The 122,125-nt window shown below is 37.1% G+C and overlaps 3 protein-coding genes, 1 non-coding gene and 1 pseudogene across 6 annotated transcripts; 3 read left to right on the forward strand and 2 right to left on the reverse strand.

The window, feature by feature from the left end:
* Window positions 1-3,603: 3,603 nt before the first annotated feature.
* On the reverse strand, window positions 3,604-3,710 carry LOC120080659. The gene has a single exon (XR_005482610.1). It is a non-coding gene; the product is annotated as a small nucleolar RNA R71 (small nucleolar RNA).
* An 11,365-nt stretch (window positions 3,711-15,075) lies between these two features.
* Window positions 15,076-60,533, forward strand: LOC120079772 (probable E3 ubiquitin-protein ligase ARI8). 3 transcript variants are annotated; one of them, XM_039034149.1, is made up of 10 exons: window positions 15,076-15,517; window positions 19,445-19,569; window positions 19,813-19,918; window positions 20,058-20,148; window positions 39,402-39,574; window positions 52,677-52,781; window positions 55,932-56,020; window positions 59,842-59,949; window positions 60,182-60,272; window positions 60,381-60,533. In XM_039034149.1, the coding sequence occupies exons 1-10, from the start codon at window positions 15,320-15,322 to the stop codon at window positions 60,516-60,518; spliced, it is 1,224 nt and encodes a 407-aa protein (XP_038890077.1). In that variant the 5' UTR covers window positions 15,076-15,319; the 3' UTR covers window positions 60,519-60,533. The 3 variants fall into 3 exon arrangements, with proteins under 3 accessions (XP_038890077.1, XP_038890079.1, XP_038890078.1); XM_039034151.1 differs by lacking the exon at window positions 15,076-15,517 and adding an exon at window positions 15,531-16,506; XM_039034150.1 differs by lacking the exon at window positions 15,076-15,517 and adding an exon at window positions 18,743-18,891.
* A 2,790-nt stretch (window positions 60,534-63,323) lies between these two features.
* Window positions 63,324-65,805, reverse strand: LOC120079176. Its single transcript, XM_039033346.1, has 4 exons — window positions 65,649-65,805; window positions 65,305-65,562; window positions 64,335-64,702; window positions 63,324-64,214 (listed from the first exon to the last, which is right to left on the reverse strand). Exons 1-4 carry the CDS (start codon window positions 65,803-65,805, stop codon window positions 63,324-63,326), a joined length of 1,674 nt encoding a protein of 557 aa, XP_038889274.1.
* Window positions 65,806-69,152: 3,347 nt separating this feature from the next.
* Window positions 69,153-101,994, forward strand: LOC120079177. The gene is made up of 18 exons (XM_039033347.1): window positions 69,153-69,431; window positions 69,944-70,023; window positions 71,015-71,065; window positions 81,474-81,992; window positions 82,112-82,369; window positions 83,505-83,570; window positions 84,314-84,493; window positions 92,294-92,345; window positions 92,457-92,741; window positions 93,899-94,009; window positions 94,618-94,806; window positions 95,197-95,472; window positions 96,604-97,227; window positions 97,881-98,383; window positions 98,479-98,539; window positions 98,633-98,701; window positions 100,498-101,126; window positions 101,544-101,994. Exons 1-17 carry the CDS (start codon window positions 69,153-69,155, stop codon window positions 100,582-100,584), a joined length of 3,690 nt encoding a protein of 1,229 aa, XP_038889275.1. The 3' UTR covers window positions 100,585-101,126; window positions 101,544-101,994.
* A 14,151-nt stretch (window positions 101,995-116,145) lies between these two features.
* On the forward strand, window positions 116,146-120,231 carry LOC120079178 (annotated as a pseudogene).
* Window positions 120,232-122,125: the final 1,894 nt, after the last annotated feature.

The following is a 122,125-nucleotide window of genomic DNA, read 5'->3' on the forward strand; positions in this document are numbered from 1 at the left end:
TTGTTGTTTTGTACTTCATCTTTACATTTATACAATGGAAGTTCTTATTCTACATCTGTTCACTCTTCTAGTACGCATGAGTAGCTAAACTAGTCAAATGGGTTGAGAAGAAATAAGCTAACATGACCTAGGAGTTCATTCCTTGCAATATCTTGTGTTATGCTGTGCCAAATACCCCTTTAGAGCTACTCAAGAAAGAGTTTGAAGAAAGAACCTAAGACTTGAAAGAGCTAGGTTAGAATCTAGACTCGAGAGAGCAAGATTAGAACTGCATAATCAAAGGATAGGGACTTAGAGATAAGCTCTGTTTGCCAACCTGCATCGCATGCATCCTAGAGATAGGAATGATATTATGTGGTCACCTTATTTGTGTGTGTTATTCTGTCATCGTATAAATAAGAATAGAGGCTTATGTATAAGTCTTATAGACTTATCGCATATATCGCATGCATTCTAGCATTAGAAGCCGTAGCATTCGCATCGAGAGATGGTTTACTATTGTATACATGTTGCATGATTGCAAAGCATGAATGCGTCCTAGGAAGTGTTAGCCAAACCCTTCTCAACCCGTTCACCACATACTCAGTGTATCTTCCGTTTACCAACTCTTTTCAAACTCTACTGCATTTGTTATTTTTTTTATCATCGCAAACAACAACCTTAACAACTATTTATTTATTTGGTTACCGCAAAGTTTTCCTAAAAATTACCAACGCAACCTGTTTTCACAAGTCCCTGAGTTCGACCCTGGACTTATCTGGAAACTTAGTGCAGTTTACACTTGGATTCCGCTGAGGAAACTTGAGTGCTCAATGCAATTTCACCATCACATATCATCCATAAATCCACATCACAAAATCAACCACTAGTAAACAATTTACCCTGCGTTACTAAGCGATCGTTTAGTCAATTACTAAGCGATGAAGCTTGTTGACTTAAACGATCGTCCAGTACGTGCGTGCGTTAAACGATACGCGAGCATCTCATCATCTACACGACCGATCTTTGGCGAATCATGTACCCGATCGTTAATACGATGCAATCAAACCTTGATTACATATCCCATCATTTAACCGATGCGATCAACAGCGATCACGTACCCCATCCTCTACACGTTGTGATCAACAACGATCACGTACTCCATCCTCTGCACGATGCAATCAACACTTGATCGCCTCCTTCCTTGAAGAACTGCAGCATTTGCTCCGATCTTTTTCTTCGAACGACTCAAAAATTCAAACAGACTTTGAATACAGACTCGATAACGATTATTAATGCCTAAATACGCAGGGGCCTTTACAAACAACCGCAAATGTAAAAGATTTAAATCAAACCGAGGCTAATCATCCACAAAAACAGTCATTAATCCGCACATCCACAGCAATTTAACAATTAAATAGTGTAGAAATGCACCCACCAAGAACGTAAATGTCATTTCATTGCAACATATGAAATTGGAGTATCAGAACCAAGCTCTGATACCAAATTAAGGATCTCTTACCGAAGAGTTCCATGAGTGCGTTCGGATCTCTCCAATTTCACAGTGACCGAAATACATCAAATACGTTCAAACACACAGTTATGCAAACAAGCAGTAATTATCGGCATGCTTTGAACAAGAAATTACAAGGGAGAGAGTTGTCATACCAGTTGAAGACGATCTTCAAACTTTAGAACTCAATGTAGTGGAAACCTCTACCCGATCAACCAACACCCAGCAGATGAATCGACTGCAGCAGCACGAACAACCGCAAACTCAAGAATGCAATGGGGATGACACCACCAGAAAAGAGTCCCATGTATTCTCGAAGTGAGAACCTAAAGCGTGGTGTTTGGTGAATTTGGTAGAGGAAGGAGGAAGAACAGATTGTGTAGGCGATAAGCAAGTGGGAAGGAAAAAGCTATCATATAGCAAGATACTTATCATTTAGGAGAAACTGCACAATCGTGTAGATTTTACTGAACGATCGTTTAGGAAAAGGTATATGATCGTTGAACAAACACAGCTATACGATTGTTTAGGGAAGTTATCTGATCGTTTAGGAACTAATGTGTGATCGTTTAGGCACGAGTTGGTTGATTGTTTAGGCGCAGAGCGACTATCGTATAGGCTTTCGAGATTAAGCGATCGATTGCGATTTTAGACCAACGCGCTCTTCCGATCTCTTTTCGGATGAACAATTCAAAATTGAAACAAATTTCATTTTAATTCATCGGTTACAATAACCAATGCTCTTCCCACTAATGCACGTCCGAAAGTGATTTTGGCTTAATTATCATATAATTAACCAATAAAAATATTAATAAATATAATCATATTATATTTTTACCCTATAGTTTGATATCACATATCTACTATAGTAATTTCTCCTCTATTTAATATAAATCATATTTATATTTAATTTCCTCCATAATAATGTATCTCATACATTTAGCATATTATATCATATATAATTAACTAGTTCAATTATATCATATACAATCAAATTTTCTCTTATCAATTTGAACATTTCAAATTAACCCAAACATAGAGATAGAGGTTTATGTGTAAACCATGTAGACTTATCGCATATTTATCACATGCGTTCTAGCCTTAGAAGCCGTAGCATTCAAGCCGAGAGGTGGTTTACTATTGTATGCATGTTGCATGATCGCAAGCATGGACGCATTCTCGGGAGTGTTAGCCGAAACTTTTCTCAACCCGTTCACCGCATATTCATCGTATTTCCCGTTTACCAACTCTTTCCAAACTATGCCACATTCGTTATTTATTTTCATCAACGCAAACAATAAACCCAACGATTTATTTGACTGGTTACCGCAAGTTTTCATAAAAATCACCAACGCAACTATTTTCACAAGTCCCTGTTTTCGACCCTAGACTTACCAGGAAACTCAGAGGAATTTACACTTGAATTCCGCTGGGGAAACTTGAGTGCACAACGAAATCCATCAACACATATCATCCATATTTTCATTCATAAAAATAAAGCATCAAGTTTTTGGCGCCGTTGTTATCGGCAAAATAGTTTGTTAACGGTAATTTTTTTTATTTCTTTGTAGGATTCTCAATCTCTGGCGAATTATGACCCGGAGATTGAGAGGACTTTTAGAAGAAGATTAAGTGACCGCCAACAACAACAAGAAGAAACACCAAGAATGGCGAAACAATCGGCAGAAAGGGCCGCCTGCGAACAATATAATGGCCAACCCCATCCTTTTGGCGAATGACCACAATAGACCCATCCGAGACTATGTGTCACCTAACCTCTACGATTCTCTCTAGGAATCATGAGGTCGGCACTAGATGGATCGAGGTTTGAAATGAAGCCAGTAATGTTGCAGATGACCTAAGCTGCTGGAAAGTTTGGAGGAAGGCGTGGTGAAGATCCGCATGCCCACCTCCGGAGCTTCATAGAAATCTGCAACACTTTTGTGTTCCCGAATATCTCAACCGAGGAAGTTCGACTAGCTCTATTTTCCTTTTCTTTATGTGATCAGGCGAGGAATTGGGCATACTCTCTCGAACCGGGAGAGATAACTTCGTGGGAGTAGGTGGTGGGAAAGTTTATGAAAAAGTATTTTCCACCAACTGAGAACACTAGGAGAAGAAAATTAATAACAAATTTTGAACAAGAAGATGATGAATCGCTCAGTGATGCTTGGGCGAGGTTCAAGCGGCTGGTAAGAGACTGTCCACACAATGGCTTACCAGATTGCCTGCAAATGGAAATTTTCTACCAAGGATTGAACCCTTCTTCGCAGACCGCTGCCAATGCGGCAGCCGCTGGTGGTCTGCTCGAAAAAACATATGAGGAGGCTAAGAGTATACTTAATCGCATTTCCAAATATCACGAGGATTGGAGGGAAAGCATTTAGAGATTAAGAATCAAAGAAAATGATGCAAACAATGAGGTCATCGCATCCCTGCAAAATCAAATGACTGCGATGATGAGTTTAATACAAGACATCGCAATTAATAATATGAGAGCGAAGAAAGGACAGGTCAGCGCAATTACTAAAACGAACACAAGTTGTGTCATTTGCGGTGATGCTCACCAAATGGAAAAATGCCCAACAAACCTGCAGTCGGTATGCTTCATGAGAGATAACCCCTTTTCAAACACTTACAACCCTGGGTGGAGAAACCACCCCAACTTTGCTTGGAAGAATCAACAACAAAATTTTCAATCTGTGGCGTAAAAAGAAGGGCCACAAGGATTCTTTTAACGCAACAACGGTCAATCGAGCAATCAAGCAAGTAGCTCACAACAACCACCGCAATCCTCTTATTTGGAAAGCCTATTGAAGCAATATATAGAGAAAAACGAGATGGTGCTTCAAAGTCAGGTCACATCCATCCACAATCTTGAATTACCAGATTGCGAGTGAGCTGAAAAATAGACCGCAAGGAGCATTGCCGAGCTCAACTGAGCTCCCTTGCAATGCTGAGGGTAATGGGAAGGGATAATGCTTAGCAGTCTCATTGCTAAGTGACGACACGACTGCAGAAGTAGGGGAGAAGCGCATTGCGACCAACTTGAATGCGGTGATAACCAAAGACCCGCTGACCTGTAGTTTGGAGAAGCCCGAGAAAATAGACCCTGAAGTTGCGTTCACCCTTAAGCCTCTAGATCTTGAGACCAAGAAGCTCAACCACCAGTGACTCCGCAAAGACTGAAAGAGGAACAAATTGAGGAAGAAAATATCGCAATAGTGGTTGCAGCGCAAAATGCTATGATCCCACCTAAAATGGGCGACCCGGGAATCTTCACGATCCCATGCTAAATGAGAGGGACCTTAAGTGGCCAAGCACTATGCGAGCTTGTGGCAAGTATAAACATAATGGAGGTCTCAATCTTCAAACAATTGAATGCCGGCACACTTACGCCCACAAGGGAAACTCTCCTACTCGCAGACAGATCTCGAATACATCCTGAAGGAGAGTTGAAAAATGCCGCAATCTCAATCGATAAATTCATCCTACAGGCAGACTTTCTCATTTTGGATTATAAAGCGGACGAAGATGCGCCCATCATATTGAGACGACCATTCCTTTCAATTAGTCGCACTCAAATTGATGTGCGCAAGGGGGAAATTGTAATGAGTATTCATGAGGAAAAACTTCGGATTAAGGCAGTAAAGACCCTAGAAGACAAAGAAAAGAGAGAAAAGCCACCATAGACGTGAGCAAACCAGCCGAAAATAAGTGGTCCATGCATTATCAAATGATCGCAACTTATCAGAGACGCAAGTTTTGGAAAACCTCAATTCTTCAACTCTTTTCTCCACTACTCGGAATTTTTACTATATTTTCAAATCCTGAACTATCCTTGTTTTACTGTCACTTTCTTTATTTCTACAGGAAAAAAAAAGTTTTATTTTGTTTAAAATAATTTGACCCTCTCTTTGTTTTTCCTTGCAACGATCGAGACGCTGGATTGCGGAGATGTTACGTGAAGAAGCACTTATCTTATTCCATAACCGCAACTCAAAGAAGAGAGATCGCTGCAAAGATGGATGCGTCAATACAATGCGGGCGACAGCGCAAAATTTGGGGGTGTACTCTTCCTTATCTTTTTTTCCAATTTCGTTCTATCACATTGCATTTTAGTTTTCAAAGTTTATCATCGCATCCTCTTTAATCACCGCAGTCATGTGACATGGATAAATTTAGTAAGTTATCGCATTTTGTTTCTTTGCCAAGTATGATTTCAATGATGAAAAACATGCTTCCATGTCTTTCGTATACATCAGAGTCAACTTAATCTTAAGGTAGCTACTTCATGAAATATTTTTAGAAGTTAGGGGTTTTCTAGCTTTCTTTCAAACTTCCTTTACAACACATTCTATGACCATCACATGACTTATTTTAATTACTTTTGGCAATGTGGACATTGTCGTATTCTAAATTTGGGGGTGAGGTATTTATTTTCGACCTTGCTATACAAAAAAAAATGAAAAATTGAATGATGAAAAATATAAATATTTGAGAATAAAAACTCCACTGTCAACGTAATGGAAAACCCATGTTGATAAGAGTTAAGTTGTGAAAGGCACTTACCCGTAGTTGGATGTCCGCATGACACACGTGGGGGCAAGCCAAAACAAAAGTAAGTCACCAGGATCAACACATAAATCAATGACTGCGACTCCACTGCCAAATCAGTATGAGTTTAGTCTGAGAAAGAGTGCATTGCTCGTAGTTGGATGTCCGCATGACACACGTGGGGGCAAGCCAAAACGAAGGCAAGGCACTCAGATCAGCGGAAGGTTAGAAAAAAAATATAACAATGAAGAAAATTTTTGTGCAAGGATAAAATCATTTGACACTCCAGAAGAAAAATTTCTTTTAAAATAAATCATGCAAGGTTTTGGAATTTAGTAAAGTCCTTTTGAAAATTAAGCTTGCAATCCCTAAGTCTTAGAAATATTTTAAGAAGAGACTTGAATAAGACTTAAGAAAATTCTGGTATATAGGATTTGAGTGAAGTATCCTTGAGAAATCTAGGGAAGAAAACTTTACAGTTAACTTCCTAAAGGAATCTTTAGCTTATACTTTAGGACAAACATTGTTTAAATTTAGGGGTGTGATAACGGGCAGAAATGCACGTTATCATAGTGCTAAGTTCTTAAACAATGTTGCATTGTGTTGATAAAATATGTTAAATTGCATCCATTGAGCATAAATTCTATAATATTACGGTCGCATGCGTCCAACGCATTAGAGCAGTTGATCTCTATATTTTTGTGCAGAATATGCGAACGCAATGCAGAGATTGCGATCATAGGAATACATTGGTCGAGCGCAACTTCACCGCAAGACTTTGTGTTGATCGTGCTCGCAAACATTCGTCCAAGAAGAATCACCGCAACTTGGTCAACGCAATATGGTGGACGCATCGGGGTGATAGGATAATTAAGAGTGATGGGACAGAAAGTTGATGACAGTCGGATCCAAATTAAGTTGACATCCGATAACGGTCACAAAGTACATTCAGCTTTATCAGTAACGGTCAGAGATTGCCCAGGGAAACTCGAGAAAGAACCTTGGGGCGTAAGAGCAGAGAGCGAGCCGACTCTCACGAGAGCGAGAATATCTTTAGAGCACGAGTAGAAACAGTGCAAACGCCTGGCAGCAAGAAATTGCTCAAGGCTCTTTACTATACTTGCATTGTTATTGTACTTCATCTCATATCTATTCAATGGGAGTTCTATTTCTACATCTGCTCACTCTCTCAATACGCATGAGTAGCTAAACTAGTTGAATAGGTTGAGAAGAACTAAGTTAACATGACCTAGGAAGTTCATTGCTTGCGATTTTCTTATTTTATGTTGTGCAAAATACCCTTTAGAGTTACTCGAGAGAGAGAGAATCTAAAGAAAGAACCTAATATCTCGAGAGAGCTAGGTTAGAATCTGGACTTGAAAGGGCAAGATCAGGCTTGCATAAACAAGAGATAGGGACTTAGAGATAAGCTCTATTTGTCAACTTGCATCGCATGCATCCTAGGAATGGGAGTGATATTATGTGGTCGCATATTTGTGTGAATGTCATGTTGTCATCGCATAAATAGAGATAGAGGTTTATGTGTAAACCCTATAGACTTATCGCATATTTATCACATGCGTTCTAGCCTTAGAAGCCGTAGCATTCATGCCGAGAGGTGGTTTACTATTGTATGCATGTTGCATGATCGCAAAGCATGGACACATTCTCGGGAGTGTTAGCCGAAATTTTTCTCAACCTGTTCACCGCATATTCATCATATTTCCCGTTTACCAACTCTTTTCAAACTATGCCGCATTTGTTATTTATTTTCATCAACGCAAACAACAAAACCAACGATTTATTTAACTAGTTACTGCAAGTTTTCATAAAAATCACCAACGCAACTATTTTCACAAGTCCCTGTGCCTGGACTTACCAAGAAACTCAGAGGAATTTACACTTGAATTCTGCTGGGGAAACTTGAGTGCACAACGCAATCCATCAACGCATATCATCCATATTTCATTCATAAAAATAACGCATCAACCATCTATGACAAGTCACAACACTTGTGACCATTCCACAAAGCGGGTCGTATCTGTAGCGTTACCAAAATAAGGTTTCCCTCCCATATCCATATACTACAGACCATTTTTGTTATCACTCGAGACATGATCCACTTGTATGTCACCACATACATGCTTGAGTTACATACAGATAACCAGAGATTTTATGTTTATTGGTTTGTGGTAAAACAAATAAAACAAGCAACTGAGCAAAATATAAGTTGTGAAGTAAATATCATATATTATACAATACAAGCATTCGTACAAACTGTTTACAAATTACAAGATATGAGAGTTTAGGGCATCAACCCCAACATTTTAAACATTTGACCTCATTTGCGACTAAGGTAAGCTTGCTAGCTTAGAGATAGGAAGAAACCTATTATTTGATTGTGAGGATTTTGGTGCTTAAGTTATGATATTTTATTAAATGCTTGTGGTTTTTAATTTATTTGAAGTTTTATGCTTAAAATCTATGTCAGGAGTCTACTGGGACCTAAACAAATAATTTTAGAATCACTCTCACGAGCTTGTAGGGAAGTGGAAACAAGTCATCTCCATAGGGAATTTTGAGATATTTTAGCTTATTAGTGAATTCGATGCTCACAAAAAGGGGATTTTAAGAGTTTTGTTTGTGATAAAAATTAAAATACATAAATGTAAAATGGGGATTTGATTTGATTAAGGGTCTAGCTTAGGAAAATCAGAATCCACTCGTCTACTTGGTTGTTCATCAAACACTAAGGGAGCACTGCTTGCCTAATTTTATTCTTAGCTCGTTTGCTCGAGAGACCATAGCTAAACGCCCTAAACTAATTAATTTCTTAATTAGTCTATATGCTCAATAGATCGATTTCGATAACGGCATAATCAATTTAACATACGCATAAAGCCTAGGTAATCTAACCAAGACAATTAACAATTTAGATAGTGTAAACTACCAATCGATTCAACTCTTGATTCTATTAGTCATGTAATGCCATGATAGAATTGTTATAGAGAATTTGAAATTTAACACAAGCATATCCTAACTTATGCCTTATTGAGATTCAAACACTTAGATGCATTCTTCTCTAGCAAGCCAAGAAAACACAATGGGTGATCAATCCATAGATGATTTCTAAGCATAGAAATTAAGTTTAATCAAGAACAAATAAAATCCAGTAGTAACTAGAACTAAATATGAGTCTCACAACCAAGATTTAACGAGTTTTAATCCTGTCCTAAGGCAAAAAAATCTTACCTTAGCCACTCATAAAGTGCAAAGATGAACTCCAATGTTAAAAATTGAAAGATACAAGAAAAATAAATGTTGGGAAGAAAAATATAGAGAGTTTGGAGTTGGAGACGTCCAAATTGAATATATAATAACCTAAATCAGGAAAAATTTCTTTTTATACAAAGGGTTGGCGTTTGGCCACTTCTTATCAAAGTGCAGCAGGTAGGCGCTGATATGCTCAATGCGCGCTTGTGAGGCCTTCATCCATCAAAGTTCGAAGCACCACGATGCTCTAAGGTAGCGTCACGACACTACACCAATTATGCACGCTTCGGGAAAATGCGCTCGGTGCTTGAGGGCTTTTATGTAATTTTTTCCTTTTTCTTCATGGTTGATGCTCCGGAGCTCCGTTTTGGTTTGTTTTCATCTTGTTTTCAGCTCCAATATTCAACTCTACCTATTAGTTACTCAATATCTAAAAAATCATAGAATAAACGTATAAAATTCTAGAACAAACCCGAATTAAGCTAAGGAAAGTAGCATGTTTTCGGTGATAACAATCTAGTATAGGCTTGATCATCCTTCACCTATTCTTTGTTAGACTAGAGATTGACATATGATATGTGACATGAAATTGCGTGTTAATCGCCGAGTGGTAAGTAAAAGCATGCTTGTGTGTCGATTGGTCGATTGTTTAGAATGACCTATTTACAACATTGCATGATTGGTTTAATTTAAGAACGAAATCAATTAGTAACTTAGGCTACCCAGGGTATTAATCGTCTGAGTGAAATCCCTAGGCTTAATGCAGATGTTTGATCTTTATAGACGCTATCAAATCCAATCAATCGAGCATTTAGTTTAATTAAGAGATTTATAATCAATTAGGGCATTTGTCTCGGCTACCTTGGCAAGTTGGGTATGAAGGAATTTAAATCCCAATGGAAACGTGTGATTGCGTTCTTTGATTTCTTGAATGAATTGAAAATAAAAATAATCGAGAAAAAGGTTAAGCATCATACTTTTACTAATCCACAAATACAACAACAAACTTCTTTTCGAATCAATAGTCTCTTTCTTGAATTCTTCTAATTCTGCGAGGTATTTCTTGCTATGACTCTGACAAAAATCCAATTTATAAAAACCGCTTCTTGAAATAATAGAAAGAATAGGGAAGAAAAATTTTCTTAGAACTTTTCTAAGAAAATTGGGAGAATTTCTAGAATGAGAGTTTAAGAATAATCGTAGAGGGTTAATCTTATAGATGGTATAGTGTAGAAGTAAGTTCCATGAAGGCTCTCTAAGGCCCTATTTATAGAAGTCTACTAGGTTACTTCTAATTATATTAGGATAACTCCTAAATTAAATATTTAATAATATCTAATAGAAAATATCTTCCCATTTAATATCTTATATTAAAAATATTTAAATTATTTAAATCATATTTAAATATTTATATTCTACATATTCATTTTTATTTGAATCTCACTCAAATTAATTAATTAATTATTTGAATCATATTCAAATAAATTAATTCTTCCATCATCTATTTAACTTAAATCTTATTCAAATTAAATAATTAATTTAATTATATGAATCTCATCCAAAAAATAATTAATTATTTAGATCATATTCAAATAAATTAGTTCTTCATATCATAAAGTTATCATTTGAATATTAGTGAATTAAACTTTATAATAAATCATGCAATTACTTGTATTCAATAGAATTAATATTTTCCTTCATACATTTGAACATTTCAAATTTTCTCTCAACATAATTGATCCTTGTTGGTCTGTGATGAGCTAGTAAGAAGACCATATGAACCTACAGATTATAAGCTTTAATGATCTAAGATTAATTGATTAAATTTTGTAATTAAATTAATTCATTAACTACACGACAAATCATTATAAGCCCATAGTTGAATTCTTATACACTATAGGATAAGTTGTGTCAATGGATATAATCAGTATAAGCAAGTCGATCCTTCATGAGTTGTTCATAATTTCAGTTGGATCAAATATTCGTTTTATTCTTGTAATTACCTCTTTTTCTTAAGTACCACTGATCCCTCTAATGAATAATTTGTTTATGATCAAACCATAAACTAAGTTCCTTTTGGGCCATTGAGAGGGTGTGGCCCTTTATTCAAGACCCGAAACCAATATTTAAAGGAACTACTTATCTACTTACCTTATGCGAGAAGGGATGAATTCCATCTTATGAAGCTATGTTCCCAATTCCCCATTTAGTTAAGTCCCCGAAATGGTAGGCTTATTGAGTCGGCAACTTGGGGACACTCTCACCGTACAATGAAATGATTGACCTTATAAATAGGAGTTCATAAATCACTCAGGATTAAGATCAAGTCGAACATGATCATCCTATAAAATATTAATCTCATCAATTAACGTACAAAGAGATTAAATATCTCATTGTTTCGTCTTATACAAACTCTTTATATAGGATACTCCCACTCACATGTCTCTACATGAACGGTCTGAATCAAACCATTTATAACTATTACAAAGTAGACCGTATTCATAATGTCACGAGGATATCCGTATACTATAGACCTTTAGGTTTTTCTTAAACATGATCCATCCGCATGTCAACTACATACATGTTCAAGGCTTCATGCAATAACCTTGGATTTTTCTAGTTAATGGATAAATTAATATTGCATAATTAATGATTAAATTAATCAACTAATAAACTATGAGGCTTTAGGGCATAAATCCCAAAAGGCTAAGCGCACTCATGCATAAGAAATAATTTCTAGAAATCTTATGATCAATTAAGCAATTGGGTGGATCCTAACTCCTAAGCTATACTCGTTTTATTTTCCTACACTTTTACTTTCTTGCACCTTATTTTTTTGCACTTTAGTTCTCAACCACACCAAATCCCTCATTTATCGCTTTAGCTAATCCTGACTTGTTTGAAACTATATTCACGCTTCCGTGCAGATTTGACTTGGTCTTGCTAATGATACTACTTGCTAGTTGATGTTCACGATCGGTATTATAAATTTTATTTGATTGATTAAATGGCCACAACAACAATACAGTTGTGTGTGTCAATAGGATATAAAACAAAAATCCAAAAATTAACAAACAATCATAACATAAATTAATTCGAGATTAACCTTTTCCTCTATTACCTAAAAGTAAGTGAAATTTTGCTCTTATAGTTGGGCTTAAAGACCTACACGTTATTTTTCTATGGTCTCTACAAATTTCTACATCATGGTATTTACAAATTTCTACTACCCAATCGATCCCATTAATGACGGAAGACCCTAGGATTAATAGGAAACATTTTCCAAAATTGTCGCAACGGTGGACAATGCCACCAATAACATTGCGACACTGTTGTTCATTCCAAGCCATCTTTCTTCAATCGACGTGCTCCTTAACGCAGTGCCACTGTCCAGATCTTCACTATCAGTTTCATGCATTGCACAAACCCTATGGATTGTTGCATATTTTGAAAACGATATTTTTTATATTTTTATTATATCTAGATTTTAAAATGCATAATTATATTAAATAAAGATATAAACACTTAGAATTATGTCATATTATAATCTCAATTCATTTTTTGAAAAGTAAAATATATATTATGTAATGTATAATAGATTATACAACATGACAAAATAATAATTATACAAGTAAATTTAACATAAAACATGTTCATAAATAAATTAATAATAGTTTGTCAACTAATATTTAGTAGGCAACTACAACAAATTTTATGATTTATAAATATAATATCAATCAATTTTTAAATAATTATTTAAATTAGAATCTGTTTCTAAATCTGCTACCAAACACATATATGAAAACATGAAATACAACTTTGTTTTCATCGAATAATTTGTTTTCAAATTTCTTTTTTCAGATTCTCTACCAAAAGAGACACTTATCCTCATTTATATACCAATGATCATCGCATATCTAGTTAATGTAGAAATTTGTTCACATTCCTAACACCAACCTACATACATAATAAATCTTAACATAAGAGGCCATAAAAACCTAAACCCCTCGATGGCCTACTTTTTTTAATGTGCAAATTAACACTTATAATTCCACTTTATGTGAAAAGTATGAAACAAGATTATTTGTCCACCTTATAATAGTTACACATGAAAAATTGTATAGGATATTTGAAGGTTTTGAGTTGACATCTCCATTGAATCTTGAATATTTAAGAAAAATATATATATGCACTTGAAGGGTTAAATAAAAAAATTAAGCAAATAAAAATAACCACCAGAAAAAGTTTTTCGATTAAAAAAACCGAATTACACCATACTCCTCTAATTTAATAACTTAACTCTGCACAAAAAATACAAACTTTCTTACCCCAAAGATACATTACTCTCGACTTTATAATCTAACTCAACACTTCGAACAACTCTAAAAAGTTTTTTTTTTAATTTCTTTTATTTTTTAAATAGACATATTATGCTTGAAAGGTTATTTATGAAGAATACTCTCCGACCAACTAGGCAGTAACCAATTGAAGATCAAAACATATATAATAACCTAAGATCAAACGTTGAAATTCCTTTAAAAAATAGATAATAAGAAAATTCAATTGCTCATGCAATATGGCACCGCAACCAAAAAAAAAAAAAAAAAAACTTAAAAAGAAAAAGGGACGAATATCTTTTTGATCCTATATTTTAGGTCTAATAAAAAATCGAGATTTTACGTATAAATCAAGAAGTCTAGAAACTAAATTCAAACAAAATTAAAGTCTCAAAAGTAAAATTATAACCTTCTGAAATATAGAGACTAAATAGAAATCAAAATAAAAATTTTGTAAAAAATGTAATATTGTGAAATCTAGCAATCAAGTGAAGACTAAATCTAAGATAGAAAAAAAAAAAGACTATAAAATGAGCTAACTTATTAGTAAAATTATTGTGTACCAATGATTGATAGTGATTGATAGTGATAGATAGAGATGTCTATGGGGTGGCGCGGGACGGGGACGGGGAAACCTTCCCGTCCCATCCCCGCTATCTATTTCAATCCCCGTCTCTGCAAAATTCCTGCGGGATTCTCCGACGGGGAATTCAGGGAATCGGGTTTCCCGCGGGGAATTTTTTTTATTTTTTTATTTATTATTTTTTAACCACTTTTATACTATTTATGCTCAACCTTAATGAAAATTTATTAGTCAAATGGACCATTTTCAATGCATTCTTTTCAAAGAAAAATTTATAAATTTTTCTAATAAAGACAATAATATTTTATATTCAAAGATAACTTAAAAATTTAATATCATAGTTACTAAATTTTAAATATTGCAAGTCTAGCCTTCAACTTAAATATTATAACATTCATGGTCGTGAAAGATGCATATCTTAAAAATTTATTAAATCATACAAAATTGAGATGAAAAAAATAAAAAATAAGTAATTATTGATGTCAATTTTATAATATATATACATATAATATTATATGTATGATGGATATGTGTTATTATATATATGTCATATGTTAGTTAGTTGAGTATATATATTCGTCGGGATCGAGATCGGGGAATCCCGTCTCTATTTAGTCAATAGGGAAAAATCTTTCCCATTCTCTCTCACACGGACTCTGATCCTGTATATTATATGGACATTTCTAGTGATAGACATCCATATGAATGGTAGACTCCTATGATTGATACTGTTTAACACTAAAGAATGAAATTACGTATGTTTAAAAATATTTTCAAAAATTTTGTCTATTAAATCCATTATCTAATAGAAGAAAAAACATTGAGCCGAAAGGAAATATTAATTTGAAATTCTGACTTCTGTTTTCCATCTCTCTTTGGTACGAACCCCTACTTTTGCTTCTGTTCTCTTATCAGTCATCAACCACTACCTCTTTCTTCTCACTTTCCCCACTCTCCCATTTCCACCTCTTTCGATCACTCGCATTTTCATCTTCCTACTTCTTCATCACTTCCTCAATCTCAATTTCCATCGAGTCCTTGTTGGGGCCTTCTGCTTCCAAAAGGGTCCGAGCATAAATGGAATCGGAGGATGAGCTCGACATGCACGATGCCCACGACGACGACGACGACTCTGTTGACAATGAGGAGGACTTCTACAGTGGCGGAGACGACGATGCTGCTGCCATCGACAGCGACGATGCTGATGTCGGTGATTACGAGTTTGTTGATAATGATTCCGACGATTCCGACGACATGGTCTCCTATCGGCACCAGGTCATATTGTTCGACTCTCGAACTTTTTGCGTTTCTTCATGGGCATTTCATAATTTGTAGTTTTGCGAATTCTGGTGTTTGTTGATTGCTCTGTTCTATTCTTTACCAATCTGAATTTCCAGTTCTTTTTTATTCCTCCGTTTTTCTTTCCATATTCGAGTATGAGATGGGGATTGTTTTGTCTCTTTCTAGAAATGCGTAGCTAGAGAATTTTTATCATTCTGTTGATGATGATAGCCACATTGGTCATGATAATTTTTATCATTCTCTTCATATGGGTTTGTTTCGTTTTGATGGTTTAATTGGGTACTCAAGTGCAATTGAACTCTTGAAGTTTGTTATTTTTAGTTATGTATCTTGAAATGTGATACTTCTCGGGAAGAATTAGAGTGTTCCATGTATTGTCGAGGTTGAGTTTGAAGCATAATGGCTGGTCTGGTTTGTTGTAGAGCGCAGCAGCTGAGCCTGCTGGCAGTGGCTTATCTAACTCTTGCAAAATAGTATTAATAACAAGAGAGAACCAAAAACGAATTTTTTTTCTGCCAGGGAATAAACTTTGTGGTTTATGCTCTTGGAAGCTTTCCTTCTCTACAGGGCTTGTTTTGGACTAGATTGGCCGGTAATCTGGTGGTTTAGGCGATTGTAGAGCCAAGATTCAGGAACTGTTGGTGGGTTTTGTGGACTAATGCTTGTGGTGCTCTCCTCTAGAACATTTGCTAGTAGGAAAGAGAGAGAAAAGAAAAAGAAAAGAAGAAAAGAAAAGAAATGAGGGTGGGTGAGTAGGCAGGAGAGAGTGGCTTTGGGAAGTTATTGTTGCTTTATTTCCTCAAAGAGACAGAGGGATTTCCTTGATCTCATTTTTTGAATCAAAGGCTTTGGCATCAAGTGGAGAAGATGGATCCAAGGCTTCATTTCCTCATACAATTTCTCCAATATTATAAATGGCAATTCTGGTGCAAAGATTATGGCCTCAAGGGGTCTTTGGAAAGGTGATCCTTACTTTTTAAATTCTTATCATGGATTGTCTTAGTAGGGTGTTATAAGCGGAAAGTGATGGATTGATTAAATGATTTGTTGTGGTAAAGAATGTTGCTTCTTAACTATTATGCATCTTCAATTTGCAAATGATACCATGTTCTTCTCATCCACAAAGTCACACACCTTGACAAACCTATCACATTCATCAAGCTCTTTGAAAGAGCTTTGGGTCTCACTATTAATTGTCTAACGTTAGAATTTTTGGCAATCAACATGGATCCTTGATTGGTCTCCACTCTAGGCAACAAGTATGGCTGCAAATAGTGTATTTGGCCTGCTACCTACTGTGGCTTGCTTCTAAATGATAAGCCTAAATGTTCCTCTGTTTTGGCTCTAATTATTGAGAAGGTGGAAGAATAAAAGGCTCACTTTATGGGAACATTCCTTCTTTTCATAGGGTGGCCAACTCGCCCTTATCCAAGCTAACATTGTCCAACCTTCCTGACTAAGAAGCATGGACATTGACACGCAACACGAATATGACACGACACCGACACGACAACACTCCAATTTACTAAAAAGTAGGACATGACACATTAGGGACATGCTATTTATTTATTTCTTTATTTTTCAAAAATAAATATATGTGTGCATAATTTGTTATATTGTGAAATATGTGCACTTATATTTAACAAAAAGTATGAAAAAGGTTGTGGGTTAAGTCTTGTGGGTGAAGTGTTCTAGATGGAGAAAGTGTGTAAACACTCTAGAATTTTGGAAATGTTCGGCTGAATAGTTAATTTTAATTGGCTTAAAATACCTCTTAAATGAGCTATCAACGTTATTTATTAAAATCGTTTTGCATATGGAGTGTCCTTGGCGTGTCCTACATGTGTCAGAAAACAAAAAAATAATAATGAAATAATGGACATGCCAGCTGACGTGTCGGAGCGTGTTGGTGTCCGACACGTGTCTGACACCGACACTCCGCTAGTTTAGAAGTGTCGGTGCTTCTTAGCTTCCTAATATATTACTTCTCACTTTTCCCTATCCCTTCCAAGGTATCGACATCATTTGAATTGAACCATTGCTTTGTAGTTTTTGTAACTCTTTGGAATGACAACAAAGAGAAATTGGGTTCTCATCTTCTTTTTGGAAAAAGAAACATTTCATTGATAAATGAAATCAGAGGAAAACCCCAAACACCTGGGTTCTCATCTTCTTAATCGAGATAAAGTTGAAGTTTCCTCTCATTGAGTGGCTTGGGGATCATAGGCTTTCGACTAAAATAAATCACTTTTAGCCAAATGGATTTGGAGATTTTAGGCTTAAAAACTTGCTTTATGGAGAAAGGTGATTGCTTTAGAGTATGGTTCCTTACACTTTGATCTCAAACCAGGTCAGTCTTCCCTTTCTACAGCAAAAGGTGCTTGGAAACACATCAACAAAATATAAAACACTATCTACAAACCTGTCACTTGTAAAGTTGGTAGGGGCAACAATTCTTGGTTTTGGCTGGAATGGGTAGGGAATAGGGCTCTTATAGATGGTTATCCCTCATTATTTGTTCTCACTCAGTCACTCTCAAAAAAAAAAAAAAAAAGCTAGTATCTCTAAATGGTGGAATAGTGAAACAGCAACATGTAATATTTGGCCAAGGAGAAATCTTAATGAAGTTAAAATTGTCAAATGGGCTATGTTTTCTAATGCCCCTTCTTTGATTGTGCCATCTGATTGTGAAGACTCATGGATTTGGAACCTTGATAGAGATGATATCTTCACCTCTAAATCTTTGTCTATGTCTTTGCCGTCCGGTGGCATCCAATGAAAAGAGCTTTAGAGAGCCATTTGGGGTGCGAGATTCCTAAAAAAGATAAGCATTTTATTTGGAATCTCAAAAAGGAAGTTGCCATCTCTAAATTGTGGAATAGTGAAACATCGACATGGAAGATTTGGTCAAGAAGAAATGTTAATGAAGTCAAAATCGGCGAATGGGGTATGCTTTCAAATGCCCTTTCCCCAGTTGTATTGTGCAGACTCATGGTATGGAACCTCAACATGGTATCTTCACCTCTAAATTACGTCTAGGTCTTTGGCTTCGAGTGGCATCCAAAGAAAAGTTCATCTTTACCCAGTCATTTGGGGTGGCAGATTCGCTAAAAAAGTTTGTTTGTCCTTTTTTTTTTTTTTTTTTTTTTTTTTTTTTTTCCTTTTTTTTTTTAACGATTTGGACAGGACTCTAAAAAAAAAAGCTGCCATCTTTGAATTGTGGAATAGTGAAGCGGCAACCTGGAATATTTGGTCAAGGAGTAATCTTAGTGAAGTAAAAATTGGCAATGGGCTATGCTTTTCAATGCCCTTTCCCAGTGATGGTATCAGCTCATGAAGACTCATGGGTAGGACCCTTGTCAGAAATGGTATCTTCACCTAGGTCTTTGGCTTCCAATAGCATCCAATGAAACTAAGATCTTTGCTGAGCCATTTGGGGTGGAAAATTCCCTAAAATCGTTGAGTTTTTTAATTGGGAATTTAGCCATTCATGCTTAAACACTGAAGTCAAGCTTCAATGAAGGTCCCCACGGTTTTATTTAACCCCACCCCCACTGTGTTATGTGCAAAAATTGTTCAGTAACTCTATCTTGTCTTACTTAGCTCTCATTTGCTATCGTTTTAATGAGAAGAAAACGTTGTGACTGAATTTCATTAGGACGTTCTATTTGTCTACTTGGTTGGAAAGGAATTCTCTTACTTTCTTCGACAAGAAACATGATTTTGATTCATCCATATCGTCTTACTTAGCTCTCACTTGGTGTAAATTGAACCCCTTGTAATTATGGTTTAACTTTGTTTTTTTACCCATTTGAAATGTTTTTGTAATCCTTTAGATTGGAGGCTCCATTTGTAATTTCGTTTGTTGTCTCACAATTATCCATCTGTATACACTTTCAGCAAAACTATGTAATCTTGGCCGAGGCAGATATACAGCAGCGACAGGAGGAAGACATCATGAGAGTATCCACTGTTCTTTCTATTTCAAAAGTAGCCGCGAGCATCTTGCTCCGATATTACAACTGGTATAAATTTATGACCTGTATGTCAAGTACTTGAATACAGATGATTGACATAATGAACCCTATTAATGGAAGTATACGCTTATTACATAACATTGTAGATTTAGTTATTGCACCACAATAATGTTCTTGAGGTCCTTACATAATATGTCCCGGCTCACTTCGTGTTTTTTCCACTTTATAAATATCATATGCCCAATTTCATGTTCTAAATTTTAGGGATTCTACAACGATCTTGCTTTGCAGGAGTGTCAGTAAGGTGCATGATGAATGGTTTGCAGATGAAGAAAAGGTCCGTAGATCTGTTGGCTTACTAGAAAAACCAATTTTGCGACATTCCAATGAAGCAGAAGTAAGCAATCTCTCTCTTTTTTTTTTTTTTTTTTTTTTTTTTTTTGAGCTTCTGGTAATTGTTTTTGCATTAACAATTGCTGGGTAAAATTAAGAATGTAAACAGTATTATGATATACATATACCTTATTTTTTGGCAGCTACCTTGTGGTATATGTTTTGAAATCTATTCACGTGATAAGATCCAGTCTGCTGCTTGTGGTCATCCATTTTGCAATGCGTGTTGGACAGGTTTGCTAACTCATGACAAGCCGTCTTTGTTAACTGTTCTGTTATATCTGCTTGGTTCTAGCCTTTTCTTTTCCTACATAACAAGCTATATGCAAAAGGAGCCTTCAAATCTCTAATAGTCATTGATGAGCTATTATTACAAAAGAATTTCCTGTGTAAAACTACCCACCAGGAGGTTGTCATTTGTACAAGATTACAAAAAGAATCAAAGTGCAATGACTTGGGAGCTTGTTCTTCTCCTTGATTAAAAAGAATAAGTTGAGAAGGCTATAGGATAAGATATTTGCAAAATAGTACTTCATCTTTCATGGGAATTAGGAAGAAATACCTCCTCGTCCATAGAAGCAAAAGAACAAGATAAAGATGTAATTGATCATTACTTTAATAGCTATAGTTTAATGGATTTCATCCTCAACTGGAGAGCTTTTGTCTCCCATCCCAACGGTGGATCTTAGCTTCATCAGCTGTTTGCTCTCCCTCGTTTTTTCAGCTTGTCTTTTCTTTCTTTCCTTCATCTCTTCTTTTAAGTTCCCCCCTTCTTCGGCCATTGTTTGGGCCTCGTTATGCTGTTTGTTTCATGTTTTTGACTTCTTATTATTAGTTTTAATTCTCTTTTCTTGGATGTGATGAGGGCGCTAAGGGGGTGTCAACCTAGTTGAGATGCCCGGATGCGCTTGCTGATCCTATAGTCTTTGTTTTTGCTCATTGTATAATCCTCTTGTACTTTGGGCTTTAGCTCACAATTATCTTAATATAATGAATCGTTTCCTTTTCAAAAAAAGATTAATTGGTCATTAATCAGAGAAGCAAAGTTAGGTGGAGGAGGATGGGAAGATTGTTTCATGGAAAGTGATGAATGCAAGAAAAATGTCTAACACAAATTTGAATTAGTTTTTGGAGATATCAAAATCAAGATTTTTGAGCTTTTGGCTAAGATATTTGAGTTTGATGAGTTGGAAGCCGAGGGTAGGCTCAATGTTACTATGAAAGAAGTGCGAAATTCTCTCAAGTTAGAATTCCCAGATGTAATTAGGAAGGAATCTAGTAGTTGGAGGCAAAAAGCCAACGTCAAATGGGCTAAGGAAGGAGATTGCAACACTTTCTTTTTACATAGAGAAGCGAGTGGCCGAAAATGTAGGAACACAATTGGTCATTTGATCATTTTTTTTTTAAAATGGAAAGAGACACATTTTCATTGATAAATGAAACAAGGAGAAAAACTCCGAACACCAATAGGTGATTACAAAAAGAGTATCGAATTGGAGATTAACTAAGAAGAACTATAAAGAGTGAATGGGTGTGTATTTCTGGCAACGATACCAAAAATAAAAAGTAAATGGGTGTATTTTCGTACACACAACTGAAAACACATTAGAGATAATAAGTTCAAAAAAAAAAAAAGATCAAAATTATAGGAAACCTCCCTAAAATGATGACCGTTCCTAGCACCCCAAAAGAGAAAAAAATAAAAAGCACGATTCAATGTAAGCCAAAGGGCCTCTTCAATAACACGAAATGGATGAACCGCTAAAATAACGAAGAGGAGCTATAATGAATCATATAGGAAAGGGAAGGACAAGGACCAACCAAAAGCCCCCAACATAGTCGTCAAAAAACGATAAGCAAACGAACAATGCATGAAAAGATGTCACGGAGTTTCCTCATTGGATTTACACATGATACACCAAGGAGATAAAACCATATAAGGCATGCACCTTCGCAAACGATCAGTTGTATTGGTAGCTCAAAGGCTAAGCTCCCGAAGAAAAAAATTTAATCTTCTTTGAATACTTATCCTTCCAAATTGCAATGTAAAGGTCCTCTAAAAGAGAAGCAACAGTGCCCGCCAAATCATCCAAGAAGGCTTTAATAGTCAAAGAGTTCGAAGTTAATAAAGGCCAAATCCAAATTTCTTTTTGGGGAGATCATTAGGAAGGTTGAGGAGATCGAGGAAGAGGTTATATCTTTTTGCTCAAATCTTTATGGCCAGAATGTATCTGTAAGGCTCTTCGACCCTGCACAAACACACAACAGACAACAAGGCAAAAGAAGAAGGAAATAGAAAGGTAGGAAAACAAAGGTGGATCTCTTATTTATATAACTTTCCTCAAAAGTCTTGGCACGGCCATAAAAGACATTAATACAAATCCTTCCCAAAATGTAGCAACACCTCTCCCTTCTATACTATCAAGACTTAGAACCAAAATGGAAAATAAACTCCCCAGCCCTTTGAGAGAGTTGGTAATCCTCTCCTGTAAAAAGCCTACTCAGCCTTTACCTAAATCTTCCTTGACGTCCTGCTGCTGCTGCTGTCCTTTATAACCGTTTTGTGGTCCTCTACCCGATATTCCCTTCTTTTGCCCTCTTGGTTGTTTGTTCAATTCCCTTTCTGCCCTTGCATTTATAAGTGTAAATAATTTGTGGTCTTACTATACCTCCCCTCTCGAAGTGAACCTTGTCCTCAAGGTGGAAATGAGGAAACTGTTGATTCATGACATGGACAGCCTCCCATGTAGCTTCATTCTCAGTCAACCCTTTCCATTTGACAAGCCACTCGTTGGTAGCTAGGTCTCCATTCCATCTTACTCCTAGGACTGTCTCCGGTATAGTCTGTAGCTCAAATTCTTCTGTCAGGATTGGAGGATTGGTGGATGCTGTTGGATTGGGTGGACTTGTCCCAGCTTCTTCTTTAGTTGGGATATGTGGAACACGTTGTGGATTGCAGCCTTAGCAGGTAAGGCTAACTTGTAAGCGACTTCTCCCACCCGTTTGATCACTTGATATGGTCCATAGAATCTCGGTGCCAGCTTCTCACTCCTCTTCTTTGCTAAGGATTTCTGCCTATAGGGTCGCAATTTCAGATAGACCTCTTCCCCAATTTCAAAAGTCAATTCTCTTCGATGTTTGTCTGCTTGTTTCTTCATCCGATTTTGTGCAATGGCTAAGTTTTCCTTCAGGTTATTAAGGGCTAGATCCCTTTCTTGTAGCTACTGTTCTACTGAGTTGTTGGGGGTTTTCCTATCTCCATACGTGACTAAGGGTGGGGGAGGCCTTCCATAAATTGCTTGATAAGGGGTCGTCTTTATAGAGATGTGAAAGGTCGTGTTATACCATAGTTCAAACCAAGCAATCCATTTGTTCCATTTCGTCGGCTGTTCATTACAAAAACATTGGAGATATGTCTCTAGGCAGCGGTTCACCCTCTCGATTTGTCCATCGGTTTGGGGATGGAACGATTCTCTTCAGCTGAGTTCCTATAGTCATGAACATTTCCCTCCAAAAGTTACTCAAGAATATTTTATCTCTATCCGTTAAAATTGATAAAGGAACCCCATGGTGTTGCACAACTTCTTGGATGAATATTTCTGCTACTTGCTTGGTCGAGAAAGGATGTTTGAGTGGTATGAAGTGCGCATACTTACTTAAACGGTCCACCACCACCATTATGGAGTCATAAACCCCATCCTTTGGCAAGCCTTCCACAAAGTCCATACTCCAATCTTCCAAAATCAGGCAAGGGATGGGGAGAGGTTGTAATAAACCTACTGGTGACAGGGCTTCACATTTGTTCCTTTGACAGATTTCACACCTTTCTACATATTTCTTCACGTCCATCTTCATCCCTTGCCAATACAACTCCCCACTCATCCTTTTATAGGTCCTCAAGAACCTGGGGTGACCACCTAACACTGAATCGTGGAATGTATGCAGTAATGAGGGAATGAAGCTAGACTTTCGAGAGAGTACCAACCCGTTTTTATATAACAACCGGTAATGTTGCCATTTGTATTTCGGTTTTCCCTCTAGATTTTCCTTCAAGATGGCTATGATCTTTTGGAGTTCTTCATCCTCCTCAACCTCTTTTAGTACTACCTCAATATCTATTATAGTCGGGGCTCCTAGTACACAATTCCGCGGGAGTCGGCATCCTAGACAATGCATCCACTGCTTTGTTTTGCAGGCCTGGTTGATAGAGAATCTCAAAGTCGTACTCTAGAAGCTTTGTCAACCATCTTTGGAACTGGGGCTGAACTTCTCGTTGTTCAATCAGAAACTTGAGAGCTTTTTGGTCCAATATCACCGTGAATTTGCTTCCCAACAGGTAGTGTCTCCATTTTTGTACGACTAGAACTACAACCATCAATTCCTTCTCGTATATGGACTTGGCTTGACCTCTTTCTGATAGTTTCTGACTGAAGTATGCTATTGGTTTTGACTCTTGCGATAGCACGACTCCTAAACCAAATCTGAAGCATCGGTCTCTATCACAAATGTCTTGGAGAAATCAGGGAGGGCTAATACTGGAGCTGTCACGATGGCTTGCTTAAGCTTTTCAAACACCTGAGTGGCTTCCTCATCCCACATGAACGAATTCTTCTGAAGGAGCTTGGTGAGGGGGGCTACGATGCTTCCATATCCTTGTACAAACCTCCTATAATAACCCGTGAGACCTAAGAAACCCCTCAACTCGGACACGTTCTTTGGTTAGGGCCATTCTCTCATAACTTTAATCTTCCCATCATCCACTTCCACCCCTTGGGCTGAAATCCAGTGACCTAAATATTGGACCCTGGTTTGACAGAATGTGCACTTCTTTCTATTGGCAAACAACCTATGGTCACGAAGGACGTTGAATACTATTCCCAAATGAGTCTCATGAGTCGAGATGTTTGGACTGTACACCAGAATGTCGTCAAAGAAAGCTAGGACTAATCTACGAAGGAATGGCTGAAATACCTGGTTCATGAGTGATTGGAAGGTGGTTGGGGCGTTTGTAAGACCGAAAGGCATCACTAGAAACTCGTAGTGTCTTTCATGAGTTCTGAAAGCTGTCTTCTTAATATCTCCCTCGCTCACTTTGATCTGATGATAGCCCGATCTTAGGTCGAGCTTGAAGTAGATTGCTGCTCCGTGCCACTCATCCAACAGCTCTTCGATTACTGGTATGGGAAATTTATCGGCCACAGTCGCCTGGTTTAGCTTCCGGTAGTCGATGCAAAATCTCCCCCCTTCATCTTTCTTTTTCACCAACAGAACAAGGCTGGAGTAGGGGCTATGGCTTGGTCATATGATTCCAGCCTTGAGCAACTCTTTCACTAGCTTTTCAATCTCTTCTTTCTGGTTATGGCTGTATTTGTAGGGTCTCACATTGATGGGCTTTTGGTCTGCACTCATCAGGATGCGGTTATCGACTGCTCTTCTAGGAGGAAGTGTTGTAAGTTCTTCGAATATATCCATGTTTTGATCTAGCAAGGCTCTGATCATGACTGGTAGTCCTTCTTTGTTTGGTACGTTCAACTCCTCATCCCCTTCCTTATTTTCAAACTCGAAATTCTGGAATTCCACTAGGAACCCTTGATCCTCTGCTTGCCGAGCTTTTGTCAAGGCTTTGAAAGATACTTCTGCTTTGGTCAAAGATGGATCACTGTGCAGCATGACCTGTGATTCCCCTGCCAAAAGAGACATGGTTAGTGAGGGCCAATGAACTCCCATAAACCCTGTTGTGCATAACCATGGCATCCCCAACACCAGGTCCATTTGTCCTAGATCAATCGCCAGGAAATCAGCCTTCATATTTAAGTTGGGGAGCTTCAACTCTACTGCTCTGCATAGTCCTTCCCCTCGTATGGTTGCACCATTCCCAATTATCACCAAGAAGTTCTTGTCTATTGGAAGATGTAACTCTTTTACTATCTTCTGGTGAACAAAGTTGTGGGTCACCACAATCGATCAACACTAGCACTTCCCCTCCCTTCAGTTTTCCTTTTAACTTCATCGTTCCTCGGGCTGATAGCCCACACATGGATCTCAACGCAATCTCTGCCGTCTCTTCGGCTTCTAAGACTTCCTTTCCTCTCGGTTCTTCTCCTTCCTCCTCCTCCTCGGTTGCTTCTTCTCTTTCGTTGGTAATGAACAACATCAGCTCGCGATTTTCCTTAGCCTTGCATCGATGTCCGAGTGCATACTTCTCATTACATCTAAAACAGAGCCCCTTATCCAGCCGGTCAGGAAATTCGCTATCAGAAAGGCGCTTCATCGACGGGTCCTTCCTCATGAGATTGCCTTTCATGGGTAATGTTATGCGTTTTTTCGCTTGAGTATCCACCATTTTCCCGCTTTTTCTATCCGACGTTCCACCTTCCTTCACTTGGGCTTCTTTTTTGCCTGGCCCAACTACTCCTAGGTTTGCTAAGGCTAACTTCAGGGCCATGCTTCTATCACTCACCAACTGGGCTTTGTGCATACATTTTTCGAAGGTGGTTGGCTTTCTGCTAATAACCTCGCTCTTAATGTTGGTTCCAGCCCATTTATGAAGGTATCCTTGAGGACATCTTCTGCTAGGTCAGGCAAGGGGGTTGAGTATGTCACAAATTTCTTCACGTAGTCAGTGTACAATCCATCTTGCTTTATCCTCAGCAGCCATGCGCCTAAACTTCCTTCTCCGGTTGGTCTGAAGTATTCAAACATTCTCCTCTTCAGCTCCTCCCAAGTGTTGATTGCCTCTCGGTTGTGGCTCCAACGGAACCAGTCGACTTTGTCTGGCCCAAAATTGATTACTGCTACCTTCACTTTCTCCTGATCGGACAACTCGTGGATCTCGAAGTAGTGCTCGACTCTATACACCCACGATTTCGGGTTCTCTCCGGCAAAAACGGGTATCTCTAGCCTTTTATATTTACTTCTATCCACTCCTCCCCCTCCAGTGCTTGATGTTGAGTTGACCTCATCGATCTTCCCTTTAAGTTTCATTCGTCTTCCTTCAGTTGTCCCCGATTCTTCGGCCTTCCGAGATACATTGCTTTCTCTCATCTCCTCTGTGAGCTTTTCTATGTTCTTGCATAACCCCATCAACATCTCCTTCATTTCTGAGACTTCTTTCTCGTTTTTTTCCATTCTTTCCTCTATTTGTTTTTTAGCCATAGCTCTTGTTTGCCCCAGGATGAAGCGGGCTCTGATACCACTTGTAAGGCTCTTCGACCCTGCACAAACACACAACAGACAACAAGGCAAAAGAAGAAGGAAATAGAAAGGTAGGAAAACAGAGGTGGATCTCTTATTTATATAACTTTCCTCAAAAGTCTTGGCACAGCCATAAAAGACATTAATACAGATCCTTCCCAAAATGTAGCAACACCCCTCCCTTCTATACTATCGAGACTTAGAACCAAAATGGAAAATAAACTCCCCAGCACCTTTGAGAGAGCCGAGTAATCCTCTCCTGTAAAAAGCCTACTCAGCCTTTACCCAAATCTTCCTTGACGTCCTCTTGCTGTTGCTACTGTCCTTTATAACCGTTTTGTGGTCCTCTACCCGATATTCCCTTCTTTTGCCCCCTTGGTTGTTTGTTCAATTCCCTTGCTGCCCTTGCATTTATAAGTTTAAATAATTTGTGGTCTTACAGTATCCCCTAAACTTCTTGTCCAAGGGATTGATTGGAGCCCTATTTTTGAGGAGGAGGAAGATATGATAGGTTCTTTCACTTTGGAAGAAATTGAGCAAGTTGTCTTTGGGAAAAAGTTTTTAAGGATTTCTTTTATTTGAAATAGAAATGGAGCTTTTCATTTCGAGAATGATGTACTAGGATTAGGGTAAAGTAGGCTATTTATGGTCAAATCCTTAATTGATTAGGATTGGGATTAGTTTCCATGATTGATTAGAATTAGGATTAGTTTCCTTGGTTTATTAGGTAGGATTAGGATTAGTTTCTTTGATTAATTAGGATTAGGATTAATTTCTTTGATTAATTAGGACTAGGATTAGTTTGTTTTTCAATTCTCTATAAATAGAGAGATTGTCTTCTTGTATTGACAACTTTTATTTGATAATAAAGACTTTGATTAATCAAGAAACCTCACAGTCATAATAAGATAGATTACTCGTCTAGTTGTCAAATAGTTTTGAGATGGAGTTCAAAGATTCAGAATTCTCCAATGGGTTCTCCTTTTCGATCATCTTGTTTGTAAACTAATTTACAGTAAAGTATGGAAGTAAAAAGTTGTTATGCAAATGGATCCTATTTTTGTGTATGGCATGATTCTGGTAAGTTTTTTTGTAGAAGATTTGGAAGTCAACAAGCTACTTCTCCAGTCGAAATCCCAGCTAAGTTGGTTTGTTGAAAATATACTAGATTTGATTAAGGGATCCTTCTCATGTTTCTTTGTGAGAATTTGATAATAAAGACTTTGATTTGATTATTGGAGAAGGTTCTCCTTTTATCTCCTTAGGCTACTCAATTTGGGCCAACGTTGATTGCTGCCGGTGGAAGATTAAGAAACTCTTGGCGATGCCAATTGCAAGAGGGAGCTTCATAAGCTGTCCTCGTTGTTGAATAGTCCATATCTACATAAGGGAAACCCTTTAAATTCTAGAAAAGAAAGCAGATATGAAAATTCTTTTTCAAGATTTGCAAGAATGGACTATTACCGATCAAGGAAGATGCCTAAGAAAAAATATAGTAGTTGATATAGGCAAGAAAGTCAAATTTACTCCCAAGAGCAGTGCTGGAATTCTGACTTGAAGTGATTAAGAAGAAGAATTCCAACATAATAATTTCGCTCATGCTCGATTTTCTTAAACAACTTATTATTATCCACATTGAAAATTTGATTATAGTGATTCTAGAGATTTCGATGAAGATTCTAAAATAACAAAGTGACATTATCAACAAAGAGCTTGACGATCTAATCGAATCGGTTTCTCAAGAAATCGATGTAATTATTATGACCAACATCAGCGTGTGAAAGAGGATTTAGAAAATGATTTAAGTAATTATTATGACCAACATCAGAGAATACCCATAAATCATCCCAACACCAACACGGAGGTCAAAACATAAGACTTTTGGAAGGGAATGGATGAAATTTGGGATCTTTTGGGGAAAATTTAAGAAAGGCTGGAAATCACTCGAAGCTATAAATTTGCACAAGGAAAATCCAATGAATCACAGTTGAAGCTTGCAGGTGAAATTCAAGCAAAGCCAAATTGGAAGGGAAGACCAATTGCACGAAGAAGAAGAAGAAAAGATGTGTGATGAAGGAGGACAAGAAGAAGAGAAATGAAACAGATTCAAGCGAAGAAGAAAAGATGTGTGATGAAGGAGGAGGAGAAGAAGAAGAGACAAATGAAACATATTCAAGCGAAAACAAAGATGAATGTGATGATGGAAGACAAAGGTTAATCAAACCTATTGTTAAATAAAGTTATAGGTGTCAAAGGAGGGGGAAGAATCAATGGACGAAACCTTTTGTGTTATTGCGTGTAACAAGGAGGATGAAAACATGTTCATATTCTTTCATTTTTTTTCTCAATGAAAGTTGTTGCTCTTATTAAAAGAAAAAACTCCTTTGCAATGTTGTTTGATTGGACAATTTTTCCCTCAAGCCACACTATTATTTGCCTTCAATCAACTTGGAAGATGAATTTATTTTACAATTTCAACATATTTTGATGTTAAGAATGCTTATTTTTATTTTATTTTATTTATCGTAGTCTTCATTTTCTTTTTAAATCTTGAGGACGAGTTTTTTTCCGGGAGGGATAGAATGATGTAGTAGGATTAGGGTAAATTAGGTAATATGGTCAAATCCTTAATTGATTGGGATTGTGATTAGTTTTCATGATTGATTAGAATTAGGATTAGTTTCCTTGGTTTATTAGGATTAGGGTTAGTTTGCTTTTCAATTCTCTATAAATAGAGAAATTGTCTTCTTGTATTGGAAACTTTTGATTGATAATAAAGACTTTGATTTGATTTGATTTTTGGAGAAAGTTTTCATTTTATCTCCTTAGGCTACATCAGAGAATGTTCTCAAGGAATTTTTTTAGAGGGACATTTTGAACAGTTCTATGACAAACTATTAGGTACTTAAGCACCTTGGAATTCCACACTTGAAAAGTCAGTTATTAAGGTGGGAGAGCCTAGCCACTTAAGTATCATATTGGTCATCCCATTCTAACCAATGTGGGACAAAGGTAGCCATACTACCTTGTTTCCTAACAATACCCCATCCTTGGAAAGTTGATGTCCTGGCAGCTAGATCGACGATACTTCACTCGGAAACATCCGGTTAGAATCTCTGCCGATGCTCCTCTCCGGAACATCGACTACCGGTTCTAATACCATTGTTAGGTACCTAAGCACCTTGGAGAACCACATTCCAAAAGCCAGCTTAAGATTGTTTAGAATGTTGGTGGCTATGGACACACGTGGTGCATCATGCTGAGCTGAATTAACTTCAAGTGGTGGCAGCAATATGCATGTCTTCTAATTTCATTTGATGGTGGACCACCACTGTGGGTCCAATTATACATATAAAATGCATTGAAAAATAGAAGTTGGAGCGGTTGAACAAAATCCATAAGGCTCTTTCTGTGTTATTTTAATATAAAGCTGACTGGAAGTGGCTGCCTGCAATCTGCATTAGCCAAGGAAAAAAATTGCAAGGTGAAAGTGTAAATTTTTTGAAGCGACACCGCAAGAGGTGAACTTTATTCTTTTTCAGCTCTGCTTTTGGTTTTTGTTTATTTATTTTTTTCAATTTGTTCATAGTGTGTTTTACCATTCTTTTCTACTAAATTTGGTTTCCATTTCGTTTTTTTATTATTTTTTTTTAAATTTCTATTAATATCTTTCTTTTCAATTGTTTCTTTTTTTTCTCTTGTTATTCTTCTTTCCTTTTTTCTTTGTTTTTTTTGTTTTTTGTTTTTTGTTATTCTCTTTTTTGTTTTTCTTTCTAATTATTTATTCAACTTTCTTGCTTCTTTTTCTATTTCTTTTTCTAACAACATTGGATGAAGAGCCTTCTCCCTCACCGTTTGTAATCCCCCCACCCACCTATTCCATCTTTTTCTAACAACATTGGATGAAGAGCCTTTTCCCTTCACCGAGGTTTATTGGATGAAGAGCCTTTTCCCTTCACCGATGCTAAACCTCTCTGATCAGTCACATTGCCTCTTTTTCCCCTTACTCTACCTATTTTCCAGTGCCTTCCCCACAGTTTCTTACCCCCGAGTCAGACCTCATGGAAATAAAAAGCTGCAAAATAGGAGAACACTTTTTCTATATGTGGAAAGTGTCCAATGGAATATACATAGAAGATATGGTAAAAAGACAAAAGATTCTATTCTCTTCTACATTATTACAATGGCTAAATGAAAGTCTAAAGCAGCTGTCGAATGGACCAATGTTTGAATTCTTCCTTCTAAAAGAAAGAGTTGATCAAAATGTCATCCGTCTTTCCAAATTTCGTGACAACAGAGGATGGTTCGTGGAATGCGCGGTTTGGCCGTGGACAGGAGGTAGATAAAACATTCACGTCCCTTTTGGGGATGGAACAATTGGATGGCAAGACTTCAGTGATATGGTAAGTAACTTCTTAATCTCCTTGCCCTCTTTAGATTCTTCCCAGCTTACACCCCCTGTTTCAGAGAATAGTAACCAAAACTATCAACACCGTTGGATTAAAAGAAGATCCACGAAAAAAGGAATCAGTCATAGTAGGAAAAGAAGCTATATCCTGCAGCATACCTCAGAATCAAAGATGAAGCATTTCAAACAAGCTTTTTGGGTCCAGAAAAACCAAGAGGTACTTAAAGAAGACTTTAACCAGCTATGGATTATATCCAAGCTCTTTGCTTTTAATGAATGGAAGGAAATAGAAGACAACTTGAAACAAGTATTCCATACACCAGTTATCATCAATCCTTTGTTCGAAGACAAATCCTTAATCAAGCTAAGCCAAGGGAAGCTAGAAGATCTGATTGAAACACCTGGAATATGGCAGTCAATAGGGCCTTATCATCTTCTATTTGAAAGATGGAATAAAGAAAAGCATGGCAGACCTACAGTAGTGAAAGGATTTGGGGGTTGGATCTCAGTAAATAACCTACCTTTGGATTATTGGTGCATAGCCACATTTGAAGCTATAGGAGCATATTTCGGAGGCCTTGAAAGTATAGCAAGTGATACTCTTAATTTCATCAATTGTACGGACGCAAGAATTAAAGTAAGAAGGAATAGCTGTGGTTTCATACCAGCAACCATAGAAATTAAAGATGAAAAGCGTGGAAACATTTTTCTAAACTTTGGCGATATTCATTGTGATGAGCTTGTCAAAAGTAGGAAGGGAGATCTCCTTCTTAATCAGTTCTCCAATCCAATTGATATATGTCGAATCCAGCAAGCCATGAAAGATGAAGGGTTAGAATTTGAAGAGCTTAGATCAGATTGGTCCTTTCTTCTTTCCTCAGATTCTAAACCGAAATTTGCAAGAAATCCGTATGCAGCCTTATTAAGGAGTCCCGATCAACAAAACTTGAAGCAACATCCACACTCAATATGCAAGAAAATAACAGAAGAATTCGAAGAGACACAACAAAACCTTCAGGAAGTTTTAAGTATCTCAAAAGCCCGTGAAGGAAGTTATCAAGAAGAAGGCCAAAAGTCACCTTGGCATAAGAGTGTGAAGTCTTTTCATCTCCCTTTTCAGAAGATCTCGAATGTGTCAGAGGGAGCAGAAGAGTTCCCTCTCTTTTTACAGCAAAAGAAACTTTTAATTTAGCCGGTTGGTGAACTTGTAGATAAAGAATCTGAACAGTCACATTTATTGAGGAAAGAGAAGGAACCACTGGAATTAATGCTTATCGAATCCCCCCTTGTTCAGCAGAAAAGTAAAAAAAAACGGCTCTCCCTCATTTAATAGGAGCCGTCGCACTCTCTCTCTTCCATTTGAAAATTTAAGCTTCATCAATTCAGTTACAGCAGGGGAAAATTCATCAAAGATCTTCGACTTTGAAGACGTTTCTGCAGCCAATCCCTCTTCAGTCAGCCCTACACAAGTCACACCCCTTCAACATCAAAAAGAAGATATTGACTTAGTCTCCAGCAATTTCTCAAAAAGGCTCACATCTTTTCATACCGTACCCCAATCATTTTGTGCAAAGGAATAAATCAGTTACCAAGTCGTGGTCCTCCATCTCTAATTCGGATTTAATTGAGGACTATTGCATAAGGCTACAATTCCCAGACTTCAAATCAAAAAGGTCAGATAATTGTTCTTTTATTCGGCTTCCTTTAAATCAGCCATCTTCCAAAGTTTCAGACCCAAATTCCTCTCTTTTGCAAGATTCTCCATTCCATGGATTCTTTCATGACTTCGAAAATACATCAATAACAAGTGCAAGCAGTGAAGAAATTGAAAAAGACATTCAGGAAGTTGAACAAAATTCAGCAGAAGACCTTTTTGGTAGTGGGGATGCTTTAAAGTTTCTCTTCCAAACAGAGGAAGATTAGGGGATTGAAAATAAGAGTTCCCTGTTTTCAACAGCAATTAACAAAGACTGCATACCTCAGGAGCTCAATTCTCTAATTGAAAAATGTGAACTTACTTTTGGTTAATCATCTGTCCGGAGCTCATTAAACCTTAATAGCAATGTGAAGATCATCTCATGGAACATCAGAGGACTTGGTAATAGAAATAAAAGATTGGCAATCAAAAGACTCTTGAAAAAAATAAACCCTGACATAGTTCTTCTCCAAGAAACAAAAAAACACAACTTTGATCTACCTTTTATTAAAAGCTTATGGAGCTCTAAAGAAGTAGGCTTGGCTTTTGTGGAAGCTTCGGGTAGGGTAGGAGGTATTCTATCTATGTGGGATGAAGCCAAAATTTCAGTTTCAGAGATTTCAAAAGCATCATACTCTTTGACCTTAAAATGTCAAACAATTTGTAGAAAAAGCTGCTGGATAACAAATGTGTATGGTCCGAATTGCTACAGAGAAAGGGACAGCCTTTGGACTGAATTGTCTTTCATATTAGAATCTTGTGATAAGCCATGGTGTCTCGGAGGGGACTTTAATTGCTTCCGAAGAAGACAAGAAAGATTTCCAATAGGAAGATCTACAAGAGAAATAACAAAATTCAATAAGTTTATTCGAGAGTCAAACTTAATTGAAATTCGTATGTCCAATGGAAAATTCTCTTGGTCAAGAGAAGGAGTATTGCCATCAAGATCCCTCATCGACAGATTTTTTGTTTCTCAAAATTGGGATGAGTTCTTTGAAAATTCAAGAGTGTCAAGACAAGCTCGAACCATTTTCGATCATTTTCCTCTTCTTTTTGAAGCTGGTGCTTTTGAGTGGGGTCCCTCCCCTTTTAGATTCTGTAATAGTTGGCTAAAAAATAAGGAATGCTGTCGGATAATTGAAAATTCTTTGTTGATAAAAGGGCAGCAAGATTGGGCTGGTTTTGCTTTATATTCCAGATTAAGAAGAGTAAAACAGAGTGTTAAAAAATGGCTGGCAGAGCATGAAAAAACCCAAAAAATCAGAGAAGAAACCCTGATGAAAGAAATCAATGAAAAAGACCTCCAAGCCAACAGCCTTGAGAACTTTTCAGTAGAAAAAGATGTTAGATTATCTTTAAAGGCTGATCTAATATCTCTTTACCAAATAGAAGAAAGAGATCTGATCCAAAAAAGCAAACTGAATTGGATACTTTTGGGAGATGAGAATACTTCTTTTTTTCATCGTTTCCTTGCAGCTAAAAAAAGGAAGAATCTTATTGCTGAATTATTCAACGATCAAGGATTGCCAACCAAATCTTTCAGAGAGATTGAAACTATCGTATTGGATTTCTTCTCCAATTTATACACAAAGGACTCAGGTACTCATTTAGTTCCTTTAAATATGGCTTGGTCAAAGTCTCAACTGAAGATAACACTCATTTGATTGCAAAATTCATCATAGCAGAAATTAAAAGTGCTATTCAAGCCTTAGGTAAAAATAAGGCTCTGGACCAGATGGCTTCACAGTGGAGTTTATTCTTCATTTCTGGAATTTGTTGAAGGATGATTTTAAAGATGTCTTCGAGGAATTCTACCTCAACGGTAAACTCAACTCTTGTATAAAGGAGAATTTCATTTGCTTAATTCAAAAGGAGGAAGCAGTAAGGATCAGAGACTTTCGACCTATAAGCCTTTCTACTATTATTTATAAGATAATAGCTAAGGTGCTTGCGGAAAGGCTCAAGGTGATCATGCCAAGCTTAATAAATTCCACTCAAAGTGCCTTTATCAAAGGAAGACAAATCCTGGGCCCAATTCTTATAGCCAATGAGGCTGTTGAGGAGTATAGAGCTAAAAAGAAGCAAGGTTGGATACTAAAACTTGGTTTGGAAAAAACTTTTGATAGAGTTGATTGGGAGTTTCTTGAAAAAGTTCTCCATGAAAAAGGCTTCCACTCAAAGTGGATATCTTGGATTATGGGCTGTATATCCAATCCTAAATTCTCCATATTCATCAATGGAAGGCCTAGAGGAAGAATAATGGCATCAAGAGGAATTAGACAAGGAGACCCTCTTTCTCCTTTTCTTTTCCTTTTAGTAAGTGAAGTACTTTCAGCCTTGGTCAATAGAATTCATGAAAAAGGTTTGTATGAAGGTTTTGTGGTAGGAAAGGATAATATCCATATTTCAATTCTCCAATTTGCAGACGACACCCCTCTTATTTTGTAGAAACGATGATGGAATGTTAGAGATTCTCTGGAAAACTCTTACATTATATGAATGGTGCTCCGGGCAGAAAATAAATTGGGAAAAGTCAGCCATATGTGGAATTAATATTGAAGACTCCAAGCAAGAAGCCGTGGCATCAAGGTTAGGTTGTAAATCTTTACAGCTGCCTTTTTTATACTTAGGTCTTCCTTTGGTCGGTTATCCAAAGAAATTAGACTTTTGGCAGTCGGTGTTAGACAAGTTTTAAGGTAAACTCGATAAATGGAGAAGGTACAACCTCTCAAGAGGTGGTAGGGCAACTATATGCAATTCAGTGCTTTCAAATCTACCGAGCTTTTATGTCTTCCTTCTTAATGCCAAAAATGGTCATTTCTTCTATGGAAAGAATCATGAGAAATTTCTTTTGAGAAGGACATAAAGGAGGAAAACTAAATCATGTGGTAAATTGGGAGATTGTATAAAAAAAAAGTTGAAGATGGGGACTGGCACTAGGAGGTTTAAAAAACAGAAATTTGGCCCTTCTTGCCAAATGAGGGTGCCGTTTTTCCATGAGAATTCTTCTCTGTGGACACAAGTTATAAAGAGTATTCATGGCAGAAGTTTTGGTGATTGGCACACTTGGGAAAGTCTTTTTGTAGTCTTCGAAGTCCTTGGAGTCCTCAAATTGGGAAATGGTAGCAGAATTGCCTTCTGGCACGACTCTTGGGCTGGTAATTCACCCCTTAAACTCAGTTTTCCCTCTTTATTTAGAGCTGCCTCTATCCAAAATGGATCTGTTTTGGATAATTGGGATTCTCGAACCCTATCTTGGTCTTTACCCTTCAGAAGAATGTTAAAAGATGAAGAAATACCAGACTTTCAGACTCTGTTTCTCTTGATTTCCAATCTAAAGCCCTCTCTTAGACCTGACCATCGTTCTTGGTCCTTAGAAGCAAGTGGTTTATTCACGGTAAAATCTATGTCTAACCATCTTGCCTTGGCCTCACCTATTGACACCCACCTTTTAAAAGCTTTGTGGAAGACCAATAGCCCCTCGAAGAGTGAATATTACAGTCTGGATCTTGCTGTTTGGATCCTTAAATAGCGCATCAGTTTTGCAACACAAGTTGCCCTCCCATTTTATTTCTCTGAATCAATGTGTTTTATGTAAATCAGTAGGGGAAGACTTGCAACACTTGTTCTTTGACTGCTTCTTCGCAAGAAATTGTTGGTTAGTCCTTTTAAATCCTTCAACATCAGCTGGGTGTTCGACTTTACTTGTAAATAGAATGTTCAGCAGTTATTCACTGGTCCTATCCTCAAAAAAGCCCCAAATCTGATTTGGTGCAATGCAGTAAAAGCAATATTAGTTGAAATTTGGTTCGAAAGAAATCAAAGAATCTTTCAGGATAAAGAACACACTTGGTTCTTCCGCTATGAGGCCGCTAAACTTAATGCTTGTCAATGGTGTTCTCTTTCAAAGCACTTTGAAGCTCACTCACTTCAAGATTTATGTTTGAATTGGCCAGCATTCATCTTCCCAGTTTGATTAAGTTTCAAGGAGAAGGATCATTACTACCCAAATTTGAAGACTAAGTAGCTAGGTTTATTTTATGATTCTCTTGTTTTCCCTCTTGGTTTGTAATTTGGCCATCAAAAGAGGGCGTTTTTTCTGTTTTTTCAATTCTCCTGTAAGGTTTATATTTTCCGTCTTTGTCTGAGTTCTATGGATATGATGAGGATGCTAAGGGGGTGTCAACCTAGTTGAGATGCCCGGGTGCGTCTCCTGATCCTGTATCTTGTATCGACCCTATTCAAGTACACATCTCTTGTACTTTCTTTTTATGAATTAATAAAAAGTTTGTTTTCCTTTCAAAGAAAAAAAAAAGAAACAACATTGGATGAAGAGGATTAGGTAGATACTGGAAAATGACAGCGAAAATGAGGATGAAACTGTTAGTTATGATGATGACTTTATGGAAAATTCTAGTAGTGATCATGATAATGATATAGTGGGTATTTAGCAGCTCATTCAAAGAGAACGTTATCCAAATCTTGATCTTGAGAGGTCCTATGATGAAACCACACGCTAATTTACTTTAGTCTAATGTGGAAAGCATTGCTCGCTGAAATTTGGTTCGAAAGGAACCAAAGGGTTTTTCATGAAAAATCACTATCATGGATTGATCAATATGAAGTTGCAAGACTAAATGCATCCCCACCTGGTGTTCTCTCTCCAAGCTATTTACAAGTTTTTCGTGCAAGATATTTGTTTAAAATGAGGATTGTTCTTAATTTTAATCACATTTTGGCATTTGTCGAAGATGTGTGGCTGAGGATTAATAGGAGTAAATGCTTTTTTACGGGGCTAAATTGTGAGATTAAGAAGTTGGAGAGGTGGGTTGAAGTTGTGGGATGTGAAGTTGATAGCCTTCCTTCCTCTTACCTAGGCCTTTCCGTTGGGACTAACCTCAAATCCTTATGTTTCTGGAGTCTGGTGGTGGATAAAGCGAGGAAAATATTGGCTTCTTGGAAAAAGTTACTTTTCTAAAGCTGGTAGGCTTACCTTTATTTCTTCCGTTCTTTGTCCTTTCTAAGTGGCGGCCCTATTTATTACTTCTCCTTTTTAGAGCTCCAAGTAAGGTTTGTAAGAGCTTAGGGAAGCTTATGCACAATTTCCTTTGGGGGGGGGTTGTTGAGTGTAAAGGAATTGTGACCGTTGACCACTGATAAACTCGAGGGTCACAATTTTAAGAAAAAAAATCTTGAAAGGAGGTCAAAAAAGCATTGGGGTTGTAATGAGTGGGTGGGTGGGGGATAAATGAAAGGGAAATCACATAAAGGAGTTGCTAATTAATGAGGTGTAAATCAGTGAGCAAGAGCTCGTCAAAGTTGCTAATTAGTGGGTGGGTGGGGGTGAGTGTAAAGGGTTGTGACCGTTGACCACTGATAAGCTCGAGAGTCACAATTTTAAGAAAAAGTTCTTGAGAGGAGGTCGAGAAAGCATAGGGTTGTAATGAGTGGGTGGGTGGGGGATAAATGAAAGGGAAATCACATAAAGGAGTTGCTAATTAATGAGGTGGAAATCAGTGAGCGAGAGCTCGTCAAAGTTGCTAATTACTGGGTGGGGTGAGTGTAAAGGAATTGTGACTGTTGACCACCGATAAGCTCGAGGGTCACAATTTTAAGAAAAAGTTCTTGAAAGGAGGTCGAGAAAGCATAGGGTTGTAATGAGTGGGTGGGTGGGGGATAAATGAAAGGGAAATCACATAAAGGAGTTGCTAATTAATGAGGTGGAAATCAGTGAGCGAGGGGACATCTATTGAATAGTCAAGGATGGTTGATTTTACTCCAAAAATCAGTGGCATTGAGAAGCAGCGTAGCATTAAATGCTGCAACATTATTGTTATTATTATTATTAATAGAATCAGACATTGTTCATTGAAAAGCTACCATAAGATACAAAATCAGCTGAGAACGTGAACACTAGGAGCTTGAGAAATCAACAAAGTAAAATCTCGAAGAAGCTCGGTTAAGTGTTTACTCAAGATTATTCTCCTCTTTGCAATTTTCAAGCCTATGTCTCTAGTTCTTATGCCATTAGTTTTATTACAATCAGAAAGTTGTATAACCAACTCTGGCTCCAAACGCCCCCTTAGAGTTTAAATTCTCTTTTCATTTGTTATATTCTTATCCAAAAAAATAAAAATGACAATGTTATCTTTTTGTTGATTGCTCTCTCTCTCTTGGTGTACGATGTAGGTTATATTAGCACATCTATCAATGATGGTCCAGGATGTCTAATGTTGCGATGTCCAGATCCATCTTGTGGTGCTGCTGTTGGTCAAGATATGATAAATTTATTAGCTTCTGATGATGACAAAAAGAAGTACTTCCGTTATTTTGTTCGATCCTATGTTGAAGACAATAGGAAGGTATTTGCAATTTGAACTCTTATGCTTACAAATGTATATATTTTTTTTATTGTAATACACATGAATAACTTAAATAATGATAAGAGTCACGCATGGAAATTTAGAATGTTCCATGGTTCATTTGAGGAATATACGTCCGTTTCTTATTAAAAAAAAAGAAAAGAAAAGAAAAAGACAATGCAAGTTTACTTTGCATCTGAATGTAGAACTAAAAAAAAATCAATATCAATATATAGCTAAAAGGTGTATCGATGTAAATCTGTCTGTGTATGTAGTGTTTTCATGCGTTTTACTTCTGTTGTATCTGAACAATACACTGTATAAGTTACATGTAGTAGCAACCAAACATTGCATACGGAACAACATACTGCACATGTTACATGCAATAACAACAACCAAACAGCTCACAGTGGAAAACTGATGGAACCAAGCATCGAAATGAAAATCTCCAAGAATCCTCAAAGAATTGATCTCCAAGAACAGAAGATTTAACCCTCTGTTTATTAATTCTTCACTAACTTTTTTATGATCTTTATTTGTTCTTATGTACTTTTTTTTCTCTCTATCCTTTAGAATTGCATTGTTTTGTGATTTCTTTGTATTTTGGAGTATTAGCCTCCTTTCATTTTCTTAATGAAAACTGTGGTATTCTTTTCAAAAAAAAAAAAAAAAAAGTTAGAAGTTGTTTGTGAAGAGGATTAAGTTAATTTTAGGTCATTCCTAGGTTGATCACTTTTACCAACTTTTTAACAAGAAACTTCTCAGTGATATAATGAAAAAAATAGAAGTTTAAGGGTGATATAATAAAAAGGAATAAAAGTAAAGGGTGATATAATGAAAAGAAATAAAAGTTTTGGATCGAAAAAGAAAAAAGATACGGAACAATTAACTGTCCGTTCAGCCTCCACTCTTTTCAGTCTCTGGCCTCCACGTTTCCATTCATCACCCTTCTAGTCACGCCTACGTTCTCTCCCTCCCCAAAACCTCCACCGCAAACCCTTACTGCCCGATACCTCACCCACCCTCCATTCACCTTCCAGCCTTTGTTGTCCATCTTAGACTTCTCCACCTTTCAACCTTAGATTTTACTGCAACCCTTACAGCCCTCTTCGGCCATGGCTTTGGTCATCGTTTTGGTATCCTTCGTGCTGCTTCTGCATTTAAGATGTCATTGAACACTTCGGAGGAAATTAGTTGTATTTGAAACTCTTATTTTTGGATAAAGTGTGAGAAGAGCGTGTTTTCAATTGACAATTCAAGTAATAATAAGACGATTTACCTTTCGATCTCCCATTTGGGTTTGTTTGAACTATCCTCGGTAGAGTTGTTACAGTATCTGGTTAATGTGTTCCTCTCCATAAAAGATGGAGGCACTCTGGATTCATTCATTTGGCTATGTTAAATTGTTCAATGAAAGATATTTTGAGTCTGCTATTTGGCCTCTGCTGGTTGTAGGAAAAATCTGCATGTTCCAGTTGGTTACTTGAAGAAAGATTGGATGGTTTTTTGGGAGATAATTAGAGATTTTTTGGGGCAAAGTGGAATCTTATTTGTTGTCCTCCTCTCGGTTCGGTGTTGGTGAGTCGTTAGCTCTAGCTCTCTCAGATGATTTGAAGATGTCTAGAAACTTTTAGGTCGTTACACAACTGCCTGACTTTGATTCCTTTTGTTGGGTTAGGGAAGTGATGCAGTAGGATTATGATAGATAAGTTAGGGTATTATGGTCAAATCCTTAATTGATTAGGATTGAGATTAGTTTCCATGATTGATTAGAATTAGGATTAGTTTCCTTGGTTTATTAGGATTAGGATTAGTTTCTTTGACTAATTAGGATTAGGATTAGTTTCTTTGATTAATTAAAATTAGGATTAGTTTCCTTTCCCATTCTCTATAAATAGAGAGATTGTCTTCTTGTATTGGCAACTTTCGATTCATAATAAAGACTTTGATTTTATTATTAGAGATTTCTCTTCTTTTATCTCCCTAGGCTACATCAATTTGGTATCAGAGCAGCTGTTTGGGGCAATGTTGATTGCCGTCGTTGGAGGATTGGGAAACTCTTGGCGATGTTGATTGCAAGAGGGAGCTTTGTGAACTGTGCTCATTGTTGAAAAGTCCACATCTATATAGGGGGAACCCTTTAAATTTTAGAAAAGAAAGAAGATACTGAGATTTTTTTTTTCAAGAATTTGCAAGAATAGGTTATTACCGATCAAGGAAGACGACAAAGAAAAAAAGTTAGCAATTGGTATAGGCAAGAAAGTTAAATTTCCTCCCAAAAGCAATGTTGGATCTATGATTCAAGTGATTCAGAAGAAGAATTCCAACATAATAATTTTGCCTTTGCTCAATTTTCTCAAAGAACCAATCATTATCCACATTTGAAATTTGATTATAGTGATTCTAGCGATTCCGATGAAGATTCTAATGCAATTTGGAACAGAATAACAAGACGATGTTATCAACAAAGAGCCTGACGATCCAATCAAACCGGTTCTCAAGAAATCGACGTAAGAATTGGGAGTTAGATGATTCAGAGTGTGAAAGCAATTATTATCACCAATATCAAAGAACACCCATGAATCATTCCAACACAAATTTGGAGGTCAAAACATTTTCAAGAAAATAGAAATATTCAAATTAAAACATCTATCAAGAGGACTTTCAAAAGAGAGAATGAAATTCGGGCTCTTTTGGAAAAAATTCAAGAAAGACATAATTATAATCTTTAAGATTTTTCAAGAAAGCATCAAGAATCACATTTAGTCACTCAAGAAGATCAAGAACTCGTCCGAATGGGTTGTGAAATTGTGCAAAAAGTGAATGAAGTAGAAGAAAAGAAAAAAATAATTGAAGATGAGTTCAATAAGAAAGGCAGAAAGATTGAAGAGGAGTTTGCGTTGGAGGAAGAAAAAAATGATGAGACTAACACAGAGGTTGCTCAATTGAAACCAGATGATGAGGAACTATTAATCGATGAAATCATCGAAGAAGGTGTTGAAGAAGATGAAGCCATTGCAAAGAATATGTCCATTTGGTCAGATTAATTAACTGAGCCACACAACTAACCACAATTACCTCCACTGCAAGAGAATAGAGTAGAAATTAGCCTTGACCACCAAGAAAGACAACAAGAGAACCAACAACACCTATGGTATGCAAAAAATGTCCAAGATTTATCAAGAATCGTTCAAGCACAACCAAGATCAAGGTTATATCAAAGGAAATATTGGGAGGATGTGAATTCTTGAAGTGTGGAAGAAAAAGATACTCATGAGCAACCTAATTTGAAGAAAATTGAAAATCTTTTTCCTCCCTTTCTTGAGGAGTCTGCATATACTTTAACAACAAAGGATTTTTTGAATAACTTAATTCTTGGGTTCATTGATGCTAGTATTGATAGAAATAATTTTCCCTTTCAAAAATCAAATAGTCGATATATTGGCGTGACTCATGAAAATTGGTTGTTATTGGTGTCCGGTGTTCAGAAATGTGTCCGTTATCTTCACTTTCGTGTTAAAACTCGAGGATGAGTTTTTTTTTTTGGGAGGGATAGAATGATGGAGTGGGATTAGGATACGTTAGGGTATTATGGTCAATCCTTAATTGATTAGGATTGAGATTAGTTTCCATGATTGATTAGAATTAGGATTAGTTTCCTTGGTTTATTAGGATTAGGATTAGTTTCTTTGACTAATTAGAATTAGAATTAGTTTATTTTCCGATTCTCTATAAATAGAGAGATTTGTCTTCTTGTATTGGCAACTTTTGATTCATAATAAAGACTTTAATTTTATTATTGGAGATTTCTCTTCTTTTATCTCCTAAACTACATAGGAAGATAAGGAAATATTGGCTATGAACTTCAACAATTTGTTTGTTGTTTCTAGATCGTTAGCCTACTATTTTTGGAAGGATATTTGCCTAGCTTTGGAAGACTATTTTTAGTCTAAAGTTCAAATCAATCCATTCATGGTTGATAATGCATCAATGAAACTTGATGATATGAAATTCGATAAAAAATGGTGGGAAATTGGTTCCTTGCATTTGAAAGTTAAAAATTGGTCTTACTAAGCACATTCTCATTCGAAGTTTATCATGAGTTATGGAGGTTGGCTTTCGATAAAAAACTCACCTTTGCCTTTTTGGACTCGTCTTACTTTTGAAGCCATTGGGGAAAACAGGGGTTTGGTTAGTATTTTTTCTCAAACATTGATTTTCTTGGATTGCTCTGAGGCCTGTATTGAAGTTAAAAGAAATTTGTGTGGTTTTCTCCCTGCTGAATTTTTTTTGAAAGGGAAACAAGTCTTTTTATTCATAAAAAGAAAGTACAGGAGTTGTGTACTTGAATCACAAAGACAAGGAATTAAGGATCAGGAGGCGCACCCGGACATCTCAACTAGGTTGACACCCCCTTGGCGCCCTCATCATATCCAAACCAACTAACTCAATGAACAAAGTTAAAAGGAAACCTTACAATGAAACTAATAGAAACTAAATACAATAATGGTAATTTTCACCTTAGATTCCCAGCTGAAATTGAAGTCAAAGATCAGACTAATGGTCATTTTCACCTTAGATTTCGTGATATTTCTCTCTTAGATCCTCCAAATATCCTTCAATTTGAGTTATATTTCGAAGATTTTTCTAACTCTTTGGATATTTGCAAGATTGATTGGAGTTAAGAGTGATGGAGGTGTATTTGAGGTAACTAATTTTGTTGAAGAGGGTGTTCCCATACAGTCAGACAAGGAAATTGGTTTTATTTCAGCTCCATATGAGGTGAATCAGCTTCCCTTTGGGAGTATTAATTGTCCTTTGGAAATCTCATTTAGCACTCCACAGTCCCTTGACTTAAAGGGCGATAATGAGGATTTGAACATCGGAAGATCTTCATTTCCTTATTATCTTCTTTCTTACAACTAGAAAAAGAAGCAGTCATCGATAAAGAAACATTTAGAGTTCAATTCATATGATGTGGAGGAGTCCTATACACGTCACCTATTATGGTAGACAATTCACATCCTTTGCCTCTTGGTTCCAATTTCAGCCAATCAATCATTAAAATCTCAAGATCAGATATTTCTTTTGTTAAAGAAGTTTATAGCCATCCATCTTCTAAAGACAATATTTTTTGTTATGATTTGATGGAGATTCATATGTTAGTATAAGCAGTGAGGATATCATGGACTCTCTAATACAAGATGATTTTGTTGAGGAGAATTCAGAGGTTTACTTTGCAGATGGTTTTGATACCTTGTTTTAGAACGATGAAAATGTTTATTTATTTAGATTAAAGTTTATTTCATGGCCCTTCGTGGAAAATGGATAGCCCATCTTGACGAAGAACTAGATAGAATTTAGAAGGAGAAGCTTCTATGCAAATGAAGTACCTAAAGCACAAGATTGAATTTTTTCAGCTAACACTTGTTGGAGCTTTTGGATTTCTACTCCGAATTCTGTGGCGAACTCGACGATATTTCTCTTCCTTAATGAGAGTGACCTTGTTCTAAGTTGTCAAAGTTGGTGGATGGATTCTTACTTCTCCAAGCTCCTTTGGGCCATTGTCTCCTATTTTGGCCTCATCACATGATTGTTAGTTTTCATAAATTGTGTCAAAGCTTCTTTACGTCACTCTCTTTCCATACTTTTTTGCAGACTTCTCTATTCAAGACATTTGTTTAAATTGGTAAGCATTTATTTTCTTCTTCTTCTTCTATCAATTAGTTTTTAATTTACTCTTGCCATGCTCTTGGAGCTTCATATTTCGTTGTTACCTATCTTGTATTTTGAACATTAGACTCATTTCATTAATTCAATGAAATGTCTTGTTTCTGTTTAATAAAAAAAGAAAAAAAATGGTGAAAATGTTCGAGTAGAATTGTCATCCATAATTCCTACCAAATTCTGCAGATGAAATCAATTCCACCTTATTATCCTTCAGTTAAATTTTAGCTTGGTGGTTTAGTACAAGAATTGAAATTATTGTGGAATTCTCGTGTTTTGTGATCAAGCCTTACGTTTTTCCTTAAGAAGTTGCGTTTTTACCTAGTAGTTGCAAGCTTGGAAGTGACAATTTAGAAGTTGGTTTGCTTTGTGGTTTGAACCTCACACTTTTGGTCTTAATGGACTTCTTACCTTGTTTGCTCTTTGGTCTTCTGTTGGCTATTACTTTAAAGTTTGTGTTCTCTAGCTTTGGTTTCCTTTCTAGAGCTGGTTTGTTAAGTTTTAAGTGTTTGTGCTTTTTGATGTCTTCTCCAATGTGTGTATCTCAGTAGTATTTCTTCTTCTTTTGTTTTTCTCAGTTTTTCCATTCTCTTGAAGGTTAATGTTACTTTTTAGCATTGATCTCTTTTCATTCTACTAAAAGATGGAAGAAGAAAACACAAGATTTACGTGGAAAACCCTAGTACAGGGAGAAAAAACCATGATAGAAAGACATTTTTATTATTTTCAACTTACACACATACAAGAGAGAATAGAGATATAAATAGGCTTTAGAAAGCTCTAATACAGAAAAGGAAAAAACTAGGGCAAACTAAAAATACTAAAATGCCCTTAGGGCTAAATACATAAATAGCCCCTTATTTTCAACACTCCCTCTCAGGTTGGGACGTAGATGTCAATTAGACCCAACTTGCTAACACAAGAATCAAAGCTTTGCCTGAGTAATCCTTTGGTGAGAATATCTGCAACTTGTTGACTAGAAGGGATGTAAGGAATACAAATACTGCCATTGTCCAGTTTTTCTTTGATAAAGTGTCTATCGATCTCCACATGTTTTGTTCTATCATGTTGCCCAGGATTGTTGGCTATACTTATAGCTGCCTTGTTATCACAATAGAGCTTCATAGGTCGATCACTGTCTTGGTGAAGATCAGACAGAATTTTCTTCAACTAGATTTCTTCACAAATTCCCAGACTCATAGCTCTATATTCTGCTTCAGCACTGTTTCTAGCAACAACACCTTGCTTCTTACTTATCCAAGTAACAATGTTACCCCACAAATGTACAGTACCCAGAGGTAGATTTTCTGTCTAACAGATCCTACCCAATCAGAGTCGGTGTAAGTCTCAATACATTTTTTGTCAGTTTTCCTAAACATCAGACCTTTACCTGGAGTTGTTTTCAAGTATCTCAAAATTCGATTCACAGCTTCCATATGTCTCTCATAGGGTTCCTGCATAAACTGACTAAGCACACTAGTAGCGTAGGATATATCTGGTCTAGTGAGAGATAAGTAGATTAGTTTTCCCACTAGACGCTGGTATCTTTCTTTATCAACATGAACTTTGTCAACAGAATCTCGTAGCTTAACATTGAATTCTACGAGAGTGTCGACAGGTCTTACATCCAGTCATACCTGTTTCTTTCAACAAATCAAGAGTGTATTTTCTTTGAGAGATAAAAATTCCTTCTCTTGATCCCGCCACCTCCATTCCAAGGAAATACCTTAGACTCCTAAGGTCCTTAATCTCAAATTCATTAGCCATTTTCTTTTTAAGCCTGATAATCTCAATGGCATCATCTTCTGACAAAATAATATTATCTATGTACACAATTAGAACAACAATTTTCCCTGATTTTGACCTTTTTGTGAACAAAGTGTGATCAGAGTACCCCCGAGTAAAACCTTGGGACTTAACAAAGGTAGTAAACCTATCAAACCAAGCTCTTGGAGACTGTTTCAAACCATACAAAGACTTCCTGAGTTTACAAACCTGATGGTCAAATTGAGCTTCAAAACCAGGAGGGCTTATATAAACCTCTTCTTCTAATTTACCATTCAGAAAAACATTTTTCACATCAAGTTGATGGAGAGGTCAGTCTTTGTTAATTGCCACAGGAAGTAGGACTCGAACTATATTTAGCTTCGCTACAGGAGAGAAAGTTTCTGAGTAGTCTATTTCATAGGTCTATGCAAACCCTTTAGTTATCAATCTGGCCTTGTACCTGTCAAGAGTTCCATCAGGCTTATACTTTATAGTGAACACCCATTTACACCCAACTGGTTCATGCCCTTTAGGAAGAACAACACGATCCCACGTATTATTTTTTTCAAGAGCTCCTATTTCTTCCATGACCGCAACCTTCCATTCAGGAACTTTGATGGCCATATGTATGTTGTTTGGTATCGTTACTGTATCCAGGTTAGTAGTGAATGCTCTAAACTCAGAAGACAAATTACTGTAAGATAGAAAGCTATGCATGGGATATTTAGTGCATGACCTGGTGTCCTTTCTCAAAGCAATGGGTATATCAAGAGAGGCATCATAACCCCTTGTTTTGCTTGACCCCTCATCAGTAAGAGGACGGTGGTCACACTCAGTCTCCTAAGGCAAAGTTTCACCCTCCAGTGTTTCTCCTATTGACTCATCACTGCCTGTAACTTTGTCATTCTCTGGAATTATCATATCGGCTCTGTCACTTTCAACCACATCACAAATATCAGCCTCAACACATACATCAGTATTATCAGGAATAGAAGTACCTTGAGCTGGTGCTGGTTCCGATTCATGGACCGGAGTCGGTGGAGCAACAGGTGGCACTATTTCCTTTCTGAGATTCTTAGTATATTATCCATGGGACTTGTTTAGTAGGTAGAACAATATCATCTATCTGTACCCAAGATGGGTTCGGGAAGAAGATCAGTAGGAACCATAGATGTGATGGGTTCGGGAAGAAGATTAGTGGGAACCGTAGATATGGACTGGTTAGTCTTTTCACTAGTATTCTCTCCCTGAAGAGGACTAATAGGGAAGAAAGGTTTATCCTCAAGGAACGTTACATCCATAGAAACAAAATACTTCCGTGAGGATGGATGGAAGCACTTATAACCTCGTTGGTGAAGAGGATACCCAACGAAGACACATTTCTGAGCACGAGGGGTAAATTTAGTGCGATTGACCATGACTATGGATAAAGGCAGTGCATCCAAACACCTGAAGAGGAACATCAGGAATAAGATATGTTGTTGAGTATGACTCTTTAAAGCATTCAAGAGAAATTTGGAATTGAAGAACACGGGAAGGCATCTGATTGATAAGATGGGCTGCAATCAGAACATCATCTCCCCATCAGTAAGAGGAGAGAGAAGTAGAAAGCATGAGAGACCGTGCAACTTCAATAAGGTGACAATTTTTCCGTTTAACCACCCAATTTTGTTGAGGGGTATAGCACATGAGCTTTGATGGACAATGCCTTTAGAAGTCAGAAACTCATGGAAGGTATTGTTAAAGAACTCACAACCATTATCACTACGAAGGATGACAATTTTAGTGTTAAACTGAGTCTCCACTGTAGTATAAAATTGTTGGAATATCGATGGTATCTCGATTTATGAGTGAGAAGAAACACCCATATAAGACGAGTGTGATCATCAATAAATGTCACAAACTAATGTTTCCTGGAGGAAGTAGTGATGTTGGAAAGGCCCCAAACATCACTATGAATAAGGGTAAGTGGCTGGGAAGGTTTGTAAGGTTGGGATGGAAAGGTGGCTCGATGTTGTTTTGCACGAATACACACATCATAAGACAAAGAAGAGATATCGACATTATGAAAATAAATGAAGAAATAAATACTTCATATATTGAAAGTTCAGGTGACCAAGACGAAAGTGCCATAACATATAATCTTTTTCCGAAGTTGAAAAATAAGAAGACAATAAACCAGTCCTATAACTATTCCTAGAGGAAACATCATCATTAAGAAAATAGAGTCCTTTATTGTGTCAGGCAGTGCCAATCGTCGTCCCTGAGCTCAAGTCCTGAAAGAAAACATTGGGTGAGAAAGCAACTTGATAGTTCAGATCTCTAGTTATCTTACTAATAGATAGTAAATTGTAAGATATCTTAGGAACATACAACACATTCTGTAAAGTTAAACCCTTAAAAGGAGAAAGATGATCCTCTCCTGCAATATGAGCAAAAGACCCATCTGCAATCTGAATTTTCTCATTACTAGTGCTATTATCCACGGTTTTTTACCATTAATACTTATAAGGCATAAGGACTGAGAAGTACCTGATTGGGAAATAACACCGACCCTAATAGCACCAGGGTCATTCTGGTTATTTACCTAAGATTGAGACTATGAAGCACCATTTGTAGAATCACTCATAAGTGCTCGACTAGAGTTTGACTTGTCGTTTGAAGAACGATGTTTGCTATTTGGAGGTGGACCATGTAACTTCCAACACTGATCCTTTGTATGCCAAGGTTTCTTGCAATGTTCACAAACTGGAGGCGAGTTTCTATTTTGCTTGTCACCATCAAACTCAGATGATTTTAAACTAAATGTAGCAGAATCAGTGGTAGAAACAATAAGGTTGTTCATAGCACTTGATCTATCTTCCTCTAAACAAACCTCACAGCATACTTTCATAAGTGAAGGTATCGGTCTCTGTCCCAGTATTCGACTGCTCACTGCATCAAACTTGAAATTCAGACCAGCAAGAAAGTCATAAACGCGATCAAAGTCATAAACGCGATCAACTTCCTCAATTTTTGAATATTGAACTCCGCCACACGGATAATCCCGACAACTTCACGACATAGATCCATCTCCTGTCAGATTAGAGACAGTTTATTCAAATAGGAAGTAACATCCATTGTTCCTTGTTTGCACTCATGAACCTATTTATGCAAAATGTATAAGCAGGACACATTTTACCTCTTGAAGTACAATTTTTGTACTGCATCCCAGATATCCCAAGCAGTTGCAGCATACAGTAAAGGTTTTCCTATATGTGGTTCCATACTGTTAACCAACAAAGATCAAAGCAAGGAATCTTCTCCTTTCCAAATGCGCTCTTGAGGATCTCCTGGTCTAGGTCTTAGTATCTCACCAGTTAGATACCTAAACTTGTGATGCCCCTCGGCGGTCATTTTGATGGACTAAGACCAAGAGAAATAATTTTGACCATTCAACTCCTTCCCTGCAATGAAACCTGTAGAATTTTCCATAGATCCAGACTAAACAATTGTTGTAGGTAAAGTAGGAAAGGTGGTTACTGGATTCTCTGAATACATCGGTAGACCAGAAGATAAATCCTAATTTACGGGATTTGATTGAAGGTTTGTGGTAGTCCCAAGAGCTGCTTCAAGGGCGGTAATCTATTGTTGAAGGTTACTAATTGTTGTTGAACCACCATTGGAGACAAACCCATCGAACTCGAAGCGCCATGGCTGGCTGGTGCATATTGAGGGAGGCTCGTAGGCGGCTGCACGTGACTGACCGTAGTTGATGTGGGATACGCAGTGTCACAATTGCAGACTTTCGTGTACGGGACAGGCGATTGTGCGACACTTGCTCTAATCCGGCGAGCAAGTTAGCCATATAAAAATCGAAAGTTGCAGACAACGTTGGTATATGATGTAGCCTCCACTCATGTTTTGAGAGAAAATAGTTTTATAAAACGTGAGAGAGGAAAAGCATTGAAAACAACATTAAAGAATGCATTGAAGACTGCTAGTTGCAAGAAAGCTTAGATTGCAAAGAGTACATCAATACATCGGTCGGGGAGTTGACTAGTGGGTCTCTCCCATAGTGTATTCTGAACAATTTCTAAAATGCCTAGCTAGCGTATCAAAAGTAGCGAGCAGTCACTGGCAAAAAAAAACAATTTGAAATCAAAACAACTTGCTAAACTAATTACAAGATTCAAAGATGGGATGGTTGAGGATGGTTTAGACATGCGGCCATGGGCTAACATTACCCTGGACGAGCATGCCCAAGACACGCAGCACCAGTAGGCGGCAGCACGGAACCAGACGACAACATAGGTGCTAGATGTGGTAGGGGCGGCGTGGAACGGGACGACATCATCAGCGTGGAGGCAATAGCGGCAACCCGGGCGACGGCAGAATCGGTGTTGGACCAAGATGAAGGGACTGAAGATAACGGTCGATGGCAGCACTCGTTTCGGCAGTGGTGGAGTCACCGGCTGAGATCGTCTGGACCAATGGTTGATTTTCGTCAATGACGGCTAGGGTTTCGTCACCACGCTGTGATACCATGTTAAAAGATGGAAGAAGAAAATACAAGATTTACGTGGAAAACCCTAGTACAGGGAGAAAAAATCACGATAGAAAGATAATATATCACGATAGAAAGATACTTTATTATTTTCAACTTACACACATACAAGAGAGAACAGAGATATAAATAGGCTCTAGAAAGCCCTAATACAGAAAAGGAAAAAAATTACGGCAAATTAAAAATACTAAAATGCCCTTAGGACTAAATACATAAACAACTCCTTATTTTCAACACATTCTATGACTGAAAATTTATGTTTCCTTTTCCAAAAAAAAAAAAAAAAAAAAATCTTCTGAAATACTGTGAAATTCCCCTAGCAAAGACAGGTTGACAATATCCGACATTTCCATATTTGACAAAGCTCGATGGAAGGAACCCCAATGAAAGAAAGGACAAGGGTTGAGACAAATCAACCAATAAACGAGAAAAGAAAGAGCAAAGGGGTCTATCTCCCAATCACATATCCTCCTGGAGAAAAGTGAAAAGTGCCCCTCCCATCTTCGACTGGTTCATGTTTCTCTCCTTGTGTGCGCTGTATCCTCCTTTCGAGTGTGTTATTCCAGCTGTGTTCTTTTTTTTTTTTTTTTTGGTTTAAAAATTAATTAATTTGTTTAATTTTCCTCTCTCCTTTAGGATTTGGTATCTTTGAACTTTTTTCTCTGCTTTCATCCATCAATGAGAAGGTTTTTTCTTGTTAAAAAAAACAACTAAAATGGTTAACCATTCTAATGAAAACTACAAAATAGTTGCTAATCTAATTATGCTACATCAAGAACTGTCCATGTAGACAAAAAAGATGAGAAAAAATCTTTTTCTAACTTCTGTATCAACTATTGCATGAATGTTATGAAACAATTGGCAGGCATTTTCCTCGATAGTAAATTTCTGGAAGTATCAAAACCAGCTCTCTGCATATATGTGTGTGTATATATTTAAATCATGCATTGAATTTCAAGATGAGCTCTTCTTCTTGCATTTATCTGATTTAGAAATCTTTAATTTCGAAAGCATAAAAAAATGTTTAAGAAGATTATCATAAATTATTTCTGTTTTTTGTAGACCAAATGGTGCCCCGCTCCAGGATGTGATTATGCTGTAGATTTTATAGTTGGAAGTGGAAGCTATGATGTAACTTGCAGATGCTCCTATAGCTTTTGCTGGAATGTGAGTCAGCTCCACGCTGTTTATTAACTAGATTGCTTATTCATATCTACCCTTAATTTTTTTCCATCCTTGTGAAAATGATAACGCCTTTTTTTTTTCTTTTTTTTTTTTTGGTTTGTTAATCCCTTATTTTTTGGGAACATTTTCATGAACATGAGATGTTCAAAAAGGGGGGAGGGTATAAAAGTTGCTCTGGACCTAACCAAGGAATAAGAAATTTTTTGAACTCAGCAATTATAAATGAGATTAGATAATTACGAAAGTCTATTCAAATTAGGCATAGTTAATATATCAATTCTAATACTGAATATTAATATTAATTGTAATAAATAAATTTATTTGTCAATTGTTATAAAAATCTACTTAAATATAAATGTATTGTCTTTTTGCATATATTTAAAAATCTATATGTATATATTTGTTTGTCTTATCACACTTTTGAAATTTAACATCAAGAATCTAAACAATGGAGTCTAACGAAGTATAAAGATACTTCTAACCGTAAAGTAAATTAAAAATAAAAGATTGATGGTTGTTGTAATTTGTAACAGTGTTTTAGTAAATAATGCTTAATTTTTAATATTGTACTTATCACCTATATTTATCATTATTTCTTAATTTCAGAATATTCTTATGGTTAAATTACTTTATTCACAAATGGGCTTCTATGAGGAAAAGTATGATCTCTCTCTCGTCTATGGAGGATCAATAGAAAAGGAACTTGTAGTTTTCTTTTGCTAGCAGTACGCTGAACCTGTGGGTCAGAGGTCTACTTTTGACAATATGGATGGATCCCCCCTGCAAAAGTAGTGGAAGAGTGCCTTGAATCCCCATTTGAAGAAGAGAAGATAAACAAGGCGGTGGTTAGCTTTGGGAATTTGAAGTCGCCTGGTCCAGACAGTATAGCCAATCAGTTATATGAAAAAGCCTGGAACATTTTGAAATCTGACTTAGTAAAGGCATTGCAAGATTCTTAGAAAATGAAATCATCCGAATGATACCTATATCTTCTAATCCCCAAGAAATTGAAGGGAAATAGAGTCGCTGAATATAGACCCCATCAGCTTGGTTTCTTCTCTTTACTAAGTAATTGTAAAGAGTCGTCGTTCCCTTACATTGATGATCTGCAGGCTATCATTGTGGATGGTAGGCACATCTTAGATGAAAAATTCATGGCTTTTGAGGTAGTGGGGCAGTGTGTGAGAAGAAAAGAAAAGAATATCTGTTATTTGTTTTTAATAATAAATGGAACTGTTATTGAGAAAAATGAAAGAATATAAGGCATCCAAAAGACCAAGTTCACATAAGGAAACCCAACTGAAAAAAGGGGCTAATAATTATAAAACACATTCGTCACTAATGCCGAAAGAGAAACATATAACCGACAAGGGACCAAACATCGCTAGAGTCTCCTCTTCATCTCCCTAAAAGGAAAGGATTCCTGTGTAAGCTTGACTATGAAAAAGCATGTGACAAAGTTGATTGGTCTTATTCTGATGCTACTCTAGAACATAAGGGCTTTTGTGAAAGCAGCATTTTCAAGGCGAAGAAAAAGGAAAAAAAAGAAATGATAGTACAATGTTTTGAATAGAAAAAAGGACAATCGAAAAAAATTAAGGGAAGGAGGGTCGGGTGCAGAAGAAGAAGTTGGAAGAAGAGATAAAAGAAAAGTAGAAAGATCTGTGCAACATTTCCTAGAAGCATTACAAATCGTTAGCTGCAAGTATTAAAGGAAATGGTGAATTTGATACAAAAGTTTGTACATTCTGAAGAAAGTGAAGGTATTTCTTTGATCTCTTGTGCACGGTGGGCTAAACAGCCACGAAAAACTTTAACAAATGTAAAGATTGGGTGCTTTCTTTTATTTTCTTTATACATTTGTTTTGAAGAGGGCGAGTTTTTAGATCACTTATCTCTCCATTGTTCTTTTGTCTTGGAGGGGTGAGCCATCGAGAGAACAGAGCATCAGTATTGAAATGGTGTTATTATTCCGTTGCAGGCATAGAACAAATTGATTCCTCTCTCTTCTTTCGATCTGTCAAAGTAGTTTACAGTTTTGATGAGGAAGGAGTTGTTACTTTCGTTTCTTTTTTCCTTTCTGCCTAATCATGCTGAGGACTGGCTTATTGAGGTGCCAAGTGGCTGGTACTTGAAAGGAGAATCAATTTTGTGGTATTGCATGGCTAGAGTACTTTTGTGAGGCATTTTGTTGGAGATGAAGGAAAGAGCGTTTCAATATTTTACTTAGAGGGAAAGCTGGAGTTACAGGAAGGCTCTCCAACATGTTTGGATCATGGACAAATGATGGTTACAAGGAACCTTTGATTTAAGAGCCCAAGAAATCAGAAAGAGAATGTGGTCCCAAAAACCTCTTTTGGCATTCTCTATCTTTGAAGATTGCTTATTTCCTTCCACTCTGTCCGCAAAAATGTTGTACAAGCATTAAACCACAAAATCATTGTGTGCCGGTTGAATTTCTGCCCTGCACAAGTTGTGCTATGCTGTACATGCACTAAAAACCAAAAACACAGCCTTGTCAATGATTATTTTGACATACAGTCAATCAATTTAAAATATGTTTTTTTTTTCCTTCAAACCAAACGAAATATGAAATTTAGTATAAAATCAAATAAAATTAAAGAAAAAAGGAAAGACAGAGACACCATATGCAATGCACATGCTAAAATAGGAGTAGAGATTTTTGCGATTTTCTGGGAAAGGAGCTTCATGTTTCCTGGGTTTTTGATGAACTGATGATACTAATGTTATGTCGACATGGTCTGACAGGTAGAGCAGAAATAATTGGAACGAATGCTGTTAAGAATCTGCTTAGACTATTTAGTTAGAAAGAAGTAATGGAGCATGCAATGTCAACAATAGAGATATTGGGAGGTTTTGGATTTGGCTAAGTTTCATTGTTCATCTTGGTCTTCATTGGCTAAATATTTCGTAATCTAAGTTCTACAATGTACTAAGATTGGGTTAGTCTCTTTTTTTCTTTGTTACTTTTGTTTTCTCTGTGGGAATGTGTGGGTTTTGGTATCTTATCTTGGAACTTTTTCATTCATCAACGTGATGACGTGTAGTTATTAGAAAAATTATTTGTAAATTTCATTCTAAATCATTATCACAAAATATGATCTTTTGCAGTGTACTGAGGAAGCTCATCGTCCTGTTGATTGTGTCACTGTAGCTAGATGGATATTGAAGAATAGTGCTGAGTCAGAAAATATGAACTGGTATGTAATTGGTTCTTAACAATTTAGATATACAGCACTGTTCAATTTTGCAATTAACTGGGGCTATTGAAAAACTTCACGAACGTAGTAATACATTGAAGAATGTTATTGATGAAAAAAAAAAAAGGAAAAATACATATGGATATGGTTGAGACCATTTCATCGATATTTTTAAATGAGGTGTCATATTTGTTACATCTTCTCATCTTCTCAATGTTAACATTTTTCTTCAGGGTGTTAAGGAGTCTTGTGATGTTGGTTGGAGTCTTTTCTACTTAAATACTCCCTTTTGGGCTATTGCGTGAAATATTATTATCACGATATCCTTTACCTTTTATTCTCATTTGTTCTAGCTATTTCTCATAATTTCTTTTTGGGGAAGACAAGTTCATAAATGACTATCCACTTGGAGAAGGTTCTTTTTTGAAGGAGAGGATGATTAGTCTGATCCAGTCACTTACCAAGTGGGATCCCTAGCTACCTCTTCTCTTTGCTTGGAATTCTTATTCCAGTGTGTAAGATTATTGAGAGGCCGATGAAAAATTTCCAGTGGAAAGGAGTCGATAAGGGGGAAACTCCCGGTTGGTCAAGTTTTTTTGTTTTTTTGAAACGGAAACAAGACTTATTCATTGAATTAATGAAAGGAGTTCAATGCTCAAATTACAATGAAACAAACAAAGAAAAGAGAAAATACAACATCAAAATTGGATCAAACAGGGACAAAAAGAAAGACAAAGGAGAACAACCCTTAAGACAACACCCAAAGAATAAAATACCAAACTGCCCTTTTTTCTGGTGAATATTGATTGGGGACCGTGCCCTTTTCGCTTTGAAAACTCTTGGCTTCAGGATCACAATTTTCGTCCTTTAATTGAATCTTGGTGGCTCAACAATCCCGTTGGCGACAAACTCGGACATAGTTTGATGATGAAATTAAAACACTTAAAATTTTTCCTTCTCTATTGGGCTCCGTCGAAATTACAAGCTGTTCCTAATTTACTGGCTCTTATTGCTCAGCTCTGTGATTTGGATAAATTGGTGGATTTTGGTCCGCTTTCGAGTGAACAACGCTCTTCCGGTCATGTGCTTGAGGAACAAATTGAATCTTTGACGGCTTAGGAACTTATCTTCTGGAGACAGCGTTGTAAACTTAAATGGTTTGCTAAGTGTTTCAAAAAAAGAATGGTTTGCTGAGGGGGATGAAAATATTAGATTTTTTCATCGTATTGTGGCGGCTCGTAAAAAAAAGAGTTCCATTTCTGAAATTCTTTAAAACATGATATTATGAGCATGATTAATGACTTCTATTCAACAGGTATTATTAATGCTTCTTTAAATAAGACTTATGTCTTATTCCAAAGAAAATTGAGGCAAAGAGCGTTGCTGATTATTACCCTATTAGTCTCATTTCATGTGCCTACAAGATTGTTGCTCGTGTCTTATCCAATCATCTTAAATTGGTCCTGCCTACCACCATTGCGCCTAACCAGCTTGCTTTTGTTGCGAATAGACAGATTTTGGATGCTTCTCTTATGGCGAATAACTTGATTGATGATCGGTCTCGTAATAAAAAGGAGGGTGTGGTTCTTAAACTTGACCTTGAAAAAATCTTTGATACTGTAGATTGGGACTTTCTCGATGCGATTCTTCTTGTTAAAGGCTTTGGCCCTTTGTGGAGATCCTGGATTTGTGAATGTATTTCTAGTGCAAATTGCTCAGTTATTATTAATGGTCGGCCTCGGGGTAAGATTATCCCTTCTTGTGGAATTAGGCAAGGTGACCCCTTTTCTCCTTTTCTATTTATTTTTTCTTTGATTGTCTGAGTCGCCTCATGGATTATAGCTCATCGAAGGGTCTTATTACATCACATCCCATTGGTGTCTCAGATTTTGTTCTGATCCATCTCCAATTTGCTGATGACACATTGCTCTTCTGTACCGCCGATCGCTCTGCTCTACAATATTTGTTTGAGGTTATTCATGTTTTTGAGCTTGCTTCGGGTCTTTCTATTAATTTATCCAAAAGTGAGCTACTGGAGATTAGCATTGCTGATTTTGATTTGACTTGATGATTGATACTTTAGGCTGCAACCATTGGCCTACTACTTATCTTGGTTTGCCTCTGGGTGGGAATTCTTTCTCTAATAGCTTTTGGCAACCTATTGTTGAGTGCATTCAGCAGAAGCTTCATAATTGGAAGTATGCTTTTATCTCTAAAGGGGGTCGTCCTACTCTTATTCAGGCTTCTTTGTCTAGCTTGCCCATTTACTACTTATCTCTTTATTCTCCTTCGGACATTATTAAGGGCTTGGAAAAATTGATTCGTGACTTTTTCTGGGAAGGGGCTCAAGGTGAGGATGGGATGCATAACGTAAATTGGAGATCACGCAACGTTCTAAACTAATGGGTGGTATTAGTATTGGAAACTTTCGACATCGAAATTTAGCTCTCTTATCTATATGGATTTTGGTGTTTTCCTCATGAGAAAGATGCTTTATGGCGTAAGCTTGTTGTGACTAAATATTATTCCTCCAACTGTATTTGGCCATCGTCTGTTCGTGGATATTCTAAATCTCCTTGGCATTTCATTTGTTAGATTATTGATTTAGTGGCTAATCGTACTCAGTGTTCAGCTTGGTTCTGGTACATCTATTTCTTTTTGGAAGGATCCTTGGCTTAGCTGTGGTGTTCTTTATATGGTTTTCCCCGTTGTTTCAACTTACTCGTTTCTTGGATATTAAGGTTGCTGATGTTTGGATTCAGGCCCCTGAGGCTTGGGATTTCCATCTTCGTCATAATGTCAATGATTTGGTAACTCTTTAATGGGCGGCCGTGTCTCAATTACTATCTACTATCAATTTCTGTCTCTCGCTTGACATTTGGATTTGGACTATTGATCCTTCCTCAACATTCACTATTAAATCTCTCATGGATGATTTGGTGGGTACGTTGATTCTCAAGTCAAGGATTGTGTATTTTGCTATTTGGATGGACCATTTCCCTAAGAAAATTATGAGAACTCAGCCTTGGTGCTATTAATACTGCTGATTGGCTCCAACGTCGGATGCCCTATATGACCATATCTCCATTTGGTGCCACATGTGCCATAATCATTCAGAGTCTGCTGCTCATCTCTTCGTGCATTGTCTTTTTGCGTTGCATTTTTGGCATATGATGATGCACGCTTTTAGTTGGTCGGCTGTTTTATCCCACAATATGTTTGACAATCTTGCTTCTTTGTTGGTTGGTCATCCTTTTCATGGTACTAAGAAGACCCTCTTGGTTAGCTATTATTCGAGCTTTCTTTTGGACTTTGTGGGGCAAATGCAATAAGCATCTGTTCAGAGATCTTTTTTTCCAGTTTTGAGCATTTTTTGGATTATACTTTGTCTACTGTTGTATTGGTGCAAATCTAAGCCACCTTTTAACCATTTGAGTCTTTCTTTTTCAGTTTCCAATTGAAAATCTCTTTAGTAATCACCTTTTAGGTGCTTTGGGGTCTCCCCTTTATTTCATTTATTCAATGAAATGTATCCTTTCAAAAAAAAAAAAAAAAAAAAAATCCACCTCGACGATCATTTTCTCTTCATGAAGGCTTTCAAGGACATGATTTTATGCTTATGCCATTTTACGTAATAATTTGTAAAGGAAAATGATATTTGATAGAGTACATTTAATTATTTAACCTTTATTACACTTTTTTGCGTTATTGACGTTCTGTTTCTTATGATAAAATCATGATTGTTGCAGCACTAGACATTTTCTATTAACATTTTAATTGTATCTTTTCCAGTATTGTAAATATTCCTTTATTGATTTCAGGATATTGGCAAATTCCAAACCTTGTCCGAAATGCAAACGACCTATTGAGAAAAATCAAGGGTGCATGCATATTACTTGCACACCACCTTGTAAATTTGAGTTCTGCTGGTAATTTTGTGCCTTAAGAATCTTTTAAAATGTGTTACTTCTCTTTATTTTGAATTTTGTTGCATGGCATATCTTCTCCACAGTTGCATTATTCTTGTTCCTATTTGAAAGTTCCCTTATTTGAAGGGAATGTTATTGAATTGCTACTAGTATCTTTATTACATAAAAAAAAAATAAAAATAAAAAATAAAAAATAAAATAAATAAATAAATAAATTGTTTAACTTTCACAGGCTTTGCCTTGGTCCGTGGTCTGATCATGGAGAGAGGACAGGAGGATTCTATTCATGTAATCGCTATGAAACTGCAAAGCAGGAGGGAGTGGTATTGTTATAGTCCTTACTTATAATTTGGACTGTTAAGATTTTCTTGATGGTACTCGTCATGTTTAGTATATTTCTTCATTATGTTTTCCTCCTTTCTGTTCATCAGTATGATGATGCCGAGAAGCGCAGAGAGATGGCCAAGAATTCTTTGGAGAGGTACACTCATTATTATGAAAGATGGGCTACCAACCAATCGGTATGCTTTTTATTTCCTGAGACTTTTGAACTTCTGTTCGTTTATTAGGTGCTGGTTATTCCCTCTTCTAAATAGTATTTTCTGTATTATATTTGTTTGAAGATTATTTCCTTAGTTGTAATGAGCATTTATTCGATTTAAAAATCCAAATTTTCTCTTCTTATGATCAATAAGACAGAAATTATGCCTAATATTTCTTGACGAGCTGTAGAGCAAACCAGAGGGAAAAAAAACATTAAAACTAATCCTAGTCCTTAGACCCAACCCTAACCATCATCAGTTATTTGCACATATTGTCAAAGTAAGCATAGCTCAATTGGCATAATGTGTATATCATCGATCAAAAGGTCTATGGTTTAATTCCCCCAACTCATGTTGAACTCAATATACATATATACATATGCATGTATATATATATATATTTGTGGATTTTGTGGATATGAGAAGATTGGCTACTGTATTGGAGATAAAATGGCACATCTAAAAAAATGATCTTTTGTTTGCTGGTTGGGATGCTAAAACTCCATGGTTTGGACTTGGCTCATAAATTCCATGGTGGAAGACAGCAGTTGGAACTTTATGTGTTACTCTACATCAAAGAAATTACAAAAGAGTGAATCAGATGTATTCAATTTTGGGCAATCATTCATATTTAACACCAAGTCAGTTTGTTTTGGCATCAGTTTCAAGTTTCATTTTCATTGAAGGCTCTAAAACCTCTGAGTTGCAAGTTTGGCCCTTTGTTGGAAGTCGTTCTCCTTCTCTTAGCAGTTCCTTTCGCAACATTTATGAAGTTTGTGGATCTTTTTGTCTCTTGGGGATTTGATGCAGTGTTCTGTTCTTAGATAATTTTTGAATTCTTGCTCTCTTGGATCAATATTTCTGAAATTTGGTTGCATGTTGAGAACTTTGCTCCATTCAATTTAGGGATTGGTCGGCGGATTTCATTTTGAGATCATGTTCTGTATCGCATTGCTTTATTGCTCAATGGTTCGGTTTTTGACCATTGGGATGGAGTTGCAGGTTCATGGCATGCTACCTTAGTAGAATGCTTAAACATGATGAGATTGTTGAATTCTAGCAGCTGATGGGTAGTTTATGTGGGTTAGCAGTGAATGATTTTCCTGATTCAAAGCGTTGAGTGTTGGATTCTATTAAGAGTATATGTTATAGTATTTAATATTAAATGTAATAGGTTTAGCTTATATTATTTAGATATTATTTAGTGTGTTTATTTTACATGTAAAAGCCCATTGGGCGCATGTTACTCTGTATTTAGGTTTCCTTTCCTCTCATTGTAATATTGAGAAACCCTAATCTAATTTTGGTGTATGCTAAAGAATGAAAAAGTCAAAAGAATGATTGCATCTTATTAAATGAAGAACCCAACCTTTTTTTTTTTTTTGAAAAAGAAACAATTCATTATAATGTGATCTAAGGCCCAAAGTACAAGAGGGTTATACAATGAGCGATACAACCATGAAAGACCAAACGGATCCAATGGATCAGTAAGCGCACTCGGGGCATCTCAACTAGGTTGACACCCCCTTAGCGTCCTCATCACATCCAAGAAAATAAAATTAAAATTAAACTAGTAATATGAGAATAGAACAAAACACTACAAGCCCAAACAATGGCCGAACACTGGGGGGAAACAAAACAAGACAGTCTGGAAAAAAAAAACCAAGGAAAACAGCAGACTACTGACGAGGCTAAGAACACTGCTGGGAAGGGAGATTAACGCTCTCCAGTTGAGATTGAAATCTGATAAACTGTAGCTATTAAAAGGCTTGGAGAGGATACACTAGGAAGAGGCATGCCGACGGGCGGATTCGAGGTGGTCTTGGCAACCAAGAGATTTATCATGAAAAACCCTTTGATTTCTTTCAAACCAAAGTTCTGCCAAAAGAGCTTTGACTGCGTTAAACCAAAGTAAACGGCTGGATTTATGGAGGTTTGTTCCAACTAATAACTGCAACACGTTACCCCTGAAATCATTACTCATAACCCATGAAATATTGAAGATGGACAGCAACTTTTCCCAGCATCAAGCTGAATAGGAACACACAAAGAATAGGTGGAGAGAATCTTCAAAAGAATGAAGGCACAAAGGGCAGATTAAAGGGGAAATATAGCTGGATGACAACTTCCTTTGTAAAACCGAGGCTACATTCAGCTGTCCATAAAGCATTATCCAGACGAGAATATTAATCCTTCGAGGGCTACTTGTCTTCCACAAGGCCGAGAAAAGAGATTTGTCCAAAGGGGAGGAGGGGGAAAGGTGTAATTTAAGGGAATTGACCGTGAAAAGACCCGAGGCTGAAATGGACCACTCCCTTTTATCAAATTCAACTGAAACTCTTCTTGCTGCAAGAACCCAAGCAGCTCTTGAAAAGAAAGCATCTCATTATCTTTAAGCAAACGTCGGAAGGAAATCGACCAAGCGGCCAGTCGGCTGTCCCAATGGTCAGCTACTGAACCATTTGGAAACAAGGTGATTTTGAAAAGACTTGGAAATACGGTATTTAAAGGGGTCACTCCTTCCCAAGGGTCTAACCAAAACGCAATCCGGCTGCCATTTCCAAGCTTGAAAGTGGCCAAAGACTTAACTTTTAGCCAAGATACTGACCCACGGGCTTCTCAAACTTCTGCCCCCTTTACCTGCCGTGTGCCAATTAAAAGAATCCTTTCCATGTATGCTTCTGATTACTTGGCCCCAAAAAGAACCTTCCTCATTAAAGTATCTCCAGCCCCATTTAGCAAGGATTGCTAAATTCATACTTTTGAACCCACCAAGGCCGAGGCCTCCATCTGCCAAAGGCTTTTGCACCGAAGCCCACTTCACCAGGTGATTTAGCTTGCTGCCATTATGTCCTTCCCAAAAGAAGTTCCTTGTAATCCTCTCCAACTTTGATGCAACTCCTTCAGGTATAAGGGAGTTGGGAGATTTGACAAGACTGACATGCATAAAGTGACTCTAACTCCTCTTGATAGGTTGAAATGTTTCCATTTGTCCAATTTAGCTTGAAAATTGTTCAATACCGGTTGCCAAAAGGATAGTTTTTTCAGATATCCACCTAAAGGCAGCCCTAGGTAGGAGAAGGGAAGGTGGTCAGCCTTACAATTCAAAGATGCAGCTGTGGAAATCAGCTCGTTTTCATCCACATTGATACCATAAAGGGCTGATTTTTCCCAATTCACTTTCTGACCCGAACACCATTTAAAAAACTCCACAGTTTGCTTCAGTTTTGCAAGCATGATGCTGTCATATTTACAAAATAATAGAGTACTGTCCGCAAATTGGAGGATGGAGATCTGAATTTTATCTTTGCCAACCACAAATCCTTCAATAAGACTGGCTTGAATGAGCTTATTCACCAATGCGCTTAACACTTCACTAACAATAAGGAAAAGTAATGGTGAGAGGGGATCACCTTGCCTTATACCTCTTGTGGTAGCCACCCTTCCCCTTGGTCGACCGTTGATGAAGACTGAGAACATGGGATTTTTAACGCATCCCATAATCCACTCTATCCATTTTTGACTGAAATTTTTGTTTCTCAACACCTTTTCTAGGAACTCCCAATCAACGCGGTCGAAAGCTTTTTCCAAGTCAAGCTTGAGAATCCACCCCTTNTGGTCAGCCTTACAATTCAAAGATGCAGCTGTGGAAATCAGCTCGTTTTCATCCACATTGATACCATAAAGGGCTGATTTTTCCCAATTCACTTTTTGCCCTGAACACTATTCAAAAAACTCCACAGTTTGCTTGAGTTTTGCAAGCATGATGCTGTCATATTTACAAAATAATAGAGTATCGTCCGCAAATTGGAGGATGGAAATCTGAATTTTATCTTTGCCAACCACAAAACCTTCAATAAGACCAGCTTGAATGAGCTTGTTCACCAATGCACTTAATACTTCACTAACAAGAAGGAAAAGGAATGGTGAGAGGGGATCGCCTTGCCTTATACCTCTTGTGGCAGCCATCCTTTCCCTTGGTCGACCATTGATGAAGACTGAAAACATGGGATTTTTAACGCATCCCATAATCCACTCTATCCATTTATGACTGAAATTTTTGTTCCTCAACACATTTTCTAGGAACTCCCAATCAACGCGGTCGAAAGCCTTTTCCAAGTCAAGCTTGAGAATCCACCCCTTCTTCTTTTTCACTCTATATTCCTTCACTGCTTCATTAGCAATAAGAATGAGATCCAAAATTTGCCTTCCTTCAATGAAGGCACTTTAGGAAGGGGCTATGATACTAGACATTACCAATTTTATTCTTTCAGCCAGCAGCTTTGCAATGACCTTATATATCACAGTAGTTAAATTAATTGGCCTGAAATCACTAATCGCAATTGCTATTTTCTTCTTTTGAATTAGACAAATGAAGTTTTCTTTTACAAGCGTTAAGCTTACCATTCTTGTAGATTTCCTCAAAGGGGAGTGTAAGCTTTCCTTTATCAGGTTCCAAAATTTCAACAAAAACTCCATAGTGAAGCCGTCGGGGCCAGGTGCTTTACATTTTCCAAGTTTTCTTATAGCTGCCTTTATTTCTTCAATTGAGAACTTGGCTTATAAGGTCAAATTCTGATTTGAGTTGATGCATGGGTAGTCTAGGTTCAAAGGAATGTGTCTCATCCTCGGGGATTTAAGGAAAATGCTGCTATAGAAATTCAGGATTAAGCCTTCAATCTCTCTAAAAGATTTCGTTGGCACCCCTTGATCATCTATTAGTTCAGAAATAAAGTTTCTTCTCTTTTTTGCTGATAGGAATTTATGGAAGAAGCTTGTATTTTCATCTCCAACTTGATCCAGTCCAACTTACTTTTCTGAATTAGGTTAACTTCATCCAACCTATAAAGAGACATTAAATCTGCTTTCAGAGTGGATCTAATTGCCATTTCACTGCTAGAAAGGGTAGAACAATCAGCAAGAGCATCCCACTTTTCAATTTCTTCTAACAACCCCTCTTCTTTCCTTCTTTGAGCTTCTTGGAATTTCGAATGCCACTCCTTGACTGTTGTTTTTACCTTTTTCAGCTTCTGATTAAGGGAAAAACCAGGAGCTTCACTACTTAACCAAGCTGCCTCAATGAGTTTGACACATTCCTTATTGTGAGTAGCCAACTATTAGAAAATCTAAAAGGGGATGGACCCCAGCTGAAAGAACCGGCTTCTAGTAAAATTGGATAGTGATTAGAGAAGGTTCGGACTTGTCTATTAGCTCTAGAGTTTTCAAACAGCTTGTCCCATGCTTTAGAGATGAAAAAACGGTCTAATAGATCTTGAAGCTGAAACCCCTTCCCTAGACCAAGTAAAGTAGCCATTTCCGACCTCCAAAAGATTGGCTTGGTCTATGAAGTTATTACATTTCCTCTTTCCTTTAGTGCTTCTGCCCAAAGGAAATCTCTCGTGAGCCCATCTTGTAATATCCCTCGATACACCAAGCTTCATCAAAATAAACTAAAAGAGATAGGAGTTCTGGCCAAACAAATTTTCTTTCTTTGTAGTCATTTGGCCCATAAACGTTAGTGATCCAGCAAGTCTTTTTACAAGCAGTGATGCATTTTACTAACAAAGAATACCCTCCTTTGGTTTCAACCACAGAAATCAAACTCTTATCCCGTAACGTCAGTAAACCACCTGAAGTGCATATGATTCCACAAATTCCCAACCTATTTCTTTGGAGCTCCAAAGGGATTTGATGAAGCTTGCTTCAAAACTCTCTTTCTTTGATTCTTGAATTAAAACTACTGTTGGATTATGTTTCTTTAGAAATCGCTTGAGAGCCAACCTTTTATTAGCATCTTTTAGGCCTCTCGTGTTCCATGTCACAATTTTCATAATTATGGGACTAAATTTTTGGTTGCAGCCTCAACAACCAACTGTCAATCCAGAATAAGTCTGCAATCAGTGACTATGGACTTCAGATGGGCTGGAAGATCGCATGGAATGGCTGGAGAGATGGAGCCGACAACTAAAGCTTCTGAAGACTTTTCATCCTCTGTCTGGAACAAGGGATTTGTCAGATAAAAGGGTGGCTTCTTTCCTTGAATCCTCTGTAATTCCCTCTGAAATATTCCAATAAACTTCTTCACTGCTCACACTAAAGGGAGAATCAATGAGGGCATCCCCTTTTTCTTTTGAATATGCACCCGAGGAAGAGCTTGGTGAGCCTCTCAGAAAAGTTAACTCTGAATTAGGTAAGGAAAAAACTGAGTGTTCAAAGAGAGGAGGGAGAGAAGGAAGGGGGGTTGACCTGATACTTTGGGACAGACCTTGGACTGAAGTGCATCTAGCTTCTAGCAAGTCCGGATTTTGATTGGCCACTGTCTTTACTCTGAGGCAAGACTTCTTGAAAGAATCCTTCACTTGCTTTCTTCTGATGAAATGCTTTGGGAAGGATTTAAAAAGGAAAGGGGGATGTCTTTCTTTAGAGTGTCGTTTAGCCACAGATTTGCTAGGTCTTGGCGTTGACTTACTGCAGGGAGGAAGATGCGGCACGAGAGAGGGGTGGGATTGCTTAAGGTGGGTGTTGAATCTGGCAGTGGCAGAGGAGCCAATTTTTTTACGGAAACAGGGGAAGAGGGCTTAATCAGGTTAGAGCAGGGGAGAAGTGGAGCAGACTTAGGTGACGATTGGGCTTCCTTGGTGTTTGGGGTAAGTAAAAATGACTGCCGAGAACTAAAATTAGACTTTCCCGCCCCGCATAGTCCTAAAGACTTCTCTTTATTTTTGTACGAACGACTGTTCGACTTCTAAAGGTATAATGCCGGCTGAACTACCTCCTTCCCCCATCTCTCTCTTCTTAATTACTTGGGGTGCCTTTTCATATTTTTCATAAAAGATCTGTGACTTTTCACCTTCTTTCACAGGGGACTCTTTACCTTCTAATGCCTGTTCGACTTCTTCAGCTAAAAAAGAAGAATGAGTGGCTAATTTATCTGTGTAACTTTCCAGAGAAGGTGACTTTTCACATTCCTTAGCAAAACTCGCATCTCTTTTTAGGGTTTGTGGCTTCAAGATAGACTTTTTTGAGGTCGGATTCGGGTTTCTTGAGAAACTCGGCTTGGATGAGAGGAGACAAGGAAGGACCATTCTGAAATATCCATATGGAAATTGACACCTTCATTCTTAATAACTTGATTCAACCGAACTAAGTCAATTGGATTAGAAAAGTCCTTAAAGAATAAATTCTCAAAAGACTTGGAGGGAGCTTCTAAACATTCAATGTCATCAAAATTTAAGTAGAAATTGCCATGATTTTCATCCTTAATTTCAATAGTTGCCGGCATGAAGCCACTGAGGTTTCATCTAACTTGAATTTTGGCTTCTAAACAATTAGTGAGGTTGAGAGTTTCTGAAGCTATCGATTCCAGCCCCCCAAAATAAGCACCTATGGCTTCAAACGTGTTTCTGCACCAATAGTCCAGTGGAAGATTCTTGTTTGATAACCAGCCCCTAAATCCTTTCATTACTAAGGGTCTGCCATGCCTTTGACGAATTCCATTTTTCGAACATCAAATGATAAGAACCAAATAACTGCCACTTGCTCGGGTATAAAACCAGATCGTTCAGATCACCATTACTGACCTTAATTAAAGCTTTATCTGCAAACAAGGGATTTATAATGACAATGGAGTTGAAGGCCTCACTTAGCTCTTTTGCAATTTTCTTCCAATTGTTAAAAACTAGAAGTCTTGAGATGATCCATAAGCTACTAAAGTCTTCTTTGAATACTTCATGATCCTTTTGAATCCAAAAGGAGTTCTTGCTCTGTTTTGCCAACGCCTGAACAGGGGACTTTTGATGCAAATCGACATTAAACTTTGGGGGCTTAGAAACCAAATGAGGGAGCTCCTTTCTCCCTTTTAACACTTCTGAATAACTTCTTTCTTGATGACCCAATAGGGGGGGCGCTGGCCGAGTGTTATTGACCTGAACTAACTCAGAAGGGAGTTTAAAGGAGGAAGAACTTACTTGTTGAACAGGGGGCTCTTTGAAGATGTGTATGCTAGCTTCAATCATGTCCTTGAAGTCTTGCCGTCCAGATTTGTCATCACCATACGGAATGTGGATGTTCTTTCTTCCCCCTGAAGCTGGCCAAACTGCACACTCTACAAACCACTTATCTTTAGCTCGAAATTTGGCTAAACGAATGAAACTCTGGTCTACTCTTTCCTTTAGTAAAAAGAATTCAAATGTTGGGCCAAACAGAAGTCTTTTAAAGCTTTCTTGAAGCCAGAGGGTTGAGGCCATTGAAAGGAACATGGTTTGGCCTCTTTTCAAATCTTCCATGAGGAACCCGAGTCCCTCTTGCCACATACAAAAAAAGTGATCAAGAATGCTACAGCTTTTGATCTCCCTGTTAGAGAAGCGCACAAACACAAAGCAAAGAAAGCCGGGGGAAGGAAAACCGTCGGAAAGTGAAAGAGAGGAGGGAAGCAGGAGGGAAAGGGGTGCGGTTAAGGTGAGGAGACATGGTGAGTTCCGACGGGATGGGAAGAGGAGGGGGTGGGAGGCTGAGTTGGGACGGGAGGGGAGAGGGAGGAGGGAGGGGAGAGAGACATTTTTTTGTGAGGGTTTGTTATTCCCTCCATCGGGAAGGTCGAATCCCTAGGAAGGTAAATTTTCTTGTGTGGTAGATTTTACGTGAGAGTCAACATTGTGGACTATGCTTAGAGACATTCTTTCCTTGTGTTGTGCTCGTTGTGGTGTATTCTTTGTGGGAGTCAAGCTAAGGACTTGCATTACTTGTTGTGGGGTTGTCAGTTTGTTCAGTCTCTTTGGTGTCATTGGTCGGAGGCTTTTGACTTATGTTTGGCATGGAATCGCGATGGTTATGCTATTATTTAGGAGGTGCTCTTGGGCTAACTTCTTTGGTATTTTGTGGGGAGTTTGGCTTGAGAGAAACAATAGAATTTTTAGAGAGGTGGAGTGGTTGTGTGATGAGGTTTGGAAGGTGGTGAGGCTCATTTTGGTTGGCAATGAACCTATTATAATTTGTACAGTGAGGTTTGGAAGGTGATGAGGTTTGTAACTATGATCTTAGATTGATTTTGTTGGATCGGAATCCCTTTTGTAGCTGGTCTGGGTTCTTGTACATTCTTTCCTTTCTCTCAATGAAAGAATGTATAGTTCATTTTTTGTTTGGGATTTGTTTTTGGTCTTGGGTAGGATTTTTTTTTTTTGTTGGTTAAATTCTTTGTTCTGTTGCGTTCTTAAAGGTGTTGTCATTCCTTGTGGCTCTTGTTTTGACCTTTTTGGTAGGTTAGCTATTTGGTTTTTTAGTTTTTTTTTTCCCTTTCCTCCCATTGGAAGGTTGTTTCCTTGAACTTTCGGTATCTTCTCATCTTTCAATGAAAAGTTATCCGTGGATAAAAAATTGCGTATTTATTAATTATTACCAAGCCATCATCTGATTAGAATTTAATTCTAACATCAAAAGCTTTATCAAAATGATAGGACTATTTGGCAGCACCTGCAACAACAGACCTAGCATATTGTGTGATCTTGGAACACACAATTGCAGAGAGGGAACGAAGGTAACAAAACTTTTTAATGATGCTGGTCGAAATAAACTCATGAACTATCTTTTTCACTTAAGATGGTGAATCCTAATATTTGCTTTCATTTTTCACATTCTGCCAAGGAAGATGATTCTGTACTATATATCATGTTTTTCTTATCCTCGTAAATTATCGGCACATGCATACAAAAATCAAGATTTTAAAATTTTTTTTAAACTATGTTTTAACAATTACAATTTACTTTGGTTGATACAGTAGCCAACTTTCAATTATTTCTTTGCAATGTCATTGGGTTCAGAGGATAATGAATATTAAATTACCCTTTTTTTTTAAAAAAAAACATTTTTGTATGAGCACATGTTAGAACCCCAACCCAGGTGAATCCAAAAGCCCATGTATCTCTCTCATTACAGCTAGGCGCTAGCTGATATCAATATCTTAAGCAATCGATTTAGTTTAACTGCATTCGCCTGAGGGATCTTAAGAAATCCAAAAATTTGACTAGTCTCTTTTTGATAAAAACAACCTTCCATTGAGAATAAAATGAAAGGACACACGAGCCACAAAAAAAAACCAGCCCACAAAAAAGGGAGCACCTCTTCAAAAAGGGCCTCTAGTCCTGTACAATAATGCCTGTCTTAATTATAAAAAATCTGCGTAACCGGAACTCATCTGACTAGTCTCACCAAACAATTATATGACCCTATAACCCCTGACATCAAAAACTCTGTGAGATATGTCATGCTGTGTAGGTTTCTATAAGGATTGAGACATGACCTGAAAAGTATTTAGGTTTGGAAGTTCTCTTTGATCATTCACCAATCCAGACCATTATTCTATGTGCTTGATTACCCGCTAGTAATTTTTGGATGGAAAAATTTATGTTTATTATGCATACACAATTGTGTTAATTTTTCTTGTCTCCAGCTTTTTCTTTGAGCATAGATGTTCTGCATTTCCAGTGCTATTGCTGCTTTACAACTCATTTGGCTTTTTCTGCATCCAGCCCAGCTGTAGTTGCGAGGTCTGTGGCACTTTTGAAACGCTACCTTCTTAGGTATGTTATGAATCATCTTATATTTCAGTTATACTCTAATACTTGTTGAACTGGCTTTTTTTGTTCTTTTAATTTTTTTCCGACGAAACAAGATTCTCTATTTCATCCATGAAATAGAAATACAAATCAGGAAAAATATAATCCCTTCCACCCAAAGTGGATTACAAAAAATGCTCTCCCAAGACCGTAGTGTTTGAAAAGAGATTATATTTTGAAAAAAATGATCTCCCAAGACTGTGGTCTTCCACCAAGGCACATGTATTGGTGTAAATTTTTACTTACACCACCACTCAGCATTAAAAATAACACAAAAGGTGAAATTAAATCATTGAAGATCTTATTATTTTGTACAGAAAGGCCTCTCTTTGATCAACCCCCACACCCCACAATGTTGAACAGAAAGGCCACGAGGCTTACATTATTACGTCTCATGGGTACCACGTGAACCCAAAAGAAGAGTCCATCTACCTTTGCACACATGCATGCATGAATTTATAAATTCAATAATTGGGGATAGCCTTTGCCTAGAAAATTAAATCAAGTGAAAACTTCAAACTTCACATTGTATTAATTTTCACCTTGAAATGGTCCATACATAGTGGACCTTTTAAAAGCGTTTGGCGGTTTATTTATTTGACCGTTAAACTTGTGACTAACTGTGTTCAACGATGTTGAAGCTAATACATTTTTTGGCATGATTCCTAGCTGAATTGTTGGGCCATTACTACGACTTTTTGTAGGCCTTTTCATTTGTCTACTAGTCCAAATATTGTGGTTGAATAGGCTTGGATTTATTCTCAAGCTACATGGGACTTGTGTGTGCTTCAGAATGTTAATGATTTAGAGGTGATTGAATGGTTTAGTCTCTTCCATCTTCTTTCGTCATGTTAGGGTCTACTGATGATTCTTGGATTTGGCCCTAAAATTCTGCTAGAAGAGTATTTACTATTTACTATTTACAATCAAAATTCTCATGAATGACTTCGTTCATGCTATTGGTTATAATTCGAACGAGCCTCCTCACCTTTGGTTGTTGATAGTTCTTGTCTACGCTGAAGATATCTTTGCACCAAAACACCTTCAGAATTACTCGTTCGGTTATCCCTCACTACACATTGATATAATGAATGGTGAAAATGTTCAGAGACAACAAACTCTCGAAGGGAGTGAAAAATAAAAAGGAAATATACAAAGGCATAAGTACACCATAAAGAAAACAAGCCAAGAATATAAGCATTATGGAACAAAGAGTTATTTCAATAACTTCATTGGAAAGATATGAACCTGAGAAAAAAGCTTCCACCAAACACAAAACCAACCGCTGATACAATCTGCCAAAGGAAATTGTGAACCAAACTTCAACCTCTAAGAAGAAGATACCAAATAGCTTATATTACCATGAATAAGGCTTCCATCAAGGCACCGTAAAATCCAGAACAAAATTCTAACAAGTAAAGATTGTCCAAATATCAACAATGGGCAAATTCTTAATAAATTCTTAATAAAGCAAATTTCTTTGCAGGCCTTTTGATGATAATCTCAACTTATCAAGACTAAACAATAACTATCGCTGCTCTTTGATACCTTCCATTGAACTAAGGGACAACCAAATCAAACCTTAAAGAAAATTCCAAAGACCTCTATGATTCCATGAGATAAAATCATCGAAAGAAAAATGGTAGAGAATCACTGAACTTTTATCTATTTTTTTTAGATAAGAAATATTTCATTGATGGAATGAAATAAGGGGAACCCCAATACACCTAAAGGTGATTACAGTAGTGATTTCTAATTGCGTTTCTCTTAAAAAAAAATAGTGATTTCCAATTGGAAAGCAAATAAGAAAGACTAAAATGCTTAAAAGGGTGTCTAGTTTTACACCAATTCAAAGCGATAGATAGAGCCAAATCCATGAAACTATCAAAAACTGAAAAAGAATCTCTAAAAAGACGTTTATTGCGCTCGCCCCGTAAAGTCCAAAAGAAAGGCCACACAATAGCCAACCAAATTGTTTTCTTCGTACCAAGAAAAAGATGTCCCACCAGTAGAGATGCAAGGATGTCAAAAATATTATTTGGACAGGGGAACGACCAACCAAAGGGTTCCAAAACGATATGCCAGAAGCAGGAAGCAAACGAGCAATGAAAAAAAGATGGGCCGATGATTCTGAATGGCTTTGACACATGATAAACCAGAATGGAGAGATAGACATATATGGCATACTACGTTGAAGACGATTAACAATATTAACAGCACCAAGATTGAGCACTCATAAGAAACTTTTTATTTTCTTAGGGAAGTGATCCATCCAAATGACATAATATAAATCTTTCACAAGAGGCTCAACCGTACCTACCAAATCAGCCATAGGAGATTTAACTGAAAACATAGAAGAAGGTCCAATAGTCCATATTCAAGAATCAAGAGAAATACAGAATCTGGGAGAGAACAACAATCGAGACAAAGAAACCTATTCAATAGTTTGTAGGTCATTAAGATTATGACGAAGACGTAAATCCCAAGCCTTAGAATCCTCAATGCAAACATCAGCCACCTTAATGTTAGGATAGCAAGGGAGGCGAAACAAAGGAGGGAACATCGTAGAGAGAACACCACAACTAAGCCAAGAGTCCTTGCAAAACGAAATAGAGGCACCATTACCGAGACAATTTTGGGTACGAGAAGCAACCACATCACTGGTTTGAAAAATAAACCGCCAAGGAGATTTAGAAGAACTACAAATGACAATCGGCCAAATACAGGAAAGAGAATTATGCTTAGCCACAATAAGCTGTCTCCACAAAACATCCTGTTCATGCAAAAAATGCCAAATTCATTTAGCCAAAAAGGCAGAGTTTTGATAATGAAAGTTGCCAACACGAAGACCACCCATCAATTTTGGTCGTTGAGTAGTTTCCCAATTAACGTTATGCATACCATTATCACCACGAGAGCCCTCCCAAAAGAAATCACGAATCAATTGATCAAATATTAACTGAACTTTTATTTATGACGAAGAAATGGAATTGTACGCATTTGAAGACTGCAAACCTTAATAAGAGAGGCAAATTTACTAGGACTTGTCGAGGTGGACACTGGCGGGGAAGCTTCGTTGAACTGATCAACAACTGAATTTAATGGATGACCATTGACCGACAACACCATTCGAGAAAAGGAGGGCAAAAGAAGATTCAAAGTAATCCTCGTAATGACCATCTTGATCTATTTCCCGACCCTGAGAATTCAACAATGGTATTTTATTCCAAACTACTAACACTAACACATCTGATTTCGCATCGAAATCATAATTTGGTGAAGAAGGTAGAACTAAATAACCAACAGAAATGGATACCCTTTTCACAACTAATTTGAATCTTGCATAAGAGACCACCTAACCTAATAAGAATCTAGAATTGAAATATATATATATATATATATTATATATAATATATATATATATATATATATATATGGGATAAGAAACAATTTCATTGATTAAATGAAATATCCAAAGATATCCAAAGGTACATGAGGACCCCAATCATAGGGTGTACAAAAAAAGACCCATTCATAGGGAGTGCAAAAGGTGTTTCCCATTTGCAACGAGAAAAGAAAAACTATGACGGTGTATAGCCTGTAAATCTTTGCACAAAAAAAAAAGCATTGTGAATGATGGTATCAATAATGTCCTTTGTTGTCTTGGCCTTGTCTGGGAAGATTCTAGCATTTCTTTCATCCCATATCTTCTACAAAACAACACAAATGATGCTTAACCAGAGACATTCTTTGACAACTTTGAAAGGAGTCCAGTTGATTAGTAGGTGAACCTAGCTTTGTAAGTCATTTGGAAAAGCCACAGATTAGTTGAAGGCAGAAAAGACTTCTGTCCATATCCCTTTAGAAAAGGGGCAGTCAAAGAAAACATGCTGAATAGTTTCGTTGTTTATTCGACAAAGGCAGCACCAAAAGGGAGATAGGTTGATCCATGGGCAACGTTTCTGTTACCTGTCCATAGTGTTTAGACATGAATTTATGATTTCCCAAAGGAGGAATTTAACGCTCTTCTGGTAGGGACAACTCCACAATTTTTTGCAAAAGATGGCCTAAGATGAGTGCGGGTTGGACATGAGGGAAGAGTATAAAGACTTTGTATTGAAACCAATATGGTTGAGTTTCCACGTCCAATGGTCCTTTCTACGAATAAGGTTCAAACTTAGAAGGAGATGGGTAAGAGGAGCCCATTCCTCTATCTCATCGTCTTTGAGATTTCTTCTAAAGTTTAGGGACCAAGAACAATTTGTAGCATTCCAAGTCTCCTTAATTTATTTTTGGAGTTAGATAGCCGAAAGAGTCTAGGAAAAAGTCTATTTTAAGTGTGGAACCAACAAACCAAATATCTATCCGGAAAGCTGTAGAGGAGCCATCTCCAACAACACATTGGATATTCCAATAGATAAGATCCTTTTGATGCAGAATGCATTTCCAAGGGCTTCTAGTTGAGATGCGTTTGTAATCGGTTGCCTAGAAATCAAAGTGATGTGACCCGTATTTGGTTTTGATTAAAATCCTCCGGACGACTTCTTTCTCCAAATGAAAACGCCAAATCCACTTGGCAATGAGGGCTTTGTTTTGGTGTTTAATGTTTGTGATCCCTAATCCCCCTTCATCCAGAGGTTTCTTCAATTTATCCCATTTTAACACATGAGATAGCTTGCTGTCCCTATGACCCGACCATAGGAAATTTCTAAAATATTTGTCAATGGCATCAGTTATTTTTCCAGGGGCACGATAGAGGGATAAATAGTAGATAGGTAGATTGGATAAAGTTGCTTTCAAAAGGGTTAGTCTACCTCCTTTCGAGAGGAAATTGTGTTGCCAAGAGTGTAGTCTTTTGTCTATTTTGTCCAAAATCGGCTGCCAAAAGGTTATTGTAGTTGGTTTTCCATAAAGAGGCAGACCCTAGTATGTGGTAGGCCATTTCCCCACCTTACATTCAAATCTTGTTGCAATAGAATCCACCCATTCATCTTCACAATTGATACCCAGGAATTTAGATTTGTGCCTATTGATGTTGAGTCCAGAAGCATTTTCTAAAAGGGTGATCAAATTGAAAAGGTTTTCAATCTTCCTCTCATTGTTGATGGAGAAAAGTAGCGTGTCATCGGCAAAAAGGAGGTGATTGATGTTTAGAGGTGAACTTGGGATAGAGTATCCGCTAATGAAGCCTTTTGCATCTGCCAAAGTGAGGATTCTGCTGAGACTATCCATGATGATGATGAAAAGAAAGGTGATCATGGGTTACCTTGTGTAAGGCCCCTAGTTGCTTTAAATTTCCCTCTAGGTTTGCCCTTTATAATGATAGAGAAATTTGTGGAGGATATGCAACATTTGATCCATTATCTCTATCTTGTGCCAAAGCCCTTTACAATTAACAATTCATCAAGGAAATCCCAATCCACTTTGTCGAAAGCTTTCTCAATGTCGAGCTTGATGGCCACCCCTTTAATTTTCTTTGCATGCCAATCTTCGAGGATTTCATTAGCAATCAAAGATGCATCCAAAATTTATCTACCATCCACAAAGGCTGATTGGTAGATCGTGATGGTAGATGGGAGGATTTTCTTGAGGCGATAATAAAACACGAGCAATAATCTTGTAGAGTCCCGTAGTGAGGCTAATAGGTCGATAGTCTCCCATCTTCTTGGCATCAATTTTCTTGGGGATAAGGCATATATAAGTTTCGTTCACATTGGTATTGATGATTCCATTCTTAAAAAACTCTTGGAACACTCTAATTAAGTCAGATTTTTGAATGTTCCATGATTTTTTAAAGAAGTCTGATGTGAAAACCATCAGGCCCCAGAGTTTTCTTAGTGCCCAATGCCTTTATCGCGGTCCAAATCTCAATTTCTGTGAAGGGGGCTTCCATGGATCTAGCTTGTTCCTGGCTAATAGGATCCCACTCCAGGGGATATGGAATAAGTCGATTACTTGGTTTTTTGGTGAAGAGATCCTTGTAAAATGTAATGAATTCGGCCTCTATGTTGGTATTTCTAACCAAACTTAAGTTCCGGTCATTGAGAATTTCTGTGATGTAGTTTTTCCTCTTCTTGGCAGCAACGTATTTGTGAAAAAAGGACGTGTTTTCATCTCCATTGATCAACGGTTTGTTTTGCACTTTTTCCTCCACTTGATTTCCTCGTTTGCATTTAAGGATAGGAGCTGATTTCTAATCAAATATCTTCTATCAGCAAGATCACAAGTGATGGGGCCATTTTCAGATTCTTGATCAATGGTGGCCAATTCCTTTGGTAGAGTATCTCTCTGTGTTTCAATGATACCAAAAGAGGATAAATTCCATTCTTTGATAGCCAACTTCAGCCCTTTTAACTTGTGGTTAAAGCCATGGCCAGGATGCCCTATTAAAGGATGGCTGTTCCACCAAGTTTCAACAAATGGGAGAAAACCTTTGTGGTTTAGCTACATATTTCAAATTTGAAGGGTGCATATCCCCATTTCTAGTTTCCAAGGGTTAAAAGAAGGGTGAAGTGGTCTGATGTTGGCCTGTCCAATCTTTTCATGGATGCATCAATGAATTTTGAGATGATAGAATCAGAGCAAAGGAACCGGTCAATTCTTGTATGTGTAGGAGGTGTGCGAAAATCAGACCAGGTAAATCTTCTATTAGTGAGATGTATGTCAATAAGTTCCCAATGGTCAATAAAGGAGTTGAAGGGCAACATATCTCTATTTGGTCTGCAACCATTAGAGTTTTCGTGGGGCCAACGAATGAGGTTGAAATCGCCCCCAATGATCCAGTTTTCATCCACAAGGCAGAAGAGATCATGGAGCTCATGAATAAAATACTCCTTTTCAGACTCATATGGAGGGTCGTAGACACCTATGAACCAAAATTTGTAACCATCAGCTAGAGTGAAAAGGACAGTGAGAGAGTATGCACCTTTTCTAATTGATGCTGCTAAATGAGAATGCCTCCAGAAGAGCCATTAGCATTCATCGAAGTCTACTCGATCCGTCTGGAGCTCCAAAGAGATATAATAAAAACAGGAGCAATATCGCGACTTTTGGTTTCTTGGAGGGTAACAATTGATGGGTTGTTGGTGTCTAGTCTCTTGACAGTGGCTGTTTTCTTCCACAATCCGAGGCCTCTGATGTTCCAAGAGAGAATTAACATTAGGATGATTGAGAACCCTCCCTGATCAAGGCCTTAGCCTTCTTATCATAAGAAATGGAGCATTCCAATTTCTTGATTTCACGTAAGCCCCTCTTTTGCTTTTCTATAAGTTTATTCCCGTTCTTTCTTGTAGGTATCGATTGAATACAAAAGCCACATTCTTCAAACTAGGGTGCCAAAGCAGTAAGATGAGTCATAGGATTCATGGAAAATGAGTTATAATAAGGTGGTGGGGAGGAAAGGAAGTCTTGCCAATGCGAATCCTTGTGGCTGGGTGATCCAGGGGCACGTTGAAGAGGACTAGTGAGGTAGCAATCAGAGTCAACTTCAGAAGAATGAGGAATGATAGCTATGGAGCATTTGTTGCCAGCAATGAAGGTAGTTGGCTTATGGTTGATAGTAACATTTTTTGGGTCAATGTGTGGGATTTCGGATGGGGATGGTAGGTCAAGGTTTGGTTGTAGTGTGAGGAGGTGGGATTTGTTGCTAATTTTCGAAAAACGGGGGCAAGATGTGGGCTGGTAGGGTCCAAAAGCGTGGGGGCTGGGACATAGATTGTTGTGTGGGACCCGAGAGAGAGTTGGAGGGTGGTGGGGCCAGGGATGGGTTCAATGGAGGTGTTGGTGAAGGATAGTTAGGTCCCATCTGGTTGGTCGAAAAGGGGATAAAAGGGGTTGTAGTTGAAGGAGAGGTGGGTTTCCTCTGGTAAGTATTATTAACCAGTGGTTTATCAAGTGTTTGGTTGGGTTTGGAAGCAATGCCAGTGGACAGGGCAGATTTCTGGCTGATAGTGATAGGCTGTTCTGTATTGTCAACATCACAAGGAAACCTCTATTGTGTCTGCTTGGTATTGTCAACCTCACAAGAGTACTTTTGCTGTGTAAGATCATCATCAACGGAAAAATTTGAAAATTCCTCTTTCTTCGTGCCATTTTTTGCCGGAAGTTTGGCTGATGTGCCATGGATTCCGGCAATAACTCCTATATGATAAGCTGCATTAAAAAAAGGGTGGATACAAGCTAAGGCCGGAGATGAAGATGAGGGGAGCAACACCTTAGTCGGAAGGAAACCAAAGTGGTTTTTTAAACTTTGAGACCAATCTCCATCATATCCATTCTGTTGAGGGTCTTTTTTGCCACATCAATTAGTCCTCCACAAGCTTCCCCAATATATTGAAAAGTTTCCATGTTCCATTTATCAAAAGGGAGGCCTCTCACTTTTATCCATCCTCCATAGGAGGGGACAACCTGTTCACCGTGACATTCATTATGGCTCCAAGAGAGAAGAGGATTTTGTAAGAGCGGATATTCTGCCATCCTTTGTAATTTCCTTCTGATGACCACAATATTGTGGGTAAAGAAAGGTGCCAGGGTCGAAAAGGATTGGGATGGTAGAGAAGAAAAAACGGTGGTGGTTGGTTGGTTATTCAATGCTTCTGGCATCTTTTTCTTTCTTTTCTTTGTTCTCTTTCATTTGTTCTCTTTGGTGTTCACTTCAGCCGTTTTAAAGAATTTTTGGTTCAATGGTGCAATAAGGAGGGCTTTGATGGTCTCTGTGATCCATCGAACAGTGCTCTAGTGGACAGAAATGGGGAAATCGAACAGTGCTCTAGTGGACAGAAATGGGGAAAGATTTATCTTTTGTTTTCTCTGTTATGTAGACTTTGGTGCCTCGTGATGATGGTGTCGATATCAATAAGGAAAATTTTCTTTTCAATAGAAATCTTTCGGGTAGGCTGACAAACAGGAGGAGCATGGCAGCGAACACGTGAAGGTCATGGGTAGGGTTTGGGAGGGGGAAGGGTGGGAGAGAAAGGGGAGGGAGAGAGCATCTCGATTGTGTCTTTGTAATTTTGATCACAATTAGAATTGAAATATAAAATATAAAGGATCAAGAACAGCAAGATAAATCAAGAATAAGGCACTTGGAACCTTTCCTTTTGAGTATGCTAACCCAAGCCCTAAATAACTCAACAATTGCTTGGCTTCCTTCAAAGCCCATCAATCTATTTACCACAAAATACACTAACTCCCTAACTAATTACCCTTATGCGTTTACTAATACCATGTTACTCCGACCCATAAATCCCTCTTAATACCCTTACATATTCTAGATCAGTTTTTGTGGGTCATCCCATTCATGGTGCGAAAAAAGCTTTATGGTTGGCTATAAACCAAGTGTTTTTTGGGTATCCTTAGGGAGAAAGAAATGCAAGAATTTTCAGGGATGTTTTCGCTACCTCTGATTGCTTTCTGATTTTGTTTTATTTCATGTTTTGTATTGGTGTAAAATATACATGCACTCCATTTGGAGATTATAATCTATCTTCTTCTTCTTCTTCTCTTCTTTTTTTTTTTTTTTTTTTTTTTTTAAAAAAAAAAAAAATTCTAATCGAAGATCTTTTATGTAGTTGGATGTTGGGAGCCCACTATGCTACCGTTATTTCATTCATCTGTTTCTCTTCTAAAAAAAGAACGTTAATTCCCTAGACTTAGTTAAATGGTCCAATTACTACCCTATATTCAATTTCTGCTAATTCACCACCAATTTTAGTAAAAACTACTATGTAAAAATCTCCGTGAACTCACTAATTTCAACCACATCAAGTTTTTCACAAATTAACCAGTAACTTTTGTCAAAACTCTTAAAATTTAGTCACGTCATTTTCTTTAAAATGTTATAATTTAGTACCATGTTTATTTATTTTTTTTAATTTTAATTCAATGTATGCATATTATAATGCATTTTTTAATGAATTTTCAAACGAAAACTTATTCAGTGGGTAGGAATTGCAACACTTTTTCAAGTTTAAGTTAAGATTGCATCACTTATCTAAACTTGGATGCAATTTGATGAAATTAAAAGTTTGGGGAAAAATTGATAGAATTTGACCAGTTAAGGAATGAAAATTAATTCTTTTCCCCAAAAATCAGTATGGACGACTAGAAAGAACTATTATTTTTGTAGCATCTCAAATGATGCAAGGCTGGTCAGCTCAATTCCAGATGAAAACAAGTCGTTCTTGCTTCGAACTTGACAATGTGCAGCAGAGTTTTCTTTTTGGTCTTTTTTCTTCCCCTTGCATTAAATGATTCCACTGCTCCCGGATGCTCTTTTCTTCATCCTTGAATGCCTTTCCCGACTACTCATTCATTGGATGAGCCATTTCTGCTGTTCTTCGATACGAATTTGTGTGATACTTTGTTTTTGCAGATACAAACCCTCTGAAGAAACATTAATGCAGATAGACCGGTTTTGCTTAAACACAATTAGCGAGTGTAGCTTTAGTCCAAACCGAAGGTCATCACCATGGTCTCAATCTTTGAGTCAACCATCTGCTGCACCTACAACCTCTTCTACTTTTTCTCCATTGCCCGTATCAAGTATTGCCTCTGGAGCACTTATAAAATCACTGAAATATGTTCGCTCCTTGGTGGGACAACACATACCAAGGAGATCATTTCAACCAGCTGCTTTTGCTGGTGCACCTTCTATGTCAAGACAGTCGCTACCTGCACTGTCATCTATGCTGAGTAGATCCTTCAATTCACAATTAAATGCTGCAAGTAGTGGAGAATCTTCAGAGCATAAAGACTCCACAGTTTTATCTACATCAAATTTATCTAATATTGAAGAAGTTGATAGTACGGTTGACCTTGAATACATCTCACCTGATGTCTTGAAATGGCGATGGTTTGGGGAACAACGGTCATCTCTTTTTCAAAGAGAGAGGTAATTAGGTTGTTAAATAACCTTTGTTTTTTTTATGCCTTTCATGCATGCTGTAGTATAAGTTAGTTTGTTTATTCTGCATTCGCTAAATTAAATGCGGAATATGTTTGATGGTCCAGTGATAATTTTGCTAATACTCAAGACTTGAGAACGCGTAATCTTCTAGAAGTAGGTGCAGCAGCACTTTTAGTGGGAGATACAGAAGCCAAAATGAAGGATCAACCTTGGAAATCTTTTGGAACAGCTGATATGCCATATGTTGATCAACTATTGCAGCCTTCACCGGTAGCAACTATAACCAATTCTTCCTCTGCCCGTCTCCACTTGAGGGCTATAACTGCATCAAAGCGCACAAAACCAGGCTTGCATCAGATCTGGTATAGGTTTTTTGTCTTATGTTTATTCTTGCTTCCATTTATCGTTACTTAGCTTCCTCATGCTTACTACTCTGTTTCTTAAAAGATACACTAGACATTAGCTAAACTGAATCCCTACTACTAGTAGTAGGTGTTCATTTGGTATCTAAACTTCGTCCCTGCCCCCCTTTGTGTATCTTAGTTGCCTTTCTAGCTACTATTTTGTTGCATTTTGGTCCTTGCTGGCATGGCCTTTGGCAACAAGAATTGTGGCATTTAATAGAAATGACCTAATTATTGTGACTAAATAACCATGGATTTATTATTTAAAATGTTGGATGAAGATCCAAACTGGGATAAAAAAAATGGTTATATGGTTGATTTGAAAAATATGCTGTACCGTAGCTTAGGACCCTAAGTTACCATTAACTAAATTATTAAAAGAGACGGCCTTTTTCACCCAGTGATAGGCGACTGGTAAATACAAAACCCTCAACAAGCGTTTTCATAAAAAAAATGTTTATAAACCAAATTTTGGTCTTCTTTGAGATGCAAGAATTGTATCTAGAAGTCAAATGGTCAGGTGGGAAATACAATGCACATCAACCAGAAGGGGTTTCTATTCTGTGAGTTGACTTTCTGCTTTTCTCCATGTCAGGGTTGTTGGATATAATACAATCTAAAATAGCAAAGTTGTTAGGAAAATCACAAACTAAAATACTTTAGATTGCCAAAATCCACCCCTAACAAAACAAAAAGTATTAATAGATACCAAACAAATTATTCTCCAATTATACTGAAAGAAAGGTCAACTTTTTGGCAGTACCAAATGATTGTTGTGGTTGGCTCTTATGCGTACTTTCTTTTGGACCCTTTGGTGTAAGCACAAGGGTCGTATTTTTAAGAATTGTTACTCCTCTTTCGATAGATTTATAGATATGGTTTTATTTATGGCTTTTTATTGGTGCAAGGATAAGCATCCTTTCAATCTTTTCAATTGATCTTATTTAGTCTCCAATTGGAAATGCTTCTTGTAATCGCCTATTGGTTTTTGGGCTCTCCCTTATTTCATCCATCAATAAAATGTTTCTTATTAAAAAAAATGAAGGTTAACTTTTATAAATTTGTCTCTTGATATCTTAGTAATGTCATTTAGGGAAGATTCTCCTGGGAGTACATTTCGACCAAAGGCCAGACCACTCTTCCAATATCGTTACTACAGGTACAAAACAATAGATTCCGTCATGAAACCCTGTAAGTTCATAAGGTATAGATTCTAGAAAATCATTAAGCCAGTACTTGCTTATTTCAATTTGTAAAGTCACATAGAGAGTAATTGCCATTCGGAATCATGAAATTGATCAATGCTTAAATGGATTTGCTTGTGATTGATGGCCTTGTTATTACAAGAAATAGTGGTCTTGTTTACATGAATATATGAAACTTACATGCATTTTGAATTTATACATTTGCTCTTCCCCTTTCTGTTGGATATCTCTTCTAGGCTTTTAATGGATGATTGTATGATGTTACTGAAGGGGTAGGCTGGGTGTTACCATATCTTAGTGTCTGTTTCATGCAATTATTACTATTATTTTTTCTTTTTTTCAAGGTATGAATTAATATGAGGGTCTGGCATGTAATATTGATTTAAGATACTGGTTAACATGAGATCTTTATCATGACCTCAACTAGTTATGACATATACCCTGGTCTAAGAGGCCGTTTGTTCGTATCCCCCATTCTCACATGTTATTGAGCTCTCAAAATGTGCATGTAGTATTGTTTCTTTCTTGAAGGTGTATCGTGAGGCCCTGTCATGTAATCAAATGAAAACTTTTAATATTACCTGGAAGATAAAAAGAAAAAAAAAAAACTGAACTCGAACAAGAAGTTTTTATTAATCACGTTCTGAATATCTTGTAGTTGCATTATACCTCACAAAATTAACTTCATGCCCCTCAGTGAACAGCAGCCTCTGAGACTGAATCCTGCCGAGGTGTGCGAGGTTATTGCTGCAGTTTGCTCTGAAATGTCTTCACCCATCGCTAATCCTCTTACAGTAACATCTAGGTTAAGTACAAATAGTGGCAAGCCATCAATGGATGTTGCCGTGAGCGTTCTTGTAAAGCTCATTATTGACATGTATGTTTTTTTTTTTTTTTTTTTTTAAGATGCTTAAATTAAATTACTTCAAATGTTGCAAATTTTTATATACTATTCATCGCCCTCAATCATTTCATCTTTGTGTGCACATGTGTTTTTATTACTCATTCAATTCACTCCATTGCATATATTTGGCACTCTGCACCAAACAATCCTGTGTGTTCAAAATGTTTAATAAAACTGTTCCAGAGTTGGCTGAAGTATCAAATAGTCATTTTCTATCAATTAGGATAGACATTCAATATGGTTTGCTTATGTTAGGAGGAAGAGAGGAGAGCAACAAGATATGCAACCTAAGCCCTGTTTGTTTCATTGGAGTTGTGCTTAGGTTTTAACATGGATAAAAATTATCTGTTGAAAAAGATGAGACATTTTTCCATAGATATTTTATAAGGTCGGAGTGTTAAGAAGTGGGCATGGAGAGTAAACAATACTTGATTTGATGACTTTGATCTGATATGTTTAGTATGTATAGATTGTTTTGTTAGGGGAGAGAGTTAAAAAGTGGGCATTGAGATATTTGATGCCTTTGATATGTTTGTCATGTAATTAAATTATCTATTCTATGCACTATTTTGCTTGATTGATTTTCTTTCTTAGAGCCTAGAGGGGTCCCTTTTCTGTCAGCTTGTCTTTTGTCTTGTTGCATTCTTTCATTTTTCCCAATGGATGGTGGTTTTATTTTTAAAAAATTAAAATTATAAATATATTAAATGTGTTTATTTTACCTCCACCCCAAAATATAATTGTAAAATTTCAATTGATAATTGAATGAAAAATATAGAGTGAGATATATAGATGTTGATTTTAAATTGTTTTAATGTAAGTTTAATGCTCATTGATACCAGAAGGTAAAGAAAAAAGGAGAAATGTAAAGGGTAGAAAAATTTATTGTTGATGAAAAAGACAGAGTAGAGAAAGAAAATAGCACACACAAAGTTTATGTGGAAAACCCTAATCAGGGAGAAAAAACCAAAGGATTCTTATTAGAAGACTGATACAAAAAATACATTGTGACTACTTGCTTAAATAGAAAAAAGGGAAACCCTAGGGTACAAGTAAAAAGACAGAAATGCCCCTAGAGTAAAAAACCCTAATTTCAACACTCCTTCTCAAGTTGGGGTGTAGATGTCAATAAGATCCAACTTGCTCACACAAGAGTCAAACAACTGCTGGGCAATCCCTTTGTTAGGACATTTGCAATATGTTGGCTAGAGGGAACATAGGGGACACAAATGTTGCCACAGTCAAGCCTCTCCTTGATGAAATGTCGATCAATCTCTACATACTTTGTTCTGTCATGTTGAACTGGGTTATTTGCTATGCTTATTGCGGCCTTGTTATCACAATAAAGTTTCATTGGACCGGTGTGACCTTGGTCAAGGTCTCTTAATTTTTTCAAGTCAAATTTCTTCACAGATCCCCAAACTCATGGCTCTGTACTCAGCTTCGGCACTACTTCTGGCAAGTATCCCTTGTTTTTTACTCCTCTATGTGACAAGGTTACCCCACACGAAGGTACAATATCCTGATGTTGACTTTCTATCTACCACAGAACTTGCCCAATCTGCATCCGTGTATGCCTCGATGCATCGTCTGTCAGTCTTTCTGAACATCAAACCTCTCTTTGGAGAAGTTTTCAGATACCTCAGGATGAGCTCCACTGTCCTCATGTGTTATTCGTTCGGAGACTGCATAAACCGACTCACCATACTCACTGCATATGAAATGTCTGGTCTAGTGTGTGAGAGGTATATTAACTTTCCAACAAGCCGCTGATATCTCACTTTATTAACTGGAACACCTTCACTCAGATTACTTAATTTCGCATTCACTTCTATAGGGGTATCAACTGGTTTGCAGCCTGCCATGCCCGTCTCCTTAAGCAAGTCCAGAGTATATTTCCATTGGGAAATTGAAATCCATTCTCTTGATCGAGCTACCTCCATTCCAAGGAAGTACCTTAATTTTCCAAGATCCTTTATTTCAAATTCCTCAACCATTTTCGTCTTTAATCGGTCAATCTCTGAAGCATCATCATCTGAAATGACAATGTCATCAACATATACAATCAAAACTGCAATCTTCCTGGAAATAGACCTCTTAGTGAAGAGAGTGTGATCTGAATGTCCCTGACTATGTTCTTGTGACTTTACAAAAGTAGTGAATCTGCCAAACCAGGCTCCCGGGGACTGTTTTAGTCCATACAAGGACTTCTTTAGTCTGCATACTCTGTGGTTAAACTGTTTCTCAAATCCTGGGGGAGGACTCATGTAGACTTCTTCCTCCAACTCTCCGTTGAGAAAGGCAATTTTCACATCAAACTGGTGAAGAGGTCAGTCTTTGTTAACTGCAACTGAAAGCAGACCCCATACTGTATTCAACTTTGCTACTGGTGAAAAATCAAACCCAAAGGTCTGAGTAAAACCTTTGGCAACCAATCTGGCCTTGTATCTATCAACTGTTCCATCGGGTCTATACTTTATTGTGAACACCCATTTACATCCGATTGCTTTGTGTCCATTTGGAAGAGTAACTTGGTCCCACGTATGATTTTTCTCAAGAGCCCCCATTTCTTCCACGACTGCGGCTTTCTATTCAGGAATTTCCAATGCTGTGTGTATATTGTTCGGTATCACCACTGTATCTAGGCTCGTAGTGAGGGCCTTGAACTCAAGAGACAGGTTGCTATAAGACAAGTAACTCTGCAGTTGATATTTTGTACATGATCTGGTACCTTTCCTTAGGGCAATCGGAAGGTCAAGGGATGCATCTCGATCTTTACTCTCCTCGGACTTCGTACTGCACTTACCTTCCTGCTCATACGTCTCATGCTCTGCCATTTTTCCACTCTCAACAGTGTTTTCAGCTGGAATAGGTGACATTTCTTTTCCAAGTTCAACAATATTCTCTACTGGAACAAGTGTCTCACAATCATCATTTTCTGTCTCGATTACATCCTTGCTGTCATTATCTTCCTTGTCTTTGCTCTCATCATTTTCAACACAAGCATCAATTTTATCACATTTATTACCATCATCAGGGATAGGAACATTAATACCTGGATCTGATCCCCATTCTGACTCATGAACTGGACCCGGAGAAATAACAGGCAGCGTCATTTCCTTTCTGAGATTCCTCTTATAGTATGTGATCCATGGGACTTGTTTGGTCGGTAGAATGGATTTATTAGTACTGATGTCAAGGATGGGTTCGGGCAAGACGGATAGACTCGGACCCCAATTGGTATCTTCACTAGTATTCTCCCCTTGAAGAGAACCATTGGGAAGGAATGGATGATCTTCGAAAAATGTCACATCCATTGAGACAAAGTATTTTCTGGAAGAAGGATGATAACACCTGTACCCACGCTGATGAAGTGGATACCCCACAAAGACACATTTCTGAGCCCGAGGAGTAAACTTGGTTCGATTAGGGCCATGAGTATGGACAAACACAACACATCCAAATACTCGGAGAGGAACATCAGAAATAAGTCGGTTATTTGGATAGGACTCTTTGAAGGAATCTAAGGGGGTTTGGAATTTTAGAGCCGGGACGACATTCGATTTATCAAATGGGCTGCTGTCGGAACAACATCCCCCCACAAATAGGATGGAAAGGAAGTTGACAGCATAAGAGACCAAACAACTTCGATTAGGTGACGGTTTTTCCGTTCGGCCAATCCATTTTGTTGAGAAGTGCACACACAGGAACTCTGATGGACTATTCCTTTGAGATTAAGAAGTCCTTAAAGGAATTATTAAAGTATTCCCGACCATTATCACTTCGGAGAATAGCGATTTTGGCATTGAATTAAGTTTCTATAGAATAGTAGAATTGTTGAAAAACCGATGTAACTTCGGATTTGTCTGTCAGAAGGAAAACTCAGGTTAGCCTAGTATGGTCGTCAATGAAGGTTACAAACCATCGCTTTCCAGTGGTGGTAGTAACAGGTGACGGACCCTAAACATCGCTATGGAAGAGGATGAACGGTTTAGAAGGCTTATAAGGCTGAGATTTAAAAGATACACGGGGTTGTTTGGCTTGGACACGCACATCGCAATTTAACTTAGAGGTATTAACATTATGAAAAAGATGAGGAAACAAATAATTCATATAATGGAAATTGAGGTGCCCAAGGCGAAAGTGCCACAACATATAGTCAGTTTCAGAAACAGAAAAATGAGATGAAAGCAAACTAGTCCTATCACATATCCTGGATGAGGCTTCTTCAGTGAGGAAATAGAGCCCCCTGTCATGTCGGGCAGTGCCAATCGTCATCCCCGAGTTTAGATCCTGAAAAACAACGGTATCAGGTGAGAAGATAACACGACATTTCAAGTCCCTTGTAATTTTACTAACAGATAAAAGGTTATAAGAGACTTTTGGCACATGCAACACATCTTGGAGAACTAAGCCCTCAAAGGGTGACAACCGTCCTTTTCCAGCAACTGGGGAAAAGACCCATCAGCAATCCTGATCCTCTCATTCCCAGCACTTGGTTGATAAGAAAAAAACTGGTCGGAGGAACCAGTCAAGTGGTCTGTAGCCCCTGAATCTAAAATTCATGGTTTACTACATACTAACAAAGCCAAAGGAGTGAAAAGTACCTAATTGGACGATTATACTTACTCCTACTGTACCAGAAGTGCTCTGATTGTTTTCTTGATTCTGAGGCTGTGTCTCCAGTTACTAATTCACCTACCAGTGCCCGGCTTGACTGTCGTTTTTTTACCATTCGGCGACGGCCATGCAACTTCCAGCACTGATTTTTCGTGTGTCAGGGTTTCTTGCAATGTTCACACACTGAAGGTGGCTTACTGTTCTGTTTATCATGGGCTGAAGTTTTGAAAGCAGCAGAATCTGTCAGAGTCACAAGTATATTGTTCATGGCCCCAGACCTGTCTTCCTCTAGGCGTACTTCAGAACAGACTTCCATTAAGGACGGTATTGGACGGGTTCCCAATATACGACTTCGTATTGCATCAAACTTAGAGTTTAGTCCGGCAAGAAAGTCATACACGCGATCGGTTTCCTCAGATTGATAATGCAAAACTCCTCCACACGAACAGTTCCAAATCATCTCACGGCACAAATCCATCTCTTGCCAAAGGAGTGACAGTTTATTGAAGTAAGCTGTAACATCCATTGCCCTTGCTTACACTCATGAACTTGCTTACGTTAGGTATATAACCGAGAAGCGTTTTGTTTTTTGGAGTAGAGTTTTTGGACTGCCTCCCAAATATCTCGAGCCGTGATTGCATATAATAAAGGTTTTCCAACCTGAGGTTCCATACTTCCTATCAAAATAGATCTCAGAAAAGAATCCTCCCCCTTCCAAATTCGTTCTTGGGGGTCGCCTGGCCTTGGTTTTGGTATTTCACCCGTCAGATACCCAAATTTGTGATGACCTTCAAGGGCCATTTTAATGGATTGGGACCCAGAGAAATAATTATCACCATTCAATTTTCCCCTACAATAAAGCTAGAAGAGTTGCCTATAGCTCCAGAGAATAAATTTGAAGAGTATGTAGGGAAAGAAGTTACCGAATTTCCAGGGTAGATCGGTTGATTTTGGTTTAGATCTGATTGGACATTGGATTTCGATCCCAGGGCTTCCCCGATGGCAGCTATCTGCTGCTGGAACATCTCATTCTGTTGCTTAATCTGCAGTTGCAACTGAGTAAACTAATCTTGGATTATACTCTCTTGGTCCCGATGATGGGACGATGATTCTCCCCCTCCAAACCCACCAATGATCGGCGATGACAGTCCCAAACTACTACTCGCATCCGGCTGAAGTATAGGATCCCGATTGCTGAAGTGACAGCCCCTGATTTGATCCATTTCCGGCTGATTCGATTGATGAAACACACTGCGGCTGATCCCGTCGATCATGGCACCCTTGTTCGGCTGTGGCTGAGAAGACCTAGACGGATTTGCGACGACTTGAGGGCTTGGCTGGGAGGAAAAATCGGGTTGGTGCGCATGGGAGGAAGAAACGCTGGGCTGACCCGCGGCTGAGGAGGAGCACCGGTCGGAGATTGCGGCCTGATCGTCTTCGGCGCAACTTGGAAACTTTCGAACAGAGGTTGCGATCCATGGGAAAAATCGACTGCGGCTGCCGACTTCAGCTTCTGCGACTGGATCTGATCATCGAACGGCTGGTCGGGTCTGTTGGGAGCTTCAACTTCAGATGAAATCGGTTGGAAGCTTACCGGCTGGTCGGCTCTGATCGGCTAGTTGGATCTGGTCGGTCGGTCATCACGCTGAAGATGGGGAAGAACAGATTGGAAATATCTGTCAATGGCGTTTTGGATAACAATGGTTATATCTGGGCTATTGGTTTGGGATTCTCCTATTGGGTTTTCCTCAATGGTGGCCAGGGTTTCGTCTCCGTGCTCTGATACCATGATGAAAAGACAGAGTAGAGAAAGAAAATAGCACACACAAAGTTTACGTGGAAAACCCTAATCAGGGAGAAAAAACTACGGGATAAAGGATTTTTATTAGAAGACTGATACAAAGAATACACCGTGACTACTTGCTTAAATAGAAAAAAGGGAAACCCTAGGGTACAAGTAAAAAGACAAAAATGCCCCTAGAGTAAAAAACCCACAATAGTTAACATTTTTTTTTTAAAAAAAAAAAAATTATGATAGAATTTATTATTATTATTATTATTATTATTTATTTTTAACACCATGCTGTTCATAATTGTATAACCTTTATTTTATTTGGTTATAAGAAGGAAAAATAAACCGTCAACGTTGGCCCAAATGGTTGCTCTGATACCAAATTGATGTAGCCTAAATGATAAAAGGAGAGAAATCTCCAAGAACCAAGATTGTAAATCTTTTATTAGAATGAATAATGTATTTCATACAAGAGGAGAATGTCCCTTTTTTATAGAGTTCTATTACCAGTGGGGTAAAAAGGGAATTACCCTAGAATATTGCCTAATTACCCCATTAACTCCTATTCTTCCGTATCACTATGGTTTTGCCAAATGAAATATCTAGTATCCTAGCATTAGTTTTTGTGGGTCATCCCTTCCATAGTGTGAAAAAGACTTTTTGGTTGGCCATAAATTGAGTTTTCTTTGGATATCTTTGGTGCGAGAGGAATGTGAATATTTAGGGATATCTTCACAACCTTTGACTGTCTTTTTAAATTTGATTTTATTTCATGTTTCTATTGGTGTCAACATAAATAAATACACGTTTAGTGATTATAGTCTTTCTTCTATAATCTCCCGACCACGAGGTTTTTAGCACTTCATCTTTAGGTGTTGGGAGCCTTTTATGCATCTTATTTCATTCATCAATAGAATTTGTTCTCTTCTAAAGAATCATATATTTTGATCTCCCTCCATCCACACACAAACCCAACCCCCCCTCTCCTCTCTCCCTCTCTCTCTCTTTTTTGTGTTTAAAATGTGTGCTGATCTTGAAGCACATCTGAATTTATTTTGAGTCTTTATTCATGAATTATTTTCTTCATTTGTTCTGATCTAAATTCTTAGGTGTAGCAACGCGACCTGTTTCTCTTATTTTGAGATGACATTATCCAAGATATAAACAATCTGATAGATCAGAATATTATCGTCTTTGAGGAATGTAAATGATAACCTTAATCCAAATTTTTATGTATTTCTCAAGTTCAAGGCTTTGTAAATAATTTTGATTGAGCCAATTGATGTTTTAATATGGTTGCCTTTTGTATAATTTTATGTTGGTCAAGCATGAGTGGAATTATTCAATAATTTCTCTTACAGGTATGTTTTGGATTCTGGGATTGCTGCACCTCTCACTTTATCCATGCTCGAGGTGATGTATCAGTTCTGGATCGATTTATCATTCAAAACTTATCCAAATAGCATATTTTCTCCCATTTAAGGTTATTTTAACATTATTTCTTAATTTTTTTTTTCCTTAAAGGAAATGCTTAGTTCTCCAAGGTCAACCTGCAAAGTTCGTGCATTTGATTTAATCTTGAACCTTGGTGTTCACGCTCACTTATTAGAACCGATCACGCTCGATGAAAATCCTACAATTGAAGAAGAGTACTCTCAAGAATCATATCTTGCGGAAGAAGCCCAATTTAATTCACAGGGGAAGAAAAATCTTGATTCTTCTAACAACATCAGTGCAACTTCATCTATTAACAAATTTGAATGTTGGATCCTCAACATCTTGTATGAGATACTGCTTCTTCTCGTCCAGGTATGTATGATATTTCATGCTTTTGCAAAAAAATTTCCTTCTTCAATGATGACAGCTCAGTCCAAAAGCACCAAGATGATTTTTGGAATAATTTGGCAGAAGCTTCTGATTTTTGCAACGTTCAAGTCCTCCAAGAAAAAAGTTGTCAAATGCAATACTATCCATTCTTTTGGGAAATCTGGCTAGAACGAAATAATAGAAGTTTCAATGGGAAGGATAGGAGTGTAGGAATTTTATGGGAGAAAATGCTTATTGATTCTTCCTTAGAAATAATGGACCAAACAATGCAATTGGAACTCTCTGAAGATTCTGCATGCTCTTGTATTCTTTTCGTGTGCTCTTGTATTCTTTCCTCTTTTCTCCATAGTGAAATCTAGCCAAACCGCTCCTAAACAGAACACTTCGAAAGACTAAACAGCAGGGTAAAGTTTACCCACTAACCTTAATTAGACCCTGAAAGGACCCCCTCATAAAAGCCAACATACCCCTATTGGAGCAAGGTAGCGTTGTAGGGCCCCTCAACCTTCCTTTGGCAATGGCATACCAAGAGCTCTTTGTACTAACGTAAGGGGACAATTAGTAGAAAACCACCCGGAGTAATCCCTTCTCTATCACAAAACGGCTCTAGAGGAGCGAAAAGTGTAATGAGAATCTAGCAAAATGCTATGGTGCACAAAGCAATTGACTGATATGACAATTTTGATCCTAATGTGCACAACTTGTTAAGGAACAAAGTGCCTAATTCTACCTAAGTTACGGTTCCATGATTTCAAATTGTTAGTCCCTTGAATTCTCTGCTCGAACAAATGATCCTGGATGTTGCATTGCACTGTTACATGGGAGATGCATATTTGTAGTTTTCTATTATGGGCTAGAGCACAGTTTTAATGGGATTACGAATTTTAACTCATGATTAGTCACAAGTAATTAAATCAATCACCAAATGAAGGAGGGAATGAACTTAACGTCAATTCAGCTCATGACATGATTTGCAGGGAATGCTTTGGGAAATTTGTTTGAAGGTTACTTCTTAGATAGGACTGTGATTGTATGTGCAAATAAGGGCATGGTACAAAATTGTAATGGAAGATGTGTAACTACAATTGCTCATGGTCATTATTTTGTAAATATCTAAAATGTCCATTTTGTGATTTCAGATTGAAGAGAAGGAAGAATCTGTCTGGACGTCTGCTTTGAGCTGTTTACTGTATTTTGTTTGTGATAGAGGCAGACTCAGGAGAAGCCGACTAAAGGGCCTTGACATAAGGGTGAGTTGTTTGTTAACTTGCCTCAAAGATATCCCAATATATCAGGGTTGAGAGGATTAGACCAATGAACTCAACCTCACTGATGGACTAAATAAACAGCCATATGCCAAAAAACTTATTAAAGCTTCAATACAGTTTATTCCAAATATATTTATGTGGCCCTTTTCGGTTCTTATGAAAAAGGTTTAGTAGATGTGTAAGCCATGTAGTTCTCGTGTAAATTATACCGTTCTTCTTGTGGCAAATACATTGAGCCCGCTGCCTACTTTCTAGTTTCTTGTGATCTTGAAATTGGTTATGCCTATCTGGTTTGTTTGCAGCAAGGAAATGTAAATTGTTTTAATTCTATTCTTCACTAAATTTTCTTATGATATTTTCATCTCATTGCTTTATTGACAACGGGTGGCAAATACATTGGACCCTCCCCCTACTTTCTTGTGACCTTGAAACCAGTCATCTCATGCATGCTCATTTGGCTTATTGTCAATAGGGAAATGTACATTGTAACAATGATATCGTCATTAGTTTTTCGTATACTATTTTTATTTAGCTACTTTATTGATGACGGGATATGATGCTTTATTTTCTCTTTCTTTCTTCCCTTTCAGGTTATTAAGGCATTTCTAGAAACTAGCAGGAGAAACTCTTGGGCTGAAATAGTTCATTGCAGGCTTATTTGCCTGTTAACAAACATGTTCTATCAAGTCCCGGAGGAGCCCACAGAGGTTGCTTCAAGCCCCATATTTCTTGTAGATCAGGTGGATCTGGTTGGAGGAACTAAGTTTATTTTCTTTGAGGTATGCTAATTTGTTTACAGTTTAGCAGCAGGACTAATGAGACCCATTCCTGGGAAGAAATTTTGATGTACTTTAGCCATTGATAACTGCAAGAAATGTCGTTACTACATCCATTTTTGTTGTTGGGAAGCTTATATACCTTAGACTTAGAGATACCCCAAGTCAAATCCTTAATTTGTTGGTTTAACTTTTAAGGTAGTTACCAGTTTGTGGTAAGTTGAATTATTTGACTGACATGTTGGGAGTCTAGTTATTTAGAATTTCCTCAAGATTAAAAGTGACATTCATTCCTTTTCTTATTTGTATGAGGAGAAGTGATGATAACTGATTAAAAAATGATTTAAAACTATGTCTAACTTTTCTAATATTTTTAGTATTTTTCTACTGCAGTATTCTCTAGCAAACTCAAGAGAAGAGCGGAGAAATCTCTTTCTGGTGCTTTTTGATTATGTTTTGCATCAAATAAATGAATCTTGCATCACAACTGGAGTTATGGAATATGGTGATGATGAGATACAACCCCTTGCAACCCTGTTCACCCTCGCCAATGCACCTGAGGCTTTTTACATCTCAGTTAAGCTTGGAGTGGAAGGTGTTGGAGAGATTTTGAAAGCGTCTATCTCATCAGCATTGTGTAGATATCCTAATAGTGAGCGACTAAATATGGTATGGCTCATCTAAACTTGTCAATCTAGGGTGCCTACATGCTTTGTACAATAACAGTTCCAATTGGGATGGAGTCATAAATTTATCTGGAATCTTAGTGGCAGCTTGCATACATATTCTTGGGAATTTCTAGGGCCCCTCAAATATCTCTTTCTACCTGCAATTCTTTTAAATCATTTTTACTTGATGAACATTGTACATTAAATGTTTATTCTAACCCTTTCTGTCCACTTCTTTTTACTTCTATCTCCATCTGTCAACCTCCACCACCCATTTATCGACATCAGCTCCCTCTCGCCCTTCTCTCTCCTTGTCTCTCTGAAAGCAAGAAACCTTTTGCATATTCCCTCAGATGAGGAAGGAGGGAACTCCAATAGGGAAAGGAGGGAGAATTGGTCAGTTGGAAGATGGGGACCTGTTAGTTTAATATTTTGGAATGAGAGTCTAGATCTCAATAATATGAGATGAGGTGGACGAGGATTTGTAGTGTGACTGGGTTTGAGGAAGGGACATTTTAGAAAATTTCCCATCCTTATCTAAAATTATTTTTGTTTAAAATTATGAACAATTATGATGGGGAGGGGACAATGTGGAATGCAAAATCCAAAGCAAATATTTAATAGTCTCCTTTAGTAATTACCATTTAGAAGGAAAGGGATCTCCTATAGGCAACAGGGACAAGAAGCTAGATTGAACCTGCTCAAGTGTATTTTGTGATTATGTTAGGCCCCCTATTGTAAATATGTACTCTACTCTCTGTGAAATGGGAAAGTATGATACTGAGAGTTAGTTAATGGTGCACATTGCTTATATGCGTCAGAGAGGAGATAAAGGGAGGGTATTGGTTATTTTGGAAGGAGTAGCATCTTGGAGAGTTCTCAGCCCTCTTGAGTTGATTCGAGGTCTTGTAGGTTGATCTTCACCCCTTACTCTTTTATAAAAAACATAATACTATCTGATACCTATAAGAACACTCTATCTTATTATTGTCAACTGGAAGCCTTCTTGTAAATTTACTGGCTTTTAGGTGGTACAAATTATTCTTGTAAGACTTTGAGATCAAATGTATTTTTCTCTTAATTTTATCCAACTTAAACTTGACAATAACATTTGATTGTTCTTTTTTTGCAGCTCTCGGAGAATATAATGGAGAAATTTAATACAATAATCAAATCATTTACACATTTGGACAATGAGTTCTCTTATATGATACAGATAACCAAATCTCTCAAACTTTTTGAAAGCATTCAAGGTTCTATGTTAAGAAATGGTGTTAGCATGAAATCCAAACTATCATGGGCCACTCTGCATTCCCTTCTTCATTCAGAGAGAATTGCTTATCGTCAAAATGGTTATGTTTGGCTAGGCGATCTTCTTTTTGAAGAAATAACTAGTGAAAGGGATGAAAATATGTGGACAAATGTGAAAAAATTACAGCAGAGAATCACATACGCTGGTGTAAATGATTATTCATCTGCTTCGGACATACCCCTTTCCATCTGGCTTATGTGTGGACTTTTAAAGTCAAAACACAACATCATTAGATGGGGCTTTTTATTTGTTGTAGAAAGACTTCTTATGCGATGCAAATTTTTGTTGAATGAAAATGAAATGCGAAATTCTGGCAGCAATGATCTTGGCCAGGCATCCAAAGATAGCCGTCTTGAGAAAGCTAATGCAGTGATAGATATAATGTGCAGTGCTCTTTTCTTGGTCTTTCAGATCAATGAAACAGATCGCATCAATATTTTAAAGGTATTTCTTTAATGATATGAACATAATGTCAGCATATGCTCTTTGCTCTACATTTTAAAGTCATGGAATTGAAAAACTGAAAAACACTGGAGAATGATGCACCCATGAAGCGTCAGACATCTATGATGCTAGGTGTCACGGAGGCAAGACTCTAGGCTTATATGTCCATATGACTTTGCAAGATCTAGTAAACCTTTTAAATGTTCTTCTCTAAAAAAGTAAACCGTTTAAAGGTAATTTTGGATTAGAGAAGTCCTTTTCAGGAAAACTTGAGCCTTGTACATATTTTTTCACCACTTTCTGTTGTCTCATCAATGATCTTATTTCTAGTTTTGTTACTGTTTTAGATGTAATATGCTTTTTAAATATGCAATTGGGTATGTTCTAATAATATCATTTCTTATTTATACTATTTCTGATCCTGCTGGAGTATTAGAAAATTTAAAAGAAGTGATGAGTATATTTCTTCTGTATATTCTGATGTCTTCTTGATTTTGATATTTCTAGCCGTTTTTAAATAGCATTCGTGTTTATGGTGCTCATGGAATCCAAATAGATATTTGTTTATTGCACTATTTTATGAGCTATTTCAGTGATGGAATCTCCTTTTCACCCTTGTTATCTGGACTTTAATTAGTGTTTTTTGTGGACAGATGTGCGACATACTCTTCTCTCAATTATGCTTGAGAGTACCACAAGCTTCTGACTTACCAATTGGAGATGATCTGCCCCACGGCAGAGTTATAGATTACTCAGGTGAAAGTAAAATGATAGGGGTTATTGAATCTGAAGCTAAACTGGATGGTAATTACTTTGGTGAGCTAAAGGAGGAGAAAAGCAGATATAGTAAAACTTATAACAATCCTCTTGATCATGAGACAGCCTCCATGGCAGCATTACTGCTTCAAGGACAGACTATTGTCCCCATGCAGTTGATTTCTCATGTTCCTGCTGCTCTGTTCTACTGGCCGTTGATTCAACTTGCTGGAGCAGCAACAGACAACATTGCTTTGGGTGTTGCTGTTGGAAGCCAAGCAAGAGGGAACCACCCAGGTGCCGCCTCCGACATCCGATCAGCGCTGCTCTTACTCCTAATTGCTAAGTGCAGTTCTGATTCATCTGCTTTCCAAGAAGTGGATGGGGAACAATTTTTCAGGTCACTCACGCATAGCTCTCTCTCTCTCTCTCTCTTCCTGAATCTTCTTTCTATGTGTGGATATGTTTAAGTGTTGCTTCGTTGGATTCTTACAGAGAGCTTCTAGATGATACAGATTCAAGGGTGGCCTATTACTCTTCAGCGTTTCTTTTGAAGGCAAGGAAATTCCTTCCGACCGCGAAATATATTTGTATGAAATTTCAAGTTTCTTTTTCCTTTTGTTAATGAATGAAGTTTTTTTATTTTCAGCGTATGATGACGGAGAAACCTGAAAAGTACCAATACATGCTTCAGAATCTTGTAATTAAAGCTCAGCAGGTGATGTTATCACATTTGTTGTCAAAGTACAGATTCTGATTTGATTAATGTATCTGCAGAACATCATCAATCTATTTGTATTAGGCATTCACGTCATCTTTACTATGTTCCTGCACATAAACAAAGTGTTCTTTTTTTAAAAAAAAAATCCTCTCTCCTTTGCTTTTGCCTTCTGGGTATGAAACTGAACTTTCATTGAGAAAAAAATGTAAGTTCAGACAAAATTGAAAGGAGTACAAGGGCGAGCAAAGGACCCCAACAAAAAACAAAGGGCAAGAGGGAGGTCAAATCATTTACCAAATGAGTGAGGGGAAAAAAGAAAAGAAAGAAGTTGGGGTTTTAGAGTAGATGATGCACACAAGTGAATGAACTACTCCGAAGTCATTCAATACCCCAAAATGTACATCATGCTGCCATATTTATAGATGTGGCAGAAACGAATTGGTAAAACAGGGATAGAACCGGCTGTAAGGTAGCTGGTTGGTGGATTAAATATATCCACCAAAAATACAAGAACTTGACCAAGAACTTAAAGAAATAAAGCTACTCAACTAAATACAAGAAACAAAGAAGAACAAACAAGAATGATCAAGAAATGCCAAGAATACCAAGATGTCCCTTATGTCACTAGATATGCCCTTTAGTTATAGACCTAATGGAAAGCAAAAATATCACAATGATTGATGTATTTTGAAAGTTTTAGGCTTCACATATATTTTAATTTAGTTTTTCTCACGCGGAACATTACCCTGAAGGCTGTGGTGCCTTTGTATAAACAGATTCTTTGATTTGGCTGCAGCTTCTCATATCTTTTCCATGTGCAGTCTTTATTTTTAAGGATAAACAATACTTGTATCAAAATAGATAGAGCATATAAGAAAAGGGGGAGGGAAACGAGAAACCCAACCGTCTCTTACAAAACTTGGGAAATTATTTGTTTTTTGTTTATCTTTTTAATTTTTATTTTTTGGGTAAGAAACCAAGCTTTTTTTGAGGAAAATGGAAGAATATATAAGGGCATACAAAAAGCAAGTCCACAACTACCTACAAGAATGAAGTCCAATCCAAAAGAATGATACTAAGCAAAGCTGATAATTACAAAAAATCAGATAGACAAACGCCCCAAGACGCCTCCAAACCTCCTCCAGAAACCTTTTCAAAATTATACCGTTCCTCTCCATCCACACTCCCCACAAAATAGCTAAAGTCTGCCACAAGATCTTTATCACAAAACAGCGAGTTCATCACAATCTCTCATCTCTTCAAACAAAGACCGGAACTCCCTCTTATGAACTGCAACAACTTCAAAAAATCTAAAGCACCGGCTCTAGAGAGAGTAAGTATACTTTGGGAGGTTACAAAATTTTCGCCACTCAACCTGTAGAGGTTTTAAGGATAGGTGGCAGTGCTCTCTAATCGTGAAAGTCCCCTAAAGAAATAAAAAGATCAGAACTTAAATTTGTAGGTAGTAATTTATTGATAAATTTTCATTCAACTCTATACTATTATTTAGTTTATGTGAAAGTTCAATTTGATATTAGTAGCAAAAGAAAAAAGTATAATTTGATTTTAGATAAATGAATGAAAATCTACATCACACGTTATAAAATGCACTCCTATATTCCTTACATAGTTGTCTTACTTTTTGATTTTATATCCCAATTCACGCATGTCAAACACATCTTCAAGTTTCTCACAATATTGATTGAATTACTTTTAACCAAGATGTTCTCTTCGTTTGATAACTGAGCTGAAATTGCTAACATGCTTGCTTGCTTTCTTTCCTCACCATGCAGAGCAATAATGAGAAGCTGTTGGAAAATCCATACCTTCAGATGCGTGGTATACTTAAGCTGGCAAACGATATGGGCTTCGAGTTGTGATTTACTCTGATTTTCTGGAAGCGTTCTGTTTTTTACATGGATACATCACATTCAGCGGTGTGCAGAAAAAGTTTTGATATGCATGGTGTTTCGATCACTTGCTTTAATTTCCATCTTTGGAGCATATGAAGAAATGCACCTGACTAAGTGTACATGACAGAGCTCGTCTTCTCATATGGGAACTTAATTTAGATCAAGCTAGGAGAATGACTATCCATTGAGAAAGGCGATAGTGATACATTGGGATGATATTGTTTATTCGTAGTTTTATCTTGCCACTGTACAGTTGTTTCTAGCCATCAACTCCGATTTTCTTTGATAAGCACGCACGAAGGAAGATGATGAGCTAATTTGATCACTGGCCGTGCAGATTAGCTATTGTAGAGATCCCTCCTCGGCTATGCCAATTAACTTTTCTTTTCAACCATAAGTCAAGGAGAAAACAACTAAGGCATTCGGGAAACCCCTTTAGATTACTCATTTGTCTGCCTCATTCTGCCACAAATCATTGGACATGGAAGCTTTTTTAATATTTTCATCAGGTATTACCTATTATCTCAACGTTTCTCTTATTTTCTTTCCTTTTTTCCAAATGAACGCTTTCTTTCTGTGCTGCAACATGGAGTATAATATTCCTTGAGAAACCTATCGCTTGCTTTTTATATCATCTCCATGCTTCTCTTATTTCTTTTTTTTTTGTCTCAAATGAATACCATCTTCTTTTTGTGTTGCAACATGGGATATCAATATTCTTTGAGAAATCTATCACTTGTTTTTTAATAGAAAAATATTTAGATGCATCCCAGACTACACCTATCCTTGTGCATTCTACCAAATTATCCACTCAAAGTTCATCTTTCTTTTGTGTGATGCATAGATAGGTGTATCTTGAGATGTACCCAGGTATTGTTCTTTATTATATTTATTGCACTGATACGTCTTCTTTTTGGTGAAAACAGCTGTATGTCGTGTATAATGTTTTCGGACGACTTGCAAGTGAAACTTGAGAAGATTCATTTCATTTGTACAGAAATCACATTACCTCCAACAAGCCTTCTTCTGTTTTTGTCATTCCTGAAGGCAATCTTTTAACCATGTTATCTTTTTTTTCTTTTTTCTTTTTCTTTCTTTCTAGAATCTTCTTTTGTTTTTTCCAAGTCTGTAAAGTCAGCTTAACTGAGGGAGAAAATATCATCAAAATGTATCCACCATATGGCTCACTAGTCTCATTTTTCAGAGCATTGCAGGTGTCCGTTATTTTTAGGACATTTAACTGCCTGCTTGCCTGGTATGGGTTTTTCTGGAAGCTATCTTTGTGATAATTATTATTATTGCTTCTTTAACATTTAATCTTGTGCTTTTTTTTTCCCCACAGCCACAGTTGGTAATCTGAAATTTCCATTTTGCTCTGCTGTAATGTATTGATATCTGATCATGTAGACTTTTGCTACTGAAAAATGTTAACCTGCAGTTTCCAGTTTGTTTATGTAGAGAAGATGAATGTTGTTAGCAAAAGGGCCATTTTTTTTCTATTTGATGTTTGTTTTGTTTTGTTTTGTTTTCAAAGGCGTAGTTTCACATCTTTATTTTAAGTTGGCTTTCAAAAATGATAGTAGTATGTGAAAATTTATTTTTCTTTTTGGAATTTGGATTAACTTTCTTGCAAATCATTATAAAAAATTGTGAGAAATCAAGTACAATTTTCAATAAATTAAACTACCTTAATTTTAATAAATAATTGCAAAATCTTGAATAATCTCTTTAAAATGTTTCTTTCTTTGACAGTCTCCCGTCTCCTCACTAAACTTTTTTCCCTAACTCTACTCTCACTTACAAAAAAGATAGCTTCATAGTTCATAGTTCATACGATAAACTTTATATGTAATATGAAATCTATTCATACTATAGGTTATGTAAGGTTATGAACGTCTAAAAGCTTAAATAAGGTAGAATGATTTATGGTGATATCTTGCCAATTTGTATTAATGGTCAGGTGATATTTCTCTAGTATACCATGTGTATAATTTTAAGAGAACAGAAAAGAAATATAACAAGATTTTTCATTTTTGGAAAAATACATATAGAGTACATGTGTATAATTTTATTGAACCGAGTAGAAAATGTTCTTAAGTTTAGAGTTTAGACCATGTGTTCTATTGTAGGCTCGGAGTCATACATAGAAAAGAAATTACTAGTTTCATCTTTGTAGGGCTCATTTTAGAACTTGTCTACCTTGCAACTAGTGTCTTTAAATATTTGCTAGTAAAGAGACGTTGACATGCAACACACGTAGTTAAATTTGTTTATAACATTAATTTTTTTTATAGACATTTCTTTAAAGAGTTTTATGGTGACATTTGAATATTGAATGAATATATTTTTTGTTTTGCTTGAATGGTAAGTATTTGACATAAATTTAAGAATGAAAGAAATCATCACTAAAATTATAAATTGATTTAGGTTAATTTACGATAATGATAGATTTTTATGGTGAAATATAAATATTGAATGAATATTTTATGAAGTCTAGATTATAAATATTTGACATTAAATTTTAAAATAACGAAAGAGATAGTAATAAAAAAATGATACACAAAATTATAATATATATGATGTAATTGAAATAAATGTTATAAACTAAAATTTATAAAGGAAGTGACATGAAAGGATAGCGTATTATTCTTTTGGGTTATGGGTTGCTGTTTATATGTTAGTGGTCTCATTTGCAAAAAATGTGTTTTGCTCTAAAGATTTTTTTTTTTTAAAAAAAAATAATAAATCTTGAGCTGCCTTTAAATATAATTATTAATAATTAATAATTAAAATTGAGGGGTATTTGGTCCATCGACTTCATAAGTGGGTGTTAAATACTCAACTTCAATAGCGTTCACTATTGAAATTTGTACATTTATTGACAAATTTCATCTCTCTCTTTTGTGTATTTATCAAGAAACTCTATCTTACAACTCCATATTCTAAGCACAGACTTTCTAACTTCAACATATTAACTAGACTTCACAACTCAACTTAATACCATAAATACTACTTGAAGGTATAATAAACATGTCATTAAAAATGAAGGAAAATGTAAGGAAATAAAGATTTCCTTTACATAGATTTGCCAAGATATCAACTGATCAGATATTAATTGTTTTCTTTGGCAAGTAGTTAAAATATTAATAATAATAAAACAAGGATCAAAACAATATTTTATTATATGAGTTTGTTCATATATTAGGGCGGTTTGGTGCATAAATTTGGAATCTTAAACCTAGAAATGTTAAGCATGAGATTAGACAGTATGGGTTTAAGAAAATTGTTTTTGGAGTGCAACTCCTAGAAATTTGAGTTTGAAGGGAATGAAGTCCAAATTTATAAATCTTGAGTTTGTGAAATATTTTTTTATATTTAATTAGTGGTTTGATATTAGATTAATTCAAACTTGTCATCTTAATTATTTTAATATAGTTGTTTAAAATAAATAAAAAATTGAGAAGAATATTTATTATTATTTTTTAAATTTTGAAATAGATATGTGACTAAATTTATAATTTTATTTAATTTATTGTTTTATTAATTTGACATTTTGATTTTACTAGATTTTGAGATAAAGCTTAGACTTTTGTCATTTTAACTAATTTGAAAATGATATATATATATTTAAACATAATTATAAGTAATTTGAAAATAATCAAGATTTATAATTATTTTTTAAACATAAATGATTAAAACATCGGTAACAACTTAGTGCCAAATAAAAATCAAAACCCAAACTTTATATATATTTTTTATTCCTCAAATGTAATTTGATAAAAAAAAAATTATAATTTTTCAATAATTGAATTTAAGACTAAGATACTAGTTTATTTCAATTTGAAATTAGCATGTTATGATAAATTTGATAAAAAAAAATTATAATTTTTCAATAATTGAATTTAAGACTAAGATACTAGTTAAATTCAATTATATTAGTATCTTAAATTTTTCAATAGTCTAATATAATTGAATTTAATTTGTATCTTAAATTATTCCATTATATTAGTATCTTAAATTCAAGTATAATAGTTGAATTTAAACTCATGGGAAAAGGATATAGAAACGAAAGATACTAATATAATAGTTTATTTGTATCTTAAAAATTCAATTATTATACTAATATAACACAAATGCTTACTATTCAAACTCATGGGAAAATGATATAGAAACCAAAGCTTCCTAGATCCTTGCCCCAAACCATGGTAGGTTTAGGATGCTTAGACCATCAATCCCTACTCTTAAAACAAGCACCCTCTAAAGTCAAATGATTGAAGTTGTTGGCACTTGGATCTCATATGCATTGGGCTTCGATGCAAGTGCTTGGTGCCCTTGACCTCCGACTCACTTCCCTCTAGTTTGGTCTCTACATCTCTCAAATTGACCTAGTTCCTTAAATTAGTGTTGTGCCAAGCTTACTGCACTCTGATGCTTAAGTTAGTACAAGGAGTCACTTATTCACCTAAGTATAAAAAGAAGTAAGGTCGGGTCTCTCCTTTGGAGATAACTTACTTCCCCCTTTTTTAGGTGGTCGAATGAGGGTATTTATAAGTTTGTTCTCTGATGACTATGGTTACGTGTAACGACAGGAATATCATGGATGTTTCAGGTGCTCGAGGTTGAAGGATATCAATCTGGCCTCAACTCGTTTATTTTTCGATTGGTATATATTTACCAGCTAGGCTTGTCAACTCAAACCTCAAGGCACCGACATTTTTTTTTGGGACGCACTCTCTCCTATGTCCTTTCTCAGTACCCTTTAGGCTTGAGTCTGCCCATGGGCTTTTAGTTTTGCCTTAGACAACCCTTAACAAAGCCAAAATGAACATAGGCCATGTGTCACTCACCTATAAATATAATCAATCAATGACAATATGAAAAATGAGACCTAATTAATTACAGTTTTTTTTTGTGTTTACCAACATTTTGTAATCTTAATGCATATTGACCCCTCAATAAAACTTTGAGGATTTTAGATTTTTTAGAACTCATTCATCTGTTTGTGTGAATCTTTGAGGATTTTAGATTTTTTCCTCTACTTCATCCATCTCATTAAATTATCGTTCATATGTTTTTCGTTACGTCTAAATTTGATATTGGTATTCATATATAAATGGCTATATCTTTGTACCAGTACTGAGTACGAATACTGATATTGATCTAAATATCAACAATGTCAAATTATCTATACACTTCATATTATTTTTAAAATAGATAGCGATTGATGTCGATATCAATATCAATATTGATTTCGAATACCGATATCAATATTGATATTGATTTCAAATACTGACATCTATATTGATTAACGATATTAATACTTATATCGTTCAAATATCTATACCATGTATGAGGTCAAATCTATGCAAGGTAATGATACTGACACAATAACTGACCCCACAAAGCAAGATAAAAATGAAGGGAATGAAAGGAACGATTAACATATATCTGAAACTCAAATACAACTGATCAAATATTAATAGACGATGAAGAAGGGCATTTGAGCAATTAATCACAAGAGAAAGATACTTGAATGTCCAAAATAGTTGAAGTTCAAAAGTCTAGAACCACAAATGTTCGAAAGTTTTAGAAATTTTTTTAATTATATCATGAGGGCATTATAGTAATCACAACAACAACCTTTTCATTACTAGTGTTAATGTAAACAATCTTAAAGCAAATCAAATTACAGTTTTACTATTGTTAATGTAAACAACCTTGAAGCAAATCAAATTACAATTACAAACTACCTATGCAAAAGAGTTCAAGTTCAAAGAAATTCAATTCCTTTTTACTATTAAGGTTCATTATGATGGATACATGAATGAAATCTATCACGATTGGACCAATTTTAATTAAGGATGCATATCCTTGACTATAGTTCAACTAACATATAGGGTGTTTGGCTCACCAACATGAGTTGAGTTGATATAATATACCAACTCAATGTTTGGCCCACCAACTTTAAATGTTGTTGGAGTTGAGTTGGTATATATTATTAACTCATCACAATTCTCCATTCTTCCAATGTTTTCAATTACTCCACCAGTTGGCCATTATCAGCGACTATCGTTGTCACACCTCGAGAATGAACTTCGGGGCTCCAACAACGAATTTCGATGACAACACTGACGTCCAATGACAACTCCAACGACCAACTCTTTGCTCTGATAAACTTCGTGCAACAAACTCCGACAACCAATATCAGGCCCCGATGACCACCTCCAACGACAACTCCAGTGACCTAACTCCGTCGACCATCTTCAACAATAAACTCCAATGACCAACTCCCATAACCATCTTCGTATGCTCCGAAAACTGCCTTCGACTACAAACTCCAACGAAAATCACCTTCAATGATCAAGTTCGATGACCACCTTCGAGCGAGCAACTCCGATAACCAACTGGGGCTTTGACAACTACCTCCGACAACCAACTCTAATACCACCTTCATGCGATCAACTTGGGGCTCCAACAACCACCTTCGACTTTAAACTCCGACGAAAATCATCTTCGATGATCAAAATCGATGACCACCTTCGTATGACCAACTCCGACCTCCGAAAACCATCTCCGATGATCAACTCCAATACCACATTCATGTAACCAACTTTAGGTTTTGAAAACCACATTCAACTACAAACTCCAATGAAAATCATCTTCGGCAATCAACTTCGACAATTACTTCTGACTATTATAAATTGATGATTATTAAAATATGTTGTAGAGTTGTTAATTATATAATAGTATATTGTCTACGTTAAGTGCAATATTTATATGTAAAAAATTGTAAAATATATTTTTATTTAGTTGAATTCACGTATCATATGAGTGTTAAGAATATTTAGACGAAAAGTATGTACATAGTTGAAAAGTATGTAACATTTAACAAAAAAAAAAAAAAAAAAACATAAAATGAGATTCGTTTCCTATATCATTTTCTAGCAAGAATTAGTGAAAAATAAAGATTTGTTCTCAAATGATTCTCTAAATTTGGAGGAATTGAAAGTGAAGTTGTTGAAGAAATGTGGTGATATTCCATTAGCTACTAGATGATGAGGGAGTTTTTATGGTAGAGTAAAGATACATAGTAACAATAGGAAGAAGAAGAAAAAGAAGATGATAATAAAATTCATGGAGAAAAATTAAGAATCAAATTTTTTTATTTCTCTTTGGTTTCTCATTTTATTTAACCACATCCCTGCAAGAAATGTAATGGGTTAATTTTTTTCATTACCCAAAAAAGAAAGAAAGAAAGAAAGCAAATCTTTAAGAATTTTTAAAAAAATTGCAATCCATATTCTATTCAAACAAAAATTGGTAGAATTATTGAATAAAAAGTTTTAAAACAAAAATAGTAATCATAAAAGTAGAGTTGAAAAAAGTGTACTCGAATCCCAAATTTCTGAATTCAACTCTGCACCCCAAACACAAAGTAAACTTATATCAAATAACTATATCTCAAACTGTAATGACCCGACCTTTTGAGTACTCTGATAATGGTCATTACTCATAATTACACATTTACATTCAAAATATTTTGACCATTAAGGAAAATAAATTTCATTAAAATAATAAAGACAGTTTTCCAAAATAAATAACAAATAAGTAAAACCTTTATTCGAGACCCCTAAAATAATGAAGAAAAAAATAACTTAAATAAATAAAATTTGGACCAACATCGAGTTTCAAATCAAAACTTTTAAATAGCTTAAAAATGTAAACTGAGCGGAAGCAATTTACATGTCTCATATGGCACGATCACAGGTCCTTCTCATCACCCGTCGGTTCGTTCTTATCATTACCTGAAAAACATAAATTAAGAAAGGTTTGAGTATAAATACTTAGTAAGTGATCCCATTACCGGGATCAGACTATGCATCCACGAGCAAAGAAAGATAGCTCGTGGCTCATGCAGCTACATCGATTTTTTATGATGAAAGGAAAACCAAAAGACGTACTATCTTACATTGAAACGCATATCTAGCGGCCCATAGGCACACCGTCAAACATGAAAATAACATGAATGCGAACCCATCGATTCACGCATGTCTAGCGGCCCGTAGGCACACCGTCAAACATGATAATAACATGAACGTAAACCTGTCAGTTCATGCATGTTTAGCGGCCTGTAGGCACACCGTCAAACATGATAATAACATGAACGTAAACCTGTCGGTTCACGAATGTCTAGCGGCCCGTAGGCACACCGTCAAACATGAAACTAGACCCGCAGGTCTTCTAAAATAAAACATATGTCAAGGTGAGACAATAAACCAAACAAAATCATGCTCCAAAGTTCACCAAGTAACTTTATAGGTCTAATCTAGGTCGCCTGGTGTCACAATCGCTTTTTTGGAAGCTTCTCTTAGCGATTATGCGGCACTTGTTCCCGCTCACGAACAAGCCAGCCAACTTGAATACAGACTGCCGGTGGCACACAGGTGCCTCTCGCAACCTCCACCCTCATTTTAGGGAAATGGTTTTAGAAAACGGGTTTGGAGAAAAGGTTTTCGTAAGCAGTTTTTGTGAGTGTGAATAAAGAAAGAAAGATTGTAGTAGGCTAGAAAGCAATTAAGCAACAACAACAGCTTTATAGAGTACTACTCCGGGTATGGGGAAGTGATGATTAATCTTATCCCCATATAGTGCATTCTGAACAAAAAGCCAACTGGACCCTTGCATATGCAAAAGGGCGAGTGGTCACTTACAATGAAAATTGTAAAGAAAGCAAGCTAACTAAGCTAATACAATACAAGATATGAAAGTATGCTAGAAGGGGGTTGGATCGGGCATGTGGCCATGGGCAACAGGCCCTGGACAAGCATGACCGTGACGTTCTCCCCCACTTAATTGGTTGACGTCCCCATCAACTGACCTTGTTCAAAATCTGCGATGGTTGGAGCTGCATTCTTCAAATCTTCGGCTCGCTCCCAACTGAACTCTTCGTCGGGGAGATCCTTCCATTTCACTAAGAACTCTGTCAGTTCTCGTCTGGGTCTTCCAATACAGCGCGTACGTTTATTCAGGATTTGTGCAACTTCTTTCTCAGCGGAATTTCTTCATCGTGACCGGTGGGCACCTTAGCATGTTTCGTTGTTCATCCTCAGGATCGGGATGATAGGGCTTCAAGATACTCACATGGATGACAGAATGAATCTTCATCCATGAGGGTAACTGAACCTTATATGAGGTTCTCCCGACCTTCTCAATTACCTCTACTGGACCTTTATATTTCCTTACTAGCCGTTGGTCTCTCTGGCCTCGGAAACGAAAACTGTTCCGGTCGTAGTTTGATCAGGACCTTGTCCCCGGCTTGAAACTCGAGGGCCCTCCGCTTCTTATCAGCCCACTTCTTCATCCTTCTTGATGCTCTTTCTAGGTAGGCGCGAGCTATCTCAGAGGTTTTGCTCCACTCTTTAGTGAAGTTATGTGCCTGAGGACTTTTGCCTGCATAAGGGTGGTCCACCAAGTGTGGCATGAGTGGCTGTCTACCGTACACCACTTCGAAGGGCGTTTTTTCCGGTCACGAACTCTACTGCTATTGAAGCTGAACTGAGCCACATCTAACAACTGGACCCAGTTCTTCTGCCTAGCATCGATAAAGTGACGCAGATATTCCTCGAGCATACTATTGAAGCATTCCGTCTGGCCGTCAGTTTGGGGATGATAGCTAGAGGAGATATTCAGTGTTGACCCCAATATTTTGAACAATTCTGTCCAGAATGTCCTAGTGAATCTTCCGTCCGATCGCTAACAATGCTCGCGGGGACGCCCCATAATTTCACGATGTGTTTGAAGAACAGTTGGGCAGTCATTACGGCTGTGCACATTTTCGGCTCGGGATGAAAATGGCATATTTTGAGAACCGATTGATAACAAGAATTGATTCGAACTCTCCCACTTGGGCAAATGAGTGATGAAGTCGAGAGACACGCTCTCCCATGGTCTAGAGGGCATAGGTAGGGGTTCTAGCAGACCCGCTAATTTTTCCCTTTCGACCTTATCTTGTTGGCAGACAAGGCAAGTCTTGGTAAATTGCATGACATCGTCTCGAAGGCTTGGCCAATAGTAGCCTTGTTTCAGAAGGGCATAAGTCCTCTGCCAACCATTATGTCCTGCCCACGGTGGTTCGTGACACTCCTTCATCAGCGATCTTCGTAACTCCCCGAATCTGAGGATGTAGAGGCGATTGCCCTTGGTGTATAGTAGATCGCCTTCCACCCAAAACTGGCGTGGTCTTCCCCTCTTTGCCAACTGTATGATGGCCTGCGCCGCGTGTGTCGTTCGTCAAGTGAGTTTTGACAGTTTCTCGTACTGTTGCACTCAACGTTACTTTGTTTAGGCGGGCGAACATGCACAGGGCCGCATGTTCGCTCTTTGACTAAGAGCATCGACCACTTGGTTACTTTTCCTCAGTCTATGTTCGAATTGGAAGTTGAACTCCGCTAGACACTCCTGCCACCATGCCTGTTTTGACGACAACTTTGGTTGGTTGAAGAAGTGGCAAATGGAGTTGTTGTCGATCTTGACCACGAACTTGGCCCCCAAGAGATACTGTCTCCAGGCCCTCAAGCAGTGAACTACTGCTAACATCTCTTTCTCGAAGGCGGCATACCTCTGTTCGACATAATTTATTTTCCTACTTTCATACACGATGGGGTGTCTGTCTTGGAGGAGGACACCGCCCAATGCGAAGTCAGAAGCATCAGTCTCTACTTCAAATGGCTTGGTCACGTTGGCAATTCCGAGGACCGGCCCCTCAATCATCACTTTCTTCAAGCCCTCAAAGGCGGCTTGACATTCAGGAGTCCAGCTCCATTGGCTATCTTTCTTCAACAGTTCGGTTAATGACCCTGTTCTTCTCGAGAATCCTTTTACGAACCGCCTATAGTAGTTGGCTAGCCTGAGGAAGGATCGTAGTTCGGTCACGGATGATGGTACCCTCTAGTCTCTGATCGCGGCCACTTTGCTCTCTTTCATACCAATCCGACCACATTCAATCACGTGGCCGAGGAAATTTATGTGCTCTTGGGCAAAGGAACACTTTTCTCTCTTTACATACAACTGATTTTTCCTCAGCTTTTCGAAGACTAGTTGGAGGTGATGTCGATGGTCCTCCAGCGAGGCACTATAGACCACAATGTCATCGAGATACACTACGACAAATTTGTCGAGGTATTCGTTAAACACTTGGTTCATTAAGGTACAGAAAGTTGTTGGAGCATTGGTGAGGCCAAAGGGCATCACGAGGAATTCGAAGGCTCCATATCTCATGACGCAGGTCGTCTTAGGTTCGTCTCCTTCAGCAATTCGGACCTGATAATATCCCGACCGCAGGTCCAGCTTCGAGAAATACTTAGTGTCGTGAAGCCGATCAAATAAGTTAGTAATGATAGGAAGGGGATATTTGTTGCCGACTGTGAGCTTGTTCAAGGCCCGATAGTCGATGCACAACTGGAGGCTCCCATCCTTCTTCTTCTGAAACAGTACTGGGGCTCCATAAGGGGCCTTTGCCGGTCTGATAAATCCTGCATATGGCCTGTCTCTTATACACATCTAGATGTGTATAAGAGACAGGTACTGGGGCTCCATAAGGGGCCTTTGCCGGTCTGATAAATCCTGCATCTAACAATTCGTCTAACTATTTCCAGAGCTGTCTCTTATACACATCTAGATGTGTATAAGAGACAGGTCATGAAGTGATGGGTTGCCCCAAAGTCGACATAATGCTCTTAGCCGATCTCTGGTTGACCCAAGTGTCCACATACATGAGTCCTTTCTCTAGTGGCTCCGTCGCCTTTCCCATTTTTTTCTGGAGCGCAGATAAGAATTTCAATGCCCCCATCCTGGGATTCTCAATTTTTGCAGCTGGCTCGATTACCGTCTCCTCTAGTTCAGCCTTGTCTTTGGAGGTAGAGGCTAATGTGGCTTGAAAAGCATTGAACGTGGTTCGATTTGGACATTTGCCTGCCCTGTGTGGCTCTCTATATATGAAACAAGACAAGGGGCGATTGTAATTGTTATGTTGTTGCAGTGAGCCCCGCCAGTTGTTTCCTGATCTCGGTTGGGATGATTTACGGTCCCCTCCTGTGTTCTTGTCTCCTCCCCCAGGTCTGGGAGGACTGGAACGACTGTTTCTGTTTCCCCCATTTGAGGAAGTTGACTGCTTCCTCACATCTTGCGAGTCAGTGCTAAGGTCGTATAGCTGTTCAGCTGCCGCATAGGCAGAAGGGAGATCCTGTACTCTCTATTCATATAGTTTTGATTTCGCCCACGGTTTCAGCCTTTCAACAAAGCAAAAGACCTTGTCTTTTTCAGACATATCTCGTATGTCCAACATGAGTCCTGCAAACTGTTTTATGTAGTCCCTGATGTTACCTGTTTGCTTCAGCTCTCGGAGTTTTCGTCGAGCCAAGATCTCGACATTTTCAGGGAAGAACTGCGAGCGAAGTTCTTGTTTCAATCTATCCCAAGTATCAATAGTGCATCGTCCTTCCTGTATGTCTGTGAATCGTGATCTCCACCATAGTTTTGCATCTTCAGCCAGATGCATTGTTGCTAGTGTGACTTTCGACTCTTCAGTTACTGTGTTCGCCTTGAAATATTGCTCAAGGTCGAAGATAAAGTTTTCCAGGGCTTTTGCTTCTCGCACCCCACAGAAGGGTTCCGGTTTTGGGATTTTTATTCTACTTACTGCCATTGCTCCCCCAGATGGGGCTTGGTTCCCTACCGCTCGGATGGTGAGATTCACCCTTGCGCTCACATCCGCTATCTCGGCTCTGACGACGTCAAGGGCCGACCGAAAGTCTTCAAACAAATTGGTTACCATCTGAAGTATTGCTTTTTGGGAGTCGTCCAACTCTTCGACACGCTTCTCTATGTGGGCAACAGAGCCCGATGAGCTATCGCCACGTTCAAAGCTGCCGGACCGTGCTGTTTTGGTCTCGAGGGTCTCTACCCTTATCATCAATTCTCCGACGGACAATCCGTCTAGGCGGCCCACTACCGCATCAATTCCATCGGCTTTCTCAGCAACTTCTTGTAGCCGAGTCTCTAGGAAACGGATATTATTTGCGGGAACCCTCTCTCAGGTAGAGAATTTTGCCTCTTCCATCTCTACCAACCTATCCACATGGGACTTGTCAGGTTCTTCTGTCGCTGACATGATCACTGATCTTTCCCTCTGTGAGCCAACCTGGCTCTGATACCAACTGTCACAATCGTCTTTTCGGAAGCTTCTCTTAACCGCACTTGTGCGACACTTGTTTTCGCTCACGAACAAGACGTGCAATGAATACGGACTGCCGTCGTACATACCGAGTGTACTCGCAACCTCCACCCCATTTTAAGGAAAACGGTTTTAGAAAACGAGTTTGGAGAAAAGGTTTTCGTAGCAGTTTTTTGAGTGTGAATAAAGGAAAGATTAGTATGGCTAGAGAATTAAGCAACAACAACAGCTTTATAGTATCTGTCTGGAAAGTGATGATTAGTTCCTATATCTTTGTATTAGCCAACTGGCACCTTGCATAAGCCAAGGGCGAGTGGTCACTTATAATGAAAATGTAGAAGAACGTAAGTAACTATATAGATATGAAAGTATGGGGGGGTTGTCGGCATGAGGAGAGCAGGCCATGGGACAAGCATGACCGTGACACTGGCATGAAGGCACCGTATATATATTTAGGTAAAACACAAGTAAAATCTCCTTAGAACTTCTTTAGCAACACTTAAATCACCTAAAGTTGTGGCTGGTCCAAGACAATTCCAAACTTGATTCAATTAGCAATTTATGAATTAAATTATCCAAAATCATAACTTAATTTCCACTATCTCATCAGAATAGATCTTCACAAATTTTCTGCAAACAACAATGGTCTCTAGCTTGATGGTTAATGGCTCAGAAATTCCATATGTTAGTTTACAATCACACCGAGAGGGTTCATAATTTAACCCACTCAATGGGTGAATTTCCACTCCCAAATTAAGGAAAATAAGTCTTTACCCAAATTTTTTCTCAGATTTCGGCAAAGATGCGAGATGGGATGGCTAGTGTGAGATACATAGAGGAGGGAGTTTGCTGTTGGACTATTGTTTAGACTAGCGCTCGGTGCGGGGTCTTGCATAAGGAGGGTTTGCAAGGTGGAAAGGGGGGGAATTAGTATTTCAGAGTTTATTCAGCAATTACGAACAAGCCATATCTTCAAGATCCAACCTTCGTAAAAGAAATGCATATGTCTTGAACAGACTGACCAAATTGAGCCCGATCAACGGTTCAAACTTCCAGTAATCGACAATTTTTAAAAGTGTCACTGAAAACGAATTGCTTTTTCCCCTCTTTCACTCTCAATTTAATTTTGAAAAAAATCTCAACTCTTTTATTTTTTTTTTCAAAATTTTTAAAAGATAAATAAATTATTTTATCACAATATCTCCAAAATCTCCAAAGATTCTATTAAATTTATAAATCAAATTAACTTTGCAAAATTTACTTAATTTAAGACTTCAAAAACCAAAATTAAAGGCATAAAATCATCAATTTGATACAAATTAATCCTTCCAAATATTTAAATCAATTAAACCACATGAAATTAATTATCTCTTATTATTTTTTTTTAAGTTGGCCCTAAAATCTAAAATCTAAGGAAAACAAAATTTTTAATATTTTCAAGATAATCAGTTTGAATATCTAATTCAATTAAATTCATTTAAATCAATAAAAGTTTTTCAATTATTTCAATTTAACTCAATTTTCCAAATGAAAGGGAAATTTAAACTCAATGATTTAGATAATTAACTTAATTTTTTTTGAAATTCGGGATGTTACACAAACACAGACATATGAAATCCACAGATATATTGAACCCACAAATATATAAATTTTAGACATTCTATCTTAACTCAGCGTCAAAAATCCCATAAATTTTTAACTTTCAACTTTATGTAATTTTTTGTAAGTTATTATTTTTTGAGAGATAAAGAATAACACACATAGGGAAAGATTGTAAAGAACTTATGGGTAATTCATTTTTTTATCATCAAGAGATGGAAGTACTCCATATTTTATTGGTTAAAAAGGAAAAAAAAAATTCACATATTTTGTTTGTTTCTTCTTGCAGTTAATTAATGAAAAGGAAATAAATAAATAAATTAGAAAAACAACTAAAAGTAGTAATCGAGTGTAGCCGAGTGTAAATTAGAATCAGTGAGCTCATTTCGTTAAAAGAAAAAGCGCTTTTCGTATACACGCGTCTCACCGCAGTCGATCGGTCCCATCGGCCAATTCCGCGCGAAATCAATAGTAATCTGTTTTCATTTCTCTCTCTCTCTCTCTTCCCTCTCTCCGTCGATGTCGCCGACGACTTCCTAAGCTTCGTTAAGGTAATCTCTCTCTTTTTCTTCTCTCTGTGTTTGATCTTTTGACGGAGGTATCGTTTGATTTTCATAGAGTCATTGTTTGTTTGTGTCCTCCCTTTTTCTTCTTGTCGCAGAAGGGAAATCAAATTCGTTCAAAGAATACTGGAACCGATGGCTGCACCACCGGCAAGGGCTCGTGCTGATTACGAATTACCTCATTAAGCTTTTGCTTATTGGCGATAGGGTATTTCCCCAACCCTTGTTTTTTGTTGTTTTGAGTTCTGAATTCTTGTTGTTTGATTTGCTTATTGAAAATGGGAGGTGCTTTAAGAGATCTGATGGGCTGGGTTATGTGTAGTGTGGCGTGGGATTTGGGATTTGGGATTGTTTTCATCAATGTGATTTCGAGGTTCCTTGTTTTAAGTGGAGTAATTTTGTTGTAATGTTTTTCGGTTGTGTTGGATTTGGTTTGGTTGGGCCTTTTGATTCGAAAATGGTCGATTCGTGTCGATCTCTCCATTTAGTTGGGACCCTTTTTGGGCTCAAAGTTTGGCAATTCTCGCTTGTTATCTTTTACATTTCGTCTCTGGTGGAATGCGCCTTGCTTTTGTGTGCAACAAACGTTGTATACCTGTAAAAAAAGGGGTTGTGATCTTTTGACGGCCAATAGAGAAAAATAACCTTTTTCTGTTTCGAGAAGATTATTTTGAAATTGAGTTTTATGCTTAAATGTCTGTTGGAATCGAGGTGAAAATTTTCCTGTTAATTGACTGATGTTGCTGTTTGTGGCTCCGCATATGCTTAGTATGATAAAGTTGTAAGGTGTAACGTTTGGTCTTTCTGCCTCTGGTTGATTTAAGTTCTTTCATTAAAGAATAGTAAGTTTATTTATGGGAATCTCATGCAAATTTTGTGATAAGATTTGTGAGCCTTTCCATTTCGCATACCAATAGTCCCACGTAAGCTTTCTTCATTTCGATTATTTTGCAGGTGTGGGAAAGAGTGTTCTGCTTCTGCGTTTTTCTGATGGTTCTTTCACAACCAGTTTTATCACCAACAATTGGGTTTGTAGCCTGTGTACCCTTGAAGGTTGATGTTTGAAACGTTTAAGTATTGAATCAATTCAAAACATTCACAAAAAGGTTTTTGTAATGGTCCAGGACTCATAGTTGGGACTATTAACTGAAATGAGTTATACTAGGGTGGTTTGGACAATCAGTTTATCAGATAGCTGGTATGATTTTTTTCATATACCTGGTAATCCATGTGTATGAATATTAATCCGATCTGCACAAGAAATTCTATAAGTTTTCTAAGTACAAGTAGTTTGGAAAGCATCTCTTTAATAGCAGATAAGATAATGCATCTTGTGGCAGTAATTGAATTTTAAGATACGAACCATTGAGCTCGATGGGAAGAGAATCAAATTGCAAATCTGGGATACAGCTGGTCAGGAGCGTTTCCGGACAATCACAACAGGTACTATCTGATATTAATATACGATTCTCCTAGATATTGTTCCAGGACAAGATGCTCCCTTTCTGAAAAGAGGGGCATTTAATTGTAATGATCAAACTTTTGTATTACTCCAAATGTAGAGAGGAGATCAGGGGTGATGATGACCTTCTTAAATGTAATTGAGGTGTCCTTCCCAAAATTTTCTGTGACCATTTAATCTCGTCTATTTTAGCCCGTTGGAAACTGTTTTGGACTCTTGAAGGTGAAAGCTAGAAATTTTTTAAAAGTAGTTCGATTCATTAGGTATTCTAGCTTATTTCCAATGTTTATTTTGACATTAAACATTTCAATTTAGTAATCAAAAGAATCTATCCTTGTCCTTTTGTTGTTAGGTCGTCTTTTTCTCTCTCTTTCTTTTTAACATAGTGGTTTCTTGTTTCTTAAGTGTCTTTGAATAAGTATCAAAGTCGATTTTAAGAATACGTGCTTCTTTTTTTTTTTTTTTTCCTTTATTTTTTCTTTTAATTATTCCTTTTAATAGGAAAACGAGAGAGATGGAATAACGTTTTTTATGAAGTGCTTCTAATTTTTGTCATGTGGAAGTGAAGTAACTCCCTTGTTCAACTCCCTTAAACTATTTTTATTCCAATGATATTGAAGTGAAAAAATTTGCGTGTCTGTAACTTTGATGATTATAGTTTGAATAATCGTGTAATTTTGTTTTTGATTCTGTAGCTTACTATCGAGGAGCCATGGGAATTTTGTTTGGTCTATGATTGTCACTGACGAGTCATCTTTCAAACAGTGAGTTATTTTATTGCCTATCTAGATGAATTGATTTTGTCAATTGCCACACTTTATAATATTAAATCTTTGACCTTGACCGGGCTCGTGATTCCATTCTGCAACCGTTTCATTCAAGATTTTTCTAACTTGTCAAATTAGTTTTATAGGCATCAATTTTCGTCAAGGTGTGGTAAGTTCTACTGTTTTTTAGCTGGGGTAATAAGTGGGTTGCTATTTTGTCCTTGATGTCAAATTAAACCTATAGTTTAAGAAAATTGACTCTTTGAATGTAAAAATCACCAATCACAAATGGATCAAAATTGGCTGAACCAACCACAACTGACCATCTACCAAAACCGAACCAACCAACCGACTATAAAATTTATTTATGTAGCAAACTGATCTGATTGAGACATATATTGTTCAACTTCAAAACCAAGAGTGTTTGGCATAGCTTTCTTCATGATTTTTATGACAAAAAACATTTCCTTAAAAAAAATTGCAAAGTTCGGTAACAAAATCGCTTTTAGTAAAATCTGATTGCTTTAATTATTTTAAAAGAAATACCTTCAAGGCCGAAAAGGTAATACTAAGTGATTAACAAGGGATCCTTTCAAATCCTTTTAGTAAATTTGGTATTCGTAAATCACCTTAAGATGTAGTGACCAAACAAACTTGGGATTGAAATTCACTCTTAGGAAAATGATCAAACAAACCAAGTATTCTAATTCGATTCAGAGCTCGTGGAATATTATTTATCAAAGTGTTTTTAAATAAAAAGTCTTTTTTAAGAAAAAAAATTGTTTAAACTGAAAGGTAGGTCAAGCTCGCCGACTCATTTTGGTTTGATATCTTGGGGATGTTTTTGGGTTGTGGGTTCAATCACATTCCCTAACTTTGAAGATTGCTCTCTTATTCAGAAATTAGGAATTGGATCCGCAATATTGAACAGCATGCATCTGATAATGTGAACAAGATACTGGTAGGAAACAAGGCTGATATGGATGAAAGTAAAAGGGTAAAAGCATTTTCTATTGCAAAGATTAACTCTCAATTTTTTGTCTTTTCATTGCTTGGCACCAAAAAATTACAGGTTCAAGAACTTTGAATGCAACGCTTTAAAGTTCATACTCAGGCTTCCAATGTAACGAAGTAGAAAGTTAGTTTTTAATATTTGACAGTTGATGTTATCCTTTGTTTACCTTGTATCTTTTTTATTTTGTCACAGGCTGTGCCCTACTTCTAAAGGTCAAGCTCCTTGCTGATGAATATTGGAATCAAATTCTTTGAAAAACTGTAAGTTAGAGAAATGCTTCAAGTTTTTAAAAGCCCTGCCAGGTGCGCACTCAGTGCCGCAGATCTGGTACCTTGCCTTGTAAAGGCGAAGTGCACACAAGGCGAGAGGCACAAAATAAGGCACACGCCTTATGTGAAGCCTAAGTCCCAAAGTCCTGGGTTTTTGGACTTTTTCATTATTTTGAAAAATATAATAATAATTAGTGTTTTTTTCTTGCCAAATTTCTGCTGTTTAGGAATTTTTTTTAATTAAAAAACCTACACTTTTTTCTTTCTTTCCTTTTGCGCTTTATTGCCTTGAGCTTGAAAAAGCACCGCTTAGTTCTCTGCATTTAACTAATGCAGAGTGCAAAGACAAACCTGAGTGTCGAGGAGGTTTTCTTTTCAATTGCCCAGGGACATTAAGCAAAGGCTCGCAAGACACTGATTCGAAGGCAGAGGTATTTATATGTTGTTTCGGTCCTGGATTGCTTTGAATGTTCTTTAGCCTTGTATGAAGAAATTGTTGTCACCAGTAAACCTTGAGACTATTGTAATCCAGCCTCAAAACAATCAAAAATAAACAAGCCAGAACGCAGCAGCCGGGATGGTCAAGCCGCCCAAAAGTCAGCTTGCTGTGGCTCGCGTAAAACGTTACAAGAAGATCCACCGATCGAAAGAGCGAAAAAAGATAAACCTCTTCATATTATGGTGGTGCCTTCTGGGAATGAAAAATAAAGCCTGGTGAGATTATGGTGGGCTGTTTCCTCTATCCCGGTCGTCGCTTCTGTGAATCATAATCAGTTTGTGTGTTGAATGCTTTCTTTTTGTTCCTCCTATTTTGGCAAAAGACAGTCTGATTTTCCTTTTTCTTCTTATTTTTTATATATCGAGGTTGGGATTTTAGGACTCTTCAATTATTTTACATGAGTTGGTGTAGATAGATAATCAATGGAGGATTATTACAAGCATGTTCTTCCTTGAGGAGCAAAGAAAGAATGTTGGTCTCTGACTCTCTGCATCTTTTGTTTTGTATGGGATTTAAGACCTTCTTCTTACTCCAAACTCTAATTGAAATTAATTGAATGTTAACTTTTGTGGTGAGCTCTGCAATTAATTTTGTTGGCTTGTTGACTATTTCACTAACTTTCGGCGATGGACAAATTTCACCTGCCTTCATGTAGTATTTTTTTTTTTTTTTTTTCAATTTCTTGAGTAACAGTCGACGTATGAAGTTGAACCTCCAGTTTTTAGAGAGTTTACTTAAGGAAAAAGTAAGTAAATGCCACCCCCATTTCTGTGCCGTGTCTATGTCATGTATTTGGCATAATATGTAGAAGATTAGATATTAAATAAATCATATGCGTAAGCACTAGTTTATAAATTTTTCTACATTAACTATCATACTCAATCCTCCATCTTATTTAATCGAAATAATTCTTCAAAAGTTTTTTTTTAAAAGAACATTTTAAAATTAAGGGTAGAAATAAACTTTTTGAAATGCTAGGGACATAATTGGCAATTTTTTTTGGCAATATAACCTATTTTGGCATTTTCCGGATTAGAACTGTAATTCAAGTTTATTGTATATTTGTACCATAATAACCTTTTCATTTCATATTGTTTTTTTAGTGACCTTGAAATTTATTATTTTATTATTTTTTTTTTATATTTTGGTCCTACTTTTAAGGGAAAACTAGATCGCAAACTACCCTGATTGTTTTTTATAAATTTTACTTTGAACTTTTCAAATTTATATTATTTATTCAATTGTAATTTTGCACCTCAAACTTTTAACTGTAAACATTCCCATAACTGATTGTAAGAATTACAACTCTTTATAATTGTAAAAATTAGTATTTGGACAATTGTTGAGGTGAACAAAGCAACAATATGGCGTCTATACGGATTCTCATTTTTTGATAATAAAAAAGTTCGGAGGTGCAGCGGTTTTCGCAATCCTCAAGTTTAATAGCCTAATTTTGTGATTTAAATTCGAGGGGTTATTTTTACAAACAATATCATAAGTTCAGAGATGCATTCCCTCACACTAAAAAGTATTTAAGACTCGATTCCATCAACGTCAAAAATATTTGAAGTAGCTTGAAAACAACTTTCCTCTAAGAACTTCAAGTATTTTAAATAATGAACAATTCTAGGAACTATAATAGGGTAATTTGAAAGATAAGGAGAAACAAGAATTTATTATGGAAGTTGAAATATTAAAACGAAACAGAAAATCCAGTCTTCTCATCATAATTGATGGGATTTTCCCCTTTTGTTCATGCTTTTAACTTTTATCCCGAACAACTCTCAACAGTTACAGAACTAAAATGGGATTTAAAAATCTGAAATAGAATGACCAAAAGGCTTCAAGAACTACAATTACAAAGACTAGAAATACCATTTTTTACCTTCATTTTCTCCATACATCGTCTAAACGAAAAATTATCTCCAAAGCATAACCAAGAATGGGTCTCAAACCAACATATGACAAGGTATGAAACCTTATTTTGGTCTGAAAACAAGGAAGCATACAAAATGCACCAACCTTATCATGGAGTCTTCCTTTAATTCGACAGTTATATTTTGCAAAATTTAAGAAGAGATCTAAGTTTTCTCATCAGCAACA

This window comes from Benincasa hispida, chromosome 6 (genome assembly GCF_009727055.1).
Source record: "Benincasa hispida cultivar B227 chromosome 6, ASM972705v1, whole genome shotgun sequence".
NCBI lineage: Eukaryota > Viridiplantae > Streptophyta > Magnoliopsida > Cucurbitales > Cucurbitaceae > Benincasa > Benincasa hispida.

What these genes read in the sequence shown, in the direction of transcription:
- LOC120079772 (XM_039034149.1), top strand. Translation starts at nt 15,320, where the DNA reads ATGGAATCGGAGGATGAGCTCGACATGCACGATGCCCACGACGACGAC. An exon ending in GAGTCAGAAAATATGAACTG is followed by an intron (nt 56,021 to 59,841) that starts GTATGTAATTGG and finishes TATTGATTTCAG; the next exon opens with GATATTGGCAAATTCCAAAC. An exon ending in TGTAAATTTGAGTTCTGCTG is followed by an intron (nt 59,950 to 60,181) that starts GTAATTTTGTGC and finishes TAACTTTCACAG; the next exon opens with GCTTTGCCTTGGTCCGTGGT.
- LOC120079177 (XM_039033347.1), top strand. Translation starts at nt 69,153, where the DNA reads ATGCTTAGAGACATTCTTTCCTTGTGTTGTGCTCGTTGTGGTGTATTC. An exon ending in TCACTTTATCCATGCTCGAG is followed by an intron (nt 92,346 to 92,456) that starts GTGATGTATCAG and finishes TTTTCCTTAAAG; the next exon opens with GAAATGCTTAGTTCTCCAAG. An exon ending in TACTGCTTCTTCTCGTCCAG is followed by an intron (nt 92,742 to 93,898) that starts GTATGTATGATA and finishes TTGTGATTTCAG; the next exon opens with ATTGAAGAGAAGGAAGAATC.